This window comes from Dasypus novemcinctus, chromosome 12 (assembly GCF_030445035.2).
Source record: "Dasypus novemcinctus isolate mDasNov1 chromosome 12, mDasNov1.1.hap2, whole genome shotgun sequence".
Classification (NCBI taxonomy): domain Eukaryota; kingdom Metazoa; phylum Chordata; class Mammalia; order Cingulata; family Dasypodidae; genus Dasypus; species Dasypus novemcinctus.
This window is the reverse complement of record NC_080684.1, coordinates 85758167-85877034: the sequence shown is the minus strand read 5'-3', so window position 1 is coordinate 85877034 and position 118868 is coordinate 85758167. Positions and strand designations below refer to the sequence as shown.

Sequence of the window (118868 nt, the reverse complement as noted above, 5' to 3'; positions counted from 1 at the left end):
CTTTAAAAACGCTTTATGGAAACGGACTTTGGCCCAGTGGTTAGCCGTCCGTCTACCATATGGGAGGTCCGCGGTTCAAACCCCGGGCCTCCTCGACCCATGTGGAGCTGCCCAGGCGCAGTGCTGATGCGCGCAAGGAGTGCCGTGCCACGCAAGGGTGTCCCCCGCGTGGGGGAGCCCCACGCGCAAGGAGTGCGCCCGTGAGGAAAGCCGCCCAGCGTGAAAAGAAAGTGCAGCCTGCCCAGGAATGGCGCCGCCAACACTTCCTGTGCCGCTGACGACAACAGAAGCGGACAAAAGAAACAAAAGCAGACAAAGAAACAAGACGCAACAAATAGACACCAAGAACAGACAACCAGGGGAGGGGGGGGAAATTAAATAAATAAATAAATCTTTAAAAAAACAAAACAAAACAAAACAAAAAAAAACGCTTTAGATTACATGAATTAAAAGGAATTCCCATATACCCTCTTCCCCTTCCCACACTTTTCCCTGTTAACAATATCTTTCATTAGTGAGGTACATTTGTTAGAATTGATGAACACATACTGAAGCATTGACTAACAATGGTTTGTAGTTTACAATATAGTTTATACTTTGCACTTTACAGTTTTATAGGTTTTGACAAAATGTATAACAGCTTGTATCCATCATTGAAATATTATGCAAAACAATTCCAATCTCCCAAAATGTCCTGTTACATGTTTTTTTCCCTCCAAGTTTAAATTTTTAATAATATATTTACCTGTTGGGCAATTGCAGTTCAAGAAAACTTCCAAAGGCAGCAAAAGATGTAAAGAAAATTACAATGAATTGCCAGAAGCGATATAGGTTATATTGTCTTTTGAATTTAGAACACCTATATCAAAAGTATCCTTGTTGCTGAAAATAAATATCTGTGTTTCTTCTTATGGTACTGCTGAACAATGGAAAGGATATTAAGCTGAATTCTTCCACAGTGTTTTTCATCATTGTAACTAAATCAGCATTCCAAGTTTAAGACAACCACATCTGACTTACCAGACTTTCCTACTGCTTCTAGGTCCTCATTCACCACCTTATGGTTCCTAGCTGAGCTTTTACCATAAAGACACGTAAGCATCCCGCTGGTATATCGTACATGTCTGTAGTAGCATATCTTGGTTCTTTTATTTATTCTTAAGTGATGAGATGGTATATAAATGCCTCAGAGGAAAGGTATACTACTAAAACTATGCTTAGTCTATTTCTGAGCCTACTGTGATGAATCAATTGGTAATTCTGATACTGAATGCCACAGGGAATCCTCTTAATATTTTCACTGGAGGCATATAGTTTAGTGATTAAAAACTTTGAGTTTGGAATAAATCTACTTAATTCTTAGTAGCGGTACTTACTAATTATATGTTCTTGGACAAATAAACCATCTAGGCCTTAATTTCCTCACCTGTAAATTAGAATAATGATTGTATCTATTCCATAGGATTGGGATTGTTCTGAGAGAAGAAACAATGACAGTAAAATAATAAGCAGTAAATAAATGTTAGTTGTTGGCTATTGATAATATCCTCTTCTTTATGAGAACTACTGTGGCATGTAGTTGTGAATCAGCCACTATTGTGAATTTAGGCTATGGTGACAGAATAATCTGTGTTTTCATAACTGTGTGTCCTATGCAATGTTTGAATTTATTACATTGGCCTTCTAAGAACCAACTTTTATAAAAATACTTAGGTAATCAACCAAGAATTAAAAAAAAAGCTCTCCTTATTATGGGAATTGTCACCTCATAGTTTATAAAAAATGCAAACTGGCAACTTTTCTTTACCACTATTGCAGAATAAGTTTCAAATGTAAAATACTTTCCTGGATTTAGTTTTTTAAATATTTAATTTGAGATTAATTTTGCCCTAGGAAAGGTAGTGCAAATAGTATATTTTATTTTGTTTTAGGAATATATTTTCTTCTATGTGGTAATATAGTTTTACATAGGAGAAATGCCATAGTAAAGTATATAGGAAAATAAAATTACAAAATGAAGGCAAAAAGAAATGGGATGATACTAAATATGATGCAAGGATTTTTGAAGAAAATTAGCAATGCAGTATTTTTTCCTAAATGTTTGAAAAATACTTAAATATACATTTTTTTAAAGATTTATTTATTTATTTCTCTCCCCTTCCTCCCCGGTCCAGTTGTCTGTTCTCTGTGTCTATTTGCTACGTGTTTTTCTTTGTCCGCTTCTGTTGTCAGCAGCATGGGACTCTGTGTTTCTTTTTCTTGTGTCATCTTGTTGTGTCAGCTCTCCATGTGTGCGGTGCCATTCCTGGGCAGGTTGACTTTCTTTTGCACTAGGCACCTCTCCTTATGGGGCACACTCCTTGCACGTGGGGCTCCCCTACACGGAGACACCCCTGCGTGGTAGGGTACTCCTTGCGTGCATCAACACTGTGCATGGGCCAGCTCCACATGGGTCAAGGAGGGCCAGGGTTTGAACTGCAGACCTCCCATGTGGTAGACAGACGCTCTAACCACTGGGCCCAGTCTGCTTCCTTAAATACAAATTTAAATATTCACATTTACCATATAGTCCCTATGTTGCTCCTGCAAATGTAGACAACACAAAGACAATTATTAAAGCTACCTGGATTTCAGTTACATCCACTCTAAAGAGGAAAGACAAAGGATAGATAAGGTGCTTGTAAATAAAATTCCTGAATATGTAGGTTAAATTTTATATTAAACACCAAAAAATGTAGAAATCTCTGTAGGCTTAAAATTATTTTGCCTTTAGTTCCATCATTAAATTATCATCGGACTACACTGTTAAGTGAGAACACCTAGAATAGAACATATGCTCACATATATGTAAACATACATACATGGGGGAAACTTGTTTATATCAAATTGCCAGCAGCTTTATAACAGATTATAGATTTCTATATTATCTAATTCTGTAAGGTTTCAATTTTTTTTTTTTTTTACAATCATTTACCCTTGCAATTAGGAAAAAAATTGTAATTTACCACATGGGAAATAGATGTGGCTCAACTGATAGAGCATCTGCCTACCATAGAGGAGGTCTAGGCTTCAATACCCAGGGCCTCCTGACCCATGTGGTGAGCTAGCCCATGAGCAGTGCTGATGTGCGCAAGGAGTGCCGTGCCATGCAAGGGTGTCCCCGGCGTAGGGGAGCCTCAAGGGTAAGGAGTGCGCCCCACAAGGAAAATCACCCTGCACAAAAAGCACAGCCTGCCCAGGTGTGATGACGCACACACGGAGAGCTGATGCAGCAAGATGACGCAACAAAATGAGACACATATTCCCAGTGCCACCTGACAAGAATGCAAGCAGACACAGAAGAACACACAGCAAATGGACAGAGAGCAGACAATGGGGGGAGGAGGGGTGAAAGGGGAGGATATAAATAAAATCTTAAAAAACAATAAAAATAAAAATCATATGGGGAAGCAGATGTGGCTCAAGCATTTGGGCACCTGCGTACCACATGAGATCCTGGGTTTTGTTCCTGGTGCTTCCTAAAAATGATGAGCAAGACAGCTGACATGATTGGCTGGCACTATGGGCTGGCTGGGTGAGCTGACACAAGATGACACAGATGATGCAACAAAGAGACACAACAAGAAAACACAATGAGACACAACAATTAGGGAGTGGGGTGGCGTAAGCAATTGGGGGCCTCCCTCCCACAAGGGAGGTCCCAAATTTGGTTCCTGGTGCCTCCTAAAAAGAAGATGAGCACACCAAGAACAGACACAGAGCAGACAGCGAGCGCAAACAACAAGGGGCTGAGAAGTAAATAATAAATCTTAAAAAAAATAAAAACCATATGACTTAAGGAGCCCCACATGTAAAAAATGCGCCCCATAAGGAGAGCCGCCTAGTGCAAAAAAAGTGCTGCCTGCCCAGGAGTGCCGCTGCACACACAGCTGACGCAGCAAGATGACACAACAAAAAGACAGATTCCCACTGCCGCTGACATAAGCAGACACAGAGCACAAAGCAAATGGACACAGAGAGCAGACAACTGGTGGGGGGGGGGCAGGAAAAGTAGAGAAATAAATAAAAAATAAAACTTAAAAAAAAAAGTTATATGGAGGCAGCACAGGCCAGGAACTTCCTGACACTCATAGCAGCAAGTCAGAACCCCACATATCCAGGCACAGGAACCCAAGTTCACAGAGACCCAGGACAGAATACATGTGGCAGTCTAGCACATACATACAAAAAGGCCCCCAGGAAATAAAAGAGGTCATTGACGTGAGGTACGCACACTCCACCTAGTCTCTGCTGGATCACCTAAATGAAAAAAACAGGCCTTTTTGGAATGACCCAATCTGGCTTCTCAGGGTGAAATACCTAATTGGGAGATAACTGGAGGCAGAAAAGTCACACAGAATAAAAAATGCTGTAAAGGAGGATGGACCCTAGAACTGGAAAGTAATAAAAAGAGGACACCGAGTGAGGGAGAGAAGTTAAGTCATAGCCGCTGGGAAGAAAATTCTGCACAAAAACAAAACATCAGGATTCTAGAGAAGGAACAGAGGAAGGAAGCTTTCTACTGGAACGGAAACAACTGCACATAAAAGGGCAGTCTTAAATTGTGTACTGCATATATCCAGGGCAAGAATCATATGCAGAAAACCTTAGAAAATTTGAACAGTCTACTCAAAAGGTCTAGTATAGAAAAGTAGATGTGGCTCAAGCAGTTGAGTGCCTGCCTCCCAGGTTTGGTTCCTGGTGCCTCCTAAAGAAGACAAGCAAGACAGTGAGCTGATGCAACAGGCTGGCACGGCAAGCTGATGCAATAAGGTGAGGCAGTGAAGAATAACCATGAGGGAACACAATGAGAGAGACACAACAAGCAGGAGTGGATGTGGCTCAAGCCATCGGGCGCCTCCTCCCACATGGGAGCTTCCTGGGTTTCCTGGTACCTCCTAAAAACAAAGAAGATGGACACACAACAAATACAGAGATTAAACTCTGAGTACAAGCAGGGGGAGAAATCTTAAAAAAAAAAAAAAGGTCCAGTATAATTGACCCAAGCATCAAAGAACAGCCTTAACACATAGCAAATCTACAATAAAACCCTAGGCAAGAGGAAGAGACTGACCCTGAGAGTAAATGCTTGAAAATCATTAGATACCTAGACTTCAGCAAAAAGCTACAAGCCATACTAAGAAAGAGAAAGACATGTCTCAGGTAAAGGAACAAATGAAAACTTCAGAGGAGGCAGAACTGGGAATCAAAGAAGTTCAAACAAACCTAAATCAATTCAAGGAGGTGAAAGGAAATATGGACAGAAATAACTAATGATGCACAGAGCTAAAGGATAGTAAGAGGACAATGTGTGAGCAAAAGAAGAATTAGAAAGTTTAAAAAGAAAGATGGGGATGAAAAAAGGCACAATAATAGAGATTAAAAATACACTAGAGGCATACAATAGGAGATTTCAACAAGCAGAAGGAATAATCAATGAACTAGAAGATAGGAGAGTTGAAATCATACAGTCAGAAGAACAGACAGAAAATTGAGTAGTGTCTGAGGACTTGACAGAAGCACAAAGCATACCAATACACACCATGAGAATCCAGAAAAAGAAGGGAAGGGAAAAGGGGCAGAAAGAATATTTGAGGAAATAATGGCCCCAAATTTCCCAACATAAATATATATGTCCAAGAAGCACAACATACTCCAAATAGAGTAAACCCTAACAGACTTACCCTAAAGCACATAAACAGAATGTCTAATGCCAAAGATAAAGAAAATTCTGAGATTAAGTGTCTATTTCTCATCAGAAACTGTGGAAGCAAGAGACAGTGGTAGGCTATAGATACAAGGTACTGAAAGAAAAACACTGCCAGCTAAAAGTTCTTTATCTGGAAAAACTGTCCTTCAAATATGAGGGAGAGTTAAAAACATTCACAGATAACCAGAAACAGAGTTTTGTCACCAAAAGACCTGCCCTAAAAGCATTGCTAAAGTGAATCGTTCAGGTTGAAAGGAAAAGACAGGAGAGAGGGGCTTGAAGCAGTGTGAAGAAGTGAAGATCTTCAGTAAAATTAACTAAAAGGTTAAAGGCAAAACTCAATAGTACAGCATCCTCCCTATATAACTCTAACTTTAATTCTTGGAAGAGTTAGAATAAGAAATAATCATATTTCCTGGTCATGGACACACAAAACAAAGAGATAATATGGGACAAAAAGACATAAAGAGGGGAAACATGGGAGTGGAGAACATGTATGCTACTGAAGTTATTTTGTTATCTTTTCAAATTAGTAGGTTATGGATGTTGGTTGTGTGATACAAATCCTAGGGTAACCACAAAGAGAGTATTTAAAAAATATACAGAAAGAGAAATGAGAAAGAGATCAGTCAGATACACCACAAAATCCACAAAATATCAATTTTCAGAAAAGGAGGTTGCAGTAAAGGAAAAGAGAGACTAAAAAGATATAAGACATACAAAAACCAAAGGACAAAATAAAGTACTGCCTTTATAGTGATAACACTGAATGTTAACGGATTAATCTCCCCAATCAAAAGAGAGATAGGCAGAATGGATTAAAAGTAAAAAAGCCAATCCAACTATATGTTGTTTACCAAAGACTCACCTTAGACCCAAAGACACAAATAGATTGAAAGTTAAAGGATGGAAAAAGACATTCCATGCAAATAGTGACCAAAAGAAGCCTGAGATAGCTACCCAATAACAGGCAAAATAGACTTAAAGTCAAAAGCTGTTACAAGAGATAAAGAATGACACTATATATTAATAAGAAGGTCAATCGCCCAAGAAGAAATAATCCTAAATATTTATGCACCTAATCGTGGTACCCCCAAAAATGAGGCAAATACTTGCAAAACTGAAGGGAGAAATAGACACCTCTATAATAATAGCTGGAGACTTCAAGAGACCACTTTCATAAATAAATAGAACATCTAGACATAAGATCAATGATGAAACAGAATTTGAATAATATGATAAAGGAACTAGATCTAACAGACATGTATATAACATGTTGGGTCACAAAACAAGTCTCAATAAATGTAAAAAGATTGAAATTATACAAAGCATCTTCTCTGACCACAGTGAAATAAAGCTAGGAATCAATAACAGGCAGAGAACTGGAAGGAATATCCACAGGTATATAGAAGTTAAATAACACAATCCCAAATAATCAATAGGTCAAAGAAGAAATTATAAAGGAAATCACTAAATATCTTGAGATGAATGAAAACACAAACACAACATATCAGAACATATAAGATGCTACAAAGGCAGTGCTTAGAGGGAAATCTATAGCCCTAAATGTTTAGATTAAAAAAAAAAAAAGAGAACTAAAATGAAAGACCTCTTTGCACACCTGGAGCAGCTAGAGAAAGAACACCAAACTAAACCCAAAGTGTGCAGAAGGAAAGTATGAAGATTAGAGCACAAATAAAGGAAATAGAGAATTAAAAAAAGGAATGGAATCAACAAAACCAAAAGTTGATTCTTTGAAAATATCAGTAAAATAAATAAACCTTTACCCGGGCTAACAAAAAAGGAGACACAAATAAAATCAGAAAGGAGGGAAGGACATTACTAACAAAGTTGTAAAAAGATCGTAAGAGTATTATGAACAACTGTATGCCAATAAATTAGACAACCTAGATAAAATGCACAAATTTCTGGAAACTATATAACAATCCACACTGACTCTAGAAGAAATAGATGATCTCAACAGATAAGAGATTGCATCAGCCATCAAAAGCCTCCCAACAAAGTAAAGCCCAGGACCAGATGGCTTCACAGGTGAAACCTACCAAAGATTACAAGAACAATGAAGAGCAATCCTGCTCAAACACTTATAAACGATAGAAGAGAAGGGAACCCTAGTAACTGATGCTGTGAGAATATCATCACCCTATTATCAAAGCCAGATAAAGATACTGTAAGAAAAGAATATTACAGACAAAATTCTTGTATGAATAGGTCCTAATATCTATGTCCAATAGATTTTTTTAAATTAAAAAAAATTTTTTTAGGTCCCAGGGGCCAGGGATTGAATCTCAGGGAAGCTGGTGCTTAAGCACTGAACCACAGTGGCTTCCTGAGTTGGTTCCATTTGTTTTGTTTGTTGTTTGTTTTTTCAGGAGGCATGGGGAACAACCCAGGACCTCCCCCGTGTGGGAGGCAGGTGCTCAACTGCTTGGGCCACATTTGCTCCCTTGATTTTTTTCCACCTCTGCCTCCCCCCACCCCTGCTGTTTTTGTTGATGTGTCCATTTGCTGTGTGATCTTCTGTAGCTATTTCTCTTTTTGTCTTTTCTTCTCGTCTTTCTCCTCTAGGATTCACCGGGATTCAAACCTGGGCTTGAATCCCAGGGGACCTCTGATGTGGACAGCGATTCCCTGTCAATTGTGCCACCTTTGTTTCTGGTCTCTGCTGTGCTTCACGTCGACTTTCCTCTTTGTCTCTCTTTTGTTGTGTCATCATCTTGCTGCGTAATTCACTTGTGCGGGCACTGGTTCACCGCCAGGCACTCAGCTTGTTGTGCAGGCATTCAGCTTGCCATGCAGACTCTGGCTCACCACACGGCCACTCGTGTGGGCACTCGGCTCACCACGTGGGCACTCACATGCATTTGGCTCACTGTGCGGGCATGCACGTGGGCACTCGGCTTGTCGAGGGGGCACTCAGATCACCACACAGGGACTTGGCTCACCACACAGGCTCTCGTGTGGGCCCTCGCCTCACTGTGTGGGCATTCAGCTCACTGTGTGGGCGCTTGGCTCACCATGTGGGCACTCACGTGGGCACTTGGGTCACATGGGCATTCGGCTCACCACGTAGGCACTCGGCTCACACGTGGGCATTGGCTCACTGTGCGAGCACATGGCTCGCCACACGGGCACTGGCTCACCACGCAGGCATGCTTTCTCTTCCTTTTTTACCAGGAGGCCCCAGGGATTGAACCTGGGGTCTCCCATATGGTAGGCAGAGGCCTTATCACTTGAACTACATCTGCTTCCCTCCCTTGATTTTTTTTGAGGCTGCCAAGTTCACTTAATTGGGAAATCAGAGTCTCTTCAAGAAATGGTGCAGGCAGACCTGGATATCCACGTACAAAAGAATGAAAGAGAAACCCTATCTCACATTATTTACAAAAATTAACTCAAAATGGTTTAAAGACCTAAATGTAAGAAGCAGGACTATAAAACTCCTAGAAGAAAATGTAGGGATCTTGTGTTAGACAAAGGTTTCTAGACTTTACACCCAAAGCACAAGCAATCAAAAAGTAGATAAGTGAGACCTCAAAATTAAAAACTTTTGGCAAAGGACTTTATCATGAAAGTAAAAAGATGACCTCCTCAGTGGGAGAAAATATTTGAAAACCACACATCCGAATATATAAAGAAATCCTACAACTCAACAATAAAAAGACAAACCAATTTAAAAATGGGCAAAGGATTTAGACATTTCTCCATAAAGGATTTACAGATTATCAAGAACATGAAAGGATGCTCGGCATCATTACGCACTAGGGAAATGCAAGTCACAACCACAATACCTTTTCTTTTTTTTTTTAAATTTTTTTTTTTTTAAGATTTATTTATTTATTTAATCCCCCCCCCCGTTTGTCTGCTCTTGGTGTCTATTTGCTGCGTCTTGTTTCTTTGTCCGCTTCTGTTGTCATCAGCGGCTCGGGAAGTGTGGGCGGCACCATTCCTGGGCAGGCTGCTCTTTCTTTTCACGCTGGGCGGCTTTCCTCACGGGCGCACTCCTTGCGCGTGGGGCTCCCCCACGCGGGGGACACCCTTGCGTGGCACGGCACTCCTTGCGCGTATCAGCACTGCGCATGGCCAGCTCCACACGGGTCAAGGAGGCCCGGGGCTTGAACCGCGGACCTCCCATATGGTAGACGGACGCCCTAACCACTGGGCCAAAGTCCGTTTCCCACAATACCTTTTCATACCCTCTAGAATGCTAATCATTTTCAAAATTGTATATATATATTACTAGAATAAAAATTTAAAACAAAAACATAGGTTTGTATAATATAAACATATATATTGTACAACATATAAATAGTGAATCCTATATTAAATGATGGACTACAATTGTAATTAGTAGAAATATTATAAAAATGTTCTTTCATGAATTGTAACTAATATACCACAGTTGTAACAAATATACCACAGTAAGGCAAGGTGTCAATTACAGGGTGGTATACTGGAACTCTGTATTTTATGCATGACTTTACTGTAAACCTACAACTCTAACAACGACAACAGCAACAAAAAAAATCAGAGAACAATAAAACAACAAAAATCACCAACCAGCCAACATTGATTCCTATAATCTGCATCTCTTAAGGGTATCAACCCTTATCTCTTATTCCTCCATCAAGAATCTAAACTGAAAAGTTGTGCACATTTGTAGTTTCCTCCTCTCTTCGTAGTTGCTGCTTAACCCACTGTTTAAGGTGGGTTTTTAAATCTAAGGGATACATTTCAGTAATTATCTTGCATAACTTTTCTGCAGAATCTGAAATGCTAATTACTTCCCTGTTTCTTGAAAATGTTTTTGCTGTACTTTCATTATTCCATGTCCTTTCCTAATTTCTTCTACATTGCAGAAAGCTCTGCTGAGGTTTCTTCCTAGACTGTGCCTTATTACACTAGATTTTAAATCCTGCATGTTTTCTTAGAATTCCATCTCTCTTTTTGTATTCTCTGAACAAAATTTATTTATATTTAAGACTACCTTCTATATACTAATGATCTCCAAATCCATATCTGCAATCCACATCTCTTTTTTCTAGCTCCAGATCTTTATATATTTACCAATTTTATATCTCCTCTTGGATGCTCCAGAAGTCTTTATGCTATAGGAATACTTATCGCTCTGCAAATATTAGAAATGTAGGGGTTAGATGATAAAATGGAGTGGAATGTGGAAGAAAAGATTTCTCAACTGAATTATTTTGGGGGAAGCTAGTAGGAAAAGGTGAACTGAATATTAACCCACAAATAAGAGTAGTGACAGGATCTGCAAGATGACTGATGGGCAAACCAAGGCCTCCAGGCTGCGTGGAAGTCTAGTTGAAAAAGGTAAATAAAATGTTTCGTACTTTGTGGAGGGAAAGCGGGAAACATACCGAGTTAGTAAGTATCTATTAGATATCTTATGAGCTAAGAATTATTCCTGTTTTTTTGAGAAGAAAATCAAAATTATCTTTCCATGCCTATTTTGGAACAGCTGGATACTGCTAGAGAAAAATGATTTCAGAGCCAACATATTTCCGGCCATACTTAGATTTATTATCAGTCCTTCCATCATATTCCGAGTCCTTTCATCGCTCTCCTCAGTCTTCTGCCTAGAATGCTCTTTCCCCAGCTGGCCTAGCATATTCCTACCCAGAGCTGACTCCCAGTTCGGGACACTTATTTAGACTCTTAACAGATAGCACACGAGTATGAAATTTATACTTAGGCCAGAAATGTAAACTAATTCATTTCAGAAAGGTTTTTAATGAAATTGGAAAGCAAAGTTGTAAAATGATAGTCATTAAAATATTAATAATAATTAACCAGAACGTTGCATTATTGTATTACTCCCGCTTAAGATGGCAAATACAATAAATTAACTAAACTACATTACACATTGTAAAGCTGCTTTTTCTATTTTAGCATATCTTAATCTATGAATAGGTATAGATATTTAGTTTTACATACTTGTCTTGATTGCATGACCAGTATTCAGGAATTGGATAATGACTCCTGGTTTTCATAAATGCTAACTAAATTATTTCAGCCTATTGTTTGAGTTTTGCTATGTAGAGGATGGGTTCTGTTTTCTTTTCATCTGTTCTGGTCTGCATGAACTCTTCAATGAATTTATTTTTGAGGCCTTTTCATTGCATTTCCAAATGTAACAGTGGTGCTTTCCTTTATTACTTCATTTTGAAATTTGCATTGAAAGCAGCACCTTTATAAAGGGCTTTCTAGTCTACGGTCAATATGCTACAAAATATTTTCTTTGCTATTGGAAGATGGATAACACTACTAGAGATCACTATTCACAGGTAAAGATGTTTATTTCAAGAACAACAAATAAGACAGAACAGAGGCAGGCGAGTGGGGTGGGAGAGCAATGAAGTCAAAATATCGAGGTTCTAGCCTAGCTCTGCAACTTAGCTTTGAGATCTTGAGTAAATATTTTTAATCTTTGAACCAGAGTTTCTTAAATTTAAAATGGGTTTACTCTAATACCTATTCAGTGGATTCTTAGATAACTAAATTCATCATGTAAATCAGTAAAGGGCAGTGAAACGCACAAATTTTGTTTGTTTTTAGGAGGTGCAAGGGATCAAACCCTGGAACTCATACATGGGAAGCAAACGCTCAACCACTTGAGCAACATCCCCTCCACTCACAAATGTTTTTATTTGTGTGTAAACAGTGATCAACTGAATTCTAAATTTTAAATCTTCTTCGTTAGAATTAGTCAGTTTTCCAGCATAGTCAAAGGGAGGGAGAATAGTAAATTCTTAGACAAACAGATGATTCTAAAACAGTGTATGGTGAATAGAGAAAGGCTGCACAAGTCAGAGTGCAAAGACAAAGAAAGGAGGATCAACCAAAAATCTACAAAGTTGGGCTGTGCAAAGGTCCTGTGGTGCGAAATAGCTTTGGCATATTGGATAAACTGTAAAAAGCCCAGATTGGAGAAGAGAACTTTGTATGAAACACTAATAGATGGAATATTTTGTGGCGGCTCTGAGGAAACATATATTTTAAATGTATTTCTGTGCTTCCGGAAAGTAAGGGAGTTCTCTAAGCTCTCTTAGATAAAAGCTAAAACAAGAACAGTAAGCAGTAGGCAAACATGAAAGCAAATATTGCTAATACCAATGCTGGGCTCAGAGAATAAACTTTTAGGCTCACTGTAGAATAGAGGAGATTCATATGAGATTCCCACCCTAAAACTGGACCCTTGAAAAGTGTCCCTGGTCTGCAGTACACCTTAATCCCTGCCTGAAGGAAACAGAAATATATTTGGAAGAAATTATCACAATTTAGGGCCTCAGGACTAAGTTAGATGAAAGGCTTTATGAGAAGTATTAAGTAGAAATTTTAGGACATATAAGGAGAAATAGAAAAACAATAATAATAGGAGACTTTAAACACTTTCTCAGTACAAGAGAAGTGTTCCAGTTATCTATTGCTCCATGACAAATTTAGTGACTTAAAGTAATGATCAGCATTTGTTTTGTTTAGGGTTTGGTGTCACATGGGATTGCTCAACCTGGGGATGGAGGAATTCCAAAATGGCTCACTCCCATGTCTGAGAAGTTGTGCTGATTTTTGGCTGAATGTTTAAATGGGGCTTTGGGATGGGTCCCTCTCTTTTCCTCAATAGTCCCACCCTGGGCTATTTTAGTTTCTTCAGAGCATGGTGGATGAATTCTAAGAGTAAGCATCTCAAAAGAGCAAGGCAGGATTTCATGGCATTTTTATAACTAAGCCTCGGAAGACCCAAAGCATCAGCTGCTGAACTCTGTTGGCTGATGTGGTTTCACAAGCCTGCCTATTGCTACACTCACTAGAATGGAAACAATGAAGAAATCTGACTATACCATGATTGTGAGTAAATGTAACAATGGGAACTCACTCTGCTGGTGGCAGTACAAATTAGACAAGTTTAGCATTACTGAATATCACCTCGCTTATGAGCTAGCATGTTCCACTCCTAGACACTCGGAAAACTTTAGACCATATGCAAGAGATGGGAATATTCATAGAATTGTTTATAAAGGCTCTAGCTGGAAAGAGCTTAGCTGTCCATGAGCAAGAAAAATGGATAAATTTTCTCACAATGAAATATTATACAGCAGTGAAAATGAAAGAGCTGTGGTTACATGTAATAAAATAACATAGATCTTCTTAGTGAAGACGTCGAGTGAAAGAGTGTTAGGATACTACATAGAATATGGTGCAATTTTTCTAAAGCCTCAAAGCACACAAAACTAGGATGCGTTCCTTAAGGATACGTACATATTTGGTAACAAAAACTTAGGAAATAGGAGGGCTGAATGATTTTACATAAAATTCGGGGTGATATTTATAATCTCTGAGGAGAGGGGGCGTACGGAAAGGACTCTGAGGAGATGCAGTGGGTAGTGTTCAAGTTCTACCTCACAAATTAGGTGGTAGGTTCATCGTGTTTCATAACAGATTCTTCTGTAATTTTTAAGTATAAAAATATTTGGCTTTAATTTAAAAAGAAAAGGAAAGCAACAAGGCCCGGGTCAGCCACCAGCGCGCGGCACCCCTCAAGGGTTCTTGGGTAGCCAGTCCGCAAGCCTGGTCTCTCCGTAGGGGCGGAGCGCCGGGGGTCACAGCACGCATGCGCGCTCCTCCCACCAATCAGCGACGTGCGAGGCTGGCTTTATTGCCGCGCGAATCCCACCGCGCCTCAGCTCAGCGTCGCGGCAGCCAAGGCGGTCGCGTGGGGTGAGAGACGCGGTTAAGGGAGGCTGCACTTGTGGGGCTTATCTCGGGAGACCTGTAACTGTTGCCCATGGCCTTTGGGGTTTCTTTCAGGCCTGAGGAGCGGGAGCAGTTTGTCCAGCTGGGCATTTGGGGCCATTGGAGACTTGTGACCGGTGAGGTAAATCTTCCCCGTGGCGTTGACCTAGGGCCTCTGACAGGAAAATGGAGGCGACGAACGCCACTGAGGGCAGGGCCTCGAGTGGAGAGGAGCGGGTGGAAAGGAGGCCGCTGAGGTGGGTGTAGGCCTGTGGGGATGCCGTTAGAAGGTTTACCTCCCTGAGGGCCTGCGTGGTGTGTGTCTCCCTCCTCCTGGCCCCAGCCCGTCAGAAACTATTGAAATGAACTAGGAGCGCCTCTTTTTCCTCAGTGTATATGTTGTGGAAATCTTAGGTGGACTTTAATTTGCTAAGGCACACAGGTTGCAGAACGTTTTTCTTTTGTGTTTGTATGGCTTGAAGCTCATTTTTCGCATGTTCGTGATCAGTTCTCCCAACAAGCACGTTTCTATTTTCTGACTGAAACGAGGTCTCCCCACATTTAGCCAGCACGAGTCTGGCAGAGGCCGGACCAAAATTAGGATCACCCTGTCGGCCGATTCAGTCTGCATCAGAGCTCACAGCAGACCTGGAGCCAGGGCTGCTGCTGGCTTTATCTGTTACCTTTTTCGTCTACCAAAAGAAATGAGGAGACTGCAGACTACTGTTTAACTGAGAGAATCCTTACTCAATATCTCTAATTTTAAAAGTCAGAAAATATCTAATTATGGCACCCTTTGGAAGAAAGCATACCGAGAAATCTGTGAAGCCAGCAATGGAGGATCAGGTTATACGAGTTTACGACTTTGGAAAAGAAGACAAGAAAGATCTGGATGGCTCAGAGGAGGGTATTGTAGAAGGTACAGTATATCTAATATCTCTGGGTAGTACAGTTGTTTGTTTTCAAACCACTAAATTTTAAACATAATGAAGCATTGTAAAGCATTTTCACATTCTCATTTGATCCACCTACTCCTATATGAGTTATGTATGAAAGCTTATATAGCATCACTAATTTTGTAGCCATTATTTCCAAAATGGTTACTATGACATTGTCCCAGAAAGGCTTGTAAAATTGTCCCTGTAAAATCGTCCTGGATTGTAATTTAATTTTATCTGACCTGCAGAGAAAGTATTGCATTTATATGTTTGCTTTAACCCTTTTGTTGGCAAATAGCCCAAGAAAGACTACACAATGAAGCAATTATTCCATTAAAAATCACCAAAAGCATACTTAATTTTAAAAATGTTCTTTTTTTTTTTTTTAACTTGTCTGTGCAGAAAAGTTTCCAGTAATTGATAAGCATGGAAAGAAAAGGCCTTGCACTGAAATGATTGAGGCAGATATGGGGTAATGTATTCGAACTAATTTTTGTCTGTTAGATAAAGTAATGTAAGAATAGGCTACTTCAGTGTCTTAACAAGTATTGTACATAAAATATTTGGCATATGCTATTTCTTCCAAAAAGTGTATGTTTTTTAAATGTACCTTTAATAAAACATTTTTTAATGTACTTTCTTCACAGGGGTGAAGTACACAATATGTTGGAAAGATTTGGAGGTATGTTTCAGGAGATAATTGTCTTTATATAAAATTGATTTAATCCATCTGATTTGTATAATAGGAAATGTTAATCAGTGAACTACAAGAATGTTTTGTGTCTCATAGATAGGATTTTGCTTAAGTATTTAGTGTGAATTCAGCTTTGTAGATTCCCTTACTCATTGTTTCCAGTTGAAGAGTGAGAATGACACAATGATGAGGTAAGAATAGTTCTTTTATACACATGTGAATTTATTAGACTGGAATATTAGAAGAAGAAACATGAATGTGACATATTTCCCTCTTTGTGTTCACAGAGTATGTGATCTATGCATATATATACATGAATATACACATATATTTGTGTGTATACGTATATATAGCAGTTTTTCATTTACTAAATTTAGTCATTTTCTATAACTTTTTAATAATTTTTACGGAATCTTTATATATAAAAAGAGGTGGATAATCATGATATATGTATCATTTTTTTTAAAAGATTTATTTTTATTTATTTTTCTTTCCTTCCCCACCCCCACAGTTGTCTGCTGTGTCCATTCACTGTGTCATCTTATGTGTCTGCTTGAGTTCTTGTCAGCAGTGCCAGAATCTGTGTCGCGTTTTGTTTTGTCATGTTGCTGTGTCAGCTCCCCGTGTGTGCGGCACCACTCCTGGGCAGGCTGCACTTTCTTTCACGCTGGGCAGCTCTCCTTACAGGTCGCACTCCTTGCACGTGGGGCTAGCCTACACAGGGGACACCCCTGTGTGGCACGGCACTGCTCGCACGCATCAGCACCTCGCATGGGCCAGCTCCACACGGGTCACGGAGGCCCTGGGTTTGAACCTTGTACCTCCCATGTGGTAGGCGAATACCCTATCTATTGGACCAAATCCACTTCCCTATTTTCTATAACTCTTGATGCTTTTTTATCTTCAGGGGTGCTCGACAGTTTAATTTAAAGCCTCTGAAATAATTTTTATTATTTTTACATTAATAAACTATGTAGTTGAGACCTAAACACAACCTTTGTTGTTAATGAGAAATGTATAATAAAATCCAAAAATATGTAAGTTTAAATGCTATGTCAAATACAGTTACATTAACTGTGTTAGATGATAATACTCTTCAAAAAGAGCTGGTATTTGGCTTCTCTATACAGATAATTTATACAACCAAGTTTTTTTTCATGTTGGTTGGTTTTTTTTTTTAAGGAGGTACCGGGTATTGAACCTGGAACCTCATCTATATGAAGTAAAATGTGTGTTTTTGTGAGCTGTCATATGCATTTATTATAGATGGATATGCGAAGCATAAAATATTTGCATAGTAATGCAGTCCCATCACTGTTACTAAAAAATTGTTGATGGTAGATCCATAACATTAAAGCATACATTTAGTGATATAGTATTTGAAGTACTAACAGTTTTTTACAAAATGCAGTGTTTATAGGTAAAAATTATCATACAGAAAGCTCCACAAGTATTTGTGTTCTTGTGTGAATTTATTTAGATATATGCTTAAACTAGAATTGACCTTTGTATTAGTAAAAAATATATTTAAAAGTATAGCTGACTATATTAAAAATAGTCACCTCAGTCTTCGTCTTTATGTTTTTCGGATTATGCTTTTTAATAGAATACTTTTCTGAGTTTTATGTAATAGTTCTAACAATTATTCATTTAAAAGTGTCCTTTAATTAGAGGGTAATTGATAAATTTAGAAAAATTTAGCCTTTATAAAATGTGTTTTCTCAAGAGGATATTAAAGTCTGTTTTTGAGACTCTTGTTTTGGAAAATAGAAACTTTTGTCAGGTCTTTTCTAGCACCCCTATATTTAAAAAATTATCTGCTTTTAGGAAAATTAGAATTGAGATATTAGTAACTTAAGTTTTCTATGGAAAAAAAGTCAGCAAATATTCTTGCTTTTGAAATTATGCCCTATTTTTTACTTTTTAGAAAAAATTTTAAAAATTGTAATAAAACATACATAAAAACTCATTTTAACCATTTTTAGTGAACAATTCTGTAATATTAAGTATATTGACAATATATTTTTTTTTTTAAAGATTTATTTATTTATTTAATTTCCCCCCCTCCCCTGGTTGTCTGTTCTTGGTGTCTATTTGCTGCGTCTTGTTTCTTTGTCCGCTTCTGTTGTCGTCAGCGGCACAGGAAGTGTGGGCGGCGCCATTCCTGGGCAGGGTGCTCTTTCTTTTCGCGCTGGGCGGCTTTCCTCACGGGCGCACTCCTTGCGCGTGGGGCTCCCCCACGCGGGGCTCCCCCACGCGGGGGACACCCTTGCGTGGCACGGCACTCCTTGCGCGCATCAGCACTGCGCATGGCCAGCTCCACACGGGTCAAGGAGGCCCGGGGTTTGAACCGCGGACCTCCCATATGGTAGACGGACGCCCTAACCACTGGGCCAAAGTCCGTTTCCCGTATATTGACAATATTGTGTGACTCACCATTATTTGCAGAACAGTCTCAAAAGGAAACTCATTCCTCACTCCTCCACCTTTGATAACTACTATTCTTTCTGTTTCTGTGAATTTGCTCATACTAAGACTTTCATGTATGAGAAATCATACAGTATTTGTTCTTTTGCGTCTGGCTTCCTTTCTTCAACATGATGTCTTCAAGGTTCATTCTTGTTGTAGTGGCACTGTAGTTTTAAATGTCCTCTTTAACAGTATTGTTTAACTATACCCATACTGATTTTGAATATTTGGGAACAAAATATTTTCTTCAGCATTAAATTTTAATGAATATTTTCAACATAGCTGACATTAACAAGACTCTTCTTGCAAAGACAAAAAGATTGGAAATGTATACCAAAACTTCACGCAAAACCAGTAACCAGAAAATTGAACATTTTTGGAAAGCACAACAAGAACAGAGGTAAATTTATTGTTTTTTTTTTCAGAGCCACAACATTTTTATCATTTCTTCATACTCCTGAGTGTAAATGACTACTTAAGCAAAATCCTGTTGTATTCTATTTATTGGCATCTCTATTGTGAAAAATATATTTGGCCTGATTTTTCTCTTAAGCAAGTAAGTCCCTTAATCCTTTAATCTCACCCTGTAGAATTGAGATGTATTTCCTAGAAGTCTAAAAAGATGGCCTTTTCCCCTCTTTCAAATAACAATTTAGGTTTTTTACTATAAAGGTAATGTATATTCATTCTAGAAATAACACTTGCTGAATTCAAGAAAAATGTCTTTAAATTGTTAGTCTTGTGATAATTAACATATTCAACAATGTAGATAAAAAGGTCAATTTATATATTGTAAATAAGTTGTATATTTTAGTTGAATTGTATTGATTATTCTTTTGTATAAAGTCTTCATTGTGCCAAAATGGGGAACAAGTGAAATAATCCATTTGTAAAACTTCTTATAATAAATATGATAACCTCATTAAACTACTTATCATATCAGAACTTATATTCAGTAGGAGAAAATGAAAAAAACTGCTTGGAGATTAAAAAATGAATTTTTTTTGAAAAATTTATAAACAGTAAAATTCCTTGGTTTTCAAGAGCTAAAGCATGTGAGAGAGCTCCTCTGTTAGCTTGATAGGAAAAAAATATTTCAGGAATCAGCATAAATCTTACATTTTACTTGTTTTCCCATCAGAAGGTGTAAGTGTTGCTATTATTCCCTCTTTTTAATAGTATAATTCTGTCAAGTCAATTTTGTTTTTAATATGGGTATGTGTATTTTTTTCATGTTGTTATGGAAAATGACAGTATTCATTATTTTTTACAGGCAGAAACTTATCCATGAATATTCTCAGCAGTTTTTGACCCTCTTTCAGCAGTGGGAGATAGATGTGCAGAAAGCTGAAGAACAAGAAGAAAAATTAGCTGTAGGTATCATGCTTAGCTTAATAATTAATCTCTTGCAACCAAGGTTCAAACAGGAATGGAGAACCTAGCCATATAGTATATCCATGGAACTAAGCCAATTCCATGACCCATTGCTTGCTATGTGTTTTTTTGCTGCTGACTGTAAACTAGGGAAGTTCAGACATATACCATACTCATACAAGCTCTTGGTCTTTGCTTCCCTTGATATCTGTATTTCCAAGAGACAGAAATTTGCCAGAGTAGAAAAGAAGGAGTTACTGGTTTGTATAAAAGATGTCCAGGGGTGGTTTAGCTTCAGGCAAAGCTGGATGGAGGTGGGGAAGGGTCCGCACATGCAGTGCCAGCTGGACTCTTTCTCCAGTTCTTATTAGGGTCTCAGTGTGGTCAACAAGATTGCTTTTTGCAGTCTTAGACTTAACCACCATTTTAGTAATCACAGGGAATGGAGACAGTCTCTCAAGAGCTCTGTCAGAAAAGTCCTCTTGCTCATTTACTCATTCCTGAACCAGTCATTTGGCCAGAACATGGTTTATAGACAATGCCTATAGGGGGTCGAAGTCAGCCCCACACATGTACTGCATAACTACACTACTTTCTTATTCCATCCTTGCATTGTTTGTAAATTTATCACACATTCCTTATCCAGGAAGAAAGGTAATTTCATATCAAACAATTTGGGGGTTTGGTTGATCAGTTCCATTTTGGAAATGTTAAAATCTGCCATGCATATGAAACATTCAAGGGGAGATGTTGTGTAGATCACTGGATATATGAGTGTGGTGTTTAGGAGAGAGATAGGGGCTGGAGGTATAAACTGGGGAGTGATCAGCACAAATACAGCCATAGGACTAGATAGGAAGATCAGGGGAATGATTGTAAATGTAAAAAAGGAGTCTAAGTATGGAGCAGCCTTAGAGTACTTCAGTGATGAGTGTTCTAGCAGATGACAGTTAATGGATTGAGAATGAGTGGCCTAATAGGTAGAAAAAAAACTTAGGTGAAACTAAATGAAAGCCTTTTCAAGGAGAGAAGATCAACTCTGTCATATATTGCTGATAGGTTCAATAAGGTGAATTTGGCAACATGGAAGTCACTGGTGTCCTTGATAAGAGTAAATTTTGGTGGAATAATGAGTGAAAAAGGCTGATTGGAATAATACAAGAGAGAACAGGAAAGAAGGAAATGGGTTGGTAGTCTAAGGAGAAAAGGAATTAGTTTGTTGTTTTTTAACTTGGAGAAATCACAGCATCTTTTTTGTATGGTGATGAATTAATCTAAGAGAAAACTTTTATTGTTGGAAAGAGGGAAAAATGCTGAATAATGTTGAGAATAGATGGGATTTAGTGGACATGTGAAATTGTTGACCTTAGCAAGGAGCAAGGCCATCCTTAAAAACAGGAGAAAAGGTAGAGTACATGATGGATATAGGTGGGTGGTAATACAATGAAAGATTGGAAGTTCTCCTTGGATACTTCTATTTATTTATAAAGATGGTGACAGTGCTACTTTTTGAGGACAGAGGAGAAAGTGTGAAATGATTTCTTCAGAGTGGGTAAGTGAAGTGGACTAGGGAAAGATAATTGCCAAGCGCCATTAGGGTCCAATTTAGGTTAGTGAAAATGGTCATAATGTTGTGAATTTAAAGTAGAACTGGTTTTTCTCCAGTCATGACCAGCTGCAGGGATGTAGGCAGAGAGTTGGGTTTTCCAGGGTATGAGTTTAGCCAAGAATTACAAGTGAGAATTGGCAAGATACATATGCAGGGAAGTGGTTATAATGATTGACCATGGAATTTAAGCTGGGATAAAGTGATGGGATAGGGGACAGTGAAAGTAAAGGATAAATGGATTTTAAGTCCTGGTAGATTTTTTGATCTGTAGTACTAAAGAGAGTGAGCTAGAAAAGTAGAGAGGTACTGGTTTTGAATAATGAGCTATATGGAGAATCAGTACATATAATGGTTAGAGCCTAAACTCTGGAACCAAACAGGAAACCAAGTTCTGGTTTTACCAATTGCCAACTGAAACCATAGAGAAATGAGCTCTGTGCCTCAGTTTCCTAATCTATAAAAGGGGTGCCTATGTCATAGAGTTGTTTTGAAATTAAATAAATTCATATATATCAAGTTTTTTTAAAAAAGGATTCAGAACAGTATCTGATATGTACCCTGTTTGCTATATAACACTATGTAGAGGTTCGTTATTGGTAATGACAAAATCTAGGATATGATTAAGTAAATGAAGGGCTCGACAGTGTGGAAGAGAAAATCATCAGTGGATCATATTTTAAAGAATTGAAGACCAATATTACAGGGAGGATCATCTGTGTGGATATTGAAATCATCAATAATTAAGATATGTTCTGAATATTGCTAAGAAAGAATATTTTCTATGTAATGACTAGTAGGATTATATTGTTTTTATATTGATAGTGAACATAGATTACCTCAATTTGGTCATAATAGTTAAAATGTTAAAAGTATAGATTTTAAAAGTATTCCTTTTAAGCATACCATAGAATTGTTTTTTGTTACATTTAAATTTTTACTCAAATTGTCACAACTTTTTTCTTTTGTATTTGTAGAACATTTTTCGACAGCAACAAAAGATTTTTCAACAATCTAGAATTGTTCAGAGCCAGAGACTGAAAGCAATTAAACAGCTGTATGAGCAGTTCGTAAAGGTCTGTTGTATTTGATAACACAATGTAATCTCATGAAATATATGGAGGTAGAAGAAATTTTTTATTTATGGAAATAGTCAATAGGATTTCACCTAAAAATGAAATTGATACTTTGGTAATACTTTCGTCATAGTTCTCTGTTCAACAATCATGCTTTTTTTTGAGAGTAGCAATAATTATGTAATTGAAAATAGAAAGCCTGTAAATCATTTTCAGGTAGTTTTTTACTTGTCTTTCTGTCTTCAGTGTTTGTTAAAGAGGAAGTGCCCATTGGAAATAATCTTTTATTTTCAAATGTATTATATAAGTGTCTTATGGCATGTTAGCTTTGAGAATTATTTCAATGACTCAGATCATAAGAGACGGTTGAGATGTACAATAGAATGAAAACCTAGCTGAGGCGTAAACATTTGTGGATTGAGTTATCTCCTGCCACATGTGTGCATTAGCAAATTGTGGTCTGACATTGACCTCTTGGTTCATGTAGGTATGTACTTATTTAGTAACTATTCATAGGAGTTTAATGGAATCCTGAATATACCCCTTCTTTTATTTTCTTGGTAGCTTCTTTTAGATAATCTGGTTCAATAAATGTTAAAATGTCATTCTTCTAAAGTGATTGGGATGCTTTGAGTAAACCAGCAAAATAATTTTAAAATAAATATTTTTAAGGGTAACTGTCAAATGATATGTGAACAAAGAGTTGGTTTTATAGCGTTTTCAACCAGATAACTTACTGGATTGCTCTAATGCTCCCTGAGAACTATTTATTAATTATTGCTATTAATTGGTTTGATAAAGTACTAGAAAAGAACTTTAGTATTATCTGACTCTTTTATCTCCCTTATCCTTCACATCGAGTATGATTTTTACCTCTTGTGGTTCTTTTTTTTTTTTTTTCCTTTTTTAGATTTTTTAATTTATTTAATTCCCCCCCCTCCCCTGGTTGTCTGTTCTCTGTGTCTATTTGCTGCATCTCGTTTCTTTGTCCGCTTCTGTTGTCGTCAGTGGCATGGGAAGTGTGGGCGGTGCCATTCCTGGGCAGGCTGCACTTTCTTTCGCACTGGGCGGCTCTCCTTACAGGTGCACTCCTTGCACGAGCCCCTGCGTGGCAGGGCACTCCTTGCGCACATCAGCACTGCGCATGGGCCAGCTCCACACGAGTCAAGGAGGCCCGGGGTTTGAACCGCCGACTTCCCATGTGGTAGACGGATGCCCTAACCACTGGGCCAAGTCCGTTTCCCACCTCTTGTGGTTCTTTATTTCCTTTAATTCCCATTGCTAGTGGTGTGGTTCAGAATAAAACTCGATTTCTCTGTTCTGCAGTCCATCCTTCATAGGTCCTGCCTAAGACAAATCTCTTCCTTCCTCAAAAACTACCACTTTCCAATTCCGAATTCTTAGGTATTCAAGATCCCTTCTCCCCATAACATGATTTCTTTTTAAAGCCTCTTTTACTGCATTCTTCATTTACTCTGACTTCTCCAGATTGCTTTCTCTAAACTAACTCATCATATACTTCCACGCTTTTGGTTATGCTCTTCCCCTAGAATACTTTTAACTCCTTTATCTATTGACATCTTACTCTCTTGCCAACAAAATTGGAATTAACCCCATTTTCCACTACATAGCTACTTATAGTAAGTTGCATTTCCATACCAATCATAAAATGTGTTTTTTTTATGTTTCTTCCCATTGGAATAAGGGATAGATGATGTATTATTCATTTTTTATTCTTTGACAGCACTTAAAAATACTTTTTACATAGTGGGCACTAGATCACTACTTACTGAATGGGTAGTAAAGATTTAAACAAATTTTTTTTTCATAAACTTGAAGAATGAGGCCATAGTACAGATCATTTTATTTCCTTCTAGTGAAAGCATGTCACAATGACTGTTTTTTTTTTTTTTTTTGACATTTTATTTTTTATTTTTTATTTTTTTTTTTAATTTTTTAATTTTTTATTGACTTTGTAATAATATTACATTAAAAATATATATGTGAGGTCCCATTCAACCCCACCCCCCCACCCCCCCTCTCCCCCCCCCCAACAACACTCGTTCCCATCATCATGACACATCCATTGGATTTGGTAAGTACATCTTTGGGCACCTCTGCACCTCATATACATTGGTTCACATCATGGCCCATACTCTCCTCTATTCCATCGTGTAGGTCCTGTGAGGATTTACAATGTCCGGTGATTACCTCTGAAGCACCATCCAGGGCAGCTCCATGTCCCGAAGACGCCTCCACCTCTCATCTCTTCCTGCCTTTCCCCATACCCTTTGTCCATTATGTCCACTTTTCCCAATCCAATGCCACCTCTTCTATGTGGACACTGGATTGGTTGTGTCCATTGCTCCTTTATGTCAAGAGGAGGCTCAGATTCCACCTGGATGCTGGATGCAATCCTCCCATTTTCAGTTGTAATCACTCTAGGCTCCATGGTGTGGTGGTTGTCCTTCTTCACCTCCATCTTAGCTGAGTGTGGTAAGTCCAATAAATCAGATTGTAGGTGCTGGAGTCTGTTGAGGCTCAGGATCTGGCTATCACATTGTCAGTCCAGAGATTCAAATCCCCTAAATACAATGACTGTTATTACTCATAAGTGGTTTATTACTTAGTGTTTAGAAAGCGTACTAGAAATTTTCAAAATTATAATATTTATTGATTTGGCACTTGCAGTCCTATCTATTTTTTCTCCATCTTGATCTTACCAGTTCATTATCCTGTTATTTTGGGCAAAGTATACTACTATTGTAGTTCCGATAATAATAATTGACTGAAATCTGACATTTTGTATTACTTTAGCGAGTATTTTGATCTTCCTGTGTTACTTAGAATATTTTTTATTCGGAATAAATAATGAAGATTATTTGCTTAAAGTTTTTCCTTTGAAATTAATTATACAAGCTTAGAACCTGATATGAAAAGTAGTGTGTTTTGTAACTGAAAGTAGACTTTTTGTTTCAGAGTATGGAGGACTTGGAGAAGAATCATGAAAATGTTTTTTCTGGTGCACAAAATGAACTTAGAAAGGAAATGGCTGTGCTGCAAAAAAAATTTATGAAGGACACTGTAAGTAGTTTATAGTTAAAATTTAAAAACTAAGGATTAATGTAAGCACTGAAATATTTTATTTGCTGAAATATGTATAGCACTTATCTAAATATTAAACAAATGTTTAATATCTCCTTTCATGTAACAGCAACAACAAGAGATGGCAAGCGTTCGAAAGTCTCTTCAGTCCATATTATTCTGATGATTCTTTGAAGCAAGAACTTGAACCTAAGTAAAATGATACAATTAGAATATTAGTTAAGGGACATGTAAGTCTTTACAATGGTTTAAAAATTCTAGTTTAAATTACTCTATCTTGTTAATCATTAGCTTTTTGTTAAGTGCAAGACTTTTTCTGTTAAACCCCCAATAAAATCTAAACAGTTATGTGAGTAACTGCAAGTTCAGTTTTATATTTATCAAGCTTTCAGTTCTTTGGTAGTAACAGTAATATTTTCTCCCCCACACTGTCAATTAGCTTTTAGCAGTAAAGATTGTTAAATTTTATATTATTTGAGTTTTTGGTTTCATTGGATCTGTATCAGTCCTAAAAGGTAGAAAGCACAAGTATGCAAGGTTACATTGTTCTTCTTTGAAAAGAAAAATTAAAGAATGCAAAATCTATATTATATTTACATCCTTTTTCATATACTTACTAGGTTATAGAACCAAGTCTAATAAAAAATAAGATTTCAGGGCGGCAGACTTGGCCCAGTGGTTAGGAAGTCCATCTACCACATGGGAGGTCCAAGGTTCAAACTCTGGGCCTCCTTGACGCATGTGCTGCAGGCCCATGTGTAGTGCTGATGCGCGCAAAGAGTGCTGTGCCGCACGGGTGTCCCCTGCGTAGGGGAGCCCCACGTGCAAGGAGTGTGCCCCATAAGGAGAGCCGTTCAGCGCGAAAGAAAGTGCAGCCTGCCCAGGAATGGTGCTGTACACACGGAGAGCTGACACAACAATATGACACAACAAAAAGAAACACAGATTCCCATGTCACTAACAATAGAAGCGGACAAAGAAGAAGACTCAGCAAATAGAGAACAGACAACCGGGGTGGCGGGGGAGGGGGAGAGAAATAAATAAACACACAAACAAACTGCCAACATTGTTTTAAAAAAAAGATTTCAAAAGAAAATCTATTGTATTGCCTTTTAAAATTTATTAAAGGCAACTTGTTTGTGTTCTAGAATAAATTAAACTGCTAAAAATCACTAAGATAACTGAACAAAATATATGTCAGTTTCTAAGCCATGGATTTCTGAAATGTCATTTCCATAAAGACATCAAAATGCTATTTAATTTGGTTTGGCTCATATGTAAATGACACATGCCCTTAGCATTGATTAAGGGCATTTTATTAACATACTTGGTTCCCTGTGGTTTAAATATAATCACTTCTGTCTTTAAAGAAAAATTACCTACAATGTTTTGTTTTTCAAGTTTAATACTCAATGAATATAAGGAAGTTTAATTTTACATTCATTTCCAAATTTGAACAGTTCTTATTCTTGTCTTTTAAAACTTGCATCTTAACAGAATAACATTTAATATATTCAGTTGGAAATATCTGATTTAAAAAGCATTGTTTCATCATTTGTTTGAAAAAAATCAGTTAAACTTAGTATTTTTTACTAAAATGCTTTCAATGAATCATTCAAAACAAAAAAATGCCCATTAGGAGGAGAGGAGTGACATTCTCCTGTTCGAGATGCTTTAAATTCTAATTCTTGTCCCTATAACCCACCTTTCTCTTAATTTTAAGATTTTCCAAGTTTTAAAAACATGTCCATACAGATTCTTTTTTTCTAACTGATAACTTATACAGGAATGAATTAGTAGTTCTCTACCATTAATTTGACATTAAGGGAATAATTTACTTCCTATGTGTTTGCATTTTAAAGGAGTTTCCTTTTAAACCAAAGCATATGTTGGTATATATCTTATTAATACTATTCAAACCTTTAAGAAAGTCCATATTTGAGAAGTTTTTGGGTTTTTTTAACAGGCAAAATAAGTACTTCAGATTGTTCACTGTGTACTTAGGTCATGTAGTGTATTATTTTCCTTTTAAGGGCTTTCTCCTTTCATTGTTCTTTTTTTCAGTATATCTTTTTCTTTTGCTTAAAATAGATAAAGTACATGTTCATAATATAACACATGGTGCATAGAACTGTTGGATGAAATTAAAAATAGGATTAGATGGGAGTCTGAAGATTTGGATCACCAAAGACTCTTGTGACACTCCAGTGTTCATAATGAACAGTATAAATTTTAAGTGAGAGTAGAAAGATAAATGTCAGCAGTGTTTGACTAAGTGGTCGTTATCTTTTTCCTTTTTCAACTCAAGTCAATGTGTATCTGAAGTACCTTTGATTAATATTCTAGAGAGAATATTTTTGCCATGTTTTAAAGTTATTTTTTCGTATGTTGTGGTCTGGCATACTACTGTTTTATTTTTCCTAGAAGGGAACATTTAATGTCCACTTTTTTGTGGCAATAAAATTTTAACTCAGAATATCAAGGAGCAGTTACCTAAAACAAATGTAAAGATTCATTTGGTTTTCTGAATAGGTAAAACAAATTTCTTTTAACTAAATACAAATTTTTTTTTTTAAGATTTATTTCTCTCCCCTTCCCTCCCACCCTGGTTGTCTGTTCTCTGTGTCTATTTGCTGCGTCGTCATCTTTGTCTGCCTCTGTTTTTGTCAGCAGCACGGGAATCTGTGTTTCTTTTTGTTGTGTCATCTTGTGTCAACTCTCCATGTGTGCGGCGCCATTCCTGGGCATGCTGCACTTTCTTTCGCGCTGGGCGGCTCTCCTTATGGGGCGCACTCCTTACGTGTCGGGCTCCCCTACGCAGGGACATCCATGCGTGGCAGGGTACTCCTTGCAGGCATCAGCACTGCACATGGGCCAGCTGCACACGGGTCACGGAAGCCCGGGGTTTGAACTGCAGACCTCCCATGTGGTAGACGGACTCCCTAACCACTGGTCCAAGTCCGCCGCCTCCTAAATACAAATTATAGAAAATTCCACTTAGTCCCTGTAAATACTGTTACTAGAGCAAGCATTTCCTTTTATACCATAATAACTCACATACCTCTTTTGAAAAATTTCTAATATCAAATAAAAACCTATCATATTGCTTGACTCAACTGCATATTATAAGCCATATACCATGAAGGATTATGATCTCATTTTCCAATTTTTAATAAAGTGAGTATCACCCTCAAGATGACTATATATCCTCTAAGTCCTGAAGTTTTATGTAATTCTTTGGTGATGAAAACTTCAAGTGCCCTTCCTAAGGATTTCTGAGAGACAAAAGAGATTGCTGTTCAGAATTTATCTTTCTTTCTCTGGTCTTGCTTCTAATCAACTTATAGATTTTTATTCTGATCAGAAATGAAGGCTTCTTAACTGAAATAGACAGCAGAATCTGCAGGACTTATGTTTTATATTCAAATATAACCTTATTTGATTACTAGCCTCCAGCAAAAGAGGGATTTCCTTCATTCATAGGTTCCCCTAACTGCTTCTCCTCTTCTCCTTGGGCTATTAGTCAGTGAATATGCTTGTGAACCTGTTCAGGTGCTTGATGACAGGAAGTCTTGAAGATATTTATATGAAGGTGTCTTGAAATTTGCAACACGAAGCACTAAAGCATGCCGTCATATCAAATGAAGCAATGACCTTTAGAAACAAAAAATATATAGAATGGATTATAATCTCTTAAGTAGCAGCTTGTTTTTATTTCACTCTAAATTTCAATCTTAACATAAAATTCTGAAAATAATACATTTTAGAATACTTTCATTTATTTCTGTTAGAATTTCACTGTAGTCCTCTGGAATATGCAGGGTATTTAACAATTACAGAAACTGATGCTCGAGAGGTAAAAGAACAAGAACAAAGCTATGAAAGTAACAGAACCCAGGCCTTCTGACTTGACATTTTGTCAACATTCTGTTGTGCAGTGAAGCCTGAAATTTTCTTCTAGGTGGGGCTATCAGTCATTATCTTATCATGAACTCATTTTATCAGATGTATCTTCCTCTTTTGAGGTTAGTTTTAAGATGGTAAAAGGGCTGGAGAAGACACTGGAATTGAAGAGAGGCATATACAAAATTGTGTATACAAAATTAAGGGTTCGCGTGCACTATTTAGAAATTTTGCTCAGACCAGGGACAAGGGGCCTCCTTTCCACAAATGAATCCCAGAAGAAAAAGAAGCCTAAGAACTCTACCCTGAAATAGGGGCTTTTCCTCACTTGAGGAGGAAATCTCTGTATCTTCTCCTTGACTTTACCAGAAAAGTTCCATCTGGTCCTTTTCATCTTTGAAGTGGGGAACTTTGCCTTGGCAGAGGTAATAAGGATGTTTAAGGGCACATCTGTTTTGTTTGGCCCATGTAGTGTTTTAAAGAAAAATTGAATTTGACTTCTGTAAACAGGGCTTGTATTCTCAGTTCACCATAGTCTCTACTGGTATAAACCAGTCTACTCACTACATTATAAAATAGGTGTTTGACTATTTAACACTTGATAGTTATGTTATACAGTTCAATTTGTAATATCTAAGTACACTAAAAGAAACCCTACATTGAATATTCAGATAACATGAAAAATAACTCACTGTATGTGTGTGTGTATGTATTTTTAAAAGGAGGTATGAGATTAAACCCAGGACCTTGTATATGAGAAGAGGCATATACTGAACTACATCTGCTCCCCAACTCACCCTATCTTAAATTTGGATTATTTAGGAACCCTAAAAATATTTATAGTAAATAGCAAACCAGGAAACATTCTAATTTTCAAATACAATTTAAAGTTTTGCCTGAAATGTTCTTTGATTAGCCACTTCAAAGGATAAAGAATTACATTTCACTACCACAGGATGAATGGAGGACTTGATTAATGGATATTAAGGTATTAACTTCTCCCCCACTTACATATAATACCATAAATCCTAGTAAAGGACCATCAACTGTACCTAATGATCCATGGATTTAGCACAGAACAAATAGATATTTTTTAATATCTAAACTTACCAAATGGGGTAAGATTACATAAATTTTGAAGAGATTTACTACATGATTTCTTTTAGTGCACTTTAATTCATGTTAAATTTGAAGGCCAGGGAAGTGCAGAGATAGGGAAAAATTGTGCAGAAACTCCATCAATAGAAGATCAACCATAAAGATAATATATCCTAACAATATGAAAAGTTTAATAATGCTCTATTTATCCAATATTATGATTGAGGTATTATCAAAATCATTTTTTTCCTTAGATGGCTAATGTCTCAAGCACCATAGTTCTGTATTTTAGAACTATTTTGAACAGAGGTTAACATATATTATCTACATCACTATCTTAAGCAGGATGTAGTCAGTGAGAATTTCATTTTTGTTTGATGAATCACAGTCCCCACTATGAATACAAATTATTCTCAAGAGCCGTATAGGTATCTACAGGGTTGCTTGCTTCTAGCTCCAATCTCAGAATCCTGCACTTGGGTGGTATTGCCTCTTCTGTTTTATTTCCTCAATTAGCTGACAATTCTTGCTGCAATAAATGTCTACCTTTGCTAGCAGTAACACCATCTAAATTTTTCAGTTATCTGCTATAAACTGGAATATTTTTATAATTTTAACAAGCATGATTAAGTAAAAGTCAAACACTAATGAACATTTGTACTTTGGGCAGAGTAAATGATTTTTACATCTTTGCACTGGTTTTTTGGGGAGAGAGGTATGGTTATTTTTAAGATAAGCAGTTGTGTCCTCAAGGATTTAGGTTGGATGCCTGTCCTCCATATTTGAGAGCCATTTCTACATGCAATAAAAATGACTGACAGCTTAAAAGAAGTAATTTTGAATACAATTTAGATTGAAATAGCTCTTAAGCATAGTGTTACCTGACACCTGTTAATAAAAAATCTTAGAGGAGCGGATGTGGCTCAAGCAGTTGAGCACCTGCCTCCCACATAGGAGGTCCCAGGTTCAATTCCCAGTTCCTCCAAAAGAAAAATTGAGCAGACAATGAACAAAAACAATGAGCAAACATACAATGGAACCATACAGGGGTGGGGGAGATATTGCCATAGTAGTGCTTACTTACCATTGCTATCCAGAGAACAATATATTCATCTACAAAATTATTAAAGTACTGATCTAAAAATAAAAATGCTGGCCCAGTAAACACAGTGTCTTGAAGGTATAGTCCACTTTTTGCTCATGTGAGCTACCTATAAAAAAATAAAGCATAATTTCATAAAGTTTTAGCTTTTATTTTCAGGTCTGAGAATTATAACTTTAAAGCATATTAAGACAGATAAGGATAAAAAAGCCACTTAATCTCACATTTCATATGTGAATACCAATTCTAAAATTTTTCAAATTCAAGATTGGATAGTCTGTTTCTAATATCTAAATTCCTTGATATTAGAAAATTGTTAAAGGTAATTACAGCTAAACAAATAATGAAAAGAACTTACTACATAGTAGGAGTTTTTCTCCCTGAATATAACATTAACTCCTATCACAGTTTTTCAGTTTTACTTGGAGCACAAATAATAGCCATATAGTGATGATGACAGCACAAAAGAAAATCAGCCCATTGTGTGAAATGGTTTCCAGTCTTGTGTTTAATGACCAAATCCATTATACATATTATAAATAATATATATTATTTATACATTAGAAGGATATTATATAGTCATAAATCATAAATTTTAAAAGTTTCTTACTACCAGTGTTTGTGCAACTTTAGCAAAGACATATCCAAACATTAGGGTATAAAGACAAGGATGTTTTTCAAACACATTAGTTGCTGACTTTTTATAGATCATTATTGCCAGTATGATAATTAATCCAATGTGTAGTCCAGGTGACAAGACACTGGTGCCTAAGAGGTAAAGTAGAATATGAACATCACATTTTGACATTACATCTATTATACAGCAAACAGTTTTTGAGCATCTTTTTTATGCTAGGAGGTAGAGACCTAAAGAAGAGTAGGGAACATTGTATGGCCTAAAGGAGTATACACACGAGAGCTGTGCTTTTCAAACTTCCACAGAACCCTAGGGAAACACGGAGGTAATACAGTGCCACAGATGTCTGATTCCAATTTTATAGATGCAAATGTTTTAAACTGATAATCAGCTAACAAGTAACAATGTGATTTATTCTATTCCAAATTTTACTGTTGCAACCATCAACACTTGGACTGCCAAGGTAATGTATTTTGTGCAGATAGTGAAATAAAGCTTATTTGTCTAAATCTGCAAAAAACCTGAATCACAGATTACAGAGAGTTTAAATTTGGCCTGAGCTCTCTCTGCTCTTCTCCCGCCCCTTTCTTTTTTTCTCCATTCGGTCTGCAAATGGTCTCATGGGTAAAAAGGTATAATTCATTTCATTACTTTTGCTTTTTTGAGGGATTCAATCTGGAACCTTGCATGTGAGAAAATTGTACTAAATCACTGAGCCACATCAGCTTCCCTGAGTTGGTTTTTTTGTTTGGCTTGTTTATTTTTGTTTTTTTTCAGGAGGCACTGGGAACTGAACCTCCCATGTGAGAGGCAGGCACTCAACTGCTGGAAGCACATCAACTCTCAGCTCATTAAGTTTTTATCTTTTGTGTGTTAGGATTCCTTCAGCACTGTGTATCTAAAGTACTGAAATAAACTAGGTATTAAGGCTTACTGAATCTGTAACCACCAATTAAATTTGTGTTCATTAAAAAGCCTTATTTGTGGTTTTATTAAGTTTACATAAATTTTATAAATTAGAACTTATAAAAATTTATACTGATAATGTGCTTTATCTGTTTTGTATTACGGTTCTATAAATTTCATTCAAGAAAGAAGTTTTCTGCTAAAAAGTTGGAAGTTCACTAGTTTAAAAGTTTGAAATAAAGTGCTTTCCTAGCATAGTATTTGATTTCTTAAAGCTTTCCTTCACATATCTAATAATCATTGCCCATTAAATCTTTGTGTTTTTTAAATTTTTTAAATTTTTTAAATTTTTTTGGTGTTGTAGCTAGCGCTCTATTATATCCACCGTCAGGTAACAAGTATTCCTATGCATCTTAAAGTGCAGAGTACTGTACTGAGGTCAACTGACAAACACCTCAAGAAGTGAATTTTTCCAAATATATCAGAACTTATATCTAAATGAGTTTATTCTTTACTTTTGAATTGCATATAAATGCATTAATAAAGGTCATAACTTGTAAATTATGGGGCCTCCTTTAGAGCCAATTTGCAAGTCATTTAACAAGATGGGACTTTAAAAAAACAATTAAAAATGGCATATCTCATATTTATTACTCTTATTTATTAAACCTGTCTCCAAATGACTTTGGCTGTTTCCCAAAGTCAAAGTCACCCTTAAAGGACAGAAATTTTGTACTACAGAAATGCAAAATTCAAGATTATGTGGTATGGATTAAGTTCACTAGTTTAAAAGTTTGAAATAAACTGCTTTCCTAACCGTAGTATATTCAACAAAGGAATATAAGTACTTACTTTAAGATGGCAATGCCATCTTAAATCAAAATATTGTATTCGCTTCTTGTATGCTGGTTCTTTCCCAGTTAAAAATATTAAAAAACAAAATGAATTTGTTTATAAAACAAAAATGAATTAATGCAAAAGTATTTATAGCTTGAACAAGTACACAAACATAAGGTGTACCCACTCAACTTAAGAATTAAGGTTAAAACTTTTACCTTTTAAAAAATATCATAAAAGTTCTTTTAAATATATTTCAGTGGTTTTTCAATAAAGTATATTTGGTGAGTAATAAATTGCTCCATGTATAAAATCACTGACTTCTTAGCAGCTTTCCTGCTATTGAGTCAGGATCTCATTGCCTACTACAACTACTCTCCTGTCTTACATTCAAGGCATAAAATGCAAAAAAATAAAAAATAAATTGAATATCAGAAAAGTCTGTTCCAAGCAAGGCTGTAAGAAGAAAGAGAAGAATGTTCTACCAGTCCAAACTCTTGAAAATGCTTTTGTTCTACGTGACTAAAATTAATTCTTTAAGACATTTAGTTCACTTCCTCATTCCCTGGCATATATTTAGTTATCTATAGCTGATGATAAAATAATTATCATGAAATTAATACTGAAAGATGAAATAAATTTCTTACTGCTAGAGTAGATCCGTTCTTGCCAACACCACCATGAAGGATAACATGGAAATAATTTGAACAGGAAAAAATTGCTCCAATTTCTACTCCAAGAACTGGAACAATCTTCCATTTTATTTCTAGAACGGGTATCTTTAGGGATAGAGGGTAAAAAGCATTAAGAAAACAATCGCTTTAATAAACATGATGTGGTTCTGTGCAATGAGCTACACTTTTTTGTGCAACTAAACTTTAACCTCAGGAATACAGCCTAAAGTGTTAATTTGTATTGAAAACTTTTTAAAGATGTATTTATTCCCCACACATACACAACTGCTCTCTGTGTTCATTTGCTATGTGTTCTTCTGTGTCTGCTCTTCTCTTTAGACGGCACTGGGAACCAATCCTGGGACATTCTGAAGTGGGAGAGAGGTGCTTAATCTCTTGTGCCACCTCAGCTCCCTCATCTGCTGTGTCTCTTATTATTTTTCCTGTGTGTCTCTTTTTGTTGCAGCATCTTGCTGCACCACCCGGCCAGCACTCTTGTGCGGGCCAGCACTCCACTCGGTCCAGCTCGCCACTTGGGCCAGCTCTCTGCTTGGGCAGGGTCACTGTGTGGGCCCACTTGCCTTCACCAGGAGGCCCCAGAAATCGAACCTTGGGCCCTCCCAAATGGTAGATGGGAGCCCAGTTGCTTGAGCCATATCTGCTTCCCTGAAATGATTTTATTTATTAAATGATTAAAGAATCCACCAAAATCAGCAAAGTCTGTTTAAACTTTAATTTCACAAGTCTTCGTTTTCACTTAAAAGAATCATGAAAAAGGATAGTTCACTTGAATTTAGTATCCTCTAACAGTATCACAGGAAAGCAGATACCATGATCTGCATCATAAATATGAATATCACAATTTGTGTACATGCAAAAATTTTGTGTAGTTAATACATAAGTTAATTTTTTTTTCTTGGTAGAAAGAATTTCTTTTTATTGTCATCATTTCTTTATCTTTAAAGAAGCTTTAGATTACATGAATTAAAAGGAATTCCCATATACCTTCTTTCCCCTCCCACACTTTTCCGTTAACAATATCTTTCATTAGTGAGGTACATTTGTTAGAATTGATGAACATATACTGATGCCTTGCTACTAAGCATGGTTTGTAGTTTACAATATAGTATATACTTTGCACTTTACTATTTTATAGGTTTTGGCAAAATGTATAATGGCTTGTATCCATCATTGAAATATCATGCAAAACAATTCCAATCTCCCAAAAATGTCCCGTGTTACATGTATTTTTCCCTCCAAGTTTAAATTTTTAATAATATATTTACCTGTTGGGCAATTGCAGTTCAAGAAAACTTCCAAAGGCAGCAAAAGATGTAAAGAAAATAACAATGAATTCCCAGAAGCTATATAGGTTATATTGTCTTTTGAAAGACTTTTGGGAATATCGTAACAAAATTTGTGGAAACTACAGGTTAATTAAATTTAGAACACCTATATCAAAAGTATCCTTGTTGCTGAAAATAAATACCTATGTTTCTTCCTATGGTACTGCTGAACAATGGAAAGGATATTAAGCTGAATTCTTCCACAGTGTTTTTCATCATTGTAACTAAATCAGCATTCCAAGTTTAAGACAACCACATCTGACTTACCAGACTTTCCTACTGCTTCTAGGTCCTCATTCACCACCTTATGGTTCCTAGCTGAGCTTTTACCATAAAGACACGTAAGCATCCCGCTGGTATATCGTACATGTCTGTAGTAGCATATCTTGGTTCTTTTATTTATTCTTAAGTGATGAGAAGGTATATAAATGCCTCAGAGGAAAGGTATACTACTAAAACTATGCTTAGTCTATTTCTGAGCCTACTGTGATGAGGTAATTCTGATACTGAATGCCACAGGGAATCCTCTTAATATTTTTACTGGAGGCATATAGTTTAGTGATTAAAAACTTTGAGTTTGGAATCAATCTGCTTAATTCTTAGTAGCAGTACTTAACTAATTATATGTTCTTGGACAAATAAACCATCTAGGCCTTAATTTCCTCACCTGTAAGTTAGAATAATGATCGTATCTAGTCCATAGGATTAGGATTGTTCTGAGAGAAGAAACAATGACAGTAAAATAATAAGCAGTAAATAAATGTTAGTTGTTGGCTATTGATAATATCCTCTTCTTTATGAGAACTACTGTGGCATGTAGTTGTGAATCAGCCACTATTGTGAATTTAGGCTATGGTGACAGAATAATCTGTATTTTCATAACTGTGTGTCCTATGCAGTATTTGAATTTTTTACATTGGCCTTCTAAGAACCAACTTTTATAAAAATACTGAGGTAACCAACCAAGAATTTAAAAAAAGCTCTCCTTATTATGGGAGTTGTCACCTCATAGTTTATAAAAAATGCAACCTGGCAACTTTTCTTTACCACTATAGCAGGACAAGTTTCAAATGTAAAATATTTTCCTGGATTTAGTTTTTTATTTTTTTTTTATTTTTTTTATTTTTTATTTTTTTTTATTTATTTTTTTATTGACTTTGTAATAATATTACATTAAAAATATATATGTGAGGTCCCATTCAACCCCACCCCCACCCCCCCCCACCCCCCCAACAACACTCGTTCCCATCATCATGACACATCCATTGGATTTGGTAAGTACATCTTTGGGCACCTCTGCACCTCATAGACAGTGGTCCACATCGTGGGCCATACTCTCCTCCATTCCATCCAGTGGCCCTGTGAGGATTTACAATGTCCGGTGATTACCTCTGAAGCACCATCCAGGGCAGCTCCATGTCCCAAAGACGCTTCCACCTCTCATCTCTTCCTGCCTTTCCCCATACCCATCGTCCACCATGTCCACTTTTCCCAATCCAATGCCACCTCTTCTATGTGGACATTGGATTGGTTGTGTCCATTGCACCTCTATGTCAAGAGGAGGCTCAGATCTGGATTTAGTTTTTTAAATATTTAATTTGAGATAAATTTTGCCCTAGGAAATGTAGTTCAAATAGTATGTTTTATTTTGTTTTAGGAATATATTTTCTTCTATGTGGTAATATAGTCTTACATAGGAGAAATGTCATAGTAAAGTATATAGGATAATAAAATGACAAAATGAAGGCAAAAAGAAATGGGATGATATTAAATATGATGCAAGAATTTTTGAAGAAAATTAGCAACGCAATATTTTTTCCTAAATATTTGAAAAATACTTAAATATATATATTTTTTAAAAGATTTATTTATTTATTTCTCTCCCCTTCCTCCCTGCCCCAGTTGTCTGTTCTCTGTGTCTATTTGCTGTGTGTTTTTCTTTGTCCTCCTCTGTTGTTGTCAGTGGCACGGGATTCTGTTTCTTTTTGTTCCATCATCTTGTTGTGTCAGCTCTCTGTGTGTGCGGCACCATTCCTGGGCAGGCTGAACTTTCTTTCGTGCTGGGCAGCTCCCCTTATGGGGCGCACTCCTTGCGCGTGGGGCTCCCCTACGCGGGGACACCCCTGTGTGGCCCAGCACTCTGGGTGCACTGCGCATGGGCCAGCTCCACACGGATTAAGGAGGCCCGGGATTTGAACCGTGGACCTCCCATGTGGTAGACGGATGCCCTAACCATGGGCCAAATCCGCTTCCTTAAATATAAATTTAAATATTCACATTTACCATATAGTCCCACTTTGTTGCTCCTCCAAATGTAGACAATACAAAGACGATTATTAAAGCTACCTGGATTTCAGTTACAACCACTCTAAAAAGGAAAGACAAAGGATAGATAAAGTGCTTGTAAATAAAATTCCTGAAAATGTAGGTTAAATTATATATTAAACACCAAAAAATGTATAAATCTCTATAGGCTTAAAATTATTTTGCCTTTAATTCCATTATTAAATTATCATCTGACTACACTGTTAAGTGAGAACACCTAGAATAGAACATATGCTCACATATATGTAAACATACATACATGGGGTAAACTTGTATATATCAAATTGCTAACATGTTATAACAGATTTCTATATTATCTAATTCTGTAAGATTTTATTTTATTTTTTTACAATCACTTACCCTTGCAATCAGGAAAAAAAATGTAATTTACCAGTGGGGAAATAAATGTGGCTGAATTGATAGAGCATCTGCCTACCATATAGGAGGTCCAGGGTTCGATACCCAGGGCCTCCTGGCCCATGTGGTGAGCTAGCCCGTGAGCAGTGCTGCCACATGCAAGGAGTGCCGTGCCACGCAAGGGTGTCCCCCACGTAGGGGAGCCTCAAGCGTAAGTAGTGCGCCCCACAAGGAGAGTCACCCTGTGCAAAAAGCACAGCCTACCCAAGTGGATGCCACACTCATGGAGAGCTGATGCAACAAGATGATGCAACAAAATGAGACACATATTCCCAGTGCCGCCTGACAATAATGCAAGCAGACACAGAAGAACACACAGCAAAGGGACAGAGAGCAGACAAGGGGGGGGGGGCGGGGGTTGGGCATGAAAGGGGAGAGAAATAAGATCTTAAAAATAATAAAAATAAAAACCATATGGAAAAGCAGATGTGGCTCAAGCAGTTGGGCACCTGTGTACCACATGAGGTCCTGGGTTTCATTCCTGGTGCTTCCTGAAAATGATGAGCAAGACAGCAGATGTGATGGGATGGCACTATGGGCTGCCTGGGTGAGGTGACACAAGATAACAAAGATGATGCAATGAAGAGACACAACGAGAAAACAATGAGACAACAGTTGGGGAGTGGGGGTGGCTCAAGCAATTGGGGGCCTCCCTCCCACATGGGAAGTCCCAAGTTTGGTTCCTGGTGCCTCCTAAAAAGAAGATGAGCACACCAAAAACAGACACAGAGCAGACAGCGAGTGCAAATGACGGGGTGAGGAGTAAATAATAAATCTTAAAAAAAATTAAAAACCATATGACTTAAGGCAAATTCTTAAACTCTTCCAAGGAAATTTCACTTAAAAAGCCTTACTTTTTAAGTTATTAATCAGTGATTACAGTGTTTTTGGTTTCTGCAGATATTTCTACCTTAAAATATAAAGCATGCCTAAGTTTTTCTCAAAAAATCACCAAAAGGTGACATCACAAGATGATATAAGACATCCTCTGGAAACGTGTCCCTTCAGAACTAAGAAAAGGAGAAATACCACTTGCTTGGAATTCTGGAATACAATAGAAACTGGAGAAGGACTCCATACTGAATCAAAAAAAGGAAAAAAAAACACTCCAGAAAAAATTTTAGACACCTGCAACCCAGATCTGCCAGTTCCAAACCCCTCCTCCTCCCTCAGTGCCATGCAGCTTAAGAGTTACATGGAGAGAAGCAGATTTGGCTCAACAGATAGAGTGTCCACCTACCACATGGGAGGTCCAAGGTTCAAACCCAAGGCCTCCTGACCCGTGTGATGAGCTGGTCCACAGGCAGTGCTGATGCATGCAAGGAGTGTCATGCCACACAGGGGTGTCTCCCGTGTAGAGGATCCCCACATGCAAAGAGTGCACCCCATAAGGAGAGCCGCCTAGTGCAAAAAAAGTGCAGCCTGCCCAGGAGTGGTGCTACACACACAGCTGACGCAGCAAGATGACACAACAAAAAGACACAGATTCCCAGTGCCACTGACAAGACATAAGCAGACACAGAACACAAGCAAATGGACACAGAGAGCAGACAACTGGTGGTGGTGGGGGGAAGGTAGAGAAATAAATAAAAAATAAAACTTAAAAAAAAAGTTTTATGGAGGCAGTACAGGCCAGGAACTTCCTGCCATGGATGCAGACTATAGAGCCACTCACAGCAGCAAGTCAGAACCCCACATACCCAGGCACATATCCAAGAGCACAGAGACCCAGGACAGAATATATGTGGCAGACTAGCACATACATACAAAAAGGCCCCCAGGAAATAAAAGAGGCCATTGACATGAGGTACGCACACTCCACCTAGTCTCTGCTGGATCACCTAAATGAAAAAAACAGGCTTTTTTGGAATGATCCAATCTGGCTTCTCAGGGTGAAATACCTAACTGAGAAATAACTGGACGCAAAAAAAGTTACACAGAATAAAAAATGCTGTAAAGGAGGATGGACCCTAGAACTGGGAAGTAATAAAAGGAGGGCACCAAGTGAGGGAGAGAAGTTAAGTCATAGCCGCTGGGAAGAAAATTCTGCACAAAAACAAAACATCAGGATTCTAGAGAAGGAACAGAGGAAGGAAGCTTTCTACTGGAACGGAAACAACTGCACATAAAAGGGCAGTCTTAAAATGTGTACTGCATATATCCAGGGCAAGAATCATATGCAGAAAACCTTAGAAAATCTGAACAGTCTACTCAAAAGGTCCAGGATAGAAAAGTAGATGTGGCTCAAGCAGTTGGGTGCCCGCCTCCCAGGTTTGGTTCCTGGTGCCTCCTAAAGAAGACAAGCAAGACAGTGAGCTGATGCAACAGGCTGGCATGGCAAGCTGATGCAATAAGGTGAGGCAGTGAAGAATAACCATGAGGGAACACAATGAGAGAGACACAACAAGCAGGAGTGGACGTGGCTCAAGCCATCGGGTGCCTCCTCCCACATGGGAGCTTCCTGGGTTTCCTGGTACCTTCTAAAAACAAAGAAGATGGACACACAACAAACACAAAGATTAAACAGTGAGCACAAGTGGGAAGAGAAATAAATAAAAAATCTTTTAAAAAAAGGTCCAGTAAAAGTTGAGCAGGCATCAAAGAAGAGCCTTAACACACAGGCAGTCTACAATAAAACCCCAGGCAAGAGGGAGAAACTGACCCTGAGAGTTAGCTCTTGAAAATCATTAGATACCTAGACATCAGCAAAAAGCTACAAGCCATACTAAGAAACAGAAAGACATGTCTCAGGTAAGGGAACAAATGAAAACTTCAGAGGAGGCAGAACTGGGAATCAAAGAAGTTCAAACAAATCTAAATCAATTCAAGGAGGTGAAAGGAAATATGGACAGAAATAACTAATGATGCACACAGAGCTAAAGGATAGTAAGAGGACAATGTGCGAGCAAAAAGAAGAATTAGAAAGTTTAAAAAGAAAGATGGGGATGAAAAAGGCACAATAATAGAGATTAAAAATACACTAGAGGCATACAATAGGAGATTTCAACAAGCAGAAGGAATAATCAATGAACTAGAAGATAGGAGAGTTGAAATCATACAGTCAGAAGAACAGACAGAAAATTGGGTAGTGCCTGAGGACTTGAGAGAAGCACAAAGCATATCAATACACACCATGGGAATCCAGAAAAAGAAGAGAAGGGAAAAGGGGCAGAAAGAATGAGGAAATAATGGCCCCAAATTTCCCAACATAAATATATATGTCCAAGAAGCACAACATACTCCAAATAGAGTAAACCCTAACAGACTTACTCTGAGGCACATAAACAGAATGTCTAATGCCAAAGATAAAGAAAATTCTGAGATTAAGTGTCAATTTCTCTTCTCATCAGAAACTATGGAAGCAAGAGACAATGGTAAGCTATAGATACAAGGTACTGAAAAAAAAACACTGCCAGGTAAAAGTTCTTTATCTGGAAAAACTGTCCTTCAAATATGAGGGAGAGTTAAAAACATTCACAGATAACCAGAAACAAGAGTCTGTCACCAAAAGACCTGCCCTAAAAGCATTGTTAAAGGGAATCGTTCAGGTTGAAAGGAAAAGACAGGAGAGAGGGACTTGGGGCAGTGTGAAGAAGTGAAGAACTTCAGAAAAAGTAACTAAAAGGTTAAAGGCAAAACTCAGTAGTAGTGCATCCTCCATCTATAACTCTAGTCTTTAATTCCTATGCAAGTTAGAATAAGAAATAATCGTATTTCCTGGTAATGGACACACAAAATACAAAGACATAATGTGGGACAAAAAGAACATAAAGAACGGAAACTTAGGAGTGGAGAACATGTATGCTACTGGAGAGAATTTGTTATCTTTTCAAATTAGTAGGTTATAGATGTTGATTGTGTGATACAAATCCTAGGGTAACCACAAAGAGAGTATTTTAAAAATATACAGAAATAGAAATGAGAAAGGGATCAGTCAGATACACCACAAAATTCACAAAATATCAATTATACAGAAAAGGAGGTTGCAGTAAAGGAAAAGAGACTAAAAAGATATAAGACATACAAAAACCAAAGGACAAAATGAAGTACTGTCTTTACAGTGATAACACTGAATGTTAATGGATTAATCTCCCCAATCAAAAGAGAGATCGGCAGAATGGATTAAAAAAAAGAAAGCCAATCAAACTATATGTGTTTAGCAAAGACTCACCTTAGACCCAAAGACACAAATAGATTGAAAATGAAAGGATTGAAAAAGACATTCCATGCATATAGTGACCAAAAGAAACTTGAGACAGCTACACTAATAACAGGCAAAATAGACATAAAGTCAAAAGCTGTTACAAGAGACAAAGGACACTATATATTAATAAGAATGTCAATCACCCAAGAAGAAATAATCATAAATATTTATGCACCTAATCATGGTACCCCAAAATACAAGAGGCAAATACTTGCAAAACTGAAGGGAGAAATAGACACCTCTATAATAATAGCTGGAGACTTCAAGAGACCACTTTCATAAATAAATAGAACAACTAGACATAAGATGAATGATGAAGCAGAATTCCAATAATATGATAAACGAGTTAGATCTAACAGACATGTATATAACATGTTGGGTCACAAAACAAGTCTCAATAAATGTAAAAAGATTGAAATTATACAAAGCATCTTCTCTGACCACAGTGAAATAAAGCTAGGAATCAATAACAGGCAGAGAACTGGAAGGAATATCCACAGGTATATGGAAGTTAAATAACACAATCCCAAATAATCAGTGGGTCAAAGAAGAAATTATAAAGGAAATCACTAAATATCTTGAGACGAATGAAAACACAAACACAACATATCAGAACATATAAGATGCTACAAAGGCAGTGCTTAGAGGGAAATCTATAGCCCTAAATGTTTATGGATTAAAAAAAAAAAAGAACTAAAATCAAAGACCTCTCTGCACACCTGGAGCAGCTAGAGAAAGAACACCAAACTAAACCCAAGGCATGCAGAAGGAAAGTATGAAGATTAGAGCACAAATAAAGGAAATAGGGAATAAAAAAAAAGAATGGAATCAACAAAAGCAAAAGTTGATTCTTTGAAAATATCAATAAAATAAATAAACCTTTACCTGGGCTAACAAAAAAAGGAGACACAAATAAATAAAATTAGAAAGGGGGGAAGGACATTACTAACAAAGACATAGAAAGATCATAAGAGTGTATTATGAACAACTGTATGCCAATAAATTAGACAACCTAGATAAAATGCACAAATTTCTGGAAACTATTATAACAATCCACACTGACTCTAGAAGAAATAAATGATCTCAACAGATAAGAGATTGCATCAGCCATCAAAAGCCTCCCAACAAAGTAAAGCCCAGGACCAGATGGCTTCACAGGTGAAACCTACCAAAGATTACAAGAACAATGAAGAGCAATCCTGCTCAAACACTTATAAACGATAGAAGAGAAGGGAACCCTAGTAACTGATGCTGTGAGAATATCATCACCCTATTACCAAAGCCAGATAAAGATACTGTAAGAAAAGAATATTACAGACAAAATTCTTGTATGAATAGGTCCTAATATCTATGTCCAATAGATTTTTTTAAATTGAAAAATGTTTAGATCCCAGGGGCCAGGGATTGAATCTGAGGGAAGCTGGTGCTTAAGCACTGAACCAGAGTGGCTTCCTGAGTTGGTTTCTTTTTTTTTTTTTTTTTAGATTTATTTATTTATTTAATTTCCCCCCTCCCCTGGTTGTCTGTTCTTGGTGTCTATTTGCTGCGTCTTGTTTCTTTGTCCGCTTCTGCTGTCGTCAGCGGCACGGGAAGTGTGGGCGGCGCCATTCCTGGGCAGGCTGCTCTTTCTTTTCACGCTGGGCGGCTCTCCTCACGGGCGCACTCCTTGCGAGTGAGGCTCCCGCACGCGGGGGACACCCTTGCGTGGCACGGCACTCCTTGCGCGCATCAGCACTGCGCATGGCCAGCTCCACACGGGTCAAGGAGGCCCGGGGTTTGAACTGCGGACCTCCCATGTGGTAGACGGACGCCCTAACCACTGGGCCAAAGTCCGTTTCCCCTGAGTTGGTTTCATTTGTTTTGATTGTTGTTTGTTTTTTCAGGAGGCATGGGGAACAACCTAGGCCCTCCCATGTGGGAGGCAGGTGCTCAACTGCTTGGGCCACATTTGCTCCCTTGATTTTTTTCCACCTCTGCCTCCCCCCACCCCTGCTGTTTTTGTTGATGTGTCCATTTGCTGTGTGATCTTCTGTAGCTATTTCTCTTTTTGTCTTTTCTTCTCGTTTTCTCCTCTAGGATTCACCGGGATTCAAACCTGGGCTTGAATCCCAGGGGACCTCTGATGTGGACAGCGATTCCCTGTCAATTGTGCCACCTTTGTTTCTGGTCTCTGCTGTGCTTCACGTCGACTTTCCTCTTTGTCTCTCTTTTGTTGTGTCATCATCTTGCTGCATAATTCACTTGTGCGGGCACTGGTTCACCGCCAGGCACTCAGCTTGTTGTGCAGGCATTCAGCTTGCCATGCAGACTCTGGCTCACCACACGGCCACTCGTGTGGGCACTCGGCTCACCACGTGGGCACTCACATGCATTTGGCTCACTGTGCGGGCATGCACGTGGGCACTCGGCTTGTCGAGGGGGCACTCAGATCACCACACAGGGACTTGGCTCACCACACAGGCTCTCGTGTGGGCCCTCGCCTCACTGTGTGGGCATTCAGCTCACTGTGTGGGCGCTTGGCTCACCATGTGGGCACTCACGTGGGCACTTGGGTCACATGGGCATTCGGCTCACCACGTAGGCACTCGGCTCACACGTGGGCATTGGCTCACTGTGCGAGCACATGGCTCGCCACACGGGCACTGGCTCACCACGCAGGCACGCTTTCTCTTCCTTTTTTACCAGGAGGCCCCAGGGATTGAACCTGGGGTCTCCCATATGGTAGGCAGAGGCCTTATCACTTGAACTACATCTGCTTCCCTCCCTTGATTTTTTTTGAGGCTGCCAAGTTCACTTAATTGGGAAATCAGAGTCTCTTCAAGAAATGGTGCAGGCAGACCTGGATATCCACGTACAAAAGAATGAAAGTGGACCTCTATCTCACATTATTTACAAAAATTAACTCAAAATGGTTTAAAGACCTAAATGTAAGAAGCAGGACTTTAAAACTCCTAGAAGAAAATGTAGGGATCTTGTGTTAGACAAAGGTTTCTAGACTTTACACCCAAAGCACAAGCAATCAAAAAGTAGATAAGTGAGACCTCAAAATTAAAAACTTTTGGCAAAGGACTTTATCATGAAAGTAAAAAGATGACCTCCTCAGTGGGAGAAAATATTTGAAAACCACACATCCGAATATATAAAGAAATCCTACAACTCAACAATAAAAAGACAAACCAATTTAAAAATGGGCAAAGGATTTAGACATTTCTCCATAAAGGATTTACAGATTATCAAGAACATGAAAGGATGCTCGGCATCATTACCCACTAGGGAAATGCAAGTCACAACCACAATACCTTTTCATACCCTCTAAAATGCTAATCATTTTCAAAATTGTATATATATATTACTAGAATAAAAATTTAAAACAAAAACACAGGTTTGTATAATATAAACATATATATTGTACAACATATAAATAGTGAACCCTATATTAAATGATGGACTACAATTGTAATTAGTAGAAATATTATAAAAATGTTCTTTCATGAATTGTAACTAATATACCACAGTTGTAACAAATATACCACAGTAAGGCAAGGTGTCAATTACAGGGTGGTATACTGGAACTCTGTATTTTATGCATGACTTTACTGTAAACCTACAACTCTAACAACGACAACAGCAACAAAAAAAATCAGAGAACGATAAAACAACAAAAATCACCAACCAGCCAACATTGATTCCTATAATCTGCATCTCTTAAGGGTATCAACCCTTATCTCTTATTCCTCCATCAAGAATCTAAACTGAAAAGTTGTGCACATTTGTAGTTTCCTCCTCTCTTCGTAGTTGCTGCTTAACCCACTGTTTAAGGTGGGTTTTTAAATCTAAGGGATACATTTCAGTAATTATCTTGCATAACTTTTCTGCAGAATCTGAAATGCTAATTACTTCCCTGTTTCTTGAAAATGTTTTTGCTGTACTTTCATTATTCCATGTCCTTTCCTAATTTCTTCTACATTGCAGAAAGCTCTGCTGAGGTTTCTTCCTAGACTGTGCCTTATTACACTAGATTTTAAATCCTGCATGTTTTCTTAGAATCCCATCTCTCTTTTTGTATTCTCTGAACAAAATTTATTTATATTTAAGACTACAATCTAGGGAAGCGGACTTGGCCCAGTGGTTAGGGCGTCTGCCTACCACCTGGGAGGTCCACGGTTCAAACCCCGGGCCTCCTTGACCCGTGTGGAGCTGTCCCATGCGCAGTGCTGATGCGCACAAGGAGTGCTGTGCCACGCAGGGGTGTCCCCCACATAGGGGAGCCCCACGCACAAGGAGTGCGCCCCGTAAGGAGAGCTGCCCAACGCAAAAGAAAGTGCAGCCAGCCCAGGAATGGCGCGGCACACACAGAGAGCTGACACAACAAGATGAGCAACAAAAAGAAACAGATTCCCGTGCTGCTGACAACAACAGAAGCAGACAAAGAAGAACACTCAGCAAATAGACACAGAGAGCAGACAGTGGTGGTGGTGGTGGTGGTGGTGGGGAATAAATAAATTAAATAAATCTTTAAAAAAAGAAGACTACCATCTATATACTAATGATCTCCAAATCCATATCTTCAATCCACATCTCTTTTTCTAGCTCCAGATCTTTGTATGTCTACGTATTTTATATCTCCTCTTGGATGCTCCAGAAATCTTTATGCTATAGGAATACTTATCGCTCTGTAAATATTAGAAATGTAGGGGTTAGATGATAAAATAGAATGGAATGTGGAAGAAAAGATTTCTCAACTGAATTATTTTGGGGGAAGTTAGTAGGGAAAGGTGAACTGAATATTAACCCACAAATAAGAGTAGTGACAGGATCTGCAAGATGAGTGATGGGCAAACCAAGGCCTCCAGGCTGCTTGGATCTAGTTGAAAAAGATAAAGTTTCGTACTTTGTAGAGGGAAAGAGGGAAACATACTAAGAGTTAGTAAGTATCTATTAGGTATCTTATGAGCTAAGAATTATTCCTCTTTTTGGAGAAGAAAATCGAAATTATTTTTCCAAGCCTATATTGGAACAGCTGGATACTGCTAGAGAAAAACGATTTCAGAGCCAACACATTTCCGGCCATACTTAGATTTATTATCAGTCCTTCCATCATATTCCGAGTACTTTCATCGCTCTCCTCAGTCTTCTGCCTAGAATGCTCTTTCCCCAGCTGGCCTAGCATATTCCTACCCAGAGCTGACTCCCAGTTCGGGACACTTATTTAGGCTCTTAACAGATAGCACACGAGTATGAAATTTATACTTAGGCCAGAAATGTAAACTAATTCATTTCAGAAAGGTTTTTAATGAAATTGGAAAGCAAAGTTGTAAAATGATAGTCATTAAAATATTAATAATAATTAACCAGAACATTGCATTATTGTATTACTCCAGCTTACGATGGCAAATACAACAAATTAAACTACATTACACTTTGTAAAGCTGCTCTTTCTATTTTGGCATATCTTAATCTATGAATAGGTATAGATATTTAGTTTTACATAGTTGCCTTGACTCCATGACCAGTATTCAGGAATCGGATAAAGACTCCTGTTTTTCATAAATGCTAACTGAATTATTTCAGCCTATAATTACCTTCTCCTTAGGATTTCTTTAGTGCTTATCCCACTATATAATTGGTAATGGACTGTACTGGCAGTCACAGAAGTATATCTCATCTTTTTAATACAGTGTACTATATATTTCCCAAATCAAGGACTATATCTTGAATGTATTTATCCTTGCAGCATCTGATACAGTGCTAATCTCAAAGTATTGAGCAGCAAACCTAAAAAGTGTGGGATTTGGAGTAGAACAGTCCTGAGTTTTAATTCTGAACTTCTCTGTCTCATTTGTACAGTGGAGGTAACAGCCGCCATACAGAGTTAATGAGAGGAGTAAATAAGATGATGCATGTAAAGCACTCTGCACAGTACCTGAGACAGGCAAGTGCTCAACAGATGGTAGCTGCAACTATTCCTTAAGTTAGAATCCATGTGAAGAGTTAGCTAAGGGCTTTCCTCTGCTAACCTATGCATAGTCATGAGATTCTTTGTCATTTTTCATTTACCAGAGACTTTTTTTCAGAGTGACTATTTTTCCTGTACAGCAACAGATGGGGCTAAAAAGAATCAGTGGACATGGGAGGCCAAAGCTGAGAATGAACAAAGAGGAGAAAGTTTTTTAAAGAATCAGGCAGAACTGCCTTTCACTTATAAAGGAGTTCCAGTTCAGTCCATAAATTACACGATCACCTCACTTAAGGACAGCCAGCCTGACTCAGACAGTTGAAGAGACCAGTTCTGTGAGAGCAGAGAATTCCTACAGATAAAAAGTGGGAGATGAAGTTGAAAATGTCAGAAGGAACCAGACTGTTCAGGACTTTGAAAGATAGTCAAAAGAGTCTGCACTTAATCTCTGAAAAAGAGCCACTGAAGGCTTTATAACTTAATCTCTGAAAAGAGCCACTGAAGGCTTTATAATTGGGAGTGACATAGGCAAAGCCTCATTTTAGGATACTTAATCCTGTGGTAAACTGCAGGATGGATTCCAGAAGTATGGTGAGGGAATGAAAGACCAACTAAGAGACTATGGAGATCATCAAGCAAGAGGTGATGAGAGCCAAGATTTGAGCAGTGACTGTAGGAATGGAAAGGAAGGAGAAGGGGATGAACATAATTACTACAAATAAAAGGGAGAAGGAGAAGTCAAAAGTGACGCCATGAGTTTGAGCTTCCATGACTCTGAGAGTGATGGCAACAGTGATGGCAGACTGAAACCACATATTTACAACTCAGAAAGTCCTAGGTTTGATACACTTTACTAAATAAAATTAGAGGTTAATTATACAAGCAATTTGAACTTGATATGTAGCAAGTGTTATCAGGAGTCTTCTATCAGCAAACTATTTAAAATAGTTAAGAAGCTGAGCAGCTAAAAACTTCCTTTTAAAGTCAACATTGTTTCTAAATGACATTCCAGTGGCGGGTGGAAGACACAGCTCTCTGCTATTAAGTGCAAGTTGCACAAAGGTCTCCAATCTGAAGCCTTAGTTCTGAAAAATCAATGGCGTGTGAAGTGGAAAATGCAGGCTTCCGTCTCTGTTTCGTTTACCTAACCCATAGTGAGAAGAGGAGAAGCCTGCCTGTGCTCTTGAGCAGCCGACTGTGGAAAGGGGTCACGGACCCTGGGCTCAGGCCTGTAACTCCCTCGCCCCGAAGTGAACAGGTCACACCAACAAGCCCTCATGCAGTCCCTGAAGACACCGTGAAAACATTTTTCTGAACTAAAGCCTTGTAACTATTCCAGTTTGGCCTGGAATCCTGTTTCAAAAGTTAATGAATAAATGGTGCTATCAATGTGATTTATGTCAACTCTTTGACTAAAGCCCTTGAGACCCGAGTTTTGAATACACATGAAATCCCACAAATCATTCTGAACAAACTGCACAAAGCCCCTCGTTGCATCACTTTCTGTCATGACTTAAGGAACATCTTTATGTACAGTAAGAAAATAAATACCTCTTTCAAGAACAGAAAGCCTACCTCACAGAACAAAAATCAGCACGCCCAGGGGGATCGCAGCACCCGCGGACTGTGCCGTCCCTGCCCCACCACGCCCACGCCAGCTTGGCTCACAGCACCATCTCGACCTCAGGGAGGGTAAAGCTGGAGGCCTCCAAGACCTCCAGGGAAAGCTGAAAGCCTGCTCAAAGGTCAGAAGAGCCAAGAATTTAAGGACCGAGGCAGGAGGTGTAGCCATTAAGCTCTGCACCTCCCTGGAGAATTTGGGACAGGAAGGAAAAGGCTGCTTCCGGGAAACTCCACAGGGGCCAGGGTTGGGGCATGAGGGTGCACCCTGATTGCGGCTTGCTATTGCACCTAGAGGCATCATTTAGGGCATGGCAGATACAGGAAACCTAGAAAAGGAACACCACAGTCAGCCCCTCTATCCCAGCCCTGGTCCCAGCCCAGTGAAGAGACTGTTTGTCCTGGTAACATGGACTTGGTAGGCTTGTCAAAAACCAGTTGGCCCTAGAGGTGAGGACTCTCAGTTCTATTCCACTGCTCAATGTGTCCCTCTTTAAGCCAATACCTTACTGTTTTGACCACTATAGTTTAGTAATACGTTTCAAGGTCATGCAGTGAAAGTCCTCACATTGATTTTCTTTTTTAGGATACTTTTGGCTATCTGTTTGTACTTTCCCTTCGAAATAAATGTGGTAACTGCCTTTTCTCTTACTGTTAAGTAGACTGTTGAAATTTTGATCGGTATTGCATTGAATCTATAAATCAGTTTGGGTAGGATGGACATCTTCATGATATTCAGTCTTCCAATCCATGAACATGTATATCTTTCCACTTATTTAGGTCTTCTTTGTTTTTTTTTTTTTTTTTAGCATTGTTTTGTAGTTTTCTGCATGAAGGTTCTGTACTTCTTTGGTTAAATTGATTGATTCCTAGGTATTTGAGTCTTTCTGTTGCTATTGTAAATGGGATTTTTTCCCCTGATTTCCTCCTTAGATCGTTCAATACGAATGTACAGAAAGTAATTTTTGCATGTTGATCATTTATCCTGCCACTTTGCAACTTATTAGCTCAAGTTGCTCTGTTTTAGACATTTCAGAATTTTCTAAATATAGAATTGTGTCATCCATGAATAGTGAGACTTTTACTTCCTCTTTTCTAGTTTGAATGTCTTTTACTTTTTTCCCTTGTCTAATGGCTCTGGATAGAACTTCTTGCATAATGTTGAATAACAGTGGTGATGGCGGGCATCCTAATCTTGTTCAAGATAGAAGAGGGAAAGCTTTCATTTGTTTACTATTGAGTATGATGTTAGCAGTTAGTTTTTTATATATACCTTCTACTGTGTTGAAGAAGTTTCCTTCCATTTCTATTTTTCTAAATGTTTTTTTTGAGAGTGTATGCTAGATTTTGTCAAATGCCTTTACTGCATCAATTGAGACAACCATGTGGTTTTGTTCCTTTGCTTTGTTAATATGATGTATTATATTAATTTATTTTCTTATGTTACACCACTGTTGTAAACTTGGGATAAATCCCACTTGATCATGGTTTATAACTTTTTTTAATGTGCTGTTGGCTTCAATTTGCAAATATTTTCTTAATGACATTTGCATCTATGTATATTAGTTAATTCTCTAAAATTCTTTTTGGACAGGGATAAGAAGCAGAGACTACCATCTATTCATCTAAATCCTTATCTCCTCTTCTTCCTGGACCCTCAACTAGGCAACATTTCTTAGGTTTCATTGCTGTTAGGGGTAACCATGTGACTGAGTTCAAGTCACTGGAATGTGAGTAGAAATGCTGTGTGCTACTTCCAGTTGTAACCCATAAAAATCTGCTGCCTGGTACTACTGTGTTCTTTTCTCCTTGGAAAGGCACATGTTGAAGATGGCAGTTCCATTAGCCTGAGGTGCTGAATGACTGCTTGGATGAAGGCTGTGCTGAGTACCTGTTCACTTGTCCATTACTGTAAAAGGGGAAATAAATGATCTTTTTATTTTGATTCATTATACATTCTTGGGTTTGTTACAAAAATAATGTACCCTACCTAATGCCTATTCGGTATAAAATATACATTACAATTATGCACTACTATATTATTCAGAATTGCATTTGGTTGCATTTCAAATAGTGACTTAAACAAAGATGGATTTACTTTTTTTCAGATAAAAAGCAGTAGGAATAGGAAATCCAGGGCTGGTACCACAAGTCAAGGAACCAGATGCTCTTCTCATATACTAAGTATGTGGCTTCTGTCCCCAGGTCACAAGCATCACATTTGTGCTCCAGGCTGGACAAAGGGACAGATCAAAAAGAGGTTGCCAGTAGAGTCTGTCCAATTCAAGAAGCTTTCCCACAAATGTCACCTGTGACTTCTGCTGGGTCACATTGCAGCACCAGCTGCCAATCTAGGTCCCATGACCACCTCTATCTGCAAGGGAGCCAAGGTTCTGTTCGTAAGGGTGAAGGGATGAAGGCTAAAAGGGTTAGGCACATGCAGGACCTGCCACAACATTTACCTCAGATTGTTTTCAGTAATTATGCCCACTGACCACCTGTATCAGAATCTCCTATGGGTGCATTTCTGTTCTCATGCCAGAACTAAAGAATCAGAATCTTTCTGAAAATTTCAGTGCACACTATTGTTTGAGTTTTGCTATATAGAGGATAGGTTCTGTTTTCTTTTCATCTGTTCTGGTCTGCATGAACTCGTCAATGGATTTATTTTTTGAGGCCTTTTAGTTGCATTTCCAAATGTTAACAGTGGTGCTTTCCTTTATTTCGTCATTTTGAAATTTGCATTGAAAGCAGCACCTTTATAAAGGGCTTTCGAGTCTACGGTCAATATGCTACAAAATATTTTCTTTGCTATTGGAAGATGGATAACACTACTAGAGATCACTATTCACAGGTAAAGATGTTTATTTCAAGAACAACAAATAAGACAGAACAGAGGCAGGCAAGTGGGGTGGGAGAGCAATGAAGTCAAAATATCGAGGTTCTAGCCTAGCTCTGCAATGTAGCTTTGAGATCTTGAGTAAATATTTTTAATCTTTGAACCAGAGTTTCTTAAATTTAAAATGGGTTTACTCTAATACCTATTCAGTGCATTCTTAGATAACTAAATTTATCATGTAAATCAGTAAAGGGCAGTGAAATGTTCACAAATTTTGTTTGTTTTTAGGAGGTGCAAGGGATCAAACCCTGGAACTCATACATGGGAAGCAAACGCTCAACCACTTGAGCAACATCCCCTCCACTCACAAATGTTTTTATTTGTGTGTAAACAGTGATCAGCTGAATTCTAAATTTTAAATCTACTTGGTTAGAATTAGTCAGTTTTCCAGCATAGTCAAAGGGAGGGAGAATAGTAAATTCTTAGACAAACAGATGATTCTAAAATAGTGTATGGTGAATAGAGAAAGGTTGCACAAGTCAGAGGGCAAAGACAAAGACAAGGAAAGGAGGATCAATCAAAACTCTACAAAGTTGGGCTGTGCAAAGGTCCTGTGGTGCGAAATAGCTTTGGCATATTGGATAAACTGTAAAAAGCCCAGATTGGAGAGGAGATCTTTGTATGAAACACTAATAGATTGAACATTTTGTGGCAGCTCTGAGGAAACATATATTTTAAATGTATTTCTGTGATTCCAGAAAGTAAGGGAGCTCTCTAAGCTCCCTTAGATAAAAGCTAAAACAAGAACAGTAAGCAGTAGGCAAACATGAAAGCAAATGTTGCTAATACCAATGCTGGGCTCAGAGAATAAGCTTTTAGGCTCACTGTAGAATAGAGGAGATACATATGAGATTCCCACCCTGAAACTGGACCCTTGAAAAGTGTCCCTGGTCTGCAGTACACCTTAATGCCTGCCTGAAGGAAACAGAAATATATTTGGAAGAAATTATCACAATTTAGGGCCTCAGGACTAAATTAGATGAAGGGCTTTATGAGAAGTATTAAGTAGAAATTTTAGGACATATAAGGAGAAATAGAAAAACAATAATAATAGGAGACTTTAAACTCTTTCTCAGTACAAGAGAAGTGTTCCAGTTATCTATTGCTCCATGACAAATTTAGTGACTTAAAGTAATGATCAGCATTTGTTTTGTTTAGGGTTTGGTGTCACATGGGATTGCTCAACCTGGGGATGGAGGAATTCCAAAATGGCTCACTCCCATGTCTGAGAAGTTGTGCTGATTTTTGGCTGAATGTTTAAATGGGGCTTTGGGATGGGTCCCTCTCTTTTCCTCAATAGTCCCACCCTGGGCTATTTTAGTTTCTTCAGAGCATGGTGGATGAATTCTAAGAGTAAGCATCTCAAAAGAGCAAGGCAGGATTTCATGGCATTTTTATAACTAAGCCTCGGAAGACCCAAAGCATCAGCTGCTGAACTCTGTTGGCTGATGTGGTTTCACAAGCCTGCCTATTGCTACACTCACTAGAATGGAAACAATGAAGAAATCTGACTATACCATGATTGTGAGTAAATGTAACAATGGGAACTCACTCTGCTGGTGGCAGTACAAATTAGACAAGTTTAGCATTACTGAATATCACCTCGCTTATGAGCTAGCATGTTCCACTCCTAGACACTCGGAAAACTTTAGACCATATGCAAGAGATGGGAATATTCATAGAATTGTTTATAAAGGCTCTAGCTGGAAAGAGCTTAGCTGTCCATGAGCAAGAAAAATGGATAAATTTTCTCACAATGAAATATTATACAGCAGTGAAAATGAAAGAGCTGTGGTTACATGTAATAAAATAACATAGATCTTCTTAGTGAAGACGTCGAGTGAAAGAGTGTTAGGATACTACATAGAATATGGTGCAATTTTTCTAAAGCCTCAAAGCACACAAAACTAGGATGCGTTCCTTAAGGACACGTACATATTTGGTAACAAAAACTTAGGAAATAGGAGGGCTGAATGATTTTACATAAAATTCGGGGTGATATTTATAATCTCTGAGGAGAGGGGGCGTACGGAAAGGACTCTGAGGAGATGCAGTGGGTAGTGTTCAAGTTCTACCTCACAAATTAGGTGGTAGGTTCATCGTGTTTCATAACAGATTCTTCTGTAATTTTTAAGTATAAAAATATTTGGCTTTAATTTAAAAAGAAAAGGAAAGCAACAAGGCTCGGGTCAGCCACCAGCGCGCGGCACCCCTCAAGGGTTCTTGGGTAGCCAGTCCGCAAGCCTGGTCTCTCCGTAGGGGCGGAGCGCCGGGGGTCACAGCACGCATGCGCGCTCCTCCCACCAATCAGCGACGTGCGAGGCTGGCTTTATTGCCGCGCGAATCCCACCGCGCCTCAGCTCAGCGTCGCGGCAGCCAAGGCGGTCGCGTGGGGTGAGAGACGCGGTTAAGGGAGGCTGCACTTGTGGGGCTTATCTCGGGAGACCTGTAACTGTTGCCCATGGCCTTTGGGGTTTCTTTCAGGCCTGAGGAGTGGGAGCAGTTTGTCCAGCTGGGCATTTGGGGCCATTGGAGACTTGTGACCGGTGAGGTAAATCTTCCCCGTGGCGTTGACCTAGGGCCTCTGACAGGAAAATGGAGGCGACGAACGCCACTGAGGGCAGGGCCTCGAGTGGAGAGGAGCGGGTGGAAAGGAGGCCGCTGAGGTGGGTGTAGGCCTGTGGGGATGCCGTTAGAAGGTTTACCTCCCTGAGGGCCTGCGTGGTGTGTGTCTCCCTCCTCCTGGCCCCAGCCCGTCAGAAACTATTGAAATGAACTGGGAGCGCCTCTTTTTCCTCAGTGTATATGTTGTGGAAATCTTAGGTGGACTTTAATTTGCTAAGGCACACAGGTTGCAGAACGTTTTTCTTTTGTGTTTGTATGGCTTGAAGCTCATTTTTCGCATGTTCGTGATCAGTTCTCCCAACAAGCACGTTTCTATTTTCTGACTGAAACGAGGTCTCCCCACATTTAGCCAGCACGAGTCTGGCAGAGGCCGGACCAAAATTAGGATCACCCTGTCGGCCGATTCAGTCTGCATCAGAGCTCACAGCAGACCTGGAGCCAGGGCTGCTGCTGGCTTTATCTGTTACCTTTTTCGTCTACCAAAAGAAATGAGGAGACTGCAGACTACTGTTTAACTGAGAGAATCCTTACTCAATATCTCTAATTTTAAAAGTCAGAAAATATCTAATTATGGCACCCTTTGGAAGAAAGCATACCGAGAAATCTGTGAAGCCAGCAATGGAGGATCAGGTTATACGAGTTTACGACTTTGGAAAAGAAGACAAGAAAGATCTGGATGGCTCAGAGGAGGGTATTGTAGAAGGTACAGTATATCTAATATCTCTGGGTAGTACAGTTGTTTGTTTTCAAACCACTAAATTTTAAACATAATGAAGCATTGTAAAGCATTTTCACATTCTCATTTGATCCACCTACTCCTATATGAGTTATGTATGAAAGCTTATATAGCATCACTAATTTTGTAGCCATTATTTCCAAAATGGTTACTATGACATTGTCCCAGAAAGGCTTGTAAAATTGTCCCTGTAAAATCGTCCTGGATTGTAATTTAATTTTATCTGACCTGCAGAGAAAGTATTGCATTTATATGTTTGCTTTAACCCTTTTGTTGGCAAATAGCCCAAGAAAGACTACAAAATGAAGAAATTATTCTATTACAAACTCTTAAAATAACATACTTCAAAAATGTTCTTTTTTTTTTTTTTAACTTGTCTGTGCAGAAAAGTTTCCAGTAATTGATAAGCATGGAAAGAAAAGACCTAGCACTGGAATGATTGAGGCAGATATGGGGTAATGTATTCAAACTAATTTTTGACTGTGAGATAAAGTACTCCAAGAATAGTCTACTTCAGTGTCTCACAAGTATTGTACATAAAATACTTGGCCTGTGCTATTTCTTCCAAAAAAGAGTATGTTTTTTTAATGTACCATTAATAAAACATTTTTTAATGTAATTTCTTCACAGGGGTGAAGTACACAATATGTTGGAAAGATTTGGAGGTATGTTTCAGGAGATAATTTTCTTTAAATAAAATTGATTTAATCCATCTAACTTGTATAATAGGAAATGTTAATCAGTGAATTACAAGAGTATTACGTGTCTCATAGATAGGATTTTGCTTAAGTATTTAGTGTGATTCAGCTTTGTAGATTCCCTTACTCATTGTTTCCAATTGTTGATATGAAGAGTGAGAATGACAACGATGAGGTAAGAATAGTTCTTTTATTTTATACACATGTGAATTAATTAGACTGGGATATTAGAAGAAGAAACATGAATGGGAAAAATTTCTGTCCCTGTTTGTGTTCACAGAGTATGTGATATATGCATACACATACATGAATATACACATATGTGTGTATATGTATATATAGCAGTTTTTCATTTACTAAATTTAGTCATTTTCTATAACTCTTGATGCTCTTTTACCTTCAGGGGCGGACAACAGTGTAATTTGAAGCCTCTGAAATTTTATTATTTTGACATTAATAAACTATGTAGTTGGGAACTAAAGACAACCTTTGTAGTTAGTGAGAATGTATAATAAGATCCAAAAATATGTAAGTTTAAATGGTCAAATACAGTTACGTTAACTGTGTTAGAGGATAACACTCTTTAAAAAGAGCTAGTAGTTGGCTTCTGTATATAGATAATTCATACAACCAAGTTTTTTTTTTTTTTCCTTTAAGGAGGTACTGGGGATGAACCCGGAACCTCATACACATGAAGTAAAATGCTTGTTTTGTGAGCTGTCATATACATTTATAATAGATGGATATGGGAAGCATGAAATATTTGCATAGTAGTGCAGTTCTGTCACTGTTACTAAAAAATAATTGTTAATGGTAGATCCATAACATAAAAGCATACATTTAGTGACATAGTATTTGAAGTGCTAACAGTTTTACAAAATGCAGTGTTTATAGGTAAAAATTATCAGAGAGAAAGCTCCACAAGTATTTGTGTTGTTGAGTGAATTTATTTAGATATATGCTTGAACTAGAATTGGTCTTTGTATTAGTAAAAAATATATTTAAAAGTATCGCTGACTATATTAAAAAGTCGCCTTAGTCTTGATTTTTATGTTTTTCAGATTATGCTTTTTAATACTTTTGTGAGTTTTATGTAAAATAGTTCTAACAATAATTCATTTAAAAGTACCTTGTAATTAGAGGGTATTTGATAAATTTAGAGAAATTTAGCCTTTATAAAATGTATTTTCTCAAGAGGATATTAAAGTCTGTTTTTGAGACCCTTGTTTTGGAAAATAGAAACTGTTTTATTAGGTCTTTTCTAGCATCCCTGGATTTAAAAAATTATCTGCAGTTAGGAAAATTAGAATTGAAACACTAATAACTAAGTTTTCTCAGGGAAAAAAAGTCAGCAAATATTCTTTTTTTTTTTTTAAATACATAACCTTTTATTTATTTATTTTTAAGATTTATTTTTTACTTATTTCTCCCCCCACCCCCCAGTTGTCTGCTGTCTGTGTCCATTCGCTGTGTGTTCTTCTGTGTCTGCTTGGATTCTTGTCAGAGGCACCCTGAATCTGTGTCTCGTTTTGTTGTGTCATCTTGATGCACCAGCTCTTCATGTTTGTGGCGCCATTCCTGGGCAGGCTTTACCTTTTTCACGCTGGGCAGCTCTCCTTACAGGGTGCACTCCTGGCACATGGGGCTCCCCTACGCGGGGAAAACCCCTGCATGGCAAGGCACTCTACGTGCATCAGCACTGCACATGGGCCAGCTCATCCCATGGGTCAGGAGGCCCTGGGTTTGAACCTTGGACCTCCCATGTGGTAGGCAGATGCCCTATCCGTTGGGCCAAATCCACTTCTCCAAATATTCTTGCATTTTGAAATGATGCCCCTATTTTTTACTTTTTAGAAAAAATTTAAATAATTGTAGTAAAACATACATAACAATTCATTTTAACCATTTTAAGTGAACAATTCAGTGATACTAAGTACATTGACAATATTGTATAACTTTCACCACTGTTTGTTGACCATTCTCGAAAAGAAACTCTTTCCTCACTCCTCCACCTTTGGTAACTACTATTTCTGTTTCTGTGAATTTGCTTATGCTAAAACTTTCATGTATGAGAAATCATACAATATTTGTCCTTTTTGTGTCTGGCTTCCTTTCTTCTACATGATGTGTTCAAGGTTCATTTTTGTTGTTGTATCACTCTAGTTTTAAATGTCTTTTTTAATAGTATTGTTTAACTTTACCCATATTGACTTGAATATGTGGGAACAAAATATTTTCTTCAGCATTAAATTTTAATGAATATTTTCAACATAGCTGACATTAACAAGACTCTTCTTGCAAAGAGAAAAAGATTGGAAGTGTATACCAAAGCTTCACTCAAAACCAGTAACCAGAAAATTGAACATTTTTGGAAAGTACAACAAGAACAAAGGTAAATTTATTGATTTTTTTTTTTAGAGCCACAACATTTGTATCATTTCTTGATACACCTAGGTGTAAATTACTACTTAAGCAAAATCCTGTTGTATTATTCTATTTATTGGCATCTCTATAGTGAAAAATATATTTGGCCTGATTTTTCTCTTAAGCAAGTAAGTCCCTTAATCCTTTAATCTCACCCTGTAGAATTGAGATATATTTCCTAGAAGTCAAAAAAGATGGCCTTTTCCCCTCTTTCAATAACAATTTAGGTTTTTTACTATAAAGGTAATGTATATTCATTCTAGAAATAACACTAGCTGAATTAAAGGAAAATATCTTTAAACCATTAGACTTGTGATAATTAACATTCAACAATGTAGGAAAAAAGGTCAGTTTATACATTGTAAATAAGTTGTATATTTTAGTTGAGTTGGATTGCTCTTTTGTATAAAGTCTTCATTGTGCCAAAATGGGGAAACAAGTGAAATAATCCTATTTGGAATTCTTATTATAATAAATATGATATCCTCATTAAACTACTTATATCAGAACTTATATTCAGTAGGAGAAAATGAAAAAAAACTGCTTGGAGATATAAAATGAATTTTTCTGAAAAATTTATAAGCACAGTAAAATTCCTTGGTTTTCAAGAGCTAAAGCATATGAGAGAGCTTCTCTTTAGCTTGATAGGAAAAATATATTTCAGGAATCAGCATAAATCTTACATTTTACTTGTTTTCCCATCAGAAGGTGTAAGTGTTGCTATTCCCTTTTTTATGGTTTAATTATGTCAAATCGGTTTTGTTTTTAATATGTGTATTTTTTTCATGTTATGGAAAATGACAGCATTCATTATTATTTTTTACAGGCAGAAACTTAACCAAGAATACTCTCAGCAGTTTTTGACCCTGTTTCAGCAGTGGGAGGTAGATGTGCAGAAAGCTGAGGAACAAGAAGAAAAATTAGCTGTAGGTATCATGCTTAGCTTAATAATTAATCTCTTGCAACCAAGGTTCAAGCAGGAATGGAGAACCTAGCCATATAGTATATCCATGGAACTAAGCCAGGTTCCATGACCCATTGCTTGCTATGTGTTTTGGTGCTGCTGACTGTAAACTAGAGAAGTTCAGACACATACCATACTCGTGCAAGCTCTTGGTCTTTGCTTCCTATGATATTTATATTTCCAAGAGACAGAAATTTGCCAGAGTAGAAAAGAAGGATTTACTGGTTTGTATAAAAGATAAAAGATGTCCAGGGGTGGTTTAGCTTCAGGCAAATTGGATGGAGGTGGGGAAGGGTCCGCACATGCAGTGCCAGCTGGACTCTTTCTCCAGTTCTTATTAGGGTCTCAGTGTGGTCAACAAGATTGCTTTTTGCAGTGTTAGACTTAACCACCATTTTAGTAATCACAGGGAATGGAGACAATCTCTCAAGAGCTCTGTCAGAAAAGTCCTTTTGCTCATTTGCTCATTCCTGAACCAGTCATTGTGGTCAGAGCATGGTTTATAGACAATGCCTATAGGGGATAGAAGTCAGCCCCACACACGTACTGCATAACTACACTACTTTCTTATTCCATCCTTGCATTGTTTGTAAATTTATCACACATTCTTTATCCAGGAAGAAAGGTAATTTCATATCAAACAATTTGGGGGTTTGGTTGATCAGTTCCATTTTGGAAATGTTAAAATCTGCCATGCATATGAAACATTCTAGGGGAGATGTTGTATAGATCACTGGATATATGAGTGTGGGGTTTAGGAGAGAAATAGGGGCTGGAGGTATAAACTGGGGAGTGATCAGCATAAATACAGCCATAGGACTAGATAAGAAGACCAGGGGAATGATCGTAAATGTAAAAAAGGAGTCCAAGTATGGAGCAGCCTTAGAGTACTTCAGTGATGAGTGTTCTAGGAGATACAGTCTATGGATTGAGAATGAGTGGCCTAATAGGTAGAAAGAAAACTAGGTGAAACTAAATGAAAGTCTTTTTAAAAGGAGAGAAGATCAACTCTGTCATATGTTGCTTATAGGTTGAATAAGGTGAATTTGGCAACATGGAAGTCACTGGTGTCCTTGATAAGAGTAATTTTGGTGGAATAATGAGTGAAAAAGGCTGACTGGAATAATACGAGAACAGGAAAGAAGGAAATGGGATGGTAGTCTAAGGAGAAAAGAGATAGTTTGTTGTTTTTTAACTTGGAGAAATCGCAGCAACTTTGTATGCTGATGGATTAATCTAAGAGAAAACTTTTAAATGTTAGAAAGAGGGAAAATTGCTGAATAATGTTGAGAATAGATGGGACTTAGTGGACATGTGAAATTGTTGGCCTTAGCAAGGAGCAAGGCCATCCTTAAAAACAGGAGAAAAGGTAGAGTACATGATGGATATAGGTGGGTGGTAGATACAATGAAAGATTGGAAGTTCTCCTTGGATTACCTCTGTTTATAAAGATGGTGGCAGTGCTACTTTTTGAGGACAGAGGAGAAAGTATGAAATGATTTCTTGACAGTTGGTCAGTGAAATGTACTAGGGAAAGATAATTTCCAAGCGCCATTAGGGTCCAATTTAGGTTAGTGATAGTGGTCATAATGTGAATTTAAAGTAGGACTGGTTTTTCTCCAGTCATGACCAGCTGCAGGGGTATAGGCAGAGAGTATGGTTTTCCAGGGTTTGGGTTTAGCCAAGCAATACGAGTGAGAAGTGGCAAGATACCTATGCAGGGAAGTGGTTATAATGATTGACCGTGGAATTTAAGCTGGGATAAAGTGATGGGATAGGGGACAGTGAAAGTAAAGGATAAATGGATTTTAAGTCCTGGTAGATTTTTTGATCTGTAGTACTAAAGAGAGTGAACTAGAAAAGTAGAGAGGTACTGGTTTTGAATAATGAGCTATATGGAGAATCAGTACATATAATGGTTAGAGCCTAAACTCTGGAACCAAACAGGAAACCAAATTCTGGTTTTACCAATTGCTAACTGAAATTATAGACAAATGAGCTCCGTGCCTCAGTCTCCTGATCTATGAAAGGGGTGCCTATGTCATAGAGTTGTTTAGGAATTAAATAAATTCATATATATCAAGTTTTTTAAAAAAAGTATTCAGAACAGTATCTCATATGTACCTGTTTGCTATATAACACTATGTAGAAGTTAGTTATTGATAATGACAAAATCTCGGATATGATTAAGTAAATGAAGGGCTCAACAGTGTGGAAGAGAAAATATCAGCGGATCATAGATTAAGGAATTGAAGGCCAGTATTACAGGGAGGATCATCTGTATGGATACTGAAATCATCAATAATTAAGATATGTTCTGAATATTGCTAAGAAAGAATGTTTTCTGCATAATGACTAGTGGGGTTATATTGTTTTTATATTAATAGTGAACGTAGATTACCTAGATTTGGTCGTAATAGTTAAAATGTTAAAAGTACTGATTTTAAAAATATTCCTTTTAAGCATACCAGAGAATTGTTTTTTGTTACATTTAAATTTTTACTCAAATTGTCACAACTTTTTTCTTTTGTATTTGTAGAACATTTTTCGACAGCAACAAAAGATTTTTCAACAATCTAGAATTGTTCAGGACCAGAGACTGAAAGCAGTTAAACAGCTGTATGAGCAGTTTGTAAAGGTCTGTTTTATTTGGTAACACAATACATTCTTATGAAATATATGGAGGTAGAAGTTTTTTTATTTATGGAAATAGTCAATAGGATTTTACCTAAAAATGAAATTGATATTTTGGTAATACTTTCATCATAGCTCTCTGTTCAACAATCAGTTTTTTTGAGAGTAGCAATAAATATGTAATTGAAAATAGCCTATAAATCATTTTCAGGTAGTTTTTTACTTGTCTGTCTTCAGTGTTTGTTAAAGAGGAAGTGCCCATTGGAAATAATCTTTTATTTTCAAATGTATTATATAAGTGTTTTATGGCATATTAGCTTTGAGAATTATTACAGTGACTAAGATCATAAGAGATGGTTGAGATGTACGATAGAGTGAAAAGCTAGCTGAGGCATAAACATTTGTGGATTGAGTTATCTCCTGCCACATGTGTGCATTAGCAAATTGTGGTCTGACATTGACCTCTTGGTTCATGCAGGTATGTACTTATTTAGTAACTATTCATAGGAGTTTAATGGAATCCTGAATATACCCCTTTTATTTTGTTGGTAGCTTCTTTTAGATAATCTAGTTCAATACATGTTAAAATGTCATTCTTCTGAAGTGGTTGGGATGCTCTGAGTAAATCAGCAAATAATTTTAAAGTAAATATTTTTAAGGTAACTGTCAAATAAGAGATACGTGAACAGAGTTGGTTTTAAAGTGTTTTCAACCAGATAATTTATTGAATTGCTCTCATGCTCCCTGAGAACCATGTATTAATTGGTGTGAAAATTTGATAAAGTACTAGAAAAGAATTTTAGTATTATCTGACTCTTCTATCTCCTTTATCCTTCACATCTAGTTATTACTAGACTAGGCCCTATAATTTTTACCTCTACCGTGGTTCTTTTTTTTTTTTTAAGATTTATTTCTCTCCCCTCCCTCCCCCATCCCGGTTGTCTGTTCTCTGTGTCTATTTGCTGCGTCGTCTTTGTCCGCTTCTGTTTTTGTCAGCCGCACTGGAAATCTGAGTCTCTTTTTGTTGTGTCATCTTGCTATGTCAGCTCTCAGTGTCTGCGGCACCATTCCTGGGCAGGCTGCACTTTCTTTTGCGCTGGGCGGCTCTCCTTACGGGGCGCACTCCTTTCGCATGAGGCTCCCCTACGTGGGGGACACCCCTGCGTGGCACGGTACTCCTTGCGCGCGCTGGCACTGTGCGTGGGCCAGCTCCACACGGGTCAAGGAGGCCCAGGGTTTGAACCGCAGATCTCCCATGTGGTAGACGGATGCCCTAACCACTGGGCCGAGTCTGTTTCCTATTGTCGTTCTTTATTTCTTTTAATTCCCATTGCTAATGGTGTGGTTCAGAATAAAACTCGAATTTTTTGTTCTACAGTCCATCCTTCATAGGTCCTGCCATGTTCTCTTTTTAAAAGAAATCTCTTCCTTCCTCAAAAACTACCATTTTCCATTCTGAATTCTTAGGTATTCAGGATCCCTTCTCCCCATAACATGACTTCTTTTTAAAGCCTCACTTACTGCATTCTTCATTTACTCCTACTTCTCCAGATTGCTTTCTCTAAACTAACTCATAATATACTTCCATGCTTTTGGTTATGCTCTTCCCCTAGAATACTTTTAACTCCTTTATCTATTGACATCTTATTCTCTTGCCAACTAAATTGGAATTAACCCCATTTTCCACTACATAGCTACTTACAGTAAGTTGCATTTCAATACCTATCATAAAATGTGTTATTTTTGTTTCTTCTCATTGGAATAAGGGATAGATCATGTATTATTTTTTTATTCTTTGACAGCACTTAACAATACTTTTTACATAGTGGGCACTAGATCACTACTTACTGAATAGGTAGTAAAGATTTAAACATTTTTTTTTCATAAACTTGATGAGGCCATGTTACAGATCATTTTATTTCTTCTAATGAAATCATGTCACAATGACTGTTATTACTCATAAGTGGTTTACTACCTAGTGTTTAGAAAGCTTACTAGAAATTTTCAAAATTATATTTATAGATATGGCAGTTCCAGTCTTGTCTATTTTTGCTCCATCTTGATCTTACCAGTCCCTTATCCTGTTGTTTTGGGCAAAGTATATTACTATTGTACTTCTGATAATAATAATTGACTAAAATCTTACCGTTTTTATTCCTTGAACGAGTATTTTGGTCTTCCTGCATTACTTAGAATATTTTTTATTCAGAATAATGAAGATTATTTGCTTAAAGTTTTTACTTTGAAAATTAATTGTACAAGCTTAGAACCTGAATTGAAAAGTAGTGTGTTTTGTAACTGAAACTGGACTTTCTGTTTCAGAGCATGGAGGACCTGGAGAAGAATCATGAAAATGTTTTTTCTGATGCACAAAATGAACTTAGAAAGGAAATGGCTGTGCTGCAAAAAAAAATTATGATGGACACTGTAAGTAGTTTATACTTAAAATGAAAAAGCTAAGGATTAATATAAGCATTGAAATATTTTATTTGCTGAAATATGTATAGCACTTATCTAAATATTAAACAAATGTTTAATATCTCCTTTCACGTAACAGCAGCAACAAGAGATGGCAAGTGTTCGAAAGTCTCTTCAGTCCATATTATTCTGATGATTCTTTGAAGCAAGAACTTGAACCTAAGTAAAATGATACAATTAGAATATTAGTTAAGGGACATGTAAGTCTTTACAGTGGTTTAAAAATTCTAGTTTAAATTACTCTATCTTGTTAATCATTAGCTTTTTGTAAAGTGCAAGACTTCCTTTCTGTTAACCACCCCAATAAAATCTAAACACTTATGTGAGTAGCCGCAATTTCAAAGTTTTATATTTATCAAGCTTTCAGTTTTTTGGTAGTAACAGTAATATTTTCTCCCCAATGCTGTCAATTAAGTTTTAGCAGTAAAGATTATTTAATTTTAGGTTTTGGTCTCATTGGATCTGTATCAGCCCTAAAAGGTAGAAAGCACAAGTATGCAAGGTTACATTGTTCTTCTTTGAAAAGAAAAATTAAAGAATGCAAAATCTATTTTATATGTATATCCTTTTTTATATACTTACTAGGTTATAGAGCCAAGTCTAATAAAAAATAAGATTTCAAAAGATAATCTATTGTTTTGCTTTTTAAAATGTATTAAAGGCAACTCATTTGTGTTATAGAATAAATTAAAATGCTAAAAATCACTAAGCTAGCTGAACAAAAATATATGTCAGTTTCTAAGACATGGATTTCTGAAATGTCATTTCCACAAAGACATCAAAATGCTATTTAATTTAGTTTGGCTCATATGTGAATGACACATGCCCTTAAGCATTCATTAAGGGCATTTTATTAACATACTTGGTTCCCTATGGTTTAAATATAATCACGTCTTTAAAGAAAAATTACCTACAATGTTTTGTTTTTCAAGTTTAATACTCAGTGAATATAAGGAAGTTTAATTTTACATTCATTTCCAAACTTGAACAGTTCTTATCCTTGACTTTTAAAAACGAGCATTTTAACAGAACATTTAATGTATTCAATTGGAAACATCTGATTTAAAAAGCATTGTTTCATCATTTGTTTGAAAAAAATCAGTTAAACTTAGTATTTTTTACTAAATTGCTTTCAATGAGTCATTCAAAACAGAAAAATGCCCATTAGGAGGAGAGGAGTGACTTTTTCCTGTTCGAGATGCTTTAAATTCTAATTCTTGTCCCTATAACCCACCTTTCAATTTTAAGATTTTCCAAGTTTTAAAAATATGTCCATACAGATTCTTTTTTTCTAACTGATAACTTATACAGGAATGAGTTAGTAGTTCTCTACCATTAATTTGACATTAAGGGGATAATTTACTTCCTATGTGGTTGCATTTTAAAGGAGTTTCCGTTTAAACCAAAGCATATATTGGTATATAAATCTTAAGTATTAATACTATTCAGACCTTTAAGAAGGTCCATATTTGAGAAGTTTTTGTGTTTTTTTAAACAGGCAAAATAAGTACTTCAGATTGTTCACTGTGTACTTAGGTCACGTAGTGTATTATTTTCCATTTAAGGGCTGTCGCCTTTCATTGTTTTTTTTCAGTATGTCTTTTTCTTTTGCTTAAAATAGATCCAGTACATGTTCATAATATAACGCATGGTGCATAGAACTGTTGGATGAAATTAAAAATAGGATTAGATGGGAGTCTGAAGATTTGGATCACCAAAGACTCTTGTGACACTCCAGTGTTCATAATGAACAGTATAAATTTTAAGTGAGAGTAGAAAGATAAATGTCAGCAGTGTTTGAGTAAGTGGTCGTTATCTTTTTCCTTTTCAACTCAAGTAAGTCAATGTGTATCTGAAGTACCTTTGATTTATATTCTAAAGGGAATATTTTTACCATGTTTTAAAGTTATTAATTTTCTTATATGTTAGTTGTGCTCTGGCATACTACTGTTTTATTTTTCCTACAAGGGAACATTTAATGTCCACATTTTTGTGGCAATAAAATTTTAACTCAGAATATCAAGGAGCAGTTACCTAAAACAAACGTAAACATTCATTTGATTTTCTGAATGGGTAAAACAAATTTCTTTTACTAAAAAAAAATTGTAGAAAATTCCACTTAATCCCTGTAAATACCTATTGTTACTAGAGCAAGCATTTCCTTTTATACCATAATAATTCACATACTCTTGAAAAATTTCTAGTATCAAATAAAAACCTATCATATTGCCTGACTCAACTGCATATTATAAGCCATATACCATGAAGGAATATGATCTCATTTTCCAATTTTTAATAAAGTGAGTATCACCCTCAAGATGACTATATATCCTCTAAGTCCTGAAGTTTTATGTAATTCTTTGGTGATGAAAACTTCAAGTGCTCTTCCTAAGGATTTCTGAGAGACAAAAGAGATTGCTGTTCAGAATTCATCTTTCTTTCTCTGGTCTTGTTTCTAATCAATTTATAGATTTTTATTCTGATCAGAAATGAAGGCTTCTTAACTGAAATAGACAGTGGAATCTGCAGGCCTTATGTTTTATATTCAAATATAACCTTATTTGATTACTAGCCTCCAGCAAAAGAGGAATTTCCTTCACTCATAGGTTCCCCTAACTGCTTCTCCTCTTCTCCTTGGGCTATTAGTCAGTGAATATGCTTGTGAACCTGTTCAGGTGCTTGATGACATGAAGTCTTGAAGATATTTATATGAAGGTGTCTTGAAATTTGCAGGCACAAAGCACTAAAGTATGCCGTCATATCAAATGAAGCAATGACCTTTAGAAACAAAAAATATATAGAATAGATTATAATCTTCTTTTCTTAAGTAGCAGCTTGTTTTTATTTCGCCCTAAATCTCAATCTTAACATAAAATTCTGAAAATAATACATTTTAGAGTACTTTCATTTATTTCTGTTAGAATTTCACTGTAGTCCTCTGGAATATGCAAGGTATTTTAACAATTACAGAAACCGATGCTCGAGAGGTAAAAGAACAAGAACAAAGCTATGAAAGTAACAGAACTCAGGCCTTCTGACTTGACATTTTGTCAACATTCTGTTGTGCAGTGAAGCCTAAAATTTTCTTCTAGATGGGGCTATCAGTCATTATCTTATCATGAACTCATTTTATCAGATGTATCTTCTTCTCTTGAGATTAGTTTTAAGATGGTAAAAGGGCTGGACAAGCACTGGAGTTGAAGAGAGGCATATACAGAATTGTGTATACAAAATTAAGGGTTCGCGTGCACTATTTAGAAATTTTGCTCAGACCAGGGACAAGGGGCCTGCCTTCAGAAAATGAAGCCCAGGAGAAAAAGAAGCCTCAGAACTCTGCCTTGAAGTAGGGGCTTTTCCTCACTTGAGGGGGAAATCTCTATCTTCTCCTTGACTTTACCAGAAAAGCTCCATCTGGTCCTTTTTATCTTTGAAGTGGGGAACTTTGCCTTGGCAGAGGTAATAAGGATGTTTAAGGGCACATCTGTTTTGTTTGGCCCATGTAGTGTTTTAAAGAAAAATTGAATTTGACTCCTGTAAATAGGGCTTGTATCCTTAGTTCACCACAGTCTCTACTGGTATAAACCAGTCTACTCACTACATTATAAAATAGGTGTTTGAATATTTAACACTTGATATTTTAGTTATGTTATACAGTTCAATTTGTAATATCTAAGTGTACTAAAAGAAACCTTACATTGAATATTTAGATAACATGAAAAGTAACTCCCTATATGTGTGTGTATGTATTTTTTAAAGGAAGTATGAGGATTAAACCCAGGACCTTGTACATGGGAAGAGGTATGTACTGAGCTACATCTGCTCCCCAACTCACTGTATCTTAAATTTGGATTTTTTAGGAACCCTAAAAGTATTTATAGGGAATAGCAAACCAAAGGAAACATTCTAATTTTCAAATACTTTTTAAAGTTTTGCCTGGTACTCTTTCATTAGCCACCTCAAAGGATAAAGAATTACATTTCACTACCACAGGTAGAATGGAGGACTTGATTAATGGATATTAAGGTATTAACTTCTCCCAAAAATACATACAATACTATAAATCCTAGTAAAGGACCACCACCTGTACCTAATGGTCCATGGATTTAGCACAGGACAGAGATTTTTTAATATCTAAACTTACCAAATGGAGTAAGGTTATTCAAATTATCAAGATATTTACTACATGATTTCTTTTAGTGCACTTTAATTCATGTGTAAATTAGAAGGCCAGGGAAGTGCAGAGGTAGGGAAAAATTGTGCAGAAACTCCATCAATAGAATACCGACCATAAAGATAATATATCCCAACAATATGAAAAGTTTAATAATGCTCTATTTATCCAATATTATGATTGAGGTATTATCAAAATGATTTTTTTCCCTCAGACGGCTAACGTCTCAAGCACCATAATTCTGTATTTTAGAACTATTTTGAATAGAGGTTAACATATTATCTACATCACTATCTTAATTAGGATGTAATCAGTGACAATTTCATTTTTGCTTGATGAATCTCAGTCCCCACTATGAATACAAATTATCCTCAAGAGTCATGTAGATATATACGGGGTTGCTTGCTTCTGTCTCCAAACAATCTCAGAATCCTGCACTTGGGTGGTATTGCCTCTTCTGTTTTATTTCCTCAATTAGCTGACAATTTTTGCTGCAAGTAACACCATCTAAATTTGCCAGTTAACTGCTGTAAACTGGAAATACTTTCATAATTTTAACAAGCATGTCAGACACTAATGAACATTTGTACTTTCTTTGGGCAGAGTAAATGATTTTTACATCTTTGCCCTGGTTTTTTGGGGAGAAAGGTACAGTTATTTTTGAGGTAAGCATTTGTGTCTTCAAGGATTTAGGTTGGATGCCTGACCTCCATATATGAGAGCCATTTCTACATGCAATAAGAATGATCAACAGCTTAAAAGAAGTAATTTTGAATACAATTAGATTGAAATCGCTCTTATGCATAGTGTTAAGTGACATCTGTTAATAAAAACAAACTCTTAGAGGAGTGGATGTGGCTCAAGCAGTGAGCACCTGCCACCTCCCACATAGGAGGTCCCGGGTTGAGGTCCTGGGTTCAGTTTCTGGTTCCTCTGAAAGGAAAAGTGAGCAGACAATGAACAAAAACAATGAGCAAACAGACAATGGAGCCATCCGGGGGTGGGGGAGATCTTGGCATAGTAGTGTTTACTTACCATTGCTATCCAGAGAACAATATATTCATCTACAAAATTATTAAAGTATTGATCTAAAAATAAAAGAGCTGGCCCAATGAACACAGTGTCTTGAAGGTATAGTTCACTTTTCGTCATGTGAGCTACCTATAAAAATAAAAGAGCATAATTTCATAAAGTTTTAGCTTTTATTTTCAGGTCTGAGAATTATAACTTTAAATCATATTAAGACAGATAAGGATAAAAAAGCCACTTAATCTCACATTTCATATGTGAATACCAATTCTAAAATTTCCCAAATTCAAGATTGGATAGTCTAATATCTAAATTCCTTGATATTAGAAAGCTGTTAAAGATAATTACAGCTAAACAAATAATGAAAAGAACTTACTACATAGGTAGGAGTTTTTCTCCCTGAATATAACATTAACTCCTATCACAATTTTTCAGTTTTACTTGGAGCACAAATAGCTAGCCACATAGTGATGATGACAGCACAAAAGAAAATCAGCCCATTGTATGAAATGGTTTCCAGTCTTGTGTTTAATGACCAAATCCATTATACATACTTATAAATTATATTATTTATACATTATAAGTATATAATATAGTTATAAATCATAAATTTAAAAATTTCTTACCACTAGTTTTTGTGCAACTTTAGCAAAGACACATCCAAACATTAAGGTATAAAGACAAGGATGTTTTTCAAACACATTAGTTGCTGACTTTTTATAGATCATTATTGCCAGTATGATAATTAGTCCAATGTGGAGTCCAGGTGACAAGACACTGGTGCCCTAAGAGGTAAAGTAGATTATGAACATTACATTTTGACATTACATCTATTATACAGCAAACAGTTTTTGAGCATCTTTTTTGTGCTAGGAGACCTAAAGAAGAGTATGGGACATTGTATGGCCTAAAGGAGTATACACACGAGAGCTGTGCTTTTCAAACTTCCACAGAACCCTAGGGAAACACGGAGGTAATACAGTGCCACCGATGTCTGACTCCAATTTTACAGACGCAAATGTTTTAAACCGATAATCAGCTAACAAGTAACAATGTGATTTATTCTATTCCAAATTTTACTATGTTGCAACCATCAGCACTTGGACTGCCAAGTTAAGGTATTTTGTGCAGGTAGTGAAATAAAGTTTATTAGGCTAATTCTGCAAGATACCTGAACCACAGATTACAGAGAGTTTAAACCTGACCTGACCTCTCTCTTGCCACTCTTCCCCCACCCCTTTTCTTTTTTTCTCCATTCATTTGCAAATGGTCTCCTGGGTAAAAGGGTACAATTCATTTCATTACTTTTGTTTTTTTGAGGTACCGGGGCCAGAGATTCAACCTGGGACCTTGTATGTGAGAAAATGGTGCTAAATCACTGAGCCACATCCGCTTCCCTGAGTTGTTTTTTTTGTTTGGCTTGCTGTTTATTTTTGCTTTTTTCAGGAGGCACTGGGAACTGAACCTCCCATGTGAGAGGCAGGCACTCAACTGCTGGAAGCACATCAGCTCCCAGTTCATTAAGTTTTTATCTTTTGTGTGTTAGGATTCCTTCAGCATCCTAAAGTACTGAAATAAACTAGGTATTAAGGCTTACTGAATCTGTGACCACCAATTAAATTTGTGTTCATTAAAAAGCCTTATTTGTGGTTTTATTAAGTTTACATAAATTTTATAAATTAGAACTTATAAAAATTTATACTGATAATGTGCTTTATCTGTTTTGTATTATGGTTCTACAAATTTCACTCAAGAAAGAAGTTTTCTGCTAAAAAGTTGGAAGTTCACTAGTTTAAAAGTTTGAAATAAAGTGCTTTCCTAGCCACAGTATTTGATTTCTTAAAGCTTTCCTTCACATATCTAATGATCATTGCCCTTTAAATTTTTGGTTTTTGTTTTTTGTGGTGTTTTTTTTTTGGTGTTTCAGCTAGTGCTCTATTATATCCACAGTCAGGCAACAAGTATTCCTATGCATTTTAAAGTACAGAGTACTGTACTGAGGTCAACTGACAAACACCTCAAGAAGTGAATTCTTCGAAATATATCAGAACTTATATCTAAATGAGTTTTATTCTTTACTTTTGAATTGTATATAAATGCATTAATAAAGGTCATAAGTTATAAATTATGGGGGCTCCTTTAGAGCCAATTTACAAGTCATTTAACAAGATGGGACTTTAAAAAAAAAAAAGGCATATCTCATATTTATTACTTATTAAACCTGTCTGCAAATGACTTTGGCTGTTTCCCAAAGTCAAATCCACCTTTAAAGGACAGAAATTTTGTACTACAGAAATGCAAAACTCAAGAGTATGTGGTATGGCTTAAGTTCACTAGTTTAGAAGTTTGAAATAAACTTCCTAGCCATAGTATATTCAACATAGGAATGTAAGTTCTTATTCCAGCGATGCCATCTTAATCAAAATATTGTATTCACTTCTTGTATGCTAGTTCTTTCCCAGTTAAAAGTATTAAAGTATTAAAAAACATAAATGAATTAATGCACAAGTATTTATACCTTGAACAAGGTGTAAAGTACACAAACATAAGGTGTACCCACTCAAGAATTAAGGTTAAAACTTTTACCTTTTAAAATATATCATAAAAGTTATTTTAAATATATTTCAGTAAAATATATTTGGTGAGTAATAAATTGCTCCAGTCAGTAATAAAATCACTGACTTCTTAGTAGCTTTCCTGCTATTGAATCAGGATCTCATTCCCTAGTACTACTACCCTCCTGTCTTACATTCAAGGCACAAAATGCAAAAAAAAAAAAAAAGCAAATAAACTGAATATCAGAAAAGTCTATTCCAAGCAAGGCTGTAAGAAGAAAGAGAAGAATGCTCTACCAGTCCAAACTCTTGAAAATGCTTTTGTACTATGTGACTAAAATTAATTCTTTAAGATATTTAGTTCACTTCCTCATTCCCTGGCATATATTTAGTTATCTATAGCTGATAATAAAATAATTATCATAAAATTAATACTGAAAGATGAAATAAATGTCTTACTGCTATAGTAGATCCATTCTTGCCAACACCACCATGAAGGATAACATGGAAATAATTTGAACAGGAAAAAACTGCTCCACCTACTACTCCAAGAACTGGAACAATCTTCAATTTTATTTCTAGAATGGGTATCTTTAAGGATAGAGGATAAAAAGCATTAAGAAAACAATCTCTTTACTTCTTTAATAAAGAAAACATTATGATGTGGTTCTGTGCAATGAGCTACACTTTTTTGTGCAACTAAACTTTTAACCTCAGGAATACAGCCCAAAGTGTTAATTTGTATTGAAAATTTTTTAAAGATTTATTTATACCCCACACATACACAACTGCTGTGTTCATTTGCTGTGTGTTCTTCTGTGCTGTGTGTTCTTCTCTTCTCTTTAGGCAGCACTGGGAACCAATCCTGGGACCTTCTGGAGTGGGAGAGAGGTGCTTAATCTCTTGTGCCACCTCATTTCCCTGGTCTGCTGTGTCTCTTATTGTTTTTCCTTTGTGTCTCTCTTTGTTGCATCATCATGCTGTGCCAGCTGGCCAGCACTCTTGTGCGGGCCAGCACTCCACTCGGTCCAGCTCGCCATGTGGGCCAGCTCTCTGCTTGAGCAGGATCACTGTGTGTGCCCGCTTGCCTTCACCAGGAGGTCCCAGAAATCGAACCCTGGACCCTCTCATGGTAGATGGGAGCCCAGTTGCTTGAGCCACATCTGCTTCCCTGAAATGGTTTTATTTATTACGTGATTAAAGAATCCACTAAAATCAGCAAAGTCTGTTTATACTTTAATTTCACAAGTCTTCATTTTCACTTAAACGAATCATGAAAAAGGATAGTTCACTTGAATTTATTATCCTCTAAAAGACAGTATCACAGGAAAGCAGATACCATGATCTGCATCATAAATATGAATGCTATCACAATGTGTACATGCAAAAATTTTGTGTAGTTAATACATAAGTTAAAATTTTTTTGTAGAAAGGGTTTCTTTTATTATCATCATCATTTCTTTATCTTTAAAGAAGCTTTAGATTACATGAATCAAAATAAAAGGAATTCCTATATAACTCCCTCCACCTCCCGCACTTTTCCTTGTTAACAATATCTTTCATTAGTGAGGTACATTTGTTAGAATTGATGAACACATACTGAAGCCTTGCTACTAACCATAGTTTACAATATAGTATATACTTTGCACTTTACAATTTTATAGGTTTTGGCAAAATGTATAACGGCTTGTATCCATCATTGAAATATCATGCAAAACAATTCCAATCTCCCAAAAATGTCCCATGTTATATATATTTTTCCCTCCAAGTTTAAATTTTTAATAATATATTTACCTGTTGGGCAATTGCAGTTCAAGAAAACTTCCAAAGGCAGCAAAAGATGTAAAGAAAATAACAATGAATTGCCAGAAGCTATATAGGTTATATTGTCTTTTGAAAGACTTTTGGAAATATTGTAACAAAATCTGTGGAAACTACAGGTTAATTAAATTTAGAACACCTATATCAAAAGTATCCTTGTTGCTGAAAATAAATATCTGTGTTTCTTCTTATGGTACTGCTGAACAATGGAAAGGATATTAAGCTGAATTCTTCCACAGTGTTTTTCATCATTGTAACTAAATCAGCATTCCAAGTTTAAGACAACCACATCTGACTTACCAGACTTTCCTACTGCTTCTAGGTCCTCATTCACCACCTTATGGTTCCTAGCTGAGCTTTTACCATAAAGACACGTAAGCATCCCGCTGGTATATCGTACATGTCTGTAGTAGCATATCTTGGTTCTTTTATTTATTCTTAAGTGATGAGATGGTATATAAATGCTTCAGAGGAAAGGTATACTACTAAAACTATGCTTAGTCTATTTCTGAGCCTACTGTGATGAATTAATTGGTAATTCTGATACTGAATGCCACAGGGAATCCTCTTAATATTTTTACTGGAGGCATATAGTTTAGAGATTAAAAACTTTGAGTTTGGAATAAATCTGCTTAATTCTTAGTAGTAGTATTTACTAATTATATGTTCTTTGACAAATAAACCATCTAGGCCTTAATTTCCTCACCTGTAAATTAGAATAATGATCATATCTATTTCATAGGATTAGGATTGTTCTGAGAGAAGAAACAATGACAGTAAAATAATAAGCAGTAAATAAATGTTAGTTGTTGGCTATTGATAATATCCTCTTCTTTATAAGAACTATGGCATGTAGTTGTGAATCAGCCACTATTGTCAATTTAGGCTATGGTGACAGAATAATCTGTATTTTCATAACTGTGTGTCCTATGCAGTATTTGAATTTTTTACATTGGCCTTCTAAGAACCAACTTTTATAAAAATACTGAGGTAACCAACCAAGAATTTAAAAAAAGCTCTCCTTATTATGGGAGTTGTCACCTCATAGTTTATAAAAAATGCAACCTGGCAACTTTTCTTTACCACTATAGCAGGACAAGTTTCAAATGTAAAATATTTTCCTGGATTTAGTTTTTTAAATATTTAATTTGAGATAAATTTTGCCGTAGGAAATGTAGTGCAAATAGTATATTTCATTTTGTTTTAGGAATATATTTTCTTCTGTGTGGTAATATAGTCATACATAGGAGAAATGCCACAGTAAGGTATATGGGGTAATAAAATTGCAAAATGAAGGAAAGAAGAAATGGGATGATATTAAATATGTAAGGATTTTTGAAGAAAACCAGTTTCTTGGTTTTGAAGAAAACCAATATTTTTTCCTAAATATCTGAAAAATACTTAAATATAAATTTAAATATTCATATTTACCGTATAGTCCCACATTGTTGCTCCTCCAAATGTAGACAACACAAAGACGATTATTAACGCTACCTGGATTTCAGTTACATCCACTCTAAAGAGGAAAGATAAAGGATAGATAAGGTGCTTGTAAATAAAATTCCTGAATATGTAGGTTAAAGTTCATATTAAACACCAAAAAATTGTAGAAATCTCTGTAGGCTTAAAATTAATTTTGCCTTTAGTTCCATCATTACATTATCATCTGACTACACTGTTAAGTGAGAACACCCAGAATAGACCATATGCTCACATATCTGTAAACATACATACATGGGGGAAATCTTGTATATATCAAATTGCTAACAGCTGTTATAACTGAGATGATAGATTTCTAAATTATCTAATTCTGTAAGATTTGAATTTTTTTTTTAAAACAATCATTTACCCTTGCAATCAGGAAAAAAACTGTAATTTAAAAACCATATGGGGAAGCAGATGTGGCTAAACTGATAGAGTGTCTGCCTACCATATAGGAGGTCCAGGGTTCTATACCCAGGGACTCCTGGCCTGTGTGGTGAGCAGGCCCATGCGCAGTGCTGCACAGGCAAGGAGTGCCGTGCCACACAGGTGTCCCACGCATAGAGGAGCCTCAAGTGTAAGGAGTGCACCCCACAAGGAAAGCCGCCCTGTGCAAAAAGCATAGCCCGCCCAGGTGTGATGCTACACACACAGAGTTGATGCAGCAAGATGACACAACAAAAAGAGACACATATGCCTGGTGCCGCCTGACAAGAATGCAAGCAGACACAGAAGAACACACAGCAAATGGACAGAGAGAGCAGATAATGGGGGTGGGGGTGGGAGAAATAAATAAAATCTTTTAAAAAATTAAAAATGAATACCATATGGGGAAGCAGATGTGGCTCAAGCAGTTGGGCACCTGCCTACTACACGGGAGGACCTGGGTTTGGTTCCTGGTCCTTCCTGAAAATGATGAGCAAGACAGCTGATGTGATGGGCTGGCTGGGTGAGCTGATGCAACAAAATGACACAATTTGAGGAAATGGAGACACAATGTGAAAATACAATGAGACAACAATTAGGCAGTGGGGGTGGCTCAAGCAAATGGGGGCCTTCCTCCCACATGGGAGGTCCCAAGTTTGGTTCCTGATGCTTCCTAAAAAGAAGACAAGGACACCAAGAGCAGACAGAGCGAACAGCAAGTGCAAACAAAGGGGGTGAGAAGTAAATAATAAATCTTTAAAAAAGTAAAAAACATATGACTTAAGGCAAATTCTTAAACTCTTCCAAGGAAATTTCACTTAAAAAGCCCTACTTATGAAGTTATTAATCAGTCATTACAGTGTTTTTGGTTTCTGCAGACATTTCTACCTTAACATATAAAGCATGCCTAAGTTTTTCTCAAAAAATCAACAGGTGACATCAACATGATGACATAAGACATCCCCTGGAAATGTTTCCCTTCAAAACTAATAAAATGAGAAATCCCAGTTGCTTGGAATTCTGGAAGACAATAGAAACTGGAGAAGGACTCCATACTGAATCAAAGAAAGGAAAAAAAATACACCAGAAAAAAAATCAGACACCTGCAACCCAGATCTGCTGGTTCCAAACCCCTCCCCCTTGCACGGTCCCATGCAGCTTAAGAGTTACATGGAGGGAAGCGTATTTGGCTCAACAGATAGGGCGTCCGCCTACCACATGGGAGGTCCATGGTTGAAACCCAGGGCCTCCTGACCCATGTGATGAGCTGGCCCACGGACAGTGCTGATGCGCTCAAGGAGTGCCGTGCCAAGCAGGGGTGTCCCCCATGTAGGGGAGCCCTGCATGCTAAGAGTGCACCCCAAAAGGGGAGCCACCCAGTGAGAGAAAGGTGCAGCCTGTCCAGGAGTGGTGCCGCACACAGGGAGAGCTGAAGCAGCAAGAAGACATAACAAAAAGAGACACAGATTCCTGGTGCCACTGACAAGAATAGAAGCAGACACAGAACACATAGCAAACGGACACAGAGAGCACCAACTGGGGGAGGGATGGCGAAGGGGAGAGAAATAAATAAAAAATAAATCTTAAAAAAAAAAAGTTATATGGAGGCAGCACAGGCCAGGAACTTCCTGCCATGGATGCAGACTATAGAGCCACTCACAGCAGCAAGTCAGAACCCCACATGTCCAGGCACATATCCAAGTTTGCAGAGACCCAGGACAGAATACACATGGCAGGCTAGCACATACATACAAAAAGGCCCCCAGGAAATAAAAGAGGTCATTGACATGAGGTACGCACACTCCACCTAGTCTCTGCTACATCACCTAAATGAAAAAAACCTTACAAAATCTGAACAAACATTCTATTCAAAAGGTCCAGTATAGAAAAGTAGATGTGGCTCAAGCAGTTGGGTGCCCGCCTCCCAGGTTTGGTTCCTGGTGCCTCCTAAAGAAGACAAGCAAGACAGTGAGCTGATGCAACAGGCTGGCACGGCAAGCTGATGCAATAAGGTGAGGCAGTGAAGAATAACCATGAGGGAACACAATGAGAGAGACACAACAAGCAGGAGTGGACGTGGCTCAAGCCATTGGGCGCCTCCTCCCACATGGGAGCTTCCTGGGTTTCCTGGTACCTCCTAAAAACAAAGAAGATGGACACACAACAAACACAGAGATTAAACAGTGAGCACAAGCGGGAAGAGAAATAAATAAAAAATCTTTTAAAAAAAGGTCCAGTAAAAGTTGAGCAGGCATCAAAGAAGAGCCTTAACACACAGGCAGTCTACAATAAAACCCCAGGCAAGAGGGAGAAACTGACCCTGAGAGTTAGCTCTTGAAAATCATTAGATACCTAGACATCAGCAAAAAGCTACAAGCCATACTAAGAAACAGAAAGACATGTCTCAGGTAAAGGAACAAATGAAAACTTCAGAGGAGGCAGAACTGGGAATCAAAGTTCAAACAAATCTAAATCAATTCAAGGAGGTGAAAGGAAATATGGACAGAAATAACTAATGATGCACAGAGCTAAAGGATAGTAAGAGGACAATGTGCGAGCAAAAAGAAGAATTAGAAAGTTTAAAAAGATGGGGATGAAAAAGGCACAATAATAGAGATTAAAAATACACTAGAGGCATACAATAGGAGATTTCAACAAGCAGAAGGAATAATCAATGAACTAGAAGATAGGAGAGTTGAAATCATACAGTCAGAAGAACAGACAGAAAATTGGGTAGTGCCTGAGGATTTGAGAGAAGCACAAAGCATACCAATACACACCATGGGAATCCAGAAAAAGAAGAGAAGGGAAAAGGGGCAGAAAGAATGAGGAAATAATGGTCCAAAATTTCCCAACATAAATATATATGTCCACGAAGCACAACATACTCCAAATGGAGTAAACCCTAACAGACTTACTCTGAGGCACATAAACAGAATGTCTAATGCCAAAGATAAAGAAAATTCTGAGATTAAGTGTCAATTTCTCATCAGAAACTATGGAAGCAAGAGACAGTGGTAAGCTATAGATACAAGGTACTGAAAAAAAAAACACTGCCAGGTAAAAGTTCTTTATCTGGAAAAACTGTCCTTCAAATATGAGGGAGAGTTAAAAACATTCACAGATAACCAGAAACAGAGTCTGTCACCAAAAGACCTGCCCTAAAAGCATTGTTAAAGGGAATCGTTCAGGTTGAAAGGAAAAGACAGGAGAGAGGGACTTGAAGCAGTGTGAAGAAGTGAAGAACTTCAGTAAAAGTAACTAAAAGGTTAAAAGCAAAACTCAATAGTACAGCATCCTCCCTATATAACTCTAACTTTAATTCCTATAAGAGTTAGAATAAGAAATAATCATATTTCTTGATTATGGACACACAAAACAAAGAGATAATGTGGGACAAAAAGACATAAAGAGGGGAACCATTTGAGTGGAGAACATGTATGCTACTGAAGTTAATTTGTTATCTTTTCAAATTAGTAGGTTATAGATGTTGGTTGTGTGATACAAATCCTAGGGTAATCACAAAGAGTATTTTAAAAATATACAGAAATAGAAATGAGAAAGGGATCAGTCAGATACACCACAAAATTCACAAAATATCAATTATACAGAAAAGGAGGTTGCAGTAAAGGAAAAGAGAGACTAAAAAGATATAAGACATACAAAAACCAAAGGACAAAATGAAGTACTGTCTTTACAGTGATAACACTGAATGTTAATGGATTAATCTCCCCAATCAAAAGAGAGATCAGCAGAATGGATTAAAAAAAAGAAAGCCAATCGAACTATATGTGTTTAGCAAAGACTCACCTTAGACCCAAAGACACAAATAGATTGAAAATGAAAGGATGGAAAAAGACATTCCATGCATATAGTGACCAAAAGAAACTTGAGACAGCTACACTAATAACAGGCAAAATAGACATAAAGTCAAAAGCTGAAGCTGTTACAAGAGACAAAGGACACTATATATTAATAAGAATGTCAATCACCCAAGAAGAAATAATCATAAATATTTATGCATCTAATCATGGTACCCCAAAATACAAGAGGCAAATACTTGCAAAACTGAAGGGAGAAATAGACACCTCTATAATAATAGCTGGAGACTTCAAGAGACCACTTTCATAAATAAATAGAACAACTAGACATAAGATGAATGATGAAGCAGAATTCCAATAATATGATAAACGAGTTAGCTCTAACAGACATGTATATAACATGTTGGGTCACAAAACAAGTCTCAATAAATGTAAAAAGACTGAAATTATACAAAGCATCTTCTCTGACCACAGTGAAATAAAGCTAGGAATCAATAACAGGCAGAGAACTGGAAGGAATATCCACAGGTATATGGAAGTTAAATAACACAATCCCAAATAATCAGTGGGTCAAAGAAGAAATTGTAAAGGAAATCACTAAATATCTTGAGACGAATGAAAACACGAACACAACATATCAGAACATATAAGATGCTGCAAAAGGAGTACTCAGAGGGACATCAATAGCCCTAAATGCTTAGACTTTAAAAAAAAAAAAGAACTAAAATCGAAGACCTCTGTGCACACCTGGGGGAGCTAGAGAAAAACAGCAAACTAAACCCAAAGCATTCAGAAGGAAGTAAAAAGATTAAAGCAGAAATAAAGGAAATGGAGAATTAAAAAAGTAATAGAAGCAACAATACCAAAAGTTGGTTCTTTGAAAATATCAATAAAATAAATACACCTTTACTTGGACTAACAAAAAAGAAGACAAAATCAGAAAGGGGGAGGTCATTATTAACAAAGACAAAAAAGATCATAAGAGTATATTACGAACAACTGTATGCCAATAAATTAGACAACCTAGATAAAATGGACAAATTTCTGGAAACATATGAACAATCCACACTGACTCTAGAATAGATGATCTCAACAGGTAAGAGATTGCATCAGCCATCAAAAGCCTCCCAACAAAGTAAAGCCCAGGACCAGATGGCTTCACAGGTGAAACCTACCAAAGATTACAAGAACAATGAAGAGCAATCCTGCTCAAACACTTATAAACGATAGAAGAGAAGGGAACCCTAGTAACTGATGCTGTGAGAATATCATCACCCTATTATCAAAGCCAGATAAAGATACTGTAAGAAAGAGTATTACAGACCAATTTCTTGTATGAATAGACTGTAATATCTATGGCCAATAGATTTTTTAAATTAAAAAAAAAGTTTTAGGTCCCAGGGAATCAGGAATTGAACCTGAGACCTTGTATGTGGGAAGCTGGTGCTTAAGCACTGAACCACAGTGGCTTCCTGAGTTGGTTTCCTTATTTTTTGTTTGTTGTTTGTTTTTTCAGGAGGCATGGGGAACAACCCAGGACCTCCCCCATGTGGGAGGCAGGTGCTCAACTGCTTGGGCCACATTTGCCCCCTGGAATTTTCCCTCTCCTTCCCCCCACCCCTGCTGTTTTTGCTGTGTCCATTTGCTGTGTAATCTTCTGTTTCTATTTATTTTTTTGCCTTTTTTTAAAAAGATTTATTTATTTATTTAATTTCCCCTCCTCCCCCGGTTGTCTGTTCTCTGTGTCTGTTTGCTGCGTCTTGTTTCTTTGTCCACTTCTGTTGTTGTCAGCGGCACGGGAAGTGTGGGCGGTGCCATTCCTGGGCAGGCTGCACTTTCTTTCGCGCTGGGCGGCTCTCCTTACGGGGCACACTCCTTGCGCGTGGGGCTCCTCTACACGGGGGACACCCCTGCGTGGTGCGGCACTCCTTGCGCGCATCAGCACTGTGCATGGGCCAGCTCCACACGGGTCAAAGAGGCCCGGGGCTTGAACCGCGGACCTCCCATGTGGTAGACGGACGCCCTAACCACTGGGCCAAGTCTGTTTCCCTCTTTTTGTCTTTTCTTCTCGTCTTTCTCCTTTAGGATTCACCAGGATTTGAACCTGGGCTTGAATCCCAGGGGACCTCTGATGTGGACAGAGGTTCCCTGTCAATTGTGCCACCTCAGTTTCTGGTCTCTGCTGTGTCTCACCATGACTTTCCTCTTCGTCTCTCTTTTGTTGTGTCATCATCTTGCTGCCTAATTTACTTGTGCAGGCACTGGCTTACCACCAGGCACTCGGCTTGTTGCGCAGGCCGGGCACTGGGCTTCCCATGCGGACACTGGCTCGCTGTGTGGGCATTTGGCTTTCCACGTGGGCACTCACACACACTTGGCTCACTGTGCGGGCATGCACGTGGGCACTCGGCTTGTTGTGTGGGCACTCAGATCACCAAGCAGGCACGTGGCTCACCACACAGGCTCTCATGTGGGTACTCGTGGGCACCTGGCTCCCACATGGGCACTCGGCTCCCCAGGCAGGCACTCGGCTCACACGTGGGCACTTGACTCACTATGCCAGCACGCGGCTTGCCACTCAGGCACAGGCTCACCACGCAGGCACGCTTTCTCTTCTTTTTTACCAGGAGGCCCCAAGGATTGAACCTGGGTCCTCCCATATGGCAGGCAGAGGCCTTATCCCTTGAGCCACATCCACTTCCCTCCCTTGATTTTTAATGAGGCTGCCATGTTCACTTAATTGGGAAATCAGAGTCTCTTCAAGAAATGGTGCAGGCAGACCTGGATATCCACGTACAAAAGAATGAAAGAGGACCTCTATCTCACATTATTTACAAAAATTAGCTCAAAATGGTTTAAAGACCTAAACATAAGAAGCAGGACTATAAAACTCCTAGAAGAAAATGTAGGGATCTTGTGTTAGACAAAGGTTTCTAGACTTTACACGCAAAGCACAAGCAATCAAAAAGTAGATAAGTGAGACCTCAAAATTAAAAACTTTTGGCAAAGGACTTTATCATGAAAGTAAAAAGATGACCTCCTCAGTGGGAGAAAATATTTGAAAATCACACATCCGAATATATAAAGAAATCCTACAACTCAACAATAAAAAGACAAACCAATTTAAAAATGGGCAAAGGATTTAGACATTTCTCCATAAAGGATTTACAGATTATCAAGAACATGAAAGGATGCTCGGCATCATTACCCACTAGGGAAATGCAAGTCACAACCACAATACCTTTTCATACCCTCTAGAATGCTAATCATTTTCGAAATTGTATATATATATTACTAGAATAAAAATTTAAAACAAAAACACAGGCTTGTATAATATAAACATATATATTGTACAACATAAACAGTGAACCCTATTTTAAATGATGGAGTACAATTATAATTAGTACTAAAATCATAAAAATGATCTTTCATGAATGTAACAAATATACCACAGTTAACACAAGATGTTAATTACAGGGTGGTATACAAGAAATCTTGTTTTATGCATGATTTTACTGTAAACCTACAACTCTAACAGCAGCAGCAACAAAAAAATAAGAGAATGATAAAACAACAAATCACCAACCAACCAACATTGATTCCTATAATCTGCATCTCTTAAGGGTATCAACCCTTATCTCTTATTCCTCCATCAAGAATCTAAACTGAAAAGTTGTGCACATTTGTAGTTTCCTCCCCTCTTCGTAGTTGCTGCTTAACCCACTGTTTAAGGTGGGTTATTAAATCTAAGGGATACATTTCAGTAATTATCTTGCATAACTTTTCTGCAGAATCTGAAATGCTAATTACTTCCCTCTTTCTTGAAATGTTTTCTTGTATTTTCATTATTCCATGTTCTTTCCTAATTTCTTCTACCTTGCAGGAAGCTCTGCTCAGGTTTCTTCCTAGACTATGTCTTATTACGCTAGATCTTAAATCCTGCATGTTTTCCCAGAATTCCATCTCTCTTTTTGTAGTCTCTGAACAAAATTCATTTATATTTAAGACTACCATCTATATACTAGTGATCTCCAAATCCATATCTCCAATTCACATCTCTTTTTCTAGCTCCAGATCTTTATATGTCTACCTATTTTATATCTTCTCTTGGATGCTCCAGAAGTCTTTATGCTATAGAAATAGTTATTGCTCTACAGATATGTAGGGGTTAGATGATAAAATGGAATGGAATGTAGAAGAAAAGATTTCTCAACTGAATATTTTGGGGGAAATTAGGAGGAAAATGTGAACTGAATATTAACCCACAAACAAGAATAATGAGGGAAGCAGACTTGGCCCAGTGGTTAGGGCACCCGCCTACCACATGGGAGGTCCACAGTTCAAACCTCGGGCCTCCTTGACCTGTGTGGAGCTGGCCCATGCGCAGTGCTGATGCGCACAAGGAGTGCCGTGCCATGCAGGGGTGTCCCCCGTGTAGGGGAACCCCACGTGCAAGGAGTGCACCCTGAAGGAGAGCCACCCAGAGCCACCCAGCACGAAAGAAAGTGCAGCCTGCCCAGGAATGGCGCTGCCCACATGGAGAGCTGACACAGCAAGATGATGCAACAAAAAGAAACAGATTCTCGTGCCGCTGACAACAACAGAAGCGGACAAAGAAAAAGACACGGCAAATAGACACAGAAAACAGACAACTGGGGTGGGGGTGGGGGTGGGAGGAGGGGAGATAAATAAATAAATAAATAAATTGAAAGTATTTTTAAAAAATAGAATAATGACAGGATCTGCAAGATTAGTCATTGGCAAACCAAGGCCTCCAGGCTGCTTGGAAGTCTAGTTGAAAAAGATAAAGTTTCGTACTTTGTAGAGGGAAAGAGGGAAACATACTAAGAGTTAGTAAGTATCTATTAGGTATCTTATGAGCTAAGAATTATTCCTCTTTTTGGAGAAGAAAATCGAAATTATTTTTCCAAGCCTATATTGGAACAGCTGGATACTGCTAGAGAAAAACGATTTCAGAGCCAACACATTTCCGGCCATACCTAGATTTATTATCAGTCCTTCCATCATATTCCGAGTACTTTCATCGCTCTCCTCAGTCTTCTGCCTAGAATGCTCTTTCCCCAGCTGGCCTAGCATATTCCTACCCAGAGCTGACTCCCAGTTTGGGACACTTATTTAGGCTCTTAACAGATAGCACACAAGTATGAAATTTATACTTAGGCCAGAAATGTAAACTAATTCATTTCAGAAAGGTTTTTAATGAAATTGGAAAGCAAAGTTGTAAAATGATAGTCATTAAAATATTAATAATAATTAACCAGAACATTGCATTATTGTATTACTCCAGCTTATGATGGCAAATACAACAAATTAACTAAACTACATTACACTTTGTAAAGCTGCTCTTTCTATTTTGGCATATCTTAATCTATGAATAGGTATAGATATTTAGTTTTACATAGTTGCCTTGATTCCATGACCAATATTCAGGAATCAGATAAAGACTCCTGGTTTTCATAAATGCTAACTGAATTATTTCAGCCTATAATTACCTTCTCCTTAGGATTTCTTTAGTGCTTATCCCACTATATAATTGGTAATGGACTGTACTGGCAGTCACAGAAGTATATCTCATCTTTTTAATACAGTGTACTATATATTTCCCAAATCAAGGACTATATCTTGAATGTATTTATCCTTGCAGCATCTGATACAGTGCTAATCTCAAAGTATTGAGCAGCAAACCTAAAAAGTGTGGGATTTGGAGTAGAACAGTCCTGAGTTTTAATTCTGAACTTCTCTGTCTCATTTGTACAGTGGAGGTAACAGCCGCCATACAGAGTTAATGAGAGGAGTAAATAAGATGATGCATGTAAAGCACTCTGCACAGTACCTGAGACAGGCAAGTGCTCAACAGATGGTAGCTGCAACTATTCCTTAAGTTAGAATCCATGTGAAGAGTTAGCTAAGGGCTTTCCTCTGCTAACCTATGCATAGTCATGAGATTCTTTGTCATTTTTCATTTACCAGAGACTTTTTTTCAGAGTGACTATTTTTCCTGTACAGCAACAGATGGGGCTAAAAAGAATCAGTGGACATGGGAGGCCAAAGCTGAGAATGAACAAAGAGGAGAAAGTTTTTTAAAGAATCAGGCAGAACTGCCTTTCACTTATAAAGGAGTTCCAGTTCAGTCCATAAATTACACGATCACCTCACTTAAGGACAGCCAGCCTGACTCAGACAGTTGAAGAGACCAGTTCTGTGAGAGCAGAGAATTCCTACAGATAAAAAGTGGGAGATGAAGTTGAAAATGTCAGAAGGAACCAGACTGTTCAGGACTTTGAAAGATAGTCAAAAGAGTCTGCACTTAATCTCTGAAAAAGAGCCACTGAAGGCTTTATAACTTAATCTCTGAAAAGAGCCACTGAAGGCTTTATAATTGGGAGTGACATAGGCAAAGCCTCATTTTAGGATACTTAATCCTGTGGTAAACTGCAGGATGGATTCCAGAAGTATGGTGAGGGAATGAAAGACCAACTAAGAGACTATGGATACAATTTACAAATATGATGTGGTGGGGGTGGGGAGTGGGTTATATGAGAACCTCTCATGGTTTTTGTTTTTTTATGTTTTTTAATATAACATTCCTTGTGATCTATTAACTTTAATTTAAAAAAAAAAGAGACTATGGAGATCATCAAGTAAGAGTTGATGAGAGCCAAGATTTGAGCAGTGACTGCAGGAATGGAAAGGAAGGGAGAAGGGGATGAAAAAAATTAGTACAAATAAAAGGGAGAAGGAGAAGTCAAAAGTGACGCATGAGTTTGAGCTTCCATGACTCTGAGAGTGATGGCAACAGTGATGGCAGACTCTTAAGGACAGATTCTTAAGAAAAGATAGGGAAGCGGACTTCGTCCAACGGATAGGGTGTCCGCCTATCACATGGGAGGTCCGCAATTCAAACCCCAGGCCTCTTGATCTGTGTGATGAGCTGGCCCACGTGCAGTGCTGATTCACTCAAGGAGTGCCGTGCCATGCAGGAGTGTAACCCGCATAGGGGAGCCCCACGTGCAAGGAATACACCTCGCAAGAAGAGCCACCCCACGTGAAAAAAAGTGTAACCTGCCCAGGAGTGGAGCCACACACATGGAGAGCTGACACAGCAAGATGGTGCAACAAAAAGAGACATGGATTCTTGGTGCTGCTGGCAAGTGGAAGAACACATAATGAATGGGCACAAAGAGCAGACAATGGGGGGGGGGAAGGGGAAAGAAATAAATAAAATCTTTAAAAAAAAAATTACATCTACTTTTTCTATATTATTCAAGTCCCTTATTCTCTTTTTCCTACTTATTGTAAGCTTGTGCAAGTAAATTGGAGATGGGGAAAAATAAAATCCTTATCAAATAATATAACTATTTATAATATAGTGAATATTTAAAATCTTATATTAAGATGTAGCATTTATAGATGCTCTAATAGATCAAAAGAAAATTTTGATTATTGATATGATTGTCCTCTTTATTATGAATAAATGAAGTATAACAGATTATGAAAATTAATTCACTTATATTTTAAATGTGCAACTTAAAACATACTTTCCTAAAGTTGAAGGATTCTGACTTCCAGACTTTAAATCATATTACCTAGCTACAAGTGGTAAAAACAGCATGGTATTGGCATAAAGACAGACACATAGACCAATTCAACCAAACTGATGGTTCAGAAACAGACAGTCACATCTATGGCCAAGGGATTTTTGACAAACCTGTCAAACCCACCCAGCTGGGACAGAACAGTCTCTTCAACAAATGGTGCTGGGAGAACTGGATATCAATAGCCAAAAGAAAGAGGACCCCATCTCATACCTTATACAAAAATTAACTCAGAATGGACCAAAGACCTAAATATAAAGGCAAGTTCCATAAAGCTCCTAGAAGAAAATGTAGGGAAACATCTTCAAGACCTTGTGGTAGGTGGTGGATTCTTACACCTTACACCAGAAGCATGAACAACGAAAGAAAACATGGATAAATGGGACCACCTCAAATGTAAACACTTCTGTGATTCAAAGGACTTCATCAAAAAGATGAAAAGGCAGTCACTCAATAGGAGAAAATATTTGGAAACCACATATCCAATAAGGGTTTAATTTCCATTCTATATAAAGATATCATACAACCCAACTATAATAGAGCAAGTGATCCAATTAAAAAATGGGCAAAAGATTTAAATAGACATTTCTCCAAAGAGGAAATACAAATGGCCAAAAAGCACATGAAAAAATGTTCCATATCACTAGCTATTAGGGAAATGCAAATCAAAACAACAATGAGTTATCACCTAACAATGCATAGAATGCCATTATTTAAAAAAAAACAACAGACAACAATAAGTGCTGGAGAGGATGCGGAAAAATAGGAACACTCCTTCACTGTTGGTGGAATTGTAAAATGGTGCAGCCAATGTGGAAGATAGTTTGGCAGTTCCACAGGAAGCTAGTATGGAACTACCATATGATCCAGTAATTCCTTTACTAGGAATATACACAGAAGAACTAAAAACTATGGCATGAGTACCACATCTGCACACTGATGTTCATAGTGGCATTATTCACAACTGCCAAAAGATGGAAGCAATCCAAATGCCCATCAACCAATGAATGGATAAATGAAATATGGTATATACATATATTGGAATACTATGCTGCAGTAAGAAGAAATCAAATTGGGCCACATATGATAACATGGATGAATCTTGAAGATATTATACAAAGCCAAGTAAGCCAGACACAAAAGGACAAATATGGCATGGTCTCATTAATATGAACTGAACATGAAGAATAAACACATGGTGTTAAAACCTAGAGTATAGGTTATTAGGAGATGAGAAGAGGGTTGAGAAGAACTGGTGCTTAACATATGTAGAAGTTTTAATTAACTTGACTATAAAAATTAACTTGGAAATGGATAGAGTTGATGGCAATACATTATAGTGAGTAGCAGCTGGTTTATAAATGGGATTGTGGCTGAAAAGGGTAGTCTGGGGAAGTAAATGTCAATTGAAACAAAGTAAAAGAAGAATCTAGGGAATGAAAAACCCAGTGAACCCAGAGGTGGATGAGGATTGTGGTTGAGGGTACAAATGCAAGAGTGTCCTTCTGTGAGCTAGAGCAGATGTATATTACTAGGGTGGTAGGAATTTGGAGAAGCATGGAAAAACTTAGTTTGATCTATAGACTGTGGTTAACAGCAATTCTATAATATTCTTGCATCAATGCCAAAGATGTACTGTGTTGATAATGGAGGTGTACGGAAAAAGTGTGCCAAATGTATGCTATGGACCATGATTGGTGATAACAGTCTGATGATATTATCTCATAATCTATAACAAATGTTCTATCACAGTGAGGTATGTTGGTGAAGGGGTACTGTATGGGGATTCTACACATGTGCATGATTGTCTTGTAAGTTTACAACCTCCAGAATAAAAATATATTTTTAAAAAATAGGGTAGGTTGGGGGAAAATACAACAAATGTAAGATAGGGACTATAGTTAGTAGTTTTATATATATATATATATATTTTTTTTTTAATATATTTTTTATTAATTTTTAAATTTATCTCTCTCCCCTTCCCTGCCCCCCAGTTGTCTGCATCCATTCACTGTGTGTTCTTGTGTCTGCTTATATTCTTGTCAACGGGACTGGGAATCTGTGTCTCTTTTTGTTGTGTCATCTTGCTGCATCAGCTCTCCGTGTGTGCAGCACCACTCCTGGGCAGGCTGTACTTTTTTTGCGCTGGGTGACTCTCCTTATGGGGCACACTCCTTGCACGCGGGGCTCCCCTACATGGGGGACACCCCTGCAAGGCACAGCACTCCTTGCATGCATCAGCACTATGCATGGGCCAGCTCATCACACCACACAAACCCAGGCCAGCCCTGGGTTTGAACCCTGGACCTCCCATGTGTTAGGCAGACGCTCTATCCGTTGAGCCAAATCTGCTTCCCAGTAGTAATATTTTGACAATGTTCTTGCAGTTTGTAACAAATGTTTCATAATAATGCAAGGTGTTGGTGGAGGGGTGATGTATGAGACCCTTGTGTGATGTTATGCATGGGTATTTTGTAAGTTCACAATCTTTACTATATACTTACTGTTTATGCATGTTCATGTATGAATGGTATATGACAATAAAAAATATATTAAAAAACAACAAAAAACATACTTACTTTCCAAACCTCAATACGCCTGAAACATAAGTCTGCCAGTGAGCACAATAAAACATGAACATTCCAATAAAAGAGCAGAAAAACAACCAGTCAGGATGGGTTCCTAAGCGAACAGCAATTGATGCTCCAACTGCCATTAACACTGAAAAAAAAAAACATGGTTTAAGAATCATTTAGAATTTAGAAACGATGAAAATAACTGCCATGTACTACTTATTTTTAGGGATATAATCATGGCATTAAAATAAGGTAAACTTAGCAAAATAAATCCTTGAACATACTTTGTGGCAGTTTGAAATTATTATACAAATCCAAAAAATAGAAAAGACTATGTTTACAAACTCATCTATTCCTCTGGGTGTGATAACCTTTGATTACATTAAATTCAGTTGAGGGGCTTTGATTAGATTGAAAAGATTATTTTAGGGCTTTTGATTTGACTATGTCAGTAAGGCATGACTTAGGTTGAGTCCCCACCTCTTTGCTGGGTCTGATATAAATGGACTCACATGGACAGATAGAAGAAAAAAAAGAAACTGTCATATTTGATTCTGTAATGTGAGAGGATTGCTTAAACACAAAGCCTCCAAGAGGCTGGGCCCACAGAACCACTCAAGAGGAAACCAGCCCTGCTATATGCCTGATCATTTGCAGCTTAACTTGGGAAGAAAGAGGAAAAGCCAAGACTGATATAGGAGGCCCAGAAAGAGACAATTCCTATGCCATCTTGCAGCAGAAATCAGGAAGAAAGCAAAGCAGCTGAGCCTGAGAGAGGGTCTGGAGGGGGAGACGGAGAGAAAGAGACAATTCCTATGCCATCTTGCAGCAGAAATCAGGAAGAAAGCAAAGCAGCTGAGCCTGAGAGAGGGTCTGGAGGGGGAGACGGAGACCAGGCAGAGATTGCCTGCCATCTTGCGTCAACACATGGCAGCTGACTTTGGTGATAAAGCACCTTTTTTTTTTTTCCAAATAGGAGGTAACAGGGATTGAACCTGGAACCTTGTACATATGAAGCAAGTGCTCAACCACTGAGCTACACCCTCTCTGCAATAAAGCACCTCTTACGGGGCCTTGAGTTAGACTTTTCATAGGCCTTGAAACTGTAAGCTTTTACCCCAAATAAACACCCTTTATAAAAGCCCACACATTTCCGGTACTTTGCATCAGCAGCCCTTTGGCAAACTAAAACAATACTTTTTAAACACACTATGCGAAGTTGCTCTCAAATGTACGCATAATCAAAAAATTGAAACAGCTCAGTTCACCTTTTTTTTTTTTTTTTTAAGCTATCACTATAATAAAACCTAAAGCAAAAACTCCACTAATTTACCTGTGGAAAGAGAGTCACAACCATGGTCAAAAAGTTCCCCTAAAGGAGAACAAGAATTTGTTCTTCTGGCTTGTTTCCCATCAATTGCATCCAGTGACTGGTAGAAAAAGAGTCCCAGGGCACATAAAAGGAATGTCCAGTATGGTGCCTAAAAATAAATGTAATAATAAAGACTGATAAATATCAAGAAGTTAGCTTCTGTTTGAAAATAGCTCAGCCTCAGAACCGATCAACATATTTTTTTGTGATCAGGTTTTTTATCAAACTAACATATGATAAAGTACATTCATAACCCTCATTCTAGAGATGAGAATTAAATCCAGATATCAAATAACTTGCTCAAAGTTATCTAGGTAAAAGCATCACTGAAGTCCATATTGATAGGAGCATAAAGTTCAAATTACTGAACAAGGATTGAGACCCTGATGTTGATTTTTTTTTTTTTTTTTTAGGTACCAGGGGCCGGGGATTGAACCTGGAACCTTGCATGTGGGAAGCTGGCACTCAACCACTGAGCCACATTGGCTTCCCTGAGTTATTTTTTTTTTCCTTTCATTTGTTTTGCCTGTTGTTCATTTTTGTTTTTTTCAGGAGGTACTGGGAACCAAACCCAGGACCTCCCACGTGGGAGGCAGGTGTCCAACTGCTTGAGCCATAAAATGCTCCCCTTGATTTCTAATCCATGGGTCCTTTAGTGGAATAATATTTATATGGCACTAGATTTGAAACCACTAAGTTTCTTCTAATAAAAAAAGACTTTAAAGATAAAGTATAGGCTCCTGCTTCCATTCATGATGGAGTTCGAGAGACCAGATTTACTTTCCTACATTATGCAACTAGAAAAGAAAAAATATATAAAACTAAAGTTTTCAGACATTGAACAACAGGTAGTTCAGAACTTTAATCACTGAAGGAAGGGAAACAAATGAGGTGAGCCCTACAATTGTCCCGGCTTACTGCCTAGAGGCAGGTTTCAGGCCATAGTGCAAAAATAGGGGACACAAACATAGTCCAGCAATCTTGCTCTGTTGAGAAAGATATCAGAGTTTAGGAAAGTCAAGGCAGCTAGAATTTGTGGGGCCAGAGAACCAGAAAGGAGGAAGCTGCAGAAGAGAGAGAGCTACAGAAGGTGTGGACACTAAAGAAGGGTACACTTGAGTCTTTAGCTGAGAGCTGAAATATGTCTGAATGAGATGAAAACAGCCAAGACCAGAGAGAATCACTGGACAGTGGAAGGCCAAACAATTCTTGAAGCTCACAAAAGCTGGGAATAGTTCATGTTCTCACCAGGCAGAACAGAATGACTTTGTAATACATGGGCATTGGGTAGAGTTCTCAGAAATGTACTGCTTTGGTAATGGGGATAAATTAGCCCTAGACCAAAGGCTTTTCTGGAAAGCCTTATGACACTTAAAATCAAGTTTCAAAAAGGTTCAACTGATTCCAGGTAATTTAATTGCATGCTAACATATAAAAGGAATACAGTAAAATCTAGCACCCAAAAAAGTAAAATTCATAGTTTGGCATCCAATAAAAAATTATCAGTCATGAAAAGAAACAAGAGAATATGATCTACCATTAGGAGTAAACTCAATCAATACAATCTGACCCAGGAATAACAAAGATAATGGAATTAGCAGATGAAGATGATAAAACAGCTACTATCCTATAGTAATGCTAAAACTAAAAGAGAAAAAAAAAGAATACTGGTTTTGGTTTTGTGAGATATGAATATGATTAAGCCTTTCTTCTCTTCATTTTTTTTCATTAATAAGGAGACCTCGACTATGTCGTTTAACTAATCTGTTCCTAAACACCAGAGGAACAAATGAGTTAGTAGTTGTAATCACATGAGATAAAAGTACCTGGAAAGAACTTTTTAGGAGTAATGCGTCCATAAATTGTTGAGCTCCCTTTTCCTGTTTTGTTTTGTTTTTTAATTTGAAATAAAGTTATTTTTTAAAAAAAGTTATTTTAAAATGTTCCATATTTTCAAGAAAGTGGAGGAACCGTGGAAGGAGACTCAAATGAAACTTCAAGAAATAAAAAATACAATAGTTGTAATATAAAATATACTGGATGAGCATAATAGCATATTAGATACTGCAAAAAAAAATTTACAAATGACCAATGGAATAGCAACTCGCGGATCTTATTCCCGGCAGCTCTAAGGAGCCCATCATGGCGACGCCCCCTAACGGCGAGCGGTGGACGCCACGGGGGAGAAAGTGCTGCGCTATGAGGCATTCATCAGCGATGTGCTACAACAGGACTTGCGAAAGGTGCTGGACCATGTGACAAGGTATATGAGCAGCTGGCTAATTACCTTCAACTGAGAAATGTCATTGAACGACTACAGCCCAGACCCTTCACGAATCTACATAGCCCTTGGCTATGGTTTTTTCCTGGAGCTGACATTGGCAGAAGCTCTCAAGTTCACTGATCGTAAGAGCCGCCTCCTCACTGAGCTCAGCGACAGCCTCACCAAGGATGCCATGAATATCAAGGCCCATATCCACATGTTGCTAGAGGGGCTTAGAGAGCTACAAGACCTGCAGAATCTCCCAGAGAACCCTCATCACTGACTTCCTGTCCCCCTTCCTCGACATTAAAGAGCCTGAATGCCAAAAAAAAAAAAAAAAAAAAAAAAAGGACAAATGACCAATGGAAACTATCCAAAATGATGCACAGAAATTAAAAAGGCTAAAAATAAGTGAATAGGGCATCAGTGGCCTCTGGGACAAAAGGAATTGGTCTAACATTTATGTATTTGGAATTCCAGAAGGAGAGAAGAGAGAAGATGGGATAAGAAAAATATAACAATGTTTGAAAAATTTCCAAACTTGATTAAACCTATAAACCCACATATCCAAGAAGCTCAAAAATCCCCCAAGAATAAGCATTTTTAAAAACCAGACCAATGTACATCATGAACAAATTGTTCAAGACAATGATAAAAGAAAATCTTTAAGAAGTCACAGAAAAAAAGATATATTACATACAGCAGCACAAAAGTAATAATGAAGGCAGACTTCCTGTCAAACTATGCAAATCATAAAAAGAAGATAGAAAATCATTAGGGATACAGATTTGAAACACATATCCCCTAACTTACATAACTGATATTATAAAATAGGCATCTACAGTTTCACTCAACAGAGGCTGTTGCCCCACGTTGGGTGGCAGATGTTGCATCCAGCCCGAACGGTATCGGGAATGAATAACAAGAGAGAAGGGATCAGGGGATCTGCAAGCTATTGCCCACAGACAAGTTTATTTCCATTCAGCTACAGATTTATAGAGAAAGCTTGCATACTAAAAGCCCAAAGAGCAGAGAAAGATTTACTGTCATTATCTTATCTGTTAGAAACAGGGAAAGGCCTGTTTTAATTTTTTTAACTTTTTAAGGCAACTTTGTTCTTTCTTCTAATCTGGCCTGTTGACCTAATAGATCTTAACCAGAGACATTCTTGTCCTTTTGACTAAGGGAGTCTCAACAAGGAACATTCTTTTCTTGTTCTGTTTCCTAGGTTATACCATGTCTTATTTTCTTCAGCCAACAAGTCATTACTTCCTTCATGTCCCCCTTTTTGTTTTAGTGCCAGTATGACTGTGCCTGTCTTAGGTTGCCCTTATCACAATTTAAGGGTCTTATGCATCATTGACTACCATCCAAGCTCTTCTGGCACATTTAGAGGGTTTTTTGCAATGCTCTTTGCAGGAACAAGGTTGTTGGCTCGTCCCAGCTGGTTGGTGCTCTGTAATCGCTTTGTAACATATCGATTAAGACAGGTCATTGTTATAAGCAGTATTATTAAAACAGCCATCCCTATCCTAACGATGATACAAAATTCTGTGATTTCCACCAATTTACAAGATTAAGTTTCATAACATGAGAAATTAAATCAGAAAAAACATCTTTATCAGTGGCTACATGTATCTGATTCTGAGACAATTCTAATATTTTCATTTGCAATTCAACAATTTCTAATGAGATATTTGTTTTGTGGCCCAATATATAGAAGTCACAGAAAAGTCCTGGATTCTTTAAGGATTACATATGAAGACAACTATATGAATACCAGAGGTGGAGGTTAAAAACATACTAAGACAGAATTTCAGTTTCAGGTAATAAGATAGAGAAAACATCCTCTAACTTGTCTCTCTCACTGTATACAGATATAAAACCTGGATGAAATGCATGGAGAAACTAAGGAATCTGAAAAATTAGTAGTAGCAGGTGGATTGGGAAAAAAGAATTTCAAGGACCAACAAACTGGTAATGAGTGTACCATTTCCCCCCCAATGTTATCTATCCTCTGTCCTAGAATTAAAGTAGCCAGAAATCCACAAGTGGACATCATTGCCAACAGAAGGAGCTCCAGGAGAAGTCCTCTAGCTCTGGAAAGTACTGTGGAAGTCAGAGGGGGCAAGCTAAGGAAAGTAACCCCATAATGTTACTTATGAACTCCTAGGCTCATCCCAAGGCTGAGCATGCACAGATCTATGGTAAACAGCAGACTAAGGACTTTGAAAACTGAATTAAGAAACAGACCACCACAAGATCTCAGAGTGGACAGTGGATGGCATGCAGATGGGACAGATCCAAATGGTAACTGCAAAGGCTTTGAAAACAGAGTTGACATTGAAACCAACCTACAGAAGGCTGGTTGAAACATGTGGTCTAAATCAAGTTGATTGCCTGGTAAAACAAAAATGTTGATAGTCACTAGAGGACTTAAATCTTTAAGTTATAACATTATATTCTTATAACATTCTTATAACATTATATTCAGCATGTATAAGGTAATAATCCAAAATTATGCAGATTATTAAAAATCAGGAAAATCTCAACTCACAGAGTTAAAGACAACAGATACCAATGCCAAGGTAACAAAGATGTTGAAATTAGCTGAAAGGGCAAACATTTTGAAATGAATGGAAAGACAAAGTCCCAGGAAAGATAAAAGATATAAAGAAGAACCAAACAGGAATTTTATAATTGAAAACTGCAATAACCAAAATTAAAATCTCACTGTGCACACTCAACAGCAGAATGAAGAGGACAGAGGAATCAGTAAACCTGCTGCAGAGATGAACAGAAACTATCCAATTTGAACAGAGAGAAAAATGATTAAAAAAAATTAACAGAGCCTCAGGGACCTGTGATGAAAGCAAAATGTCTTAATATTCAGGTCACTAGAGTCCTAAAAGAAGAGGAGAAAGAATGTGGTACAAAAAAAAATTTGAAGAAATATGGCTGAAAACCTCTCACAATTAGCATAAAATATAAACCTACAAATTCAAAAAGCTCAGTAAATCCCCAAATTCTTACTTCACAAACTACCTATTCCTTCAAACCTCCTAAGAAGCACTTTCAGGCTCATGTAACACATTTTGAAGTGGCAGTGAGCTGCAGGAAATGGCTGCATGCCACATGAGGCCTTCCTCCTTTAAACCCTCAAAATCACACTCATCTGTCCTCAGCCAATTTCCTGTTCACTTCTTTTCCAGGCTCCTGTTCCCTGCAGTCACCACTTCCATTCCCTCCTGGGTTGGTAATTTTTCAACTTCTCTTTTATCCTGCTATCTCTATAAAACAGGTTTCAGACTTTCTAATGGTATTTATGATGAGCATTTACAGACAGACCCATGAGGATCCACCCTGGCAGGTATAACATGTTACCTTCCTTACAACGTATCAGGACGCTTCTGTAGAAGGAACATATTCCAAATAGTAGAGACTATCCAGGTAATAGTAGATTCCTAACATTAAAAAATTTTAATTATATAGTTTTCAGGATATCCACTATAACCTTTAAGATCAGAATTTAATAGAAATCTTTCTAGAACATAAAAATCGACATTTTAATAACTGCATGGTATTCAATTATGGCTATTTATAATTAATCACTTACCTAATGATGAAACTTACATAATTTCATAAAATGTTATTGTAAGTTTACTGCAGAAAATAATTAGTAAGAATAAACCATAACCCCTAGTCATTTTCAAAAACTCATTAATAAATTTAAATTGTTTTTAAATTACACCACTGAGAAAGAGCTATATAAAAGTGAGTAGAGAAATTTTACCTTTTCTAGTTATTTGACATTATAAGATGCTATTATTCATTAAAGGATTTGAAGAAACAAAATTATGAGTTTAAAATGTCTTTGGTATTTCTGAGTATACTATAATTATTACATGGAAGCACAAACAAAGTAAACCTAACACCCTAGCCTGGAAGTCATACACTATAACTTTAGCCTCAAACATGCAAAGCTTATGCTGGGAAAAAGGAAACTTCAAGTGAGGCTAATAGTCTGAAATCCCCATCCCATACCCAGATGGCTCCCACATGTCTGCTTGTTGTGCTTGCTCATTGTGTCTGCTTGTTGTCTCTGTTCATTGTGTCCACTCATCTTTAGGAGGTACTGGGAACTAAACCCAGGACCTCCCACATGGGAGGTGGGCGCCCAACTGCTTGAGCTACATCCACTCCCCTGATAAGCCACACTTATTTCTCACACATGATTTGCTTTTCCAGGAAGCATCCAGAATAGTACCTCTGACAAAAACCCTGTAAACTTGGAGCTTTGTCAGGAACAAGCCCAGAAGTGTTCAAGTTTCCATATTAAAGATGAAGTGAGAAGGGACGGGGCTGGGCAGTGGCTGAAGAATGAAGACTCAGATGCGAGGAGATCCCAATTTATCCCTCTCTTTCTTCCTGCAACCCTACAGCTCTACCTCCCTACAAACAAAAAGAACATTAGGGCTTCAGCTTGCCCTCCCTACTCAACATTCACCCAGAACCCGAACTCCAAAATTAACTTTTCTCGTGCCTCTTCCATTCTCCCTTTCCCCTAAAAACTTTCATTTTGTAGGGATGAACCAACTAGAGCAGAGCAAGGTATATTCCCAGTACCTTAGCACAATGACTGGCATAGAGTATATTAATACATTCAACTGATACTTCCAGATTAATGAACCAAGTGTGACAAAAAAACGGTCTTTGTGCAGAAAGGAATTTTTAATTTGTAAAAGAGAAGCACTTGGGGGCAGAGCCTTCATGAGCTTTAGGCTCCTCTGGCTGCCCTTTCCAAACTAATCATAGAAGCAAAATATATAGAATGAATACAAGCTCTTTACCCACTAATAAGAGTTTCTGCCAGCTTGCAACATTCAACTTCCTTAATTTTCCATCTCCATTCCACCCACAAAGCTCTCTTGTCCAGCTGGTTTATTTAAGACATGATACTCTCTCCTGGCTGGTCCATTCCAAACATTCTTCTCATTCAATTCAGCACTGATGTGCCCCCTGGTTCAAGGATGGCCTGATCCACCTTTCTCCACCTAAGCTTCAGCTAGGGGGAAATCAAACCCACCTCTGTAGCTACCATATTCTAACCTATTCTGCTTAAAAAATGTCTTCTACAAATACCTATTTTTCAGGGTTAAAGCAGCCTTTGCAAATATATAGGCTTTCTGTTGTACCAAACATGCTCATTCGATCATTGGTGTCTCAAGCACACAACTATTTTTTAAACACTACACAATGACAGTGTTCAAGACTTTATAACAATGCATTGTTTCCATGGTATAGTTCCCTTGTTTAAATGATGTCACAGGTGGCAGCAACAATTTAAAAATGCAAAACTCTGAAATCACCTTCCTTAGTTCATGAAATAAAGATGACCTGACTTTATCAAGGGAAGGAATGCTGCCTAAGACATTGTTTCACAAATGTAACCTACCATTAAAACAAGTCATTAATTTCATGATCTTTAAATCTACAATTAAAATGAATGGAAAGAAGTGGAAAAGTCTTATAGAATCAAGGCTTTCCACCTCAAATCCTCATTTATATGGAATTTCATGTTTTCGTAATCATGTAAAGGTGTAAGATGCTATTCATTATAAAATTAAAGGAAACTAAAATACCTTATCAATATAGTTTAATGACTAATTTAATCATGATGGAAATTGAATCTTTTTTTTTCCTTTTTTTTTATTAAAATTATTTATTTTTAAAAATTACATTAAAAAAATATGAGGTCCCAATCAACCCCACCGCCCCCACCCCCCACTTCCCCCGCAGCAACACTCTCTCCCATCATCGTGACACATCCATTGCACCCAGTAAGTACATCTCTGAACATCACTGCACCCCGTAGTCAATGGTCCACATCATAGCCCACACTCTCCCACGTTCCATCCAGTTGGCCCTGGGGGGATCTACAATGTCCCGTAATTGTCCGTGAAGCACCACCCAGGACAACTCCACGTCCCAAAAACGCCTCCACATCTCATCTCTTCCTCCCATTCCCCAAACCCAGCAGCCACCATGGCTACCCTTCCCACACCCATTCCACATTTTCTCTGTGGACATTGGATTGGTTGTGTCCATTGCACATCTATGTCAAGTGGGGGCTTAGATTCCACATGGATACTGGATGCACTCCTCCTGCTTTCAGTTGTAGACACTCTGGGCTCCATGGTGTGGTGGTTGACCTTCTTCAACTCCATGTTAGCTGAGTGGGGTAAGTCCAATAAATCAAAGTGTAGGAGCTGAAGTCTGTTGAGGCTCTGGGCCTGGGTGTCATATTATTAGTCCAGAGATTCAAATCCCCTAAATATATCTTAAACCCCAGCACCAACTACAATTCCAATAAAGTAGCATGCAAGTCTTGTGAGGAGAGAGCCCCTCTGAGTCCAATTCCATCACGCACAAACACCAGCTCCAAAGAAGGGCCATCTGCCATGGCAGTGAACCCCATCTGCCATGACCATAGAACCCGTGGGTCTCTTTATCCCTCAAAAGAACCAATACCTGGGGTTGTATCTACTTTATCTGTCTCTTAGGCTCTGCTCAGTTGTGCATAAGGGCATTCCTTCTGACAACCTCCAGACTCTTTTTTAGACATTCATAGTCTTATAATCTCATTTCTCCTTTCCATTTCCCCCTTACATTAGGTCAAACAGCATTTTGAAGTCATGTTATTATATGTAGACAGGGATATTCTGCTGATCCGGAAATTGAATCTTAATGACATTCTATTTTATTCATCTTGTCTGTAAACAATGCTTCAATACTAATCATTATGTCATAAAAAGTAATAAATGATAATTTAAGAAAAACTTGTTTTTTTAACATATGAAACAATATGAAATGTATACTCTCACCTCTGTTAAATTTTTAAAATTTTCCAAAAAATGCATCTTTCTTTAAATTTTTTTCTTCCTTCTATTCTATTTGTTTGCAGGAAAAGTGAAGAAATACCCTTACTTGCCCAATATAAACCAAAAAGTATTTCACATTCGGATACAACTAGATGAAAACCAGGCCTAAGTACCAAGAAACCCAGCAGAGGGTAGGTTAGAGGCACTTGGTTTAAGTATTACCAGGCTCCCCCTGAAGAGGCAAGATGCTCATCTGCTGGCATCCAGGAGAAAAGGGGACTGGAGTACTGTGATCAGAAATAAGACGGAGAGAGGGACAAAAAAGTGCCAAGCTGGTCTCAGTCATAAGCATTAACTGACCACCTAGAAGTATGCAGTTTTGGGTTCTGGGAAAGGATTATAGGCCCTGTCTCAGGGTACAAGTGCTCATCTCTCGGTTTTAAGTGCTCAGGCCTTCTACAGTACTGTGGGGTGAGGCACTTTTGATCTTGCTCCAGGGCAGGTAAGCAGACCCCTGAAAGCAGAGAAAACTGGAAGTATCCTAGGTTTCCTTTCAGTTCCTGGGTGGTCATGAAATGAATCCCTTATTGCTCAAATGATTGGGCTTCGGAAGTACACACAGACTCTCTCACAAAACATTGAAGGTTATTTTAAAGAGAAAGACAGGAAGCAGACTTGGCCCAGTGGTTAGGGCGTCCGTCTACAACATGGGAGGTCCGCGGTTCAAACCCCGGGCCTCCCTGACCCGTGTGGAGCTGGCCCATGCGCAGTGCTGATGCACGCAAGGAGTGCCGCCCACGCAGGGGTGTCCCCGCGTAGGGGAGCCCCACGCGCAAGGAGTGCACCCGTAAGGAGAGCTGCCCAGCGCGAAAGAAAAATGCAGCCTGCCCAGGAATGGCACTGCACACACGGAGAGCTGACACACAAGATGACGCAACAAAAAGAGACAGAGTCCCGTGCCACTGACAACAACAGAAGTGGACAAAGAAGAACACGCAGCAAATGGACAGAGAGAGCAGACAATGGGGGGGGGCGAGGGGGGTTGGAGGGGGAGGGGAAGGGGAAAGAAATTTAGAAAAAAAGAAAAAACTTACAAAAAATTTAGAAAAAAAGAAAAAACTTATAAAAATAATTGTTAAAAAAAATAAAGAGAAAGGTGGGAGCACATCTGGCTCAGAGGTTGAGCACCGGCTTCCCACATCCGAGGTCCTAGGCTCATTCCCTGGTACCATTAAAAAAAAAAAAGGACAAAGGAAAAGAGAGGTGATCCATGAATACAGCCATTCAAGTCAGCCAGGAGAGAGGAGGCTAGTGGGCCCCATGGTGTCCCATGGCAATACCACAGGGGCAGTGTCCAGGGCAGTGAGGCTGGGGGAAACATCAATATGACCCTGCCGCAAGGGGCAGTGTAGGAGAGAACGAGAGAACATAGAGAAATTTGGAAAGCGAGTTCCTAAGAATAAGGCCACAAAGCTCCAGCAATGGAATAACTGGCTCTACCAACAGGCTGGCTATGCGATTTGGACCAGTCACTTAAGCTCTCAGTTTTGTTGGTTTATTGTGAGATACAATCACTATACATAAAGTGCTTAGAAAAGTTCCTGGCATATGGAAGGAGCTGAGTAAATGGTAGCTGTTACTGTTATTACTAATATGATATTGGATGATTTTAGGTGATTCATTGATAAACTTATTTTAATATTTATGCACTGTAATGTATTTGGGAAAAATAGATGGTATATCGAACCTATGTTTTATAAATATGAAGGCTCACGATGAGGTTAAGTTTTTTTTTTCCATTTAAAAACTTTTATTGAAGTATATCATTCATGCATGAATGCACATAATGAATGATTAGTGAAAGTTGTGAACTTATAAAACAAACATGCATAACAGCATACAGGGTTCCCACACATCACCCCACCACCAATACCTTGCATTGTTATGAAACACTTGTTACAAATTATGAAAGCATTGTCAAATTATTAATACTAACTATAGTTCATATCTTACATTTGGTGTATTTTTCTCCTGACCCTCCCCATTTTCTTTGTTGTTCATAAACCATACAATTTATCTAAAGTATACAATCAGTGGCATTTGGTATAATCACAGAGCTGTGCATTCATCACTTCAATCAGTATTAGAGCATTTTCATTACTCAAAAAAAAAAAAACTATCATACCCATATGTTAGCACTACTAAATTATAAATCCTATGTGCTTTCACCATTTCTATTCATTTCCAAACATTTAAAAACAACTCTTTACTAATTCTGCAACAGATTAAACCAACGTTCTACTCTCTGATGACTTATATTCTAGATACTAACTCCACAAATTTGCTCGTTATAGTAGTTTGTAACAGCAAAATTACACAATATTTGTATTTTTGTACCTGGCTTACTTCACTCAACATAATATCCGCCAGGTTCATCCATGCTGTCATTTTGCTTTACAGTTTCATTTCTTCTTACTGCTGAATAATATTCCATTGTATGTATATACCACAGTTTGTTTATCCATTGAACACCTGGGTTTTTTCCATCTTTTGGCAATCGTTAATAATGCCACCAAGAACACTGGTGTGCAGATGTCTATCTGTGTAACTACTCTCAGATCTTCTGGGTACATACCTAGTAGTGATACTGCAGGGTCACATGGCAGATCTATTTCTAACTTCCTTAGGAACTGCTAGAGACTTCCACAGTGGCTGTACCCGTCTACATTCCCAACAGTGAATAAGTGTTCCTGTCACTCCACATCCTCTCCAACACTTATAGTTTTCTATCTTTTTAACAGTGGCCATTCTAGTAGGTATGAAATGATATCTCACTGTAGCTTTGATCTGCATTTCCCAAAGAGCCAGTGATGTTGAACGTTTTTCCATGTTGTTTTTTCGCCATTTTTATTTCTTCTTTAGAAAACTGCTTAGTCAGGTCTTCTGTCCATTTTTTAATCAGGTCGTCTTTTTATGGTTGAGTTGTAGGATCTCTTCATATACCATGGATATGAGACTGTTGTCAGATGTGTGATTTTCAAATATTTTCTCCCACTGAGTAGGCTGACTTCACAAAGTCCTTTCAGGTGCAGAAGTATTTAATTTTGAGGAGGTCCCATTTGTCTATTTTTTCTTTTATTACTCGTGCCTTCCGTCTAAGGTTTAAGAGAAGACCCCCTACTACAAGGTCCTATAGATATTTCCCTACATTATCTTCTAGGAGTTTTATGGTCCTGACTTTTATGTTTAGGTCTTTGATCCATTTTGAACTGATTCTTGTATAGGGAGTGAGATAGGGGAACTCTCTGATTGTTTTAGTTATAATAGTCCTAGCACCATTTGTTAAAGACTGTTCGGTTCCAGAAAAGTGGACTTGGTAAACTTACCAAAAATCAGTTGACCATACAGGTGCAGGTTTATTATATTTCTGAACTCTCAATTTGATTCCACTGAACAATGTATCTATCTTAATGCCACTACCATGCTGTTTTGATCACTGTAGCCTTATAATATACTTCAAGGTCAGGAAGCATGAAGTCATCCAACCTCCCTCTTCTTTTGTAGGATGTTTTTGGATACTCAGGACCCCTTTCCCTAACAAGTAAATTTGATAATTGACTTTTCTATTTCTGTAAAGTTGGCTGTTGGAATTTTTATTTTATTTTTTTAAAGCAGTGTCTTGTAGTTTTCTATGTATAAGTCCTTTACAATCCTGGTTAAATTAACTCCTAGATATTTGGTCTTTTGTTGCTATTGTAAATAGAATTTTTTTCTTGATTTCCTCCTCAGATTACGTATTACTAGTGTATAGAAACAGTACTGATGTTTAACCACTGAGCTACACCTACTCCACGTGATATTTGCATGTTGATCTTGTATACTGCCACTTTACTAAATGCATTGATTAGCTCTAATAGCTTTGTTGTAAATATTTCAGGATTTTCTAAACATAGGATCATGTCATCTGCTAATAATGAGAGTTTTCTAATTTGGATGCCTTTTATTTCTTTTTCTTGCCTAATTAGTCTAGCTAGAATTTCTAGAATAATGTTGAATAGCAGTGGTGACAGTGGGCATCCGTCTTGTTCCTGATCTTAGAGGGAAAGCTTCAACCTCTCCCCCTTAAGTATGATGTTAGATAGGGCGTTTTCATATATGCCCTTTATAATATTGAGGAACTTTCCTTCTATACTTATCCTTCAAAGTATTTTTATGAAGAAAGGATGCTGGATTTTGTCAAATGCCTTTGCACATCAGTCAAGATGATCATGTATTTTTTTTTCTCGATTTGTTAATGTGGTATATTATATTAATTGATTTTCTTATGTTGAACCATGCTTGCATACCAGGAATAATACCCACTTGGTTGTGGTGTATAGTTGTTTTGATATCCTGTTGAATTCTATTTATGAGTTTTGTTGTTTTTTTTTTTGAGAAATTTTACATCTATGTTCAGTAGAGAGATTGGTCTGAAAAATTTTTTCTTGTAGTATCTCTATCTGGCTTTGGAAGTAGGGTGATGTTGGCTTCATAAAATGGCTAGTAATTTTCCCTCCTTTTCAATATACTGGTAGATTTTAAACAGAGTGGTATTAATTCTTCTTGAAATGTTGGTAGAATTCACATGTGAAGCCATCTAGTCCTAGACTTTTCTTTCTTGAAAGATTTTTGACGATTGATTCAGTCTCTTTAAAATGATTGTTTTGTTACATTCCTGTATTTCTTGTAGAGTCAATATAGGTTGCTTGTGCATTTCTAGGAATTTGCCCATTTCATCTAGGTTGTCTAATTTGTTGACATCAGTTTCTCATAATAGCCTCTTATGAGAGGATATCCTTTTTATTTCTGTGGGGTCAGTTGTAATGTCATCCCTTTCATTACTGATTTCATTTCCATCTTCTCTCTTTTTTTCTTTGTTTATTTAGCTGAGGATCTGTCGATTTTATTGACCTTCTCAAAGAAACATCTTTTGGTTTTGTTGATTTTTTTGTTCTCAAAATCATTTATTTCTGCTCTAATCTTTATTATTTCTTTCTTTCTGTTAGCTTTGGATTAGTCTGCTGTTCTTTTCCTAGTTTCTTCAGGTGTTCAGTTAGGTCTTTGATTTTAGCTTACTCTTCTTTTTTAATACAGGCATTCAAGGTTATAAATTTTCCTCTCATCACTGTCTTTGCTGTATCCAATAAGTTTAGATAAGTTGTGTTCTCATTTTCATTTGTCTTGAGATATCTACTAATTTCTCTTGCAATTTCTTCTTTGACCCACTGATTATTTAGGAGTGTGTTGTTTAGCCTCCATATATTTGCAAATTTCCCTCTTTCCCAGCTATTACTGACTTCCAGCTTCATTCCATTATGATCAGAGAAAGTGCTTTGTATATTCAATCTTCTTAAATTTGTTGAGAGCTATTTTGTGGCCTAATCTGTAATCTATCCTGGAAAAAGATCCATGAGCACTTGAGAAGAATGTAAAACCTGCTGATTTGGGGTGCAGTGTTCTATACATGTCTGTCAGGTCTATATCATTTATCATATTGCTCAAATTCTCTGTTTTCTTGTTGATCTTTTGTCTAGTTGTTCTCTCTATTGATGTGAGTTATTTGTTGAAGTCTTTAACTGTTACTGCAGAGACATCTATTTCTCTTTCAGTTTTGCCACATTTTGTCCCATATATTTTGGGGCACCCTGGTTAGGTACATAAGATATTTATGACTATTACTCCTTCCTGGTGGATTGTCCTTTTTATTAGAACATAATGGCCTTCTACATCTCTTATCATTTTTCTGCATTTAAAGTCTGTTGTTTCCAATACCAGTATAGCCGCCCCTGCTCTCTTTTGGTTACTGTTTTTGCGATGTATCTTTTTTCTTTTTTAATATTTATTTATTTATTTCCCTTTCCTCCATTGTCTGCTCTCCATGTCCATTCACTGTGTGTTCTTCTGTATCTGCTTGTCTTCTTATTAGGTGGCTCTGGGAACCAATCCTGAGACCTTCCGGAGTGGGAGAGAGGCGATCATTCTCTCATGCCACCTCAGTTCACAGGTCTGCTGCGTCTCTTATGTCTTTCCTCTGTGTCTCTTTTTGTTGCATCATCTTATTGTGCCACCGCTCCACATGGCCCAGCACTCCTGCACAGGGTAGCACTCCATGCAGGCCACCACTCTGCACAGACCAGCACTCCACATGAGCCAGCTCACCACACAGGCCAGCTTGCCTTCACCAGGAGGCTCTGAGTATTGAACCCTGGACCTCCTATATTGTAGATGGGAGCGCAATTGCTTGAGCCACATCCACTTCCCTCATGATGTATCTTTTTCCAACCTTTTACTTTCAGTCTATTTGCATCCTTGCATCTAAGATGAGTCTCCTGCGACAGTATATGGATGGCTCATGTTTTCTTTCATATATATAAACATACATATATATATATATATTTTAAGAAGCTTTAGATTATATAAATGTTAAATAAAAATATAAGGGATTCTCATATACCCTACTGCCTCCCCCTTCATGTTTTCTTATCTATTCTGTCAGCCAATGTTTTTTGATTAGGGAGTTCAGTCCATTAATAGTCAATGTTATTACTTTAAAAGCATTACTTAATTTAACCATTTTACCTTGTGGCTTTCATATGTCATGCCTTATTTTTGTCTGTCTTTTTACCTTTTTGGTTACCCTTTCTGATAGTTTTCACTCTTACGCTCTCCTCCAAACCTCTCTCTCATCTTCTTTTCTGCCTCCAGGAACCTCTTTAGTTTTCCTACAGAGCTGGATGCTCATTTACAAATTCTCTTAGTTTCTGTTTATCTGTGAATATTTTAAACTCACTGTCATATATAAAGGTCAGTTTTGCTGGACAAAGAATTCTTGGCTGGCAGTTATTCTCTTTCAGAACCTTAATTATATCATACCTCTTCTTGCCTCCATGGTTTCTGAAGAGAAACTGATACTAAGTCTTACTGGATATCCCTTGTATGTGATGTTTTGTTCTTCCCTTGCTGCTTTCAGAATTTTCTCTTTTTCTTTAGCCCTTGGCATTCTGAATATTGTGTCTTTTGATTTATTCTAATTGGGGTATGCTGTGCTTCCTGGACACATATATCCATGTTTTTCGTGAGAGTTGGGAAATTTTTGGCCATTATTTCCTCAGATATGCTTAATATCCCCTTTCCCTTCTCTTCTCCTTCTGGAACTTCATAAAACATATGTTGGTGCACTTCATGCTATTATTCAACTCCCTGATCCTGTGCTCAATTTTTTCCACTTTTCTCTCTCTGTTCTTCTCATTTCAATTTCATTGGTTCTATCCTCTACATCACTGATTCTTTCTTTCCATGATTTCAAATCTGTTATATGTCTCCATTGTATTTCTAATCTCACTTATTGAGTCTTTCATTCCTATAATCTGTTATTTTTCTATCCAAGGTTTCTTTTTTTTTCCTCTCCTCCCCCCCCAGTTGTCTGCTCTTCTGTGTGTTCATCTGTGGCCGCTTCTATCCTTATCAGCAGCACGAGGAATCTGTGTTTCTTTTTGTGTCATCTTGTTGCATCAGCTCTCCGTGTGTGTGGTGTCATTCTTGGGCAGGCTGTACTTTCGTGCTGGGCGGCTCTCCTTATGGGGTGCACTCCTTGCGCATGGGGCTCCCCTACACGGGGGACACTCCTGCATGGCACAGCACTCCTTGCGCGCATAAGCACTGCGCATGGGCCAGCTCCACACGGGTCAAGGAGGCCCCAGGGTTTGAACCGCAGACCTTCCATGTGGTAGGCGATGCCCTATCCATTGAGCCAAGCCCGCTTCCCTATCCAAGGTTTCTTTGTGCTTCACCCAGTGTCTTCTTAATACCTTTTATTTTTTTAGCCATATTCTCCTTCAACTCCATGATTTGATTTAGGAGATTTGTATGAGCAGCATTGATTAGTTGTTTCATCTGGAGCTTTGATTTGTTCCTTTGCCTTAGTCTTATCTTCCTTTTTCTTAGTATGGCTTAGAATTTCTTTTGCTGATGTAGAGGCATCTGATTATCATGCTGAATTTACTCTGCTGTTCAAGTTTATCTTTCTTGCCTAGGCACTGATTTTTAAGAACCTCTGTGCTACCAGTGTTCTTTGGTTTTTTGTTCAACTTGTTCCAGATATTTAGGATTGCCCCTGTTTAACTGCTCAAACCAGGGCTAAGGGCCTGGAGAGGGGGCAATAAAGGCACCAGATTATCTCTTTTATTTTTCAAACTATTTTTTTCCTTCTTTGCATACACTTTCCTTGTCTGCCAGCAGATGGTGCACTTTGTTTATCTTCATTTCTTTAATCAGATTTTGTGGCTTAACGGTTGGGAGGTGGTTCAAGGTTTTCCAGTCCCATTCAGAAATTAGCTTTTGGCCCTCCTGAATTTTTCAACTTCAGGCAGCCCAAATACAAAATACTGATGAAGGTCAAACCTTCCTATTGGTTTCTGAGAAGACTGGAAGCCTGCACTCAATGTGCTAGTACTAGGATTTTAAAAATTTGATATTTTGACCAATGCCTGCAAGAAGGATGGCACAGGTCCTGGTATAAGAGAATTTTTCCTTTATCATATAACTAACACTTTGTTCACCTTAGGTCATGGAGGCAAAAACTAATTTCTACTAAAACTGCATAACACTGCAGTGGTACCTAGCTGTGTTTACAGTAATCACAGCTGGGCCAGCTCCCAGCCTGGGCTTAGTTCTTGTGTTTCTATTCACCACTGACCTTGTGTTCCAGCGAGGACCAGACCGACTGCACTTGGCTGTCCTGCCACACAGCCTCCCCGTGGTGGCGGATTAAGGACAACACTAATGTGGGCTGGCACTGAGACCTATTATTAATTCAAGAACAAAACAACCTCAGCTTAACAACACTGCAGTGGTGGGGGAACAGGATACCTTCAATCCTACTCTATACGTTTATGTCTGGAAGTTTTTAAGAATCCTAAGAATCAGGGCAAAGATGTAGCAGAACTCACACCTGGCCCTCAGAGATGAGAGAAGCTGAGAGGGCAGCTTGGCTTGGCACCATCCATACCTTTTAAAGCTGCTCCTCCTCTGAATCCCTGCCTTTGTGGTCTGGGAGCCTGACAGATGGTGATGCTTCTGGCTGGCAGGCTTGCCTCACTCCTCTGACCCTGGTGCTGGCATCCTTCGTTACTTGGCAGAGGTAGAGAAGAGAACTTTAAGAGTCCAGCTGCCCCCTCACGGGCGAGGCACAGCGACCCTGGGAAGAGGTGGAGCCAGTCCCTGCCTCAGGAGGGAGACATACATACCCTAGTGGGGGGAAGGGGAGGTGTTCCCTTGAAGGCCAGGAAGGTCAGGCCCTGAGGGGGGGTCTGAGTCCCCAGGGGCAGAAATGGCAAGGGTGGCCAGGCATGCACTGGTTTATTTGGCCAAACCTCACCTTCCGAGCAACTTATGTGACAAGCCAGGAAACTCCTCCAGGCCTGTGGCAGCTGAACACAAAAGGTCCTAGTGGAAAGGTTTGCGGGAACGAGACCCACCGTGGTCCAGGACGGGGAAGAGAGAAGAGGACTGCAGCAATTATGAGGAGAGCTCTCCTTCAGAGGGGCCATGCCTGGGCATGCAGGGTCTCAGCTGGCCTGCCGGTGCAGGCCGGACAGGGGTGTCTTCTCACCTTTATTGCTTTCCAGAGAGAAGGGAGGGATCCAGACATCAAAGCGGGAGCCATGGAGCCTCTCCAAGAGGAACGTGCCCCTGCAGTTTGTCTGTGGAGCCGAACCGTCCCTGCCTCAGCACACGTGCCTCCAGTACCACAGGTGCCCACTGGAAGCTTGCAGGGAGGCAGGGCTGCTGTACGAGAATGCAGGCTGCCCCTTGGATCACACCAGCTCCCTGCTGACCACCCCGCGGCCTCACGCTGTCTCCAAGGGGCCGGACAGGCTGAATACCCTCCAGTGCCGCTCCCGGGGCTGCACCAGGTTCTCCAAGCGGACGTAGTAGTGCCACAGTAGATGTGGGAAGTCCGGGCATCCCACATGCCCATGTGACGGGGATGACAGTGACACAGATGTTCTCAGTGGTTCCCCGGTGAACATCGGAGAGCTCCAGCCAGGGGTGATTCTTCTCCTGCCAGGCCTGTAGTGTCCCACGAGCCACAGAAGGGGGTGCTTCTGTCTGGTCATACATGAGAAATCTTTCACAGCGCTCGTGCTGGATGGGAGCCTGATCAGTGGAGGTGTAGGGGAGGATGTCTTCAGGGCTGACATAGTCCAGCCTGGCATGGCATGGAGGGCACGGCTGTCATCATGTTGGCCAAGAAGGACACAGCTTTTGTCTGAGATCTCTGAGATGTGTGTAGACTGTCTCGAGCATCAATCAGCACCTGACAGGAAATGTGAGTTTTGTCTTTCACCTCCTTAGAGCCATGGCCAGCAGGGTTCTCTGCTTTTTCTGGAGCTGCAGAAGCCACATCTCGGTTATACAGTCTCGCCTGCCATGGAAACAAGATGACGCCTTGGTGGCCAAAAACACTATGAAGGAAAAGCTCATCAGTCTCATATTTTCCATTCTTTTTTGGCACCTCCAACACACCATCTCCAAAACTTTGCCCTCTGCTTCGTTTCGGGATGAGAGCTGCCTCCGTGTTGCCATAGTTGCCTCTAGGGAAAGGCCCAGTCAGTGACCAGGACCACCAGTGGCTGCCCACGGTCACGGCCCACTGGGCCACAAAGCGCGCGTGGCACACCCAAGCAGGCACTGGGCTGCTGACACAAGGCCTGACCCGTGGCCGGGCAGTGCCCCACCCCACCCCCACACTCTTTAGGATCGAGCCTGGGACCTCGTACATGTGAAGCAGGTGCTCAACCACTGAGCTACACCTGCTCCCAGATGGCGTCTTGAGCAGACCTCTCAGCTCAGGCCCCAGATGCTAGGGGAGTGGTGCATTCACTGTAACTCTGCCCGGGTTGCTGCAGAAGCAAGGTCCTCAGAAGCAACTCGGCAAACAAACTCATAAACTGCTCTCCTCCCTTGGCTGGCCACACTCTCCCTCCTTCTGGGTCCTCAGCAACCAGCCCAGGGCACTGTGGAGGGTGTTTGTTTAAGAAGGCAAATTATCTTTAGCTCCCCGCAGGCTCTCAGGGCAAACAATGTCGCAGTCCCACCCAGCTTGGAAGTATGCGGACCCCTGCAGACCAAGTTCACTGGCCAAAATCTGAATTTGCCATAGACCCTGTTCCTCCCTCTCCCCTTTCTTGAGAAAGAGGACCCCTGCAACCCCCTTAGTCTGTAGCCTCTGCCAGGGGCCAGAGGATCCAGTGCTGATTGTGGCAAAGGTGGAGGGACAGCACCAGCAGCTGCTGCTACAGCTTTACTCACGGAATTTTTCCAGCCAGCTGAGAGTCCTTTACTCTGCTCTCTCTCTTCTGCATCACATCTAGCCTTTCCCCTAGTGTATAAACCAGAACAGTTTTCCAGATAGTTTCTGCCTGTCCTCTAGCTATTTTTTCTGGGAGAGAAGTGGAGGCTAAGTTTTTAAAAGAGAGTTGATTTAAAGCTGATGTAAAGATAAACAGGAAACAAAAAATAGTATAGATGATACAATGATACACAATACCAATAATTTTCTCAAATTAAAACTTGAGAAATACTGAAATCATATAATGTCTCTTATATGAATTTTTATACTGAAAAACACCTCTTTGCTTTAAATAGCCTTGGGGATGAGATGACACATACGCATAAAGGGGTTTACATAGCTAATAAATATTGGTTCAGCTGGTAACCGGGAGATTTCAATTATCCAAAATTGGTTGACTTCTCCCACCATAAAAATAGAAATCGCAATTATAAGAAGGGCGAAAGAGAGTTAGAAGACAGATCATGTATATGTGAAAAGAGGTCATGCTGGTGTGGTGTTCAAAGGTGGACACTATACCCAGTCAGGAGATTCTATTTTTAAAAGCATACATGCAAATCGACTGCTAATCTGACTCTGGAAAGCACAACCCTCTAAACGCACTGGTTGCTCCTGCTGGTGTAACTGAGCCAACACAGAGGACACGCTGGGATCTGGTTACCACACTGTCAGCGCGCACCTGGGGCGGACAAGGTGCTTCCTTGTTTGCAGAAGGAGGGTTCCCACTTGAGGCCTCAGGAAGGCTGTGGAGGCTCGGTGGCCAGGAAGGGTGAGACCTTCTCGCCAAGCAGAAAGGGTGCTCAGGGCTCACTGGTCTAGGTGGGGGCCTGGGCCTCAGCTCAGGTTAGGGACCCGCATTTGTGATGAGCAACCTGCCAGGAAATGAGGCCGGGTACAGGCTGGGAGGGAAGGAAAGCAGCCAGGGCCAAAAGGTCTTTCTCATAACTTGAAGGCTGGCTTTCATTCTTTTTATATTTCAGTCATGGGGTTCTGGGTTTTTTCCTCCTGTAGTAGTCAATAAAATTCTTGTTGAATGTTATTAACACCAGCCTCTCATTGTGTTACAGGGAACAAGGAAGAGAAAGGAGTGCGAAGGGACCCACCAGACCCAATCTGTCACGGACAGCAACTGGGCTGGGTGCTGTTCTGTTCTTTAGCTTCACAAAATCCAAGTCGTTGTAGCCTCATGCTCAGGACAAATACACCAGGAGTGGGATTTAAAGCTCTTTCCGTATTCCACAGTGCCGTGGTTTATCACAGGTGAACCAGACTTTAAAAGAAGGAACAGCTAATTCCTTAGGAATCTAGTGAAGCTATAGGAATCAAACGGACAACTCCCAAAGGGGAACTACCTCCATGTCGCCTGAACAGGGCTGGGACTAGGGTGCAGCAAGTGAGGCACCCCGGCTGCAGAATTTAAGGAGGCACTCGCTTCACTCACTCTCAGGGTGCCTCCTTCAATTTTGAAGGTCGGGTGCCTCACTTGCCTCACCCTAGTGTCCACTCTGCTTCTGGAACTTTCATCTCAGGGTTTTACATTTTATTTTAATAAGAAAGGCTACTTTTTACAAGAACCTTGCCTTAATAAGTGGTGCTTAATAAGTTATTGAGCTGATTTTTTAAAAAAGGGAGGGGGGGAGAAATACACTAGATTAAAAAAAAAACTTTAAAAAATCTGAAAAGTGCAGCTTCCTCATTTATAAAATGTGGGTAATAATAGTACCCTCTTCATAAAGTTGTTGAGAGGATTAAAAGAGATAATAGTCAAAAGCAGCTTAGAACAATGCTTGGTGCATAGTAAACTCTCAGCAAACGGGAGTTATTATTATTATTATTATTATTATTATGGAAGTTCAGAGGATTAAGTGGTTAATTTTTCTTGGCAGAATGAGGAGAACTTTCACACAGAGGGAGTATTTGAACTGGGCCTTGAAAGATGGGTAAGTGGTTGAGTAAGTGGGACAGGAAGAGGAAGAAGAAAAGGCAGGAACAAGAACAGAAATCATTAATATTGTAAGTAGTTTAATTGACTGGAGTAGAAAGTTCTTTAAAAGAAATGGTGGCTCCATTGAAGAATTAATAATAATTACTTAACTTTAAAAAAAAATTAATTTCCCTTCATTCCCAGTCATGTTCTAGAAATTGACAAAGTTAAAAAACACCTAAATATCAACTATTATTAATAGAGATATGTAGTCAGCATTACAGCCTATAGGAGGTAGGTAATCCCAAGCATCTAAACCCAAAAACCTTATGTGTTTTTCCTGACCCTTCTGGAAGCAATCTGTCAAGTCTGAAAAGCACTGTTCTGAGAATCAGAAAACAAGTTTTAAGCCTCTCTGGGCCTCGGTTGTCTCTTATGAAAATACATACAACTGTTACTGAGGATGGATGGACAGAAGAAATATGAAGAGAGTGGGAAGGCCATTCTATGAAGGAAAAACTTGCCAACCTCCTTAGGTTGTTAAGACACCAACACAGCAATGGGTGTGACAGCACTTTATACAACTGATAAGCATTATATAAAACACAAGGTATCTTTCCTAGGTACCACGTAAAGAGAGCAGGAACTCCAAATGAGAAGGTGGCGGTAGTAAAAAAAGAATGTGAACTTTGGAGTCAGACCAACTTAGGCTTGACTTCCAACTGGTCTTGTCATTTACGAGCTCTGTGGCCTTAAGCAAAATAGCCAGAAAATTGCTATGCTTCTTTCATACCATTGCTAGGATTTTATCAAACAGGCAATGTGAACCTTGTACTAGTGTTTCCGCTCACTGCTTCAGCCACTTAGGATAAGCAGGATCTAATGACATGCATTTCAGTGTATTAATTCCTCTCAGTTGCCTCTTGTCTCCTTTTTGGGGGCCACTCTCATTTTTTTTTTTCTTTTTCCCTTGAAAGGTACCTTGGATCCTTCTTTTTAAATTAATAAATCATAATTTTACCTCTTCCATCAGTCCTCTTGGACTTTTTTGTATGCCCTCCTCTTTATAGTGTTCAATAAATGGCTTTTAAATTAATAAAAATATTGGAAAGTTCACAATTTAACTACCAAGTATCAGAAACATTCAAATGCTGTTAGCCTGATAGAGGCCCAATAAAAACTAAATTCTGTTAGGTTTTCAAAACATTGTTTAATAACTAACATCTTTACAATTTTCTAAATTTATCTGCATGCAATGCAAAAACTTGGGCCTCACAACAGCCTTCTGAAATTGGTTTGACAGTTTTTGTTTTCCATTATGCCCTCAGGAAAACAGTTGCTGAGGGCAAATCTCCCCTGGTGTGCCAAAGTCACACTGGAGTCCAAGTTCTAATCTAGGGCTCTTTTCATTAGTGCACACCAACCCTGAGGAACCCTGGAAACCAGGTTGCAAAAAGCTAAAACTGCTTACTTTTCCAAACAACGGGGAAATTAATTAAGATGGGAATGTCAGCAAAGAAATCATATATAATAAACATACCGATCAATTGGTGAGATATGTTTAAAATGTAGGCTAAGTCAAATATCAAAAAATAACAGATACATATAGGAAGGGGAACAGCATGAAATATTTCCACTGATTTCCCATTATCTAACCTCATTTTGCCTTAGTCCTCCCCAGGGGCTGTCTTCAAATATGATTACAAAAGGATTTCACTATTTGGAGGGCAACAAAAAGACAGGAGTGTCCCAAAAAAGGCAACATAATAGTTACCCCAGGTGCTATAATAAGTATAGATGGAAGAGAACTCCCACTCTGCCCCTATTGCCTCCATACTACGCTGATGAACAGTTGTCCAAAGTCCACATTATTTATTTTATTATTTGGGACATAGATCAAATACTCATTGCCAATAAAATCTATTGGCTTTTTTGATCCCTGGGTAGTAATAAGGACTGTCACCTTGACAATACCCTAGTGTTTCATGAAAAACAAACAAAATTTAAAAACCAAAAAAAAATCAATGAGGCTAAGAGGTAGTTACCTTTTACAAGTAACTTATCTCAGATCAGCACTACCAGTAAATTTCAGAATTACAAACGCAACCTTTGCGAAATAGACGATTATAAAAGCGTCCAAAGGGCATCCTGGGCTTAGCCAACGCAGCCACAATTCCTGGTGCCGGGCAGGACGGAGGAAGGGGGTGCCCAGTTCCCAATGTGCAAAGCAGCCGGCTGCTGGGCCATCCCACAGCCTTGATGCCCTTACAGGATGGTAGCTGGGGAGACCCCCGGCCCTCAGGGGCTGAGGCAGTCCCTCCGCGGCCCGGGAGGAGGATCGCTGGGGGTAGGGGGTGGACACGGGACTGGGCCAGTGACCCTGACAGCCCCCACGCAGCCCGGGGAGGCCCGGGGTGGACACGGGGCTGGGGCCGCGTCGTGCCCGGGAGAGGCTCGGGGTGGGCACCGCCCGGGGCAGTGGCCGTGTCGGTTCCTCGGCGGCCTGGAGAAGGCTCGGGGTGGACCCGGGGCTGGGGCAAAGGCACGCCGGCTCCCTCCTGGCCCGGGGAGGCTGGGGGCAGACCCCACGCCTGCCCTCGGCGGCCCGGGGGAGGCTCGGCTCGGCGGGCGCGGGGTGCAGCGGGCCGCAGCTCGGCGGGAGGGGCAGGGGCTCGGGGCCGCTCGGGGACAGCAGTTGGGGGCTGCCCGCCGGCGCCCGGGCAGGCGCGGCCCCGAGCGGGCGGCGGTCCTACCTCCTCGGTGGCGGTGGGGCAGTAGGCGACGAGCAGGAGCGTGGTGAGCAGGGTGACGGCGAGGCCGAGGAGGGTGATGGTGTTGGGGGCCATCCACAGCGGGACCCACCGCAGCAGCCAGGTCCAGTAGAGCTGCAGCGGCGGCTCGAGCAGGGAGACGCCGACGGCGGCGTAGCGGTGCTCCTCCAGCCGCCGCAGCTGCGCCGCGCTCAGCGGCTCGGCCAGCGCCTTCAGCCAGCGCGGGGCCACCCTGGCCCCGGCGCCCGCCGCCATGGCCGCCGTGCGGGCCCCGCCGCTGCGAGGAGCGGGGCCGCCGGGGGCGCGGGGCGGGGCCGGGCCGCCGGGGGCGCGGGGAGGGGCGCGGGGCGGGGCGGGGCCGCCGGGGGGCGCGGGGCGGGGCGAGGGGCGGGGCGAGGGGCGGGGCGGGGCCGCCGGGGGGGCGCGCGGCGAGGGGCGGGGCGGGGCCGCCGGGGGGCGCGCGGCGGGGCGAGGGGCGGGGCGGGGCCGCCCGGGGGCG

General features: G+C 38.5%; 3 protein-coding genes and 1 pseudogene across 9 annotated transcripts; 2 read left to right on the top strand and 2 right to left on the bottom strand.

The window, feature by feature from the left end:
- The first annotated feature begins 14132 nt into the window (after positions 1–14132).
- LOC101434394 (synaptonemal complex protein 3-like) lies at positions 14133–26143 on the top strand. Of its 5 annotated transcripts, none has more exons than XM_058308616.2 (10): positions 14133–14509; positions 14600–14661; positions 15294–15443; positions 15865–15934; positions 16110–16144; positions 18908–19025; positions 19899–19998; positions 22583–22681; positions 25661–25765; positions 25896–26143. In XM_058308616.2, exons 1-10 carry the CDS (start codon positions 14403–14405, stop codon positions 25947–25949), a joined length of 900 nt encoding a protein of 299 aa, XP_058164599.1. In that variant the 5' UTR covers positions 14133–14402; the 3' UTR covers positions 25950–26143. The 5 variants fall into 5 exon arrangements, with proteins under 5 accessions (XP_058164599.1, XP_058164600.1, XP_058164601.1 ...); XM_058308617.1 differs by having other exon boundaries at positions 14491–14509; positions 14600–14666; XM_058308618.1 differs by lacking the exon at positions 14133–14509 and having other exon boundaries at positions 14585–14666.
- Positions 26144–55944: 29801 nt separating this feature from the next.
- Positions 55945–66590, top strand: LOC101421176 (synaptonemal complex protein 3-like). 2 transcript variants are annotated; one of them, XM_012529277.3, is made up of 9 exons: positions 55945–56256; positions 56889–57038; positions 57457–57526; positions 57702–57736; positions 60044–60161; positions 61020–61119; positions 63697–63795; positions 66114–66218; positions 66349–66590. In XM_012529277.3, the coding sequence occupies exons 1-9, from the start codon at positions 56172–56174 to the stop codon at positions 66400–66402; spliced, it is 816 nt and encodes a 271-aa protein (XP_012384731.2). In that variant the 5' UTR covers positions 55945–56171; the 3' UTR covers positions 66403–66590. The 2 variants fall into 2 exon arrangements, with proteins under 2 accessions (XP_012384731.2, XP_058164598.1); XM_058308615.1 differs by having other exon boundaries at positions 56206–56261; positions 66114–66590.
- On the bottom strand, positions 66255–118652 carry CHPT1 (choline phosphotransferase 1). 2 transcript variants are annotated; one of them, XR_009188324.2, is made up of 9 exons: positions 118352–118652; positions 93100–93247; positions 91770–91911; positions 77277–77361; positions 74484–74615; positions 72096–72254; positions 71476–71601; positions 68843–69047; positions 66255–66428 (listed from the first exon to the last, which is right to left on the bottom strand). XR_009188324.2 is itself a non-coding variant. In XM_058308613.2 (9 exons), the coding sequence occupies exons 1-9, from the start codon at positions 118622–118624 to the stop codon at positions 66384–66386; spliced, it is 1221 nt and encodes a 406-aa protein (XP_058164596.1). In that variant the 5' UTR covers positions 118625–118652; the 3' UTR covers positions 66255–66383. The 2 variants fall into 2 exon arrangements, 1 of the variants encoding a protein (XP_058164596.1); XM_058308613.2 differs by having other exon boundaries at positions 68937–69047.
- Positions 109609–114095, bottom strand: LOC131280641 (polymerase delta-interacting protein 2-like; annotated as a pseudogene).
- Positions 118653–118868: the final 216 nt, after the last annotated feature.

Bases quoted from the DNA above. Each gene is read 5' to 3' on its own strand.
- LOC101434394 (XM_058308616.2), top strand. From the start codon at position 14,403: ATGCGCGCTCCTCCCACCAATCAGCGACGTGCGAGGCTGGCTTTATTG. The intron at 14,662-15,293 runs GTGAGGTAAATC...TAATTTTAAAAG, and splicing joins CCATTGGAGACTTGTGACCG to TCAGAAAATATCTAATTATG. The intron at 19,026-19,898 runs GTAAATTTATTG...TATTTTTTACAG, and splicing joins AAAGCACAACAAGAACAGAG to GCAGAAACTTATCCATGAAT.
- LOC101421176 (XM_012529277.3), top strand. From the start codon at position 56,172: ATGGCCTTTGGGGTTTCTTTCAGGCCTGAGGAGTGGGAGCAGTTTGTC. The intron at 57,039-57,456 runs GTACAGTATATC...TTGTCTGTGCAG, and splicing joins AGAGGAGGGTATTGTAGAAG to AAAAGTTTCCAGTAATTGAT. The intron at 57,737-60,043 runs GTATGTTTCAGG...TTTTCAACATAG, and splicing joins TATGTTGGAAAGATTTGGAG to CTGACATTAACAAGACTCTT.
- CHPT1 (XM_058308613.2), bottom strand. From the start codon at position 118,624: ATGGCGGCGGGCGCCGGGGCCAGGGTGGCCCCGCGCTGGCTGAAGGCG. The intron at 72,255-74,483 runs GTAAGACATTTA...TTTACCTCTTAG, and splicing joins AGAATGGATCTACTATAGCA to GGCACCAGTGTCTTGTCACC. The intron at 66,429-68,936 runs GTTCACAAGCAT...CATTTTACTTAG, and splicing joins GTCATCAAGCACCTGAACAG to GTTCAAGTTCTTGCTTCAAA.